The 144,179-nt window shown below is 45.3% G+C and overlaps 3 protein-coding genes and 1 non-coding gene across 4 annotated transcripts; 3 read left to right on the forward strand and 1 right to left on the reverse strand.

The window, feature by feature from the left end:
* Positions 1–48,499: 48,499 nt before the first annotated feature.
* MRAS (muscle RAS oncogene homolog) lies at positions 48,500–92,306 on the forward strand. Its single transcript, XM_060261593.1, has 5 exons — positions 48,500–48,713; positions 69,168–69,321; positions 72,982–73,081; positions 80,825–80,904; positions 91,465–92,306. The coding sequence occupies exons 1-5, from the start codon at positions 48,521–48,523 to the stop codon at positions 91,562–91,564; spliced, it is 627 nt and encodes a 208-aa protein (XP_060117576.1). The 5' UTR covers positions 48,500–48,520; the 3' UTR covers positions 91,565–92,306.
* A 9,710-nt stretch (positions 92,307–102,016) lies between these two features.
* Positions 102,017–102,083, forward strand: TRNAI-GAU (transfer RNA isoleucine (anticodon GAU)). The gene has a single exon. It is a non-coding gene; the product is annotated as a tRNA-Ile (tRNA).
* A 15,085-nt stretch (positions 102,084–117,168) lies between these two features.
* TMEM177 (transmembrane protein 177) lies at positions 117,169–120,369 on the forward strand. Its single transcript, XM_060261594.1, has 2 exons — positions 117,169–117,295; positions 119,387–120,369. Exon 2 carries the CDS (start codon positions 119,401–119,403, stop codon positions 120,331–120,333), a length of 933 nt encoding a protein of 310 aa, XP_060117577.1. The 5' UTR covers positions 117,169–117,295; positions 119,387–119,400; the 3' UTR covers positions 120,334–120,369.
* A 2,926-nt stretch (positions 120,370–123,295) lies between these two features.
* Positions 123,296–139,144, reverse strand: LOC132589723 (fibrinogen-like protein 1-like protein). Its single transcript, XM_060262448.1, has 4 exons — positions 139,043–139,144; positions 138,826–138,936; positions 126,971–127,193; positions 123,296–124,175 (listed from the first exon to the last, which is right to left on the reverse strand). The coding sequence occupies exons 1-4, from the start codon at positions 139,142–139,144 to the stop codon at positions 123,523–123,525; spliced, it is 1,089 nt and encodes a 362-aa protein (XP_060118431.1). The 3' UTR covers positions 123,296–123,522.
* Between the last annotated feature and the right edge of the window lie 5,035 nt (positions 139,145–144,179).

Here is a 144,179-nt window from a genome sequence, read left to right on the forward strand (position 1 = left end):
GGGGTTCTTGCAGGTTTAACATTTCACCTGGGGGGGTGTTGAACAAGGGAAGAGAGTAGGGATGGGCATGAAATGCAAAAACGGTAGTTCATTTTGTTTCATGGTTCGTTGGTGTGCCTGGTTCGGTGGTTTGGTTCGTATTTTTTTTTTAATTTTCTGTGCAAACTGTGGTTCGTTGGGTTGTGAGGGCTAGAAAGTGCCAGCGCACTTCATACTATATGTACCAGTTTGCGACTTAATGTAGAATTTAAAGGCAACAACAAATAGTCATTTGGCATTATCGAAAATGCGTTCGGTGTCCTACAAATATTGTGCAAAACAAGATGTAAGGTCCTGACCCTGAAATTTAATCTTCCCTTAACAGTCCTTGGAGATCAATAGGCGTTTTAATGGTGCATTTGTATAAAAGTGGGATCTTAGCTCAAATGCAATTAAGCAGTATTAGCAAGGGGAAATCAGACCTTTCTCTTTAGTTAGCATACGGGGCCTCAGTCTTGAATTACAAACAAGCCCAAACAACCCGAATGATATTTTTCCATATGAGTAAATGCCCTGGTGTAAGTTATTGGCCCTGTTTTGGAGCGATATGTGCAAGGAATCCCTACATGTATACACACAAACACACACACACACACTTATTTAAAGGCCTTTTCCAAAATAATATTTTTCTTTATGAAGGAATATCTGTGGAAGAAGCCACAACCAAGTTCACAATTCAGAACCATATAATCCCCAAGCAAGTGTCTAACAGTGCAATCCTATGCAGAGTTAAAAAGGTAAAGGTAGTCCCCTGTGCAAGCACTGAGTCATTTACTAACCCAAAGGGTGATGTCACAGCATGATGTTTTCTTGGCGGACTTTTTACAGTGTGGCTTACCATTGCCGTTACTGTGGTCCAAACCCATTGAAATTGACAGATTTAAACTGGAGCAACTCTGCACAGAAATCCAGAACATGACTGCCTTCATACTTTGCACTGTCTTGTCACACATCTAAATCTAGGATGTGAGAATCGCATGCTAAATGTTCCTTCTCGTGGATCCATGGAAGAAGAACCTTACACTGAAATAATTTTCTAGAATTCTGGAATAATGTGCCACATTTTAAAAAAAATCAAATCTGAAACATCTTTCAAATGTGTAGAACAAAGGTGTTGAACTCATTTGTCATGAGGGCTGGATTTGACATAAATGAGACCTTGTCGAGCAAGGCCATGCGTGTCAAAAATGTAATGCCAAGTAGCACAGATATAAACTTTATAAAGGGCACAGGCAAACACAGTTAAAGATTTTTTTTTTACTTCCAATAAAACATGCTTAAAACATTAGCACACTTACAATGTTTTGTTTTACAGTCTGCTTAATGTCTACTCTTGCTATGAATTATTGCATTCAAAAACTGCAGACAATGTCTCTGCTGTACCGATCTTGAATATACTGTTCAGGTGTTGTCCAGGTGTACACATCTGTAAGTTGCAAACCTACATTGGATTTATTGACATTCATTACAGAGATCTCGTGGTCGATGCTTTGAGCCTAAGACCCAGAGGAAAACATGAAGCAGCTGGACATTGTGATCTTTTGTACAGAAGTTGCGTCATGTGCTAGTCAAGAACATGAGAAGGCACCATGGCATAGACTGAGGGCTATGTGCTAGTCTACAAAACTATAGTCTTCCCCAGAAAAATAACTACAGCTGCTATGTGGCAGTGGAAGAACAGAGAGACGCCCATGTACAGTGGTCAGTATCAGCCTACTATCTGGGAAGATCACCGATAAAAGGAAATTATGAAAGAAAAATAAAAGGAAATTTGCTGAGTGAACCTGGGCTGGACACACTCTCAGCCTAATCCTGGTTTGTTGTTATTGCTTTTCTAAATAGTTCACATGATTTCCTATTGAGAAAGACTGGAGAGCATGAATATAGTGAAAAAAGGAGGGGAACCCAGTTGCACCTGTAACAAGCCCAACAAAACTCTCTCTTTCTCTGTAGCAAGGCAAAAAGCTCATACCTTCAATAAAATGTCACTAATCTTAAAAGTGCTTTCTTTGTATCTCTCCCAATGATGGGGACTGGGCAAAGGAAAATCTGGCTCTTTCCTTCCTTCCAGGGACAAGGAGAGGGAGGAGCTTTAGTCACTAGAAGGAAGAGAGACTTGGCTCAGTAGCTCTGCAGTGTGATTGATTGAGCCTGGCAAACTTAATCAACACAGCAGAGCTATAGAGCCAAGTTCCTTCATTGGCTGAGGCTTCTCCTCTCTCCTCATCCCTTTGAGAAAAAAGAGTGGGGAAAGACCAAGAAGAGGCTGCTTTGCTGGCTGGCTTATTGCAGGGGAGAAACACAAAATGGTGACTGAGGAAAGCAGGCAAGGGAGAAAGAATCAGACAATGGCTAGTTGCTGGTGGGCCTGATTGAAGCCCTCTGCGGGCTGGATCAGGCCCGCAAGCCATATGTTTTGACGCCCATGAGAGGTTTATGGAACACCATGATTATTACATGTCCTAAATACCAATTGTTATAGATCTTACTCATTTGTCTTTCAAGCTTTCTTATATTCTGATAAAAGCATACAAAGTTGTCAAGGCCCCTTTTATCATCTATAGACAAATGGGTTTAATCTTTGTCATGGCATGTTTGATATTAGTAGTCCTCTAACACATGGGTGTAATAACAAAGGGCAGAACTGAAGGGAATTTGATTCTTCACAATTACAATTCCCGCAGTTCTCTTACTAATCTTTCATTAATCAATGCCGGAGAAGATACAAGATGGGAGCTATATCTCATCAGCCTTAAAATGTCTGCACTTTGCATATTTATTTGGAAGTAAATGCTATCGAATTCTACAAGACAAGTAGCCAGTACATGGAAACAAGACTGTAGCCGGGATCTTACAAGGTAGGGCATGTGCTGACTAGTGACACCAGTGGCTAGCGATGTATTCAGGGGTGTCGAACTCATTGGTAATAAGGGATAGATCTGACATAAATGAGACCTTGTTGAGCCGGGCCATGTGTATCATAAAATGTAACGCCAGGGAGCAGAGATATAAACTTGATAAAAGACACAAACACAAATATACTACAGCATAATAGAGTGGGAAAGGACCACCAGGATCATCTAGTCCAACCCCTGCACAATTCAGGGAATTCACAAATACCTTCCCCCACACCCATGACCTCTGCTTTTTTTTACTTAAAATACAAACATGCTTAAAGCATTTGCCACTCTTGCAATCTTTTATTATTGATGCCCCCCCCACCCCGCTGCCTGAAACAGTTGCAGACCCGGCTCGTATCTTGAAGGAAACGTTGTCGGTCTTTAGGTGCCAATGGACTTAGAGGTAGCTTCTCACGTGCACAGGCCAGCAGTAACAAGGCAGACCCAGTTTGGAGGAGAGCCAGTTTGGTGTAGTGGTTAAGGGTGCGGACTCTTATCTGGGAGAACCGGGTTTGATTCCCCACTCTTCCACTTGCACCTGCTGGAATGGCTTTGGGTCAGCCATAGCTCTGGCAGAGGTTGTCCTTGAAAGGGCAGCTGCTGGGAGAGCCCTCTCCAGCCCCACCCACCTCACAGGGTGTCTGTTGTGGGGGAGGAAGATAAAGGAGATTGCAGGCCACTCTGAGCCTCTGTTCTTGAAAGGGCAGCTCCTGTGAGAGCCCTCTCAGCCCCACCCACCTCACAGGGTGTCTGTTGTGGGGGGAGAAGATAAAGGAGATTGTAGGCCGCTCTGAGCCTCTGTTTTTGAAAGGGCAGCTCCTGTGAGAGCCTCTCAGCCCCACCCACCTCACAGGGTGTCTGTTGTGGGGGAGGAAGATAAAGGAGATTGTGAGCCACTCTGAGACTCTTCGGAGTGGAGGGCGGGATATAAATCCAGTATCTTCATCTACCTCATAGGGTGTCTGTTGTGGGGGAGGAAGGGAAAGGAGATTGTGAGCCGCTCTGAGACTCTGGCCTTGAAAGGGCAGCTGCTGTGAGAGCCCTCTCCAGCCCCACCCACCTCACAGGGTGTCTGTTGTGGGGGAGGAAGGGAAAGGAGATTGTGAGCCACTCTGAGACTCTTCGGAGTGGAGGGCGGGATATAAATCCAATATCTTCTTCTTCTTCTTCTTCTACCCGAGTAATGAGGGGGTGGGATTTGCATGGGAAAAGAGGAAGTAGCTGATCGTAGCCAGCAGGGGAAAGCCAGTCAGCAGAGCTGCCAATCACACTGCCGATCCCAACAGTAACTGGCAGAAAATCTTTAATGGGGAAGGGGGATCATGGGGGGGGGGGGGGTGCTCTACCTGTGGGACGGATTAAAGACCTTGTGGATTGTATGTTTGACACCTCTAGTGTATATTGATAGCTGACTTGTAGTTCCTTCTCTGCTTCCTCGGGAGCAGTGGCTCCCAACCTTTTTGGCAACAGATAAAATTATCCTAAAAACAGGGACCAGTTTCATGGACGACAGTTTTTCCACAGACCAGTGAGGGGTGTGGCACTGGGGGTTTTTGCTGCCCCAGGCTGCCACCCACCCCGTCCTTGCCCCCCCTGGGGAGGGGAGAGACAGGCTGCTTCTGCTGCCTCCCTGCTAAGTGGCCAGGCAGCAGAAGCGGCCATCCAATCGGTGAGCTTTTATTTAAATGAGGGATGGGTGAAGGTCGCAACAACAGCAAGGTCGCTCGGCCTCACTCAGAGGCTGTCTCCCCTGCAAGGCTGCACTGCCTCTTTCGTCCGTCCAGGTTCCGGGCTGGTGAAAAGGGTGGCGCGGCACCTCTGCTAACAGGCCACAGACTGGGACTGGCCCGTGGCCTGGGATTTGGGGACCCCTGCTCCGGAGGAAGGAGACTGGCACTAGATTAAAGGGGTGTTAATAAAGCAGGGTTTATAAAGACTGCTAGGGATTTCCGATACAGGGATGCAGAGATGATTATGAACCTCCCCCTGCATTTCCGCATCTCGATACATCAGCAGTCCTTAATGAGGTGTCCATAATGCCCGCTGATACGTTTCTTGGTGTTTGCTTGCTTGATACTCTACCTCCTTACCTCTTTCAGACTCCTTTCTTGTCCCTTTTAAAGTTTCCTCCTTCTTTTCTCTTCCTTCTTTTGCTGCTCTTTTTGGGTGGTTGTTGTTAATGAAGAGGGACCCCTGAATAATTAATGAATAGCCCTATAAAATAATAATAATTGAAAAATACGGTTTTGCCTTCAGAAGAGAACGTCTGATGTGACATCTAAAAGTAACAGCTCAAATGGGTGTGAATCCAAGGTTGTAAAGTAGATAGAAAGAGGCCCTGCAAAGGAGCTTCGTGCTGATAAGCAGAGGGACAAGGAATGGAAAAATACAGGAAGGTGGGGCATTTGAATAGATAAGGCTGGGGGCTTGCCTGCTTGTTTTGGGTGGTGAATAAAAAAAACAGTCCGAAGGCTTATGATTTTAATTTAGTCATTTTGGGGCTTATGCCGACTAAATTCTGCTTTGATGTCAAAGCAAAATGCCTCGTTTCATACCAAGCAATGTGTGGGACTTCGTTATTTTCCTGCTACATAAACTTTATTTTTTCCCTTTTTTTGCTTCCCTCTATAATTTGGCTTCTGTAGCTAACTTCAAGACTGTGATGTTATGCTAAAAATGAGGTTAAGGGGCTGGGTGGAGAGAGATGGACACTATAGCTACAGGTGCTTCTTGTGAAGCCTGGGCAGTAGTTGCAGCTTAAAAGGTAACAGGCCCTTGAATGCATAGTTTGACTCCATTTGTCTTCTCTGGGGATGTATATTTGCTGAAAACTACTTTGAAACAAGATGACACTCCACCCCCTGCAGAAAGAAAGGAGGAAGAGCCCTCCCCCTAAGGAAGCTAGAAATAAACATGAGAAGAACTGGAGAAGACAAGAAAAGAGGCAACAGATGAAGGATTTTTGCTCCTCTGGGGAAAGCAACTCACCTATCTGGCACATCTAAAATACCCTCACAAATATGAAATGTACACAGGTTTGTTAACTGCTTTAGATAGACTTGAACTAGGTTCTCCTATCTGATTGTACAAAGAAAACTCACAGATAGTAACTGTGATCCATCACAATTTATATCGAACCAGGAGTAAGGCCCATTGTGAAGAAAAATACAACGGACTCTAGAAGGAGGCTCTGGGCAAGTGCCTGCCACCCTTGCTGTCTTCCCACCCATCCAAGTGAAGGCATTGACCACCCCCCTCCACCTCAAGGGGAGCTAAACTAGAGAATTGTAAATCCGAGTGATCTCCAGTGCCTCCCCAGAAGGAAATGACATTGTACCTGTCCTATTCCTTCTCAAACTCCACTCTCTCCAGGCCCGACCCCTAGCCTGGAGTTGGCAACCCTATCTCCTTTCATTTATCTGTCCTCTGACTTCAGCTTTCCATTGCCTTCCCCCTCCCTGAAGATTCTACATAGGAAAATGATAGTCTTTCTTCATAGTGGAGGGGGGGGGGGACAAGGCAGTTTGCATCAGTCTCCTCTCCCCCCCCCCATGCGATCTGAACAACAACCTTGTGAGGCAGGTTAGGCTGGAAGTCTATGCCTGGTCCAAAATCGCTCAATCAGCTTCCACAGCAAGAACCTGGATCTGGCAGATCCCACTCTGAAGCCCTAACTCATATGTCCTCCTCAAATTCCACCACAGAATCTCCAGGAATTTCCCACCAATTTGGAAAGGTTCCACTAAAGGCCTCTGGGTGAGTGCCCACTCCCATCCTTGCTGTCTTCCCACCCACCCCACTGAAGGCATTCACTCCGCCCCATCTCAACGGAAGCTGATCTCTGCCATCTATTTGGATAGCAGTTGTTATTCTGAGAGATCTCCAGTCTTCACTTGGAGATTGGCAACAGTGGTTCCCCAGGAGGAAAGGCCTTTCCCTCAGAGGCCTGTAGTGATCCCTTAGGAATTTCCTACCAGCCTAGAAAGGTACCACTAAAGTGCCCTCCCCCATCTGGCTGTCTTCCCGCCCACGCAAGTGAAGGCATTCACTCCCCCCACCACCTCAAGGGGAGCTGATTTCTGCCATTTGGTGAGCAGTTGTAACTCTGAGTGATCTCCAGGCTCCACCTGGAGATTGGCAACAGTGGTTCCCCAGGAGGAAAGGCCTTTCCCTCAGAGGCCTATAGTGATCCCTTAGGGCAGGGGTGGCCAACAGTAGCTCTCCAGATGTTTTTGCCTACAAAACCAAACCATCCCGATTGTAAAAGATGCAAAACAATTTAGCAAATGGCAAAGGAAAATCTCCGACTTTATATGGGCCGGAAAGAAACCAAGAATAAAGATGAAGATTTTAACAGATGCTAAAGAGAGAGGAGGTTTTCAACTTCCTGATCTAAGATTGTATCATGATGCAGTTTGTTTGACATGGATTAAAGATTGGATAATGCTGTTAGATAAAAAACCTTTATGGTTAGAAGCTCACGGAAATAAATTCGGCTGGCACGCGTATATGTATTATGGGAAGAATAAAATGGATGGTCTTTTCTCTCACCACTATGTTAGAAACACTTTACTAAGTACTTGGATAAAATATAAGAAATATGGGGGCGAGAGAAAACCGCTGTGGATAGTGCCAGCAGAAGTAATAAAAATAACAGCTGAATCCGACGATAAAAGAGAAATGTCATATAACCAACTGCTCAAGATTCGAGGAGATAAAATTGAATTAAAATCTTCGGAAGAGCTAGACAATAAATATGATTGGTTTCAAATGCAACAAATTAAAAGCTTGTTGGAAAATGATATAAAATGTTTTAAATATGGTAGAAACTTGCAGGTGAAGTATTATAGATCAACAACTGGACCCACAATACATCTGAACATATGAAGCTGCCTTCTACTGAATCAGACCTTTGGTCCATCAAAGTCAGTATTGTCTTCTCAGACTGGCAGTGGCTCTCCAGGGTCTCAGGCTGAGGTTTTTCACACCTCTTTGCCTGGACCCTTTTTTGGAGATGCCAGGGATTGAACCTGGGACCTTCTGCTTCCCAAGCAGATGCTCTGCCACTGAGCCACCATCCCTTCCCTGCTCTCCAGGGTCTCAAGCTGAGGTTTTTCACACCTGTTTGCCTGGACCCTTTTTTGGAGATGCCAGGGATTGAACCTGGGACCTTCTGCTTCCCAAGCAGATGCTCTACCACTGAGCCACCATCCCTCCCCTGCTCTCCAGGGTCTCCAGCTGAGGTTTTTCACACCTATTTGCCTGGACCCTTTTTTGGAGATGCCAGGGATTGAACCTGGGACCTTCTGCTTCCCAAGCAGATGCTCTACCACTGAGCCACCATCCCTCCCCTGCTCTCCAGGGTCTCCAGCTGAGGTTTTTCACACCTATTTGCCTGGACCCTTTTTTGGAGATGCCAGGGATTGAACCTGGGACCTTCTGCTTCCCAAGCAGATGCTCTACCACTGAGCCACCGTCCCTCCCCTCCTCCCACAATGTGTTAATTAATCAGAAAAGGACCCCCCCCCCATCTAATCAATCCAGAGATGTTAACAGTGATAGGGGTGGAGCGGCCAAAAAAAACCACAAGAGGGACATTTTAAATCAAACCCGATCGTTTCTGTCTGCCCGAGCAGCTGGATGCTTGCCCCACACACAGGCTTGCGCTTTAATTGGCAGCAAAGCATTGTGATGTCGGTGGAGAGCATGGAGATGAATTATCATCTTCATCATAACCGGCCCTGAGCCTTAGATTTCTTTGCAAGAGAGCAGCAGGAAGGAGAAGAGAACAGCTGCACATTCATTTCAAACTTCTTTGTTGTTCTGCATGGCAGAAGGTTACACTTTGGAGGAACACGAAAGTAGAGGGATAACGTTGGTTTCCCTTAAGGACCTGTCTTTTGGATTTTTGACTTGTTTGCTTTTTTTGGGGGGGGGGGTAAAGAAGGTGGAGAAAGTCCTTTCTTGTGTTCTTTTCCAAGCCCTTCTTGTTTTGTAGCTTAATTTTCATTTTCAAACTTTCTAAAATCTAGATGGATGCTTAGAGGGGGCCCTTCATGTGTTATCATAATACTACACGAGTAGGGTTCTCCTTGGTAGTTTCACACATAGTTATGGTAATATCTGGAAGCCGAGGACCACATGGAGAGGGCCTCACCCACAGAGACCCAGCTTCCAAGCATGACTGCATGTTACGGACGGAAACTGTAGGGAAGCATGCCAGGTCACTGCGGTGTATAGAAAGCCCTACAAAGTTGCTTGTACCTAAATCAAATCCATGGCCCACCCAGCCTATTATCATACATTTGGGGGGGAAATCAAAACGCCACATGGTCCTCCAACATTCTTATCACACAAGGCAGGCTTCTTCATATGCCAGATGAATCCAAATATCCATTCCACGGTACCATAAGAACATAAGAGAACCCATGTTGGATCAGGCCAACGGCCCATCCAGTCCAACACTCTGTGTCACACAGTGGCAAAAAAATTTATATATACACACACACTGTGGCTAATAGCCACTGATGGACCTGTGCTCCATATTTTTATCTAAACCCCGCTTGAAGGTGGCTATACTTGTGGCCGCCACCACCTCCTGTGGCAGTGAATTCCACATGTTAATCACCCTTTGGGTGAAGAAGTATACCAGTTATAAACCCAGCTCTCCAATATTTCAGATGCAGTCATTTCCCAACTACTATCAGAGAACCTAGAAGCCCTGAAAAGAGGGCATTGTATGTATGAAAAGGAAGCATATATTTCTGTTATTGAATATCCCTTCTAAAGAATGGAGGAGGGATATGTGAGGTTGTTTCCTTTGTTTGCTGTGTCTGTATTTTCTTGGGGTTTTTTTTTTTTCAGTTCAGCATTTGTCAGCTGTGTTTAGATAACTGGTATTCCTCTTTCATGAGCAACGTTTGAATAGGTAAAACTCATACTACTACTTTAAGCTGCACTTGCTCTGGCCACTTCCCATTGTCCACTAGAAACAAGGCCGCGATACAGATTGTAGTGTGGGACAGTCTCATAGCAACGTGTCTTTGAAAAAGCACATACTTTTGAGTTCAGTGTTACTCTGTGCAGATCTGATGCTTGGAATGCAGCGCACATTGAAAGTCGGTTGTATTCAATACAAATCTGACGTATTTGTTTTTGTGGGCCCTAGGCATTTACAGCAAGGAAACCCTATTTCAGGTATGCCAAGGGTTGAATCAGCCCCCTGAGCAACTGGCTGTCATCTGCTTCCTTCTCCCTCTCTCTTGCTTCTTTCTGCAGCATAGTTTGCTTTGCCAGGCTTCTTCAATTGCCCAGCAGAACTACTGAGCCAAGCCTCTCTTCCTTCTGTTGGCTGAGGCTCCTGCTCCCCCTGGTCCCCTAGGGAAGGAAGGAAAAAGCCAGAGCTTCCTTTGCCCAGTTCCCTGGATTCCATGGGAGAGATACAAAGAAAGCCAACAAGTGATGATGGTTTTAAGCATGTTTATTTTAAAGTTTCAATTGTGTTTGTGTCCTTTATAAAGTTTGTATCTCTGCTACCTGGCATTACATTTTATGATACACATGGCCCAGCCCTACAAGGTCTCATTTATGTCAGAGCTTGGCGTCATGAGATTGACCATCCCTGCTTTCTGGGTGAAGGTGGCTGGAGATTCCCCTTTGAACTAGTCTAAGCTGCCTCTAGCAGAATTCTGGAGAGGCAGCATATCAGTTTTCTGCATTTTTAAACAAGATGTGGCCAGAAGAATACATTCTCACTTTCAGTGCAGGCTGGCAAGGTAGGGTTGCCAAGTCCAATTTAAGAAATATCTGGGGAGTTTGGGGGTGGAGCCAGGAGACATTAGGGGTGGAGCCAAGATCAAGGCTGTGACAAGCATAACTGAACTCCAAAGGGAGTTTTGGCCATCACATTTAAAGGGACGGCACACCTTTTCAGTGCCTTTCTTCCATAGGAAACAATGAAGGATAGGGGCACCTTCTTTTGGGGCTCATAGAATTGGACCCCCTGGTCCAATCATTTTGAAACTTGAGGGGTACTTTGGGGAGAGGCACTAGATGCTGTACTGAAAATTTGGTGCATCTACCTCAAAAAACAGCCCCCCCCCCAGAGCTCCAGATACCCGCTTATCAATTCTCCATTATTTTCTATGGGAATAAATCTCCATAGGGAATAACAGAGTTCCCAGCAGACATTTCCCTCCCCTCCCCCCGCTTTCTGACGACCCTGAAGCAGGGGGGGAGGGCCTCCAAACTGGGGGATCCCCTGCCCCCACCTGGGGATTGGCGACCCTACGGCAAGGTCAGAGTTTTTGATGGGTCCAAGTCATGAAAAGTACAATATCCCAGCAACCATTGGAATCAACCCTGACATTTACACAAATATAGTTTTTAACTGCATTTCATTATTTCAGATATTTAAAAGAACAGTAAAGCATGATGATAGTGATAGTCCATAAAGCTATATTGTATGCATGTGTGAATGCACTCTGTGTAAATGTGAGCAAGGAAGTGTGGCTCAGCCTCTCCACAAACCAACATAGCACACGTCTTCTCTGCAGATTTGTGGAATTCGCTGCATTTGTGTTTCCCTTTGAAGATTTGTTTGAGCTTTGGAAATAGTGAAGGGGATGGTGGAGTGCATGTAAGTATTTCCACAAGCTGTCCTGTAATAACAAATGTATGTGTATGCCAGGAAAGAAAATCTGATAAAGAATTCACTTTCAGGGTTGCAAGAGGATATTATGCATAGGGTTGAGAGAAAGAGAAATAACTCAGAAGGTTAAGGAAACACCCCTCAGAAGTGTTGCCTTAAAGATCAAAGAGGCTGGATTTGGCATCTGAGAAGCTAACGAACATGAGGGATTTGATAGGATTGAGTCCCAATTTGAAACAGAATGTTTGTGAAAGCAAAAAAATATGGCAGAGAGGGAAAGTGGGCTGAAGCAATGGTGTTTCATGCAGAGGTTCTGACTCAAAAGGAAAACTGAAAAAGAAGTAAACAGATTGTTCTTCTGGAATATCTGATAGCATCTTAGAAGAAAGTCTGAGTGTTGTTTCCACCTCTCAGTGCTTAGCAGTACAATCCTCAGCAGAGCTATACCTTCTAAGCCAGGAATGTCAGACATGTGGCCCACAGCCTGATCTGACCTGCAAAGGGCTCAGATTGGGCCCACAAGCAACTTACTACTTCTGCTTCCTTCTCCAGGCCTGCCCCTGCAGCTGCACCATAGCTGCTTTTCCTCCAGCTTCCTCAGTGGCTTTTGGCTTCCTGCCTCTTGGCTTCCTCCCCTGCCCGCTTTCTCTCAGACACAGAGGGGGAATGCTCCATGGCTGCTTTATGTTCATGCGGGAGAGAAGGGAGGGGGGGGGGAGAAAGAGAGGGAGAGAAAACAAAGTTGGAGTCCCGTGGCAGCTTTAAGATAAGCAAAGTTTTATTCCAGGTATAAGCTTTTGTGTGCAAACACACCTATTCTTCAGAGGGAGGCTGGTGGGTGGGTGGATTTTTCTGATGAGCATAATGTAAATTGAGGAAGTTATTTTGGCTTATTCTGAAAAGTTGTTTTTTTTAAAAAAAAAACGAAATGGATTTCTCTGTTCCTATCCGGATTCATTTTCTTTCAAAAAGACCTGGATTAGGAATTAGAACACTCCGATTGGCCCTTATGTATTGGAGAGTGGTGTGATTTCAGATGCCAAATGATAATAGCACACACTGGTAATCCGTCAGGAAAAATAGCTCTCGATTCAATCCAGGAGGATGCATTGTCTTGAGCTTCATTATCAGCTGCAATTCAGCAGTCGCTCTTTTGAATCATCCGTTGAAATTGCTTTGTAAGAGCACTGCTACTCTTAGGTCAGCAACTGAATGTTGTGGTTTCTGAGGTCAGACTTGTGTCCATTTATTCTTTGCGTCTTCCTGGACTGAATCCCCCTGGATTGAATTGAGAGCTAGGTTTCCTGTCTCGTTACCGGTGCTGGTTAGGGTTGCCAAGTCCAATTCTAGAAATATCTGGGGACTTTGGGGGTGGAGCCAGGAGACTTTGGGGGTGGAGCCAAGATCAAGGCTGTGACAAGCGTAATGGAACTCCAAAGGGAGTTCTGGCCATCACATTTAAAGGGACGGCACACCTTTTCAATGCCTTCCTTCCATAGGAAATAATGGATAGGGGCACCTTCTTTTGGGGCTCATAGAATTGGACCCCCTGGTCCAAACTTTTTGAAACTTGGGGGATATTTTGGGGAGAGGCACTAGATACTATGCTGAAAATTTGGTGCATCTAACCTAAAAAACAGCCCCTCCCCTGAGCCCCAGATACCAATTCTTTATGATTTTCTATGGGAATAAATCTCCATAGGGAATAATAGAGTTCCCAGCAGACATTTCCCTCCCCTCCCTCCCCCCCCCCCGCTTTCTGATGACCCTCAAGCGGGGGGAGGGCTTCTAAACCGGGGGATCCCCTGCCCCCACCTGGGGATTGGCAACCCTAGTGCTGGTATAGCCATGCCTACTATCCATCTGCATATTACACCTAATCCAATCAAACCTGCTATTGTCATTCATCTGCCATTGCTATTCAATATCTGAAATCTCCTTTATATGGTTTATATCTCTGGTACCTTGTGTTACATTTCATGGCGTGCATGGCCCAGCCCAGCCCAGCAAAGTGACATTTATGTCAGATATGTCTCTCATAACAAGTGAGTTCAACAGCTCTGGTTTAGAGGGTTTAAACCCCCATCCTAGGAATTCTTCTAGTCATGATTTTGACTGTTTCTGCAGCATTGTGGGCTGCTCGCCCTAAAACAAGGATCCAAAAGAAATGTTGTGTGAAGAAGTGGGGAAAGAGTTTTGTATATTTACTTAAACTAGGCAGCACTTTAGCATCTATTTCCTAGTAATTCTGGGAGGGAGGGGGGGCTCCCTCTTGGGTATCCTGCCCCCCCAGGGAAAGTATATGCGCAATACATAGCCTCTCCTTTCCCGGTGTAGTGAACGCCGCGTGGTCACTGTCCGGCTATGCCTGGCAGATGGTCACTGCAGTGGCCTCTCCTGCATTACTACATCCGTGGCAACACCTTCCCGCTGGTCCCCCCCCCCCCCCGTTTCTCACAGAGTTTGCCACGTCATGGTGCGACCGAATGTCCGGCGGTATAACCGGATGGGCAGGCTGGGCTCACCAACCTCGCCAGCCAAGAGAAGGAAAACTCTTAACATCAAACCCGGGCAGATAGTGCTCGTTAATGTAACACCTACCACCTGGAGGACTTGCTGCCAGCGTCCCGGCTTACTGGGCCATGGCAGATGACCCCCAGGTGAAAGGGTGGAGCCAGTACCGCGCACACTGTGCTTCACCTAAAAATTCCTCTGCGCAGGCCTGAAGGGCATATCCCTAGCAATTCTAAATGCTGTTGCAAAACAACATTGCTGGCTACCTTCTCCGTGTCATTGCAGTATCCTCCTATATAAAATATGGCTAATGGAGTGGTCCTCAAAAGACCATTTGAATTGTACTATTCTCTAAAGAGGAAAATATATATGGTATATAGCAGGAGTGGCCAGCGGTAGCTTTCCAGATGCTTTTTCCCTACAACTCCCATCAGCCCCAGCCAGCATGGCCAATGGCTGGGCTGATGGGAGTTGTAGGCAAAAAACATCTGGAAAGTACCGTTGGCCACCCCTGGTATATAGTGGTGAATACATGGTAAAATGGATGGCCATAATGCTGTAAAGTTTAGCATTTGCTGATATAGGAGCTGCCCCCAAAGACCCACAGAGCCACGTTTAACTTTAGAAAGGGTAACTTCTCTCAGATGAGGGGAATTGTGAAGAAGAAACTGAAAGATAAGGAAGGTCAAATCCCTTTTGGGATGTTTGGAGACTAAAACTAAAGTACTGGAAGCTCAGATCAAATGTATGCTGCAGTTTAGGAAAGGTACACATAGTTATTAAAAAGGCCCGTATGATTAACAAGCAAAGTAATGAAAACAGTAAAAGGTAAGAAGGATTCCTTTAAGCAGTGGAAGGCTAATCCAGGTGAGGTAAATAAAATGGAGCCCAAACTTGGCCCTTGAATGATTAAAGGTAAGAAGGATTACTAAAGGATGATAGGGAAATGGCAGAGGAGTTGAATCCATTTTTTGCCTCTGTCTTCACTGTGGAAGATGGGAGGTGCTTGCCCACTCCGGAACCGCTGATTTGGGGAGTTGCGTAAGAAGGCCTGAGTCAGACTGAGGTGACAAGATTCTGATTGAGGTCCTATGACTGATGGACAAATTAAAAACTGAAATCACCACGCCCAAATGGTATACATCCAAGACACCTGAAAGACCTCAAATGTGAAATTGTGAGTCTCCTGACAAAAATATGCAATGTGTTAATAAAATCTACCTCCATTTCCAAGTACTGGAAGGTAGTGAGTGAAAATAGGGTTGCCAAATCCAATTCAAGAAATGTCTGGGGACTTTGGGAGTGGAGCCAGGAGACATTGGGGGTGGAGCCAGAAGCAAGGGTGTGACAAACATAGTTGAACTCCAAAGGGAGTTCTGGCCATCACATTTAACGAGACCACACACCTTTTAAATGCCTTCCCTCCATTGGAAAGAATGAAGGATAGGGGCACCTTTTGGGGGGCTCATAGAATTGGACCCCCTGGTCCAATCCTTTTGAAACTTGGAGGGTACTTTGAGGAGTGGCGTTGGATGCTATGCTGAAAATTTGGTGCTTCTACCTCAAGAAACAGCTCTTCCAGAGCCCCAGGTAACTGTCGATCAATTCTCCATTATACCCTATCGGAATCAGTCTCCATAGGGAATAACGGAGTGCCCAGAAGACATTTCCCTCCCCCCCCCCCCCCAATTTCTAATGACCCTGAAGCAAGGAGAGGGCATCCAAACTGGGGAATCCTCTGCTTCCACCTGGGGATTTATACAAAAAACATGTCTGTGATATAAATAGACTTTTTACCAAACTTTTTAATATTTTTAAAATATATTTACATGCTTTTTAAATATAAAACTGCTTCACACTTAAAGTATTTGACACAAAAGTCCACATTGTCAACCATAAAATACAATTAAATCCTTATAAACAGAGTCCGTAGTGATTTACTAATACAGCATACAAGTAACTAGTTACAATAATATAATAGACGTGTTTCGTGTTCCCACGTCATCAGTATTATAATGTCTTCCACTGGTGCTGTATATTACAAGGGAGTAAGCCAGTTCCTTTTACTAGAAGCATGAGCAAAGCCTTCCACTCCGTTGCTGCCCAAAACACTCTCCATACTAGGGTTGCCAAGTCCAATTTAAGAAATAGCTGGGGACTTTGGGGGTGGAGCCAGGAGACTTTGGGGGGTGGAGCCAGGAGACATTAGGGGTGGAGCCAAGATCAAGGCTGTGACGAGCATAATTGAACTCCAAAGGGAGTTCTGGCCATCACATTTAAAGGGACGGCACACCTTTTCAATTCCTTCCTTCTATAGGAAATAATGAAGGATAGGGGCACCTTTCTTTGGGGCTCATAGAATTGGACCCCCTGGTCCAATCTTTTTGAAACTTGGGGGGTATTTTGGGGAGAGGCACTAGATGCTATACTGAAAATGTGGTGCCTCTACCCCAAAAAACAGCCCCCCCCCCCGAGCCCCAGATACCCGCGGATCAATTCTCCATGATTTTCTATGGGAATAAATCTCCGTAGGGAATAACAGAGTTCCCAGCAGACATTTCCCTCCCCTCCCCCTGAAGCGGGGGGAGGGCCTCCAAACCGGGGGATCCCCTTCCCACACCTGGGGATTGGCAACCCTACTCCATACATACTGGATCCAAGCCTTGAGGCTTCATGAAGGAACAACCTTGAAAATATAAATAACAAAACTCTAATACAGGTTGTTTATGAACTAACGTGTTGTATTTCAAGGACCCAGGGATGAAACCGAAATTCTATCTCCAAACAATTTAGCTATTACAGGGAACATGCATTCTTAAAACTTATCCATTGTTGCAATATACTTTTCTGTATGGAGATTAATATAATAATAATAATAATAATAATAATAATAATAATAATAATAATAATAATAATTTTCAAACATGCATAATAAAAATCACGTGTAAAACCGTAAAAACTTACCTCTCCCAAAACAGACATAATTAAAATAATTAAAAACGGAGCTAAAATACATACAAAGATATAAAAGCAACAATAAAAGCAACGATCAAAACATTGGAGGTAAGGACTTTACCCTCAGAGGCATCCCCACATAGCCAGTTTTCACTACATGGTAGCATGACATTATTGTGTTCCCTAGTGGATCCCAGATTGGCAGGGATTGTACTGTGTTGAAGAGACCAAGAAGTATCCCATAGGAGATATCCATGCTGACCACTATAGCAGTGGCTTGGATGAGTTTCCCTGTAACATGACAGGTAGAGCTTTTGCTTTACAACTCTCTGAACAGAGAAACACGCTAATTAAGCAAGACTTTTTGCAAATAACTAGTTACATTGGCAATATAAGGAGCATAGCTACATTGCAAACTTAAACAAGTTTAACAATTGTTCCCTTTCCCCAGCAAAACTTGGGAACTGTAGTTTTGTGAGGGAAGAAACTTGGCAAAAATTCAATTCCAAGAATTCTTTGGAGGAAACAATAGACAGTTAAATTACTGTGGAAGAGAGATAATTTGGTATTGTTATAGTTGTATGGTTTGTTATAGTTGCGGTATGATGCCAATCAGAGAAAGACACCAAAACAATCACTGTGGCTTATGGCGACTGTGTTTTACAGACAATAAAAGCACCTATTGTTGTTACATAGATGACAGAAAAATATCACAACTAATAATGTGAATCTGTATCACAAATTTAGTAAAGTCCCATCTTTGTGACGCTGTAGAGCATCTTCTGTAATAAATTGCAATAAATGATAAGTTAACTCCCTCTTACTACTCAATATTTACAATTCAACCTTTAAATAGGAAGCAGAAACCTCTCAGAGAGCATTTTGTGGGCAAGTATTAGAGCAGAAGGCTTTGTACCTGATTAAGGAAAGGCTTATGGACTTGCTTCCTAGGTAACATGTAAGGACCATGTGTATTTTCATTAACTGTAAGACATAGTAGCCATAAATCACAGTGATTGTTTTGTGGATTTTATGCTGTGATCCCAGTTTGTTTTTTCTGATCACGGAAACACATTCATTAGCTTATGTGCAGTCAGGAAAAAGTGATAGAAACAATTGCCAGGGTTATATGGCTGAATTTCCTGAAGCAGGAAAAAGTGGTACTTCAAGATTGGCAGGATGACTATACCTGATATTACCTCTGTAGTTTAAAAAAAAGATCCGCTTTTTAAATTCATTTTCTAGAACAGCTTTTTCTTCATCTGTTTGACTGGAGGGGGAGAGGATCTCTGTGTGTGTCTGCCCTGAGTTCAGCTGCTTTTAAACCACTTACAGTTTCTGACCAATGTTAAGAGAATGCAAACTTTGTTTCTGGACCAAATTTCCGTATCTGAAACCTTGAAAGGTCTGTTTAAAATTCTTTCCTAATAGCTGAGGTGTAATCCAAGACAACTTTGTTTTCATCCAACTGTGGCAGGGAGGGGTTTGCTGCAAATTCTGCACAGATGGCAGAATGTAGGAGTGTTGAGAATTTCCAAATACGTTCATGTTCCACACTGGTATAGTGAACAAGAACACATAAAATCTGGAGATGTGGGATATTGCTCTTCCCTTCTACTACGTCTACTTTTCTTGCTATATCTAATGGCAAATTTGCTGTCCCCTGCGCAGATGGGCATTAGAACAAAAAATCCCAACATCAGATATATGCTATTGAGGTCTGAATATACTGAGAGGGAAATCGACCTTGGGCTCCTAGTTGATAGCACAATGGAAGTGTTGACGCATTGTACTACAGCAGTGCAGTGGGTTGGACTAAATGACCCTGGAGGTCCCTTCCAACTCTATGATCCTGTGAAAAAGAAAAAAAAAGGCAAACAAACATTATGCTAGGGATTGTTAGGAAAGAGATTAAAAATAAACCAGCCAGTATTATAAGGCCACATGAATCGTTCTATGGTGCAGTCTCATCTGGAACACTGCACAGTTCTTATCTCAAAACAGACACTTTATTACCTCCCAAGTTTCAAAAGGATTGGACCAGGGGGTCCAATTCTATGAGCCCCAAAAGAAGGTGTCCCTATCCTTCATTATTTCCTATTGAAGGAAGGAATTGAAAAAGTGTGTCGTCCCTTTAAATGTGATGGCCAGAACTCCCTTTGGAGTTCAATTATGCTTGTCACAGCCTTGATCTTGGCTTCACCCCTAATGTCTCCTGGCTCCACCCCCAAAGTCTCCTGGCTCCTCCCCCAAAGTCCCCAGATATTTCTTGATTTGGACTTGGCATCCCTAGTTCTCCCTCTGAGTTGGAGGACATCTTTGTGGGTGAGTCCCACCCCTTCCTTCAGGGAGGCAGGAACAAATTTTTCCACTTCCTGTCTCCTTAGGAGTCACTCCTCTATCTCCTCAGTTCTTTTCCTGCCCCAACAAGTAGAGTAGTGAGATTAGGATGCTCTTGCCTATTCATTTTTACTTTCCGTACTAATACTTATTCCTAGATCTTTTGCTTGCTTGCTTTCTTTCTATTTTGCTCCTATATCTTGTCTTTCCTCCCTATCTCATGTGCTTTCACTAAGAAAATTCCCTAAGTTAGGGACTGAAGCCATTTTCTGCCTCCTCAGTTTAATAGCTTCTCAGGGCCATTAAGCTAATCATGGATCCTGAGAGGACAGCAATGACTTTCTTTCTGAAGGGGAGCTTGAAGCTGTCTCACTGCCGATCTCAATTTAAACACCAGTGCGGCCTGCATAGACGGTCCAGGAAATGCTATGCATAGAAAGTCCCTGAGAGAAGGAGATTGGAGTCTCAGAAGTACACCAAACAGAAGCACCATTCCTCTCTATCCACAGTATGCACCGCAGCCGTGTCGGAGGCTGCCACTGGCCTCCACCTTGCCAGCTAACTGCGAGGAGGCTGCAGAGTGGTTTTCCCCACATCCATAAGCTATGCAGAGGTTGCAGGACACAGAGAAAACCTTCAAAGCTGCCCTTCTGAACAAGAGCAGTGGCAATTGTGTCCACCTTGGACAATGAGCTGGGCCTACTCATGAGTAATGCACAAGGACTGGGAGCTCCCATGCTTTCCTCTGATTTTACAGCTTGGTTGAGACAAACCAGGAGAGTGTGAGTTTCTGCCTGTGGGCGGGGGAGACAAAAGACCTCACTCCAGCCCTTCCCCTTCCAGACAAAGAGATACGGGAGGAACTCTTTCCTCCAGAGGGAAACCTATCTAGCCCACTGAGGCAGCTAGGAAAGCGGATTACGCCTGGAAAAGACAGCGAGAGATAACTCCCCATAGGGCCCAGACTCAGTGAAGCAGCTAAAAGGGAGGAAGGGAAATTTCTTTCAGCAGAGGAAGAAATAGAAATCTCAGAACAGTCCATAAAATGCTTTTAAGTCTGAGGACTATCGTTGTCTCGTAACCAAGACCATGGCAGCATTAGAGCTGCAAAGGAATGACCCAAGAGAAGTCCCAGATCACTCTTCACCAGAGGCCAAGGGCAGACCCAGTGGCGTAGGGAGGGGGGGCAGGGGGGGATCGCCCCAGGTCTGGGGGATCTGGGGGGCCCCCGCATTGCCAAGGGGGGTCCCTCCCCTCCCCGGCAGGGCTCCGGAGCATCGCGCAGACCTTCTGGCCACAGTCCCAGCTCGGGGCGGGGGAAGCGGCGTCCGACCCTCGCCTGCTCGAGGCTTCTCCTGCTGCTCCACGTGCCGCGGGCAGCAGCAGGAAGCAGAAGGTGGCGGCGGGCAGCAGGAGGAGGAGGAGGAGGCGGCGGCGGCGTTGCACGCCCAGTGGCCGCATCCCCACGCTCGGCAGCAGCGCCCCGGAGCTCTCCGGCCCCCTCAACTCCCAATGCGCCGACGACTCAGCCGCTCCTGGCCCCGGCCGCGGCGGTGCGCCAGAAAGAGGAACTTCGGGCGTGCGTGTGGCAGGCTGCGGGGGTGGAGGGATGTGGGGAGGGCCGCGCGCCGCTCGGCGTCTTAAGGCAGGGAAGCCCCTCCCCTCCCCTCCGCCACACACATAGGGGGGCCCACATAAATCTTGCGCCCCAGGCCCCCGAAGCCCTAGCTACGCCCCTGGGCAGACCCAAAGTAGGGTTGCCAAGTCCAATTTAAGAAATATCTGGGGACTTTGGGGGTGGAGCCAGGAGACATTGGGGCGGAGCCGAGAGCAAGGGTGTGACAAGCATAATTGAACTTCAAGGGAGTTCTGGCCATCACATTGAAAGGGACTGTACAAATTTTTAAATGCCTTCCTTCCACAGGAAATAATGAAGGATAGGGGCACCTTCTTTTGGGGCTCATAGAATTGGACCCCCTGGTCCAATCCTTTTGAAACTTGGGAGGTATTTTGGGGAGAGGCACTAGATGCTATTCAAAAAATTTGGTGCCTCTATCTCAAAAAACAGCCCCCTCCCCGAGCCCCCGATACCCACGGATCAATTCCCCATCATTCCCTAAGGGAATCGTTCATAGAGGTGCATGATGGTTCTGGGGGCAGGGCTTCCCCCGCCGGCCAGCTGGCTGGGGGAGGGGGGAAGCCTGTAAAACCGGGGGATCCCCCTCTGGGGATTGGGAAGCCTAACCCAAAGGGAACTAAGAATTCTACCCTTGATTTAGTGTAGCAGAAAAGGTCTTTCCCTTTCTCTGATCTTTTGAGAAGCAGCTAAAGGCTGAATGGGGGAAATTGATGGCCAACGGGTGATTTCCTAACTTTATCAAGAAACTGTACGGTTGACATCTGTAGTGATTTTTGTTCCACTAGGTCACTAGTCAAAGGTTCTTGGCCTGTATGCCCCGAGGTATGGTCATGAGGCCTGTCACTTTAAACTTGGAAACTGGGCCTCTTGCCTGAAGTCCAAGTGTTTGCAGAGAATGGGATTGGTATGTGGCCTGCCATAAACAGAGTCAGGTGGGAGTTAGCCCTAGCTAAGAGTTATCTCCCAATTCAGAACATTCCACCCAGCTGTGGGGTAAGAATCAAGGCCATCTAATATCAAACTCATGCTAGCAATTAACTTGGGGGGGGGGGGCAGTGTGACATAATCGTGCTTGCTCCCAATTGGTTGCCAAGGACCCAGCAACGGGTCTGGATCAGGTATAAAATTTTGACTATCTGAAGCCAGGGTTAAATCTGATTTCACTCAGGCTTCTTACATGCGGCTATGAATTGGTCTGATCCAACTCAGGCTTTCCTCTGTGTTGCTATGGCGAGAGTCTGAACCTTTGGACTGCTTGCTGCGTCTTCATGTTATCCTGCTGTGCCTGGCTGAAATAGGGTTGCCAAGTCCAATTAAAGGAAAATCTGAGGACTTTGGGGGTGGAGCCAGGAGACATTGGGGGTGGAGCCAGGAACAAGGGTGTGACAAGCATAATTGAACTTCAAAGGGAGTTCTGGCCATCACATTTAAAGGGACGGCACACCTTTTTAAATGCCTTTCTTCCATAGGAAATAATGAAGGATAGGGGCACCATCTTTTGGGGCTCATAGAATTGGACCCCCTGGTCAAATCGTTTTGAAACTTGGGAAGTATTTTGGGGAGAGGCACTAGATGCTATACTAAAAGTTTGGTGCCTCTACCTCAAAAAATAGCACCCCCAGAGCCCCCAATACCCACAGATCAATTCCCTATTATTCCCTATGGGAATAGTTATCTATAGGGAATAATAGAGTGCCCAGTAGACATTTCCCTCCCCCCCCACGCTTTCTAAAGGGGGGAGGGCCTCCAAACCAGGGAATCCCCTGCCCCCTCCCTCTCTCACACACACAAATACTTACTTGGTCTTCTTCCAGCAGAACTTTGCTTGCTGTGAAAACGAAAGCAAAAGAAAGGGAGGGGCCATTCTCCATGGAAACTGTTACTGACCCTTTCCCATGAAGCCCTTCCTGTTTCCTGTGCAGCCTTAAAGGGGCACACATTTTAAAAACTGTTTGCAGGGTTCTAAACCTGCAGGAGCTCTACAACGACATGATGCCTACATGCATGTTCTCTCCCCCCCCCTCCGCTTCCGGATTTTTGGAGAGCGGGGGAGGAGGCTGCAAATTCAGGGATCCCCCGCCAGGGCGGGGGGGGGGGGTTGGGAAGCCTAGGCTGAAAGCTAAGCATCTTTTGTGCAATGTCCTTATGCCCTCTGACTGTGTTTGGGTTAATATGACAACAGCTTAGAATGTTTTCCTTTCCTTCCTTGCCACAAGCATGTTTCTATGTTAAATGCACACAATAAAATAACTTTTATGATTAAGCTTGTGTAGTCTGTTGCTCTAGAGTCTAGCACCTAGGCTGCTCGCTACCTCTTAAAGGGATACTTTGTATTTTCTGGCAAGCCAACCTTGGAGGGCTCTTGTAATCTCCCGGTAAGGGCTGGAGATTTCACCCGACCTCCTGCATAGGGCTTTGCTCTCAGGTGTGGTGGCAGTCTACTACTTGGGACTGAGGTTCTGGGGCTTAGAAGGAGTTTGGGGAACCCAGAAGCCTAGTCCAAAAGTATAAAAACTTGGAAGTACTGCTTGTGCTCCAAGACAACATCTTTTACCAGTCACTTCTTTCAGGTCCCACTTGTGGATGCTCCAGTAGCAGTCCTATAGTAATCTCTGCTATTATATGAAGATTGTGAAGGCACTATTAGGGACAGCATGGACGAGAAGGCTGACTTTGCCCTAAGAAAGGCACTACTGTGGCCTTCAAAGCCTCAGTGATTGTCTCAATACTCTCAAGAGAAGCAATTGCCTGAACCAGAAAACTTCTCCAGCTTATTCCAGCCAGTAATTATTGCCTGAAGAGGAGAGCCAACAGAGTGCTTAGAGCCACCTCATTCACTGCAGATGCAACACTGGATTCCTTAATCTTCTCCTCCATGATGATGACATCAGCAGCAGCCTCCAGAAGAACCTTATGGCTCAGGGCCTGGCAAGATTTTCCATGCCAAGACAATGGCTATGGCCTACTCATTCCAAGGCAACAAACTACTTGGAGACTGTCTGAACAAAATCCTCATTGAAACCAGAGATAAGTAGGTGATGCCCAGAACAATAAGCAGTTCTGACAGGGAGATCCTTTGGGAGCTACTCCTTTCACTTCTAATGAGTCCTACTGAGATTCAATAAAGAAAACAAAAAAAACAAAATTGGAGCTCTTCCAGACAATCCTTCAGGGAAAGATCCTTCAGCAGCCATTTTAACAAACAATTTGCAAAGAGATCCGACAAAACGGTCTGCAACCGTAAGCCATCTAGTGCGATTACAAATCAATTCCCATGGGGGGGAATGTCTTCTACATGTCCAAGACAGGTGAATCAATCATCAGACTGGCCCATGGAGATAGTAACCAAAGGATACTTTATGGAGTTCAACAGCTGATAAGTTTATAAATCAGATGTCAAACCTCATGCAGAGTAATTCCGAAATCCATCTTCATGGAACCCTGCGCTTAATTATGACGGTAATAAGGAATAGAGGGGGGAGAGGGAAGAGAGTTATAAGTACCGTCCTCTATAGTGAAGTTATCAAAAATAAAAGCGGCAGCATTTATTAAATCTAGATCATAGCAATCGTATTCTGTGCTTTGGGATAAGTCTCATTGGTGTTATGACAGAGAAGTTGGTAACCATCCCTGAATTAACAGAAAGGGCGCAGTTGTTGTACAGAGAGCTTGGGTTTTCAGAGGAGCAGGAGATATTATTATCGGATGTTGCCACCTTTGAAAAGCATTTAAAGGTATAGGAGTGGTATTGAATGGTGGTAAAGATTGGGAATTTTTTAGAACAGGGCCCCCTGTATACCAGAGAACCCATTTTGTTTTGAATCATGAGAATCATTATTATGGAATAATGAATTTGAAAGGGTTTTATGGCCAGCAAAATTATTGTCAGGTGTGTGGTAATGTTCATAGCCATTCACATCTGTGTAAATACAGCTGTCGCATGTGCTTGGACCCCAAATGTAGTCCTCATCACGAGGTATAATGCAATAACTGCAAAGTATATTGTAAATCCCAGATCTGCCTTGAAAAACATAGGGATCTGCCAGACATCTGCAAAACCAAAATGTATTGTAAATCATGCCAATCCTATGCTCCAAAGAAACACACATGCCGTGTTCACTGGTGTAAGCAATGCAAAGAGCCTGTTGGGGATATAAACTTCTCAATGTGTTGTATTATGTATGACAACGAAGTATGGGGGTCCTTAATTGTTAAAATAACATCATCTGCATAGCTTCTAAGTTTTAATTCTTCCCCACCAACTCCCATTCCTACAATGTTTGGATTTTGTCTTGGAAGTCAGCACCTCCATTGCAAGTAGAAATAGGAATAGAGATAATGGGCATCCTTGATGTGTATCTTTTTTCTGTTTAAAAACTGTCTGAATATACAATGGCTAGTTTACCTTCAATCAGTCTCCAGATTTAAGAAAGATGTTTTTACAGAAAGAGAAGGAGTAAGAGATCTGACTGCGTTTGAAAAAATACACAATATAAAGACCATTTGCTAGGGCAGCATTATATATTATTACTCCAATATGATACAGAGATGGAACAAGTTAAAGTAAGATGATAAAATGGAAGCAGAATGTTGACAAAGTGATACCCCTTTCACACTGGGAAAATCTATGGACGAAAGATATTAAATGTACAGCCTATCAGGCCTTAAGAGAAAATTGGTACAAGATGTACAAGTGGTATTTTACTCCAATGGATATCCACAAAATGGACAAGAATTGTAAAGGAACTTGCTGGAAATGTAAATAAGCAGAAGGCACGTTCTACCATATGTGGTGGTCTTGCAAAAAAAAATGGAAATACTGGATTAAATTTATAAGACATCCTGGAAGGCTTTTGTTAGGTGGTGTAGAAGTAAAAGTGTCAATCATTTAAATCCAAGGATTAAATCTATTCCATCCTTCCTGTGAGACAATCCTGCCAACAATCTCAAGGCCACAGCACTAAGCTCTGTCAACATTATTACCTCAGATTCAGAGACTGAGTTTATTTAGACACCTACACGTTTAACATTTTCTTAAGGATGCTGCCTCAAAACACCCATCCCATGTGCATAGATTTCCAGTGTGGACACCACACTGTCAGCTCTCACTAAACATCCCTTCAAACCCATCAAAGAGATTTCTCTGAAGCAGCTAAGGATGAAAGCCTTATTCCTCATAGCAGTCATGTCAGCAAGGAGGGTGTCTGAACTAGGAGCATCGTCAGTTAACCTTGAGCTTTGCGTCTTTTAAAAAGACAAAGTGGCTGTGCAAAGAGACCCTACTTTCAAACCGAAGGTGACTTTGACTTTCACAGAACCCAGGAGAGTTGCCTACCATCTTCCCCCCCGCCACCCCTTCAAAAAAATCCAATTCATCTTAAAGACGGGATCTGGCATTGGATATACCATGTGAACTAAAGTCCTTCATTTACAGGACAGAACATATTAAGAGACGAGCTCATTCAGTTTGATCTCCCCACCTAATAAAGGGTTGATGATGTCCAAGTCAGCTATTGGCAGCATTCTGAAGTACTGCACTACTGAGGCCTACAGACTTCAAGAATTACCCATCCAGAATGGGATCACTGTCCATTCAGTTTGAGGTGCTGCAACCAGTGCAGCCTTTGCAAGACAGTTGAAGAAATCTACAGTTGAAGAGGTCTTCAAGACGGCCACTTGATTAACAATATCAGCCTTGTTAGACATTACAAGATGAACATCTACGACTCAGCAGATGCTGCATTTAGCAGAAGAGTGCTACAACATATTTTGTGAAACAGAGGATGATGGCCCACACTGCTTTGGGAGGTCCCACTGTGATGTCCTGTGGCTCAGAAGGAGAACAGGCCATTGGATACTTACCATGAAAGGTCCTTCTCCTTTGAGGAAAGGAGGACATCTTGTCCTTTCCAAAGTCTTCATTCTTCACTCTGCTGTTTTACAGGACCACTTCCTGTTCTATGTTCTGTTTTCTTACTGTTACTAAATATTCTCCTTGTTATAATTCAAGAGTGTTCTTTCTTCGTTTAGGAGATTGTTAACTGCTTTTTTTCAGAGTTGCCAAAACTGAGGAGAGTGGGGGGACTCCCACCAAGGAGACAGGAAGTGTTCCTACATCCCTGAAGGAAGGGGTGGGAATCACCCACCAAGATGTCATCCTTTCCTCATAAGAGGACCCTACACAGTAAGCATCCCATGGACTATTTTAATTTCTACAACCTAAGATGTCATCCTTTCCTCATAAAAGAAGGACCCTACACAGTAAGCATCCCATGATCTATTTTAATTTCTAAAACCTATGACCATAAACAAGCTATTCCCTCACATTTGCAAGGGATATTTTGCCCAGCCCAGAAACAGGCACACTGTTACTTTGTTAGGGCTTTCACTTAATGTAGATGTTCACTGGTAATGGTGTAAGATGATTTTACCACATTGTATTCACAAAATTTGATTTAAAATGGGTAATTTTTTTTTAAAAGATATTATTTCAGTGAACAGCTTCCAAGTGTTGACACCTAGGGTTTTACCACATGGAGTTATCTTTTGATGACTTCACTATGGCAAAATTTATGAACTGGGCCTTAAATGTAAAGGAGAATGTTAATTAATGGCTCACAAGTGGTAACCTCATCTGTCATCATTGCATTTCTTGGGATTTTGTACAGATCCAAAATTGGGGGTGGGGGTTATGTTAAAAGCACGATCCAGGGGAACCCAGGGCTCACATAATACTAGAAGATGCTATGCTGCTATATGGCATAGCTCAAATACAAGGTTTCTAGAGAGTAGTCACAGTGAGCTGCATGTTCTACTGATACTTGTGGATTTTGCCAAATACTTACTGCTTCCCAAGTGATCCTGGGTAGCTGAATATCTTCATTAGATGAGTCACAAAGTGAGTGATAGTTTCCCCATCTTTGAGTACAGGTTACCTGAAGTTCCTGGCCCTGTTCGCACAGCGTGTTGAGTCTGTGTTAAACTGACCTGGTTCTGTTCCGAATATCTTTGTTCCAGATATTATCGATCAGACTGCCATACTGCAGTTCGAATCACTCCATGATGAAACCGTCTTCTGCCATCCACACAACGGCACCATGCAGTTCTTTCCCCCCCTCCACTATTATGCGCATGCACGCATTATGCGCATATGTGCTTATGCACATGTGTGCGTTATGTGCATATGCGCATGTGCCTAGGTTAAAACATGTGGTTATGCAGTTATGCGCATATCACTAAGTAGTAAAAAAAATGGCGAGCGTAAACCGGATGTCTGAGGCTCCTTTTGCTCTGGGGCACCCTTCAGACATCCGGAAGTTGATTAATATTGCAGCAGAACTATCCAGACAGAGAAAACTACGAGGTGAAACCGGAGAACTCAGAAAACACCTCAAAGGAGCAGGTAACAAAATAATCTGGTTCCGAGAAGGATGGGGGGGTGGGGTGGGCTACCACGAGTTAATACCGGGAGGCAGATGTTGCTGTATGATCAGCCACTTTCAATCCAGAAGGAAACAGCAGCGACATCTAATTATACTGTGTATCTAAACAGGGCCCCTGTGTACCAAATACCTTTAAGGTGCCATCAAAAACAGCATAATCTTTTTCACAGTAAAGATGAATAGTAGGAGTTAAATTACTGTAGTAACACTGAATCCACTAAAACTAAGAGCAAGGTAAAATGACATGGTGAAAAATAGATGTTCAAGTGATTCATGCATCTGCATTTCATGAACCTGGCATATTCTCTTGCAGAAAGATATAAAGGTTCAAAATGTACCGCATTTTTCGCACCATAAGGCGCTCCGGAGGATAGGACGCACCTTCCTCCTGGGGGGGCGATCCGCTGGCTCTGCCTCCGATCCGGCGCTTCCCCCGCGCCTGCCTGCCTGGCTCCATCTTCTTCAGGCAAGCGCTGGGATCGCTCCACGTGGCCCCAGCGCTTCGCAAGCGCCGGCTGCGGAGGGGGCAGCGCGCTTCCTACTTGCCTGTGTCCCTGCCTTCAGCTGTGATGTTTAAAGCAAGCGCTGGGATCGCTCCCTCTCCCCTCCGATCCCAGCGCTTGCTTTAAACATCACAGCTGAAGGCAGGCACACAGGCAAGTAGGAAGCACCCGCCCCCTCCGCAAACCCAGTGCTTTGTGAGCGCTGGGGGGAGGGGGCGGAGGGGGGAGGGAGCGATCCCAGCGCTTGCTTTAAACATCACAGCTGAAGCTAGGCACACAGGCAAGGAGGAAGCACGCTGCCCGCTCCGCAGCCGGCGCTTGTGAAGTGCTAGGGCCACGTGGAGTGATCCCAGCGCTTGCCTGAAGAAGATGGAGCCAGGCAGGCAGGCGCGGGGGAAGCGCCGGATCGGAGGAAGAGGCAGCAGATCGCCCCCTCCCCGAAGGTACGTACCTTCGGACCATAAGACGCACGCACTTTTCCCCCCACTTTTTTTTCGGGGGGGGGGGGAGTGCGTCTTATGGTCCGAAAAATACGGTATATGGAACTGAAGTATCTTGTGGCAGAGAAGATACAGAAATCTTTTTACATGTTACATAAGAAGTCCCCAAAGTGGAGAGGACATGAGTTGCTTGTACTTCTGGTTTCCACTAGCTTTTTAGTATAGTCAACACCGTCAGTCATTATAAACACTTTGCTTAGAAGCGGACGCAGTGCTACTGAAATCCTCGTGCAAAACCATGTTCTAAGGTAAAAAACATTAGTAGAGCCTGCTGAATCAAACCAGCGGTCCTTCTAGGGCAGGATATAGTTTCGCACAGCAGGTGCCCAATTGCCTGGAGGGCCAAACGAACAGGACGTGAAGGCTGAGGTCTTCCCTTGACGCTGCCTCCCAGCGCTGATATTCAGATGTTTGCTGCCTCTGTATATGGAGGCTCCCTTCAGGTACCATGCTGGTAGCCATTAATGATCAAGTAATCGACAACAATGAAAGAGGTTGTGTATAAGATCTTTGGCTTAGCATCGGAACTCCAAGGGATCGCTCAATTATTCAAGCATGTAAATCGGCTATGTAAATTGTTTATCACAAAAGGGATGCTTAGCATGTAAGATCCCATGGAAAAACTAAATACGATGAGGATGCTCAACTATGTGAGTAGTGCAATAATGAACATGTCTTGGAGCAGGTGGATGCACAGCTGATTAATTTATGAGCACCCGAATTTTCAGAGCAAGATTCTGAATGAGTGGATAGTTGAACATATTCCTGTTTTTATTGAAGCTGGTGGCAAACTAGCCATTGTACTTCTGTCTGTTCCTATGAAATCTACTGTCTGTGCATTCTGTCCACAAAGAGTCCTTTGTTGTTGTTATCGTGGTGACAGTGGGCATATCATCCCTGTTAAATTGAACTATAAACTTCACGTACCTTAAAAGCCAGTGGCTGATTTCTTCCTTCTCTCCTCCCCACCTTCTCTGTGCATACAATTCCACTGGCCTGTGAAGGAGCTGCATTTACATAATAATCCATTTTTATATATGGCTAGTGGAAATGAATTACTAGCACTCCAGATTGCAGTAACTTCCTTCAGGATCCCTTTCTTTGTTCTCTCATGCACTGTGAAATTTGTATTATCAGCATCCACCAACAGGGATACTTATATAGGTAACATTTCTTTTTATTTTTCCTCAACCAGTAGAATACGGTAGGCTAGAAATTAAAACAAATGAACATGTCTCCACAGGGTGTGGACAGATTTTATATAGGGAATATTTGTGGTACAAGGACATATGGTCTAAAATGCTGGATTTGAACAGTGGTTGAGTGGAAATGTTGTGGTAGGCCAATAACTTCTCTACACATCCCTGAGGAAGTTTTGTGTTCATTTGTTTACTTTAAAGGTTGTTTAAAAAAAAAAAAAAAAAAGTAGTGGCACACATCTCTGTTTCCTTTGTGCTTTCTGCAAAGAGGATTTTCTGTTCAGAAACTTGTCAGAAAAAATGTCAAAGCAAACCTCAGGTTGGTGGTTAAAGTGAAATACGTTATGCTGTTTATAGCAGTTAGGGACAGAAAGAAACAAATCTCTGGAGATCTAGGGTTGCCAATCCCCAGGTGGGGGCAGGGGATCCCCCGGTTTGGAGACCCTCCCCCCGCTTCAGGGTCATCAGAAAGCGGGAGGAGGGGAGGGAAATGTCTGCTGGGAACTCTATTATTCCCTATGGAGATTTATTCCCATAGAAAATCATGGAGAATTGATCTGCGGGTATCTGGGGCTCTGGGGGCGGCTGTTTTTTGAGGTAGAGGCATCAAATTTTCAGTACGGCATCTAGTCCCTCTCTCCAAAACATCCCCCCAGTTTCAAAACGATTGGACCAGGGGGTCCAATTCTATGAGCCCCAAAAGAAGGTGCCCCTAGCCTTCATTATTTCCTATGGAAGGAAGGCATTGAAAAGGTGTGCCATCCCTTTAAACGTGAGGGCCAGAACTCTTTGGAGTTCAATTATGCTTGTCACACACACACACACACACACAAATACTTACCGTACTTGGTCTTCTTCCAGCAGAATTTGCTCGCTGTGAAAACGAAAGCAAGCTGCACAGGAAAAGAAAGGGAGGGGCCGTTCCTGTTTCCTGTGCAGCCTTAAAGGGACACATTTTAAAAACGGATCGCAAGCTGTAAAACAACATGATGCCTACAGGTAGTTCTCTCTCCCCCCGCCCCCAGATTTTTTAAGAGCGGGGGAGGAGGCTGAAAATTCGGGGGTCCCCCGCCAGGGCGGGAGGGTTGGGAAGCCTAGCCTTCACTGTGACACTCTTTCATATCGCTGGCTTCTTTGCTATTTGATATGATTATATGATGGCATCCTTTGGCCTGGACAAAACAAAACACCTCAATGCCACTTGGACAAAAGATGGAATATAAGTTGACATTAACTATAGCTTTCTGTTTCAGAGCAAGGCTTTTTTTGGTTGAAAAAGCCCAGCGGGAACTCATTTGCATATTAGGCCACACCCTCTGGCACCAAGCCAGCTGGAACTGCATTCCTATGTGTTCCTGGTAAAAAAAAAAGCCCCGTTTCAAAGGATATCTGCATGTGATGTCTTCTGTTTCACTACCCAAGTTACTGGACCATGTGCTAGTTGCAAGCTTTTCAGCTACTGTGGGCATAAGGGGACATTTTCCCCCCTGCATGTTTGCTAGGAGTATGCTAGCCAAGGCGCTGCAAATAAGATTGTTAATCCAGCATGACAAATTTTCATTGACCTTTCAGATAGCTCCAGAATCCTTAACTGAATAAACAAGTCTAAACTTACTCTTCTGAAAGAGGGGTAACATTTGCTAAATTTAAATGGATGGAAATTTCCTTTCTGCTAAATGAAAGATGTCATTGTGAGTCTGAGAACAGATGGAATCAGGGAAGATTGAGTTTAAATAAGAATGACTGTTCTTAAAGCTGAAGGCAGTTTCCTCTGCTTTGGCTTATGGAAGCGATGCAGCTTGGAGTTGTTGTTAGACTCTGAAACCTTCCAAATGGAATAATTTCAAGGCTGTAGGGGTATATGGCATGGGTTTTTTTTTAAAAAAAAAAACCTTTATTGCATGAATTTTTATGTCCAAAGTGCATAATCTCAAACACTTTCTACATTTGCTTACCCTATGTGTTAAAATTCTTAACGCAGCAGTTTCTCCCAAACCACAAAGGCTTAATGAAAGCATTAATTGATGCCCATTTGAAAACCTGAGTTCAGGTACAGTCCAGCTGTGCAGTCCTTGGATGGCGGCCAAGTCTCAGAGCCATTCCGTCCATTATACAAAATATAGGCAGAGGTAGTAAAACTAGCATTGGGGAGGGACGGTGGCTCACGGGGAGGGACGGTGGCTCAGTGGTAGAGCATCTGCTTGGGAAGCAGAAGGTCCCAGGTTCAATCCCTGGCATCTCCAAAAAAGGGTCCAGGCAAATAGGTGTGAAAAACCTCAGCTTGAGACCCTGGAGAGCCACTGCCAGTCTGAGAAGACAATACTGACTTCGATGGACCAGGGTCTGATTCAGTATAAGGCAGCTTCATATGTTCATAGCATTGTCAGACCTCGCACTGGTAACTCTGGAGTTTCTACTGATTTCTAGAGCAACATGAAATCATTTCACACTTTTTCCCCAGAAGTGATTTCATAAGAACATAAGAGAAGCCATGTTAGATCAGGCCAATGGCCCATCCAGTCCAACATTCTGTGTCACACAGCGGCCAAATATATATATATATATATATATATATATATATATATATATATATATATATATATATATATATATATATATATATATATATACACACACACACACACACACACACACACACACACTGTGGCTAATAGCCACTGATGGACCTCTGCTCCATATTTTTATCTAACCCCTTCTTGAAGGTGGCTATGCTTGTGGACGCCACCACCTCCTGTGGCAGTGAATTCCACATGTTAATCACCCTTTGGGTGAAGAAGTACTTCCTTTTATCCGTTTTAACCTGTCTGCTCAGCAATTTCATCGAATGCCCACGAGTTCTTGTATTGTGAGAAAGGGAGAAAAGTACTTCTTTCTCTACTTTCTCCATCCCATGCATTATCTTGTAAACTTCTATCATGTCACCCCTCAGTCGACGTTTCTCCAAGCTAAAGAGCCCTAAGCGTTTCAACCTGTCTTCATAGGGAAGGTGTTCCAGCCCTTTAATCATTTTAGTTGCCCTTTTCTGAACTTTCTCCAATGCTATAATATCCTTTTTGAGGTGCGGCGACCAGAACTGCACACAGTACTCCAAATGAGACCGCACCATCGATTTATACAGAGGCATTATGATACTGGCTGATTTGTTTTCAATTCCCTTCCTAATAATTCCCAGCATGGCGTTGGCCTTTTTTATTGCAAACGCACACTGTCTTGACATTTTCAGTGAATTATCTACCATGACCCCAAGATCTCTCTCTTGGTCTGTCTCTGCCAGTTCACACCCCATCAACTTGTATTTGTAGCTGGGATTCTTGGCCCCAATGTGCATTACTTTGCACTTGGCCACATTGAACCGCATCTGCCACGTTGACGCCCACTCACCCAGCCTCAACAGATCCCTTTGGAGTTCCTCACAATCCTCTCTGGTTTTCACCACCCTGAACAATTTAGTGTCATCCGCAAATTTGGCCACTTCACTGCTCACTCCCAACTCTAAATCATTTATGAACAAGTTAAAGAGGATGGGACCCAGTACCGAGCCCTGCGGCACCCCACTGCTTACCGTCCTCCACTGCGAAGACTGCCCATTTATACTCACTCTCTGCTTCCTATTACTCAGCCAGTTTTTGATCCACAAGAGGACCTGTCCTTTTACTCCATGACTCTCAAGCTTTCTAAGGAGCCTTTGATGAGGAACTTTATCAAAAGCTTTCTGGAAGTCAAGGTAAACAACATCTATCGGGTCTCCTTTGTCCACATGTTTGTTCACCCCCTCAAAGAAATGTAACAGGTTAGTGAGGCAAGATCTTCCCTTGCAGAACCCATGCTGAGTCTTCCTCAATAACCCGTGTTCATCAATGTGCCTACTCATTCTGTCCTTGATAATGGTTTCTACCAACTTTCCCGGTATTGAAGTCAGACTGACTGGCCTGTAATTTCCCGGATCTCCTCTGGAACCCTTTTTAAAGATGGGGGTGACATTTGCTACCTTCCAGTCCTCAGGAACGGAGGCAGATTTCAATGAAAGATTACAGATTTCATAGCACACACAACACTTGTGCCCCCATTATTCATTTATTTAATTAATTAATTTATATCCTGCCCTCCCCACCAGGGCAGCTCACAGATTAAGAGTTAAGCAATCAGATGAGCGTGACCAAACAAGATAGAGTAAAAGCATAAAAACATAAGAACAATTATTAAAGCATCAACAGGTGCTAGTACAATAGTTTCAGACAACAAAGTTCTAATGGTGGTAAGTAACTAGATGGTCGATGTTAAATGTTCGAAGAGGTCCCGGGATCACCATAGCATGATGAGATAGATCCATTGGTGGTATTTATGAGCCTGTCCCGTTGCTGCAGATGTTACCGTTATGAAAATGCATGGTGGAAGAGTGCCGTTTTGCAGACCCTGCAGAGCTGTGAAAGCTCTCGCAGGGCCCTGACCTCCTCCGGCAACTCATTCCACCAGCTAGGGGCAGCAATGCAAAAGTCCCTGGTTCTAGTTGATTTAAGCCTAACTTCTCTGATGGTGGGAACTGTCGACAGGTTTTGAGACCCAGACTGAAGTGCTCGCTGGGGCATATGCAGGGAAAGGTGGTCCCTAACATATGCAGAACCCTGGCCATATAGGGCTTTAAAGGTAATGACCAGCACCTTGAAACGAATCCGGTACACCATCGGTACCCATGACCCCACTCCTCTAAAGTTCCTGCTGAGAGAACTCTGCCCTGTACCACCTCTGAATGGGGCAGAGTCCTGTATTTGAATATTTCTCCAGGGCCGGTGCATGAGAGTAGGTGGGGTAGGTGGCTGCTCAAGGCGCTACCCCACCTGGGGGCACCATGAGGCACCCCCTTACTCCCCTATACTCTTTGGAGGCTTCCTTGGAAGCCTCTGAAGAGTGCAGCGTTTTAGCAGCACCTGGCTGCTTTCAACCCGAAAGCGGCGGGGCATCACTAAAACACCACGCTCTCTGAAGAGCGTGGCATTTTAGCAGCACCCTGCCACTTTCGGGTTGAAAGCAACTGAGCAGCACCCTCATGGAAAAGCACTGCTTGGCCGCTTTCATCCTGAAAGCAGCTGGGTGCAGCTAAAACGCCACGCTCTTCGGAGAGCACGGTGTTTTAGTGGTGCCCTGCCGTTTTCAGGTTGAAAGCGGCCAAGCGGCACCTTTCCATGAAGGTGCCACTCGGCCACTTTCAACCTGAAAGGAAGCCTCTGAAGAGCCAGGTCGCCCTGCGTGATGGCGTCACTTAGTAGTAGGGATCAATGTTATCAGATTGGTGTTTAGACTGGAGAGAGTAATGAGTGGGCTTAGTGATAGACCATCGGTGAGGAACTGTTAGTAGAACAAGGCTGAGGGTACATGTTAGCTGGACCACCTTGGCCCGATAACATTGTGCACAGGAGGCCATGTCAGGGTCAGGGATTCTGGTCATATGGGGGCGGGGGAGGTATGGTGGTGGGACTAGGTCTCAGGGTTTTGGAAGAGGTTGGAGATATGGGAATGCGCAGACCTCTTCCCACCTACGTCCCATCCCTAGGTATGCCAGTTGTGGGGTTAGGAATATTCACCCAGCTCCAACATTGGTGTTGATTAATACCAGATCTAACAAAAACAGGACCTCGACTCTACATGATTATCTCGTGGAGCAACAGGTAGATCTGGCATGTGTAACCAAGATTGGGTTCGGGAGGGCAAAACTTTTGCCCTGAACCAGCTTTCCCTGCCTGGATTATTGGTCCTCCACCGATCTCAGACCACTGGGGGCTGCAGTGCTCCTCTGTGATCCCTCTTCTTTCAGAGCACCCCCTGCCCCAAATTTGCCCGGCATTGAGTGTGTCAGCCTAGTATGGGAGGCTGAGGAGAGTTTGGCTGTCTGGGTGGTGTACTGACTGCCTACCAGATAGCATGCCTGCCTAGCTGGATGCTGATCAGACTGGGCATTGGACTTCCCCAGGTTATTGGTCCTGGGGGATTTCAATGTTCATGCTGATGATGTGGCATCCTCGCAGGCCCGGGACCTGGTGTCATCCATGGAGAAGCTAGGGCTCATCCAGGTTGTATCAGCCCTCACTCATCAGGCCAGCCACACGCTGGATTTGATCTTTGGGGCAGGGATGGACTCCGGATCTGGTAGCTGCTGATGCAGTTCCATGGTCAGATCATTACACCCTAAAAGTCTGGCTGGGACTGCAGCCCTCCTCCTGTTTAGGTGGCGAATGGATTTATCCTCGCCCACAGAGTCAGCTGAACTCTGAGTGGCTTCAGGAAGCTCTGCGGGATCTTATACCCCCGGCATATCATTAGATGAGCTAGTGGAGGACTGGCATTCCTGGCTCTCTACGGCCATCAATGACATCGCTCCCAGGCACCCTCTTTGGTGCTGCACCAAAGCAGCTCCATGATATACCCTGGAGATGCAGAGGATGAAGTGGCAACAGCTAGAGCTGACATCGCTCCCAGGCACCCTCTTTGGTGCTGCACCAAAGCAGCTCCATGATATACCCTGGAGATGCAGAGGATGAAGTGGCAACAGCTAGAGCTGACATCGCTCCCAGGCACCCTCTTTGGTGCTGCACCAAAGCAGCTCCATGGTATACCCTGGAGATGCAGAGGATGAAGTGGCAACAGCTAGAGCAAGTGTGGCAGCATACCCATGATGAGGAAGCAAGAGCTTCTCATAGAACATTTATGAAGATCTATGAGAAGGCAGTGAAGTCTGCTAAGAAGGAGTTCTGTGCAGCTTCCATTGCGTCTGTGAAATCATTAACTATATTTCCAAGGGGCAACCAAAAGGTTAGGGAATTGGACATCAGCTGTGAGGCCTTTGCAACCTATTTTGCAGATAAAGTCCTGTCTCTCCGCCAGGATCTCCCAGACACAATTGGTACAGAATATGAACTGGAAGCCCATTGTTCGTCTTCTGGCCCTATTTTGGACTACTTCAGCCAACATTCCTGGGAAGATGTGGACAGGATCCTGGCTGCAGGGAAGCCTACCATGTGTCCTTGGATCCATGCCCATCTTGGTTTGCTAAAGCATGTGGGGATGGTATCCAGGGCCACTGGACAATATCATCAATTTGTCCCCGTCATCAGGGACGTTCCCAGTGAAGCTCAAAGAAGCAGGGGTCCATCCACTTGGAAAGGAACCATCTTTGGATCCGATGATCCTTGCCAATTACCACCCAGTTTCGAACCTTCTGTTTCTGGGTAAGGTAATTGAGAAAATGGTGGCAGAGCAGTTTCAGGTTTTCCTGGAGAATACATTTACCCTTGACCCTTTCTAGTCCAGCTTTCACCCAGGTCATGGGATGGAGACTGTTTTGGCCACCCTCACAGATGACCTTAGAAGGCATCTGGATCAAGGCAGGTCGGCGCTGCTGTTGCTTTTAGATCTTTCAGGAGCATTCGACATGGTCAATTATGATCTAATGATCCACTGCCTTGCCGACATTGGAGTTCAGGGGGATGCTTTACAGTAGTTTTCCTCCTTTCTCCAGGAACAAAGGGTGGCATTTGGTGAGCAGACCTCCTTGCGGTACCCACTTGAATGTGGAATACCTAACATAAGAACATAACAGAAGCCATGTTGAATCAGGACAATGGCCCATCCAGTCCAACACTCTGTATCACACAGTGTTCAATATATATATATATATATATATACACACACACACATACACTGTGGCTAATAGCCACTGATGGACTTCTGCTCCATATTTTTATCCAATCCCCACTAGAAGCTGGCTATGCTTGTAGCCGCCGCCACCTCCTGTGGCAGTGAATTCCACATGTTAATCACTCTTTGGGTGAAGAAGTACTTCCTTTTATCTGTTCTAACCTGACTGCTCAGCAATTTAATTGAATGCCCATGAGTTGTATTGTGAGAAAGGGAGAAAAGGACTTCTTTCTCTACCTTCTCCATCCCATGCATAATCTTGTAAACCTCTATCATGTCACCCTGCAGTCAATGTTTCTCTGGAACCCTTTTTAAAGATGGGGGTGACATTTGCTGTCTTCCAGTCCTCAGGAACGGAGGCAGATTTCAATGAAAGATTACATATTTTTGTCAGGAGATCCACAAGTTCAACTTTGAGTTCTTTAAGAACTCTTGGATGTATGCCATCCGGACCTGGTGACTTATTAGTTTTTAATTTGTCAGTCAGTTGTAGGACCTCCTTTCTTGTCACCTCAATCTGACTCAGGTCTTTAAACACCCCTTCCAAAATTAGTGGTTCTGGAGCGGGCAAACACTTCTCATCTTCCACAGTGAAGACTGAGGCAAAAAATGCATTCAGTTTCTCAGCCATTTCCCTATCCTCCTTAAGTAATCCTTTTACACCTTGGTCATCCAAGGGCCCCACTGCCTCCCTGGTTGGTTTCCTGCTTCTAATATATTTAAAGAAAATTTTATTGTTTGTCTTTATGTTTTTTGCAATATACTCCTTTTTGCCTGCCTGATCACAGTCTTGCATTTGATTTGCCACAGCTTGTGTTCCCTTTTATTAATCTCACTTGGACTAGCTTTCCACCTCTTAAAGGAATCCTTCTTACCTTTTACAGCTTCCATTACTTTGTTTGTTAACCATGCAGACCTTCTTTTATACCTGTTTGTGCCTTTCCTAACTTGTGGTATATATTTTATCTGAGCTTCTAAGATTGTAGTTTTAAATAGCCTCCAAGCTTCCCCAAGGGTTTTGATTGCATTTACATTTCCTTTCAGTTTCCTCTTCACATGCCTCCTCATCTCAGAGAATTTAACCCTTTTAAAGTTAAACGTGGTCGTGCTGGTCTTTTGCGGCAACTCTCTATTTATACAAATGGTGAAATCAATAACGTTATGGTCACTGCTCCCAAGCGGCGCGACCTCAGGGAGATATTCTCTTGCCAATGATGTTTAATGTCTATATGCGCCCCTTTGCCCAGTTTGCCCAAGGTTTGAGGCTGGGTTGTCACCAATATGCGGATGACACCTAGCTCTATCTGTTGATGGACGTCCACTCAGACTCCGCCCCGGATCATCTGACCAAGGCACTAGGAGCCGTGGCTGGATGGTTGCAGCAAAGTCAGCTGAAGCTCAGTCCAGCTAAGACAGAGGTCCTGTACTTGATCCGAGGGGGAAGAGATTTGGGTATCCAGCTCCCAACCCTGGATGGTGTGCCTCTTGTGCCAGACTAAAAGGTAAAGAACCTGGGAGTGCAGCTGGATGCCTCACTTTCTATGGAGGCCCAGGTCACAGCAGTTGCCCGGTCTGCTTTTTATTATCTTTGGCAGATCAGATAGCTAGTGCCCTACCTATCCTCTCAGGATTTAGCTATAGTGATCTATGTTGATCACTTCCAGATTGGATTACTGTAACTTGCTCTATGCAGGCTTGCTTTTGGGGCTGATCCGAAAACTGCACCTGGTGCAAAATGCGGCAACACATCTGTTAACTGCATTGCCTTTGCGAGCAGGCATACAGCTGGCATTATGCCAGCTGCACTAGCCACCAGTTGAATACTGGATCCACTTTAAGGTTTTGGTTTTGACATTTAAAGCCCTATGCGGCCTGGGACCGACATACTTGCAGGACCGCCTCTCCCCATATGTGTCCCAGAGATCATTACAATCCACTTCACAACATCTTCTGACCATGTCTGGCCCGAAGGACGTCCATCTTGTGTCAGCCAGGGCCAGGACTTTTTCAGCCTTGGTCCTGGCCTGGTGGAATCAGCTCCCTGCAGAGATCCAGGTCTACCTGACTTACTACCTTTTTGTAGGGCCCGTAAGACAGAGCTATTCTGCCGGACCTTTGGTTGAGGCAGCAGGTGTCCATATTCCATCTACTTGGCCTCCCTAGCTGTGACGTTCTTCTGGTAATAACATTTTTTTACTTATGTAGCTTATAGTAACATTGATTCGCTGAGTCTACTCCATTGGAACTGCCACTTGTTTTCATATTATTGTTTTAATGGTTTTAATATGTATGCACTGATGGTAGTTCAAATTACAATGTTCTCCGCTCTGAGCCCACTTGTGGGAAAGGGAGAATATGTCAACTAAAATAAATAAATAAACTGTAAAAGGGAGTAGGATCAGTGAAAGAAGTCAGTTATAAAATTTCCCTCATATTCTCTCTGCTTAATGTACAATCTGGAGCAGCCGTGGGATGATGGACCTGGGGTGATCTAAATTGGCTGGCCAGAGAGCTGTGATTTCTATGAGCGAGCGTGCCCATTTCAGGGGTTGTGCTAAAAAGAAGGATAATATTTTTGAATTCTAAGCCATTTTCTTCTTGTTTGAATGCCTTCTTTTTTATTATCTCTATGTGGGCAGGCATATGAATGTCTTGAATATTATGAGATTTCTCTCCACTGCAAAGTTCATTCCAATGCATTGTTTCCATGATAACGTGAGGGAAGTATTTCCTGCATCAGCAGTAAAGAATTTTCAAAAGGCAGTGGAGGTGGATTCTTTAAAAATATCTTCTACAGAAGGATAGCAATGAGTAACAATTTTTAAAAGAACAGGGCACGATCCTGCCAGAATTAAGCACAATAGGGACTGCATACAGTTTATGTATGCTACTCATATTCATCTTACTTTGCTAATTTATCAACAGTTGGAAGTGGTCCACTCCATTCTGCCATAAAGCTTTCCCATGATTGGCTGAGGGAGGGAGGAGGAAGGAAGGCTTTCTCTTGATTGGCTGAGGGCTCCTCCCTATCCTCTTCTGGGAAGGAAACACACAGTGACAGAGTGGGGAAAATGGTGTCCTGTCACAGTAGGCCAGATACAGAGAGAGACATAGGGAGGGAAAGCAAGAGACAGAGAGGTTGACGTCAACATTCTCAGAGGGTGTTCTGAAAGGTATCACTAAAGGCCTCTGAGAGAGAATTCATTGGGGCCAGTCTTGACTAGGACTGTCAGTTCCAGATTGGTGGGAAATCCCTGGAGATTCTGTGGTGGAGTGTGAGGAGGGCATAGGAATTAGGGTTTCAGAGTGGGGTCTGCTAGACACAGGTTCTTGCTGTGGAAGCTGATTGAATGATTTCAGGCCAGTCACACACTTCCAGCCTCACCTATCTTGCAGGGTTGTGATACAGATCAAAAGGGGGAGAGATTGATGTAAGCTGCTTTGTTCCCCTGCCATTGTGGAGAAAGACCATCCTTTTCCTATGTAGAGGCTGCAGGGAGCTGGGAGGCAATGGAAAGCTGAAGTCAAGGGCAGATAAAGGGATGGAGGTAAGGTTGTCAACTCCAGGTTAGGAAATTCCTGGAGATTTAAGGGGTGGAGCCTGGAAATGGTGGGGTTTGAGGAGAAGTGGGACTTCAGACAGGTACAACCCCATCCTCCAAACCAGCCATTTCCTCCTAGAGAAGAACTGGTGAGGGTTGGAGATCACTCAGAATTACAACTGCTCTCCAGATGACCAAGATCAGCTCCCCTTGAGGTGGTGGGGAGGAGTGAATGCCTTCACTTGGGTGGGGAAGATAGCAAGGGAGGGGGACTCAACCAAAGCCTCTTTCTAGAGCCCATTGTATTTTTCTTTACAATGGGCCTTATCCCTAGTCTGTCATAATCCTCTGATGATTGGGGAGGGTGTCAACTGTAAGATTAAGAGAAGAGTAGTTTATATTGTATCATCTCTTTACAGAATTGGTTGTTGCATTACCGGAAGTGCTTGACGGTTACACAAATATCTTTATTTCAAGAACAAGATGTACTTTTGAATGCTGTTTCTGAAAGCGTTGAAATAGTGGTTTTAATCTGTGTATGTAGATCTGTCTGACATAGATGTCTTTGTGTATGTAAAGCGAAACTCTGATGTACACATTGCAGCAAATTCTTAGGTACATCAAGGGCACTCTGACAGAGCATCATCCATGATGGTATCTAAATTATGTCAGTTTTCCTGTTTGGAATAATCATAGCAACCATCTTAATGAAAGGTGCTTGATCAGTTCAGATTTGATTAGCTGCCCTATAAATGCACACACATAGTTCAGATGGGAGCTACTTGGTAGGAGTAAGAGGCTGCCTACACTGAAACACCAAGCAGACCTTTTCCCTGAGGGTTTCATAACAGGATTAAGAAGTTTCAGCGTCACGCACGTTACTATAGATACTGTAAATCAGTATCCCAGTCAGAGCGTATGTAGCCAGAAAGATTCCTTATTTCAGCCAACTTTGCAGGCAGCCCTTTGTATTTTGAGCTACATGAAACACAGCCCAAGTGGAGATCAGTCCATTTATTACTTACTATGAGGGGCATGATTTTAGAATTTAAGTGACATTTGGCTCTGTTTAAATCACAACAGAGGAGGGAGAAAACAACACAGAGGCATACAATTTACGGAGGTGTCAAACTCCTTTGTTAGGAGGGCTGGATCTGACACAAACATAGCTTTGTGGGGCCGGGCCATGTATTTCATAAAATGTAATATGAGGTAGCAGAGATAGACATTTTATAAAGGACACAGACAAACACAAAGCTATTATGTTTGACTTAAAATACAAACATGCCTAAAACTCTTGCAATATTTTGTTTAAAATGGAAAGGTGGGGGGGAATAGTGGGATTTGGCGATGCAATATTTAAAATAAAACAAAGCACAAGGATCACAGCAGAAACTAAAAATATAAAATGCTCTGAGCCTGAGAAAACAATGAAATGGCATTGCAGGCTTCCCACCACCACCACCAGGGTCTACTCAGATTGGTAACGGCTCTCCAGTGTACATGGCTGGCACGTGGGAATAGGCCAAGTAGGCAGCCGCCTTGGGTGCCACGAGGTGCCCCCTCTCCCCACACCCGCCACTTCCCCACGCCCGCCTCCTCGTGCCCGCCTCCACGTGCCCACCTCCCTGTGCCCAAAGACGCTTCCTGTGACTCGCTCAGGCTGGGCTGCCCCTGCTTCAACAGGAGCCAGCTGGCTTCCTTTGAAACAGGAGAGGGCCGGACTGAGAGCTTGCATGTAGCATGCGCGGAAAGAGACTGGGGGGACGGGGGAACAAGCCTCGGCCTAGGGGCCCCAAAATCCTAGTGTCAGGCCTGCCAGTGTAATATCCCCCTTTGGCTGTGGGTTCTCAGGTTAGAGTACTCACTAGGTCAGGTCCATTGAGCAGAAACAAGCTGGCTCAAATCCTTTACTTGCAAGAAACAACTCCAGGGCCGGGGGTTCAGCTGGCTTTAGGAACACTGAAAAGTGAAACTGATCTCCACTCCACTGGAACACATTGCAGCACAGGCAAAGCTGCAAGGAAAATGTGGAATGGATTTTCCATTAATGTATCTGGGTCCTATCTATCTGGATACAGAGATCTTAATGGGAAATCCATTCCACATTTTCTTTGCAGTTTTGCTTCCTGCTGCAGCTGGCAAAGACAAGGCAGAAAGAGCAGGAAACCTTGTCGGCCTTGGAGCTTCAAAGGGTGAGGACGGGAGGGGGAAAAAAAGAGTCCAGTGTTTTGCAAGTTGGTCTGACAAAAGTGCTCACTGTATGGCCCATTTTCAAGGGCTCCACCCCACCACCCCATTCTCTGCCGTTTCGGCCTTGAGGTCCTTGCAAGGACAGCAAGTCCCTTTGTACCAGGGGTGTCAAACATATGGCCCAGGAGCTGAATCAGGCCCCCGGAGGGCTCCTATCAGCCTCCCCAAGCAACTGGCTGTCATCTGCTTCCTTCTCCCTATCTCTTGCTTCCTTCTGCATCACAGCTTGATTTGCCAGGCTTGCACAATTGCACAGCTGCTACAGGGCAAAGTCTCTCTTTTTTCTATTGGCTCAGGCTTCTCCCTTGGGGAGGAGGGGGGAGGGATAATATCTCTCAATTGCACAGCAGAGCTACTGAGCCAGTCCTCTCTCCTTTCTATTGGCTGAGGCTCCTCCCCCTCCTAGTCCCCTGGGGAAGGAAGGAAAGAGCCAGAGCTGCCTTTGCCCAGTTCCCTGGATCACACAGAAGAGTTACAAAGAAGAAGAAGAAGAAGAAGATATTGGATTTATATCCCGCCCTCCACTCCGAAGAGTCTCAGAGCGGCTCACAATCTCCTTTCCCTTCCTCCCCCACAACAGACACCCTGTGAGGTGGGTGGGGCTGGAGAGGGCTCTCACAGCAGCTGCCCTTTCAAGGACAACCTCTGCCAGAGCTATGGCTGACCCAAGGCCATGCTAGTGAAGGAGTGGGGAATCAAACCCGGTTCTCCCAGATAAGAGTACACACACTTAACCAATACACCAAACTGGCTCTCCACCCTGAAGAAAGCACCCTGAAAACCAATGAGTGCTAATTTATACCTGTACTACCTGGCATTGCATTTTATGACACACATGGCCCAGCCTGACAAGGTCTCAGTTATATCAGATCTGGCCCACGTAACAAATGAGTTCAACACCCCTGCTTTGGACCTTGTTGGATGTTGCTCTATTATTGCTGGTTGCAAAGGGGCCTGCATAATAGTTCAAGCTGAGCAGAGCAAGTAGAAACTGTTCTTGAGGTAAGTCAAGGGACAGCAGAGAAGGCATGGGTGGAGCGGCGAAAACACTTCCCAAAACAATCCACCGTCTTCCCCAACTGTTTTTTTGGCTTTTGTGTTTCTAAGGCAGACATTGTCCTGGACATCAACCTATCTGTTTCTGCCATGCTTTAGAGAATATAGAGCCTCAAAACGGAGCTTGGAGCAGATGGAGGGGGTTCTATAATTCTAAAGGAAGTCCCAAAGTTGCAAGAGAATCTGACATCTACAAAATATAGAAAACCACAGGAGGTTAAAACTTCCCAAAATAACGAGATGCCTATAGGTTAGAGCAGTAGTTCTTCTTTCTCTTTCTCTTTCTCTTTCTCTTTCTCTTTCTCTTTCTCTTTCTCTTTCTCTTTCTCTTTCTCTTTCTCTCTTCTCTCTTCTCTCTTCTCTCTTCTCTCTTCTCTCTTCTCTCTTCTCTCTTCTCTTCTCTTCTCTTCTCTTCTCTTCTCTTCTCTTCTCTTCCCTTCCCTTCCCTTCCCTTCCCCTCCCCTCCCCTCCCCTCCCCTCCCCTCTCTCCCTCCTCCTCCTCTTTCTTCTTCTTCTTCTTCTTCTTCTTCTTATTATTATTATAATTATTATTATTATTATTACTACTACTACTACTACTACTACTACATTGTAATATATAATGAAATAATTATACAACTCACGGCCTGGTTGCTAACAGGCCACGGACCGGTACCAGTCCACAGCCCGGGGGTTGGGGAACCCTGAGCTAGAGTATACTGGGAGGCCAAAACAGCACTGGAAAAGGTCCTTTGAACATGTGAACATATGAAGCTGCCTTATACTGAATCAAACCCTCGGTCCATCAAAGTTAGTATTGTCTACTCAGACTGGCAGCGGCTCTCCAGGGTCTCAAGCTGAGGTTTTTCACGCCTATTTGCCTGGACCCTTTTAGTTGGAGATGCCAGGGATCGAACCTGGGACCTTCTGCTTCCCAAGCAGATGCTCTACCACTGAGCCACCGCCTCTCCCCTCCATTGTCATGGTCCCAGCCGGAGGAGCAGTAGCTGGGGACAGACCTCTACAGTGCTGGAGTCTCAGTACTCAAAAACTTGGTCTGGCCCACCAGGAAGGGCCACCACAAAACTCAGCTTGGCCAAGCCCGCCAGCATCCAGCAACACACAACTAGGTCTGGTCAGAAGCAACTATGTAGTCCAGCCAGACCTTTCCTGGGAAGAGGCTGTCATGGGTAAGAAAGGAAGGACAGCTGAAGATATGGTGGCAGATAAAGGTGGGCTGGCTGTTAGGAAGGAGAAAAGGAAGCAGGAAAAGGAGAGAAGCTAGAGGAGCTGATGGAAAGGAAAGAGGAAATAGTGGGAAGGGAAATACAAGGGAAAATGAGATGCCTCCTCTAGTCTTTCTGGGACTTCCACTTGTAGATCTTTTGCTTCCCATACTGCTTGTGTAAAAATGGTCTGGTGGCAAACTTAAATACACTAAAGTTACTGTGGGTAATTGGCATCTTTTTGGATTACTGCCGTTCCGCAGCTACCACAGGGGTTTTGGATCCTTAGAGCTCCCATAACTCTGAATTTCAACTTTACTCCTTATAGGAAGCCCCTTCCAGTAAAACTGGAACTGGACGTTACGCCAGATGTGTAGTGCCACCAAGGCAATATCTCTGCATTATTTTTCTTGTTTCTCTGTGGCTTTCACTGCCTCCTCTTGCTCTCCTACTCTCCCGCTGTTGCTCTCTCTCCCCTATTATCTGTTGCTTTCACTGTCGCTTCCTCCTCTCGATCTCCCACTCTCTTTCTCTCTCCCCTGCTTTCTCTCTCTGTTGCTTTCACTGTCTTCTCTCACTCTCCCACGCTCTCTCTCTTGCTCACTATTGCTCTCTCCCCCACTCGCTTTGTCGCTTTCGCTGTCACTATCTCCTCTCGCTCACTATTGCTCTCTCCCCTGCTCTCTGTCACTTTTGCTGCATCCTCTTGGTCTCCTGCTGTCGCTCTCTCTTGTCACTTCTGCTGTTTCCTCTCACTCCCTCTTGTAGTCTCTCATGGGGGGGGGGATAGCCTGGAAATGGAAGGGCCCTATAGAGGGGAGTGGGGGTTACATAGAGTGGCCTGGCTCCCCCGAGCCCCCCCCCCCCCCATAGCTACGGGCCTGGTTTGGGAAAGGACTGAACTCTTTGCCACAAGGCTGGGCAATCTAATTACACACAAGCATTGTGTGATCAGAGGGTAGCTCCATAGCCAAGATTTGGAAAATCGGGGGACCTGTCATTTGGTGGGAGGGGGGGCCTCAGTCCAGAAGTTGCAAGCAATGGAGCCCGGTGCAGTAATGCCTTCCTGCCACTCTCCATGCTGCCATTGTCTCTGCTGCCTCCCTGCCACTCCCTCAATTGCTGTAGCCTCCCTTCCCTCCCTGCTGCTGCCATCACCATCGTCTCCCTTCCTCCCCGCCACTCTCACTGCTACCATCACTTCCTCCACACCTCCTTTCCTTCCCTGCCATTCAAATTGGCCGAGAGTGTGATTTAAAGGGCCTGCTGATCATTTGAATTGCAGGGGAAGGGAGGCAGCCCATTTGAATTGCGGGGGAATGGAGGAAGGGAGGCAGCCGCTGGGGCCACTACTGCAGCCTTCAAGCTGTGGTGGGCAGAATGGAAGGTCGGGGGCCCTGAGTCGGGGGCCCGGGGCAGCCAAAAGTCAGGGGGCAGGGTCCCCACAGGCCCCCTTGTGGCTATGGGCCTGCCTAAAGTTCTGATCATTGTGTCTGATGTTTAGAATGGAAACCATAATACTCTCAAGCATATAAGAGTCCACATTATTGCTGTGTTTGTGATGGGTGCCTTTTTTCTGGCTTGTAGACTATGAGGGAAAAAATGCTATAGTGTGCTAAACTATAACTTTCTGTGCAGGTTCATTCAGAACAGACCACCAAAGGTTGAAAAACAAATCAGTAGCTATCATAAATATGACAACCATGTGAATGAACATCAAGAATCCTGGCCCAGTTAGCTAGTGTATTGTCGTGGTTGAGAATAGGAACACAAAAATAATTTGTTGAAACTTCAGCTTGTTTGCGAGTTCAGTGAGTGTCCTCAGGCAAAATATTGTTGTTCAGTCTCAGGCCCCCTCCCCTGCTCCCATGGATGCCGAGATAGTCACAGCTAACTTTAGAGACATTAACTTGAAATTGTTGCATTATGTGGCCTTTTACGATGCAAATATCACTTTGTTTTTCCTATCCTGTCTGCCTCTGTTTCTAATGAACTTTTTATTTGCCTAGATTCAGTGGTCAATATATGATTTTACAAAAATTCTGTCTTTTTCAGGTTTGACCTATTGATGTCATGGCTACAAGCGCTGTTCCAAGTGAAAATCTTCCCACATACAAATTGGTGGTAGTTGGAGATGGAGGTGTGGGGAAGAGTGCCCTCACTATTCAGTTCTTCCAAAAGATTTTTGTGCCAGACTATGATCCAACCATTGAAGACTCATACCTGAAGCACACTGAAATAGATGGACAATGGGCCATTTTGGATGGTGAGCTACCAATTCCAGTCTGATTGGCTTTAATCTTATGGAGTCCTTCACTGGGTGAGCATAGAGGCGAATCCCCCCCAAAATGCTCAAAATAAAGACTGCTGACACTGTTCAGTGCATTTGTCTCCAGCAACCTACTGATGTTCCTCTTTCCATCTTCTTTGGTGTCACGATTCCATGGTGAATCTTATATGTTGCCTTACAGAAGTGTCAAGCTCATTTGTTACAAAGGCCAGATCTGACATAAAATGACACAGGCAAACCTTTCTTACTCAAAATATAAACACAAACAATTAATTCCTAGGAGGGAAAGCAATAGATTTTCTGAGGAATCCACAAAAGCCCCAATAACAGTACTTAATTATATGCAAGACTAGCTTATTTCCAAGGGATACTATAAAAGGAGGAATATCTTACATTTCCACATAAATTAGTTAGGAGACATCAAAGATTTCAGGTTTTCACGGCTGGCATCATCATTAGGGTTTGTAGAATCTTTCGGGCTCAAGTGCCGTGTTCTACTGGAGAAAGTTTTTCTTCCAGACGTTTCGTTCTCAGCTGCGGAGAACATCCTCAGTGGCGTTGCAGCCGGAGCAGGCGCTCTGACCTTCTTGGCTGCTGTGCATTGAGTGAGGCCAAGGCCGCTGGAGAGCTGCTATTTCTAGGCTGGAGGGGGTGTGGTGAGAGGGCAATTGGTTTGTGAATGTACCCATGGTTTGGTGGGGCTTCCTGGAAGGGTGGTGATAAGGAAACTGGCTGTGGAATGTGACCATTGTTCTGTGTTGATTGCTGGGAGGGTTGGAAGGGGTGTGAAGATAAGGAAGATGGTTGTTGATTGTGCTGATTGTTCTCTGGAATGTGCTGGTTGGTTCTGTGGCCTTCTGCAATTTGTAGTCTGTAGGGTGTTTTGCAGAGCTGGATACCAAGAATGGTGGATGGAAATGCCTTCTTCCTTTCTGTTAAAGTTGTGCTGGTGTTTGTAAATCTCAATAGCTTCTCTGTTAAGGCGGGTGTGATAATGTGAGACCGTAGAAAGGACTTCAGTTCTTTCAAAGTGGATGATGTGGTCTCCTTCTTGAAGTGCATGTTCAGCGACAGCTGATTTTTCTGGTTGAAACAAACGACAGTGTCTCTTGTGTTCGGTGAGGCGGGTGTTGATACTGCATTGGGTAGTGCAAAACATAGACTGCACCACAGGCGCAGGGTATTTTATAGACTCCAGGGGTTGAAAGTGGATCTCTCATATCTTTGGCAGAGCGCAGCATGTGGCGGATCTGTTGTGTGGGCTTGAAGACTGTGTCCACATTGTGGTGTTTGAGAATTTTGCCAATGTGGTCGGTGACAGTTTTTATGTAGGGCAGGAAGGCTGTACCTACATTTGTGTGTGGCTCGGGATTTGGTCTCCTGGGATGGAGGGCTCTTCTAATTTCTGGGATGGAGGGCTCTTCTAATTTCTTGTTGGGAGTATCCATTGGCCTGCAGTGACTGGTTGAGGTGGTGTAGCTCTTGCTGGAGTTGGCTTGGATCACAGATATGTGATGCTTGGTGGATGAGGGTTTTTACAACTGCACGTTTTTGGCGAGGATGATGATTGGAATTCTTATTTAGATAGCGGTCGGTGTGTGTGGGTTTCCTGAATACAGTGTGGCCGAGTTTTCCGTCATCTTTCCTGGTGATGAGGACGTCAAGAAAGGCAAGTTGACCATTGTTTTCTTTCTCCACGGTGAACTGGATACGAGGATGGACTGAATTCAAATGAAGGAGAAAGTTATTCAACGCAGCCTCTCCATGACTCCAGATGGCAAAGACAACATCCATATATCGGAACCAGCAACGTGGTTTTAGGAGGGCAGATCTTAGTTAGGAGACAAGTCATCTTCCTTTCAAGTAAATAAGGTAGTTATTCTGCATACATACCTATGTACTCAGCTTCAGCAGCTGGGCAGAGCAACAATCTGTCTCTTGTTCCTTTTTTCCTTTCTCTCTCCACCCCCCAATCCTACCTCTGAGGATCTCAAGGAGGCACATCAGACTTCCCCCTCCACTGCTCCATCCCCTCCAACAACAACAGCCTTGTGAGGTGGTTCTGGCTGCGTCCTGACTCACCTAGATGACAAGGTCCTGACTCAGGAGGAGAGGGCTGTGAGGGACCCAGTCAAAAGCTTTACTCAGGAGGCAACCACTTTAAAATTCCTCCCCGGTCACCTTCCCTCAGTCCCTCAGTAACACTCCCAAAAACCTTGTCAGAACTATTAATAATTGGCACCAGACGGTTTTAAAGTTAAAAACCACAAAATATTTATTAAGGAACAAAAGGTAAGGGATGAAATAATATTGATTATAACTTTTCAATATTAAAAAGGTAAATCAGTTGGCAGCTGGTTGGCAGAATAATTCAATTACAGAGAGTAGAAACTAATCAGGTGTCACGAGCTGGGGCCAGGCCAGGCGAAGTCCAGGGGCAGTCCAAGGTCTGTAACCGGTGAGCAAGAGTGTCCAAGGTGCCAAAGCCAAATCGTCGTCCAGGTATCGTAGGTCAGAGGTTCAGAAGCCGTAGTCAGGGGGTCCAGAAGTCAAGCCAAGGTCAGGAGGTCCAAAGTCAAAAGCCGAAGTGGATGCTAGGACGTCAGGTAGATGACTAGTTGCTTCCACAAAGCCTCCTCCCAAAGCCCACAGCTATATAGCCCTCTGCTGGCTGTTGCCCATTTGGGCTAATTGCTGGCTCTGGGAGGCAGCCAGGATCCTGTTACAACTCAAGCATCCTTGCTCTTAGGAGGGCCAGAATCCTCTCAAAACTCAGGACTCAGGGAGCGTCTTGCTTGTGAGCGTGCCGCCCTCCTCCGATCCCTGAGGTCCTGACGGAGGCGGTCACGCACACGAGCCACCCGAGAGGGCGAGGCAGGGGGGCTGGGATCTTCTTCAGCAGGAGGCAGGGGTACTGGTGCAGGTGGCAGGGGTACAGTTTCCTCGGCAGACTCATCTTCCTCTGCAGGATCCCCAGCACCCATGACATCAGGCTGAGGTAAAATATAACACTACTTTGGCAGAATATCTTTAAAATAGACAATAAACCAGACAGGTTTCAGAGTCCCACTAGACTCTACTTCACACAAGCTGTCTGTGCATTCTGGGCACTCAGAATGCTGTTTCTTCAGATGTTTTACCCTAACTTTGACAGTGCCAAATCATAAAAATAACAAACTGCAATCACTCTTCCACACACACATAGAGAACTCCTGACTGGTGTCAGTATTCTCCCTCACAGACCCTTTCACACTAGCTATCTTCCAGGACTTGCACCCCTCAATACCGATGCATCTCAGCCCCACAGCTAGTCCTCTGGTCTGAGTCTTGGGTAACCCTGCTGACCACCAGAATCCAGTTCTCCCCTCAGTGTGTCTTTGTGTGATCTTGTTTGTACTTGGAGATTGCCTGATGCACTGGCAAAATCTTCCACAGAGAGTTTCAACCCGCTTGAAAACTCCCTCTTTCAGACAGAATCCTCTCAGCTCTATCTCCCACAACAAGCCCAGCCACTCTAGCCGCTCTCAGCCCCTTGTCCAGTTGATTTTTACAACTGCCCAGCCTAAGCCCACTGTCTTCACTTCAGAATGATATACTGAAGACTTCTCTCGAAGACTCCCTGGCTCAGACTAAAATCCTGAGGTGATTTTTTTGCTGAGCAAACCTCAAAAGGATACTTTTTGGTTGCTCGGGCAACATTCCAGCCAATCGCTGCAAGCCTGTTTCTCAGCTACTCAGGCTAAGTGCCTGAGTCCATCACAAGGGCTCTGAACCTGGCTTTACCAGATCCCCTCATGAAATTCCCACAGAAGCAGCAGGACTCAGGGGATGGCAAGAGGAAGAAGAGGAGGAGAAGGAGATTAGATTTATACCCCAGCCTTCACTTATAGTCTCACAGCAGCTTACAATTTTTTATTTATTTTATTTTATTTTAGTATATTTCTATTTCACCCATTCCCCGTAGGGCTCAGGGCAGAGTACAACATATGATAAAACAATAACATACAATACTAACATTTTTTGAACAGACATCTCAACAGTACTCAAAAAACTTTACCATCATCACATATTGCCCAGCCTGGCCATGTCATATCATGATACCTCATAGAGATGGCAGATATTAATCCATTTTATAGCACAGGTGACAGTGCCAATAGGGAAGGCCAACCAGATCAAGAATAGACGCCATTTTACAGGTCTTACAGAAAACTAATAAGCCAGGTAGGGCCTGGATCTCTGTAGGGAGCTGATTCCACCAGGTCAGGGCCAGGATCGAAAAAGCCCTGGTCCTAGTTGAGGCAAGGCGGGTATCTCTTGGGCTGGGGACGGCCAACAGATGTTGGGAGGCCGAATGTAATGACCTCCTGGGTGTATATGGAAGGAGACGGTCCCGCAGGTATGTTGGTCCCAGGCCACGTAAGGTTTTAAATGTTAAAACTAAAACCTTGAAACGGATCCGGTACTCAATGGGCAGCCAGTACAGACTGTGGAGTGCTGACCAAATGCCCACCCTAAAGGTGGTGCAGTCAGCAGGTGAACCGCAGCATTCTGCACCCACTGCAGTTTCCGGATCAGTCTCAGGGGTAAGCCAGCATACAGTGAGTTACAGTAGTCTAGTCTGGAAGTGACCATTGCATGGATCACTGTAGCCAGGTCCTGAGGGGATAGATATGGTGCTAGCTGCCTGATCTGCCGAAGATAACAAAAGGCACACCTGGCAACCATCGTGATCTGGGCCTCCATGGAAACATCCAGGGTCACTCCCAAGCTCTTCACCTCTTGGGCTGTCACCAGTGTGGCACCATCCAAAGCTTGGAGCTGTATGCCCATACCAATCCCACCCCGACTCAGGTACAGGACCTCCGTCTTAACTGGATTCAGCTTCAGCCGCTGTGTTGTAACCACCCAACCATGGCTCCCAATGCCTCGGACAACTGATCAGGGGTGGCAACTAGCCGGCCACTCATCAACAGGTAGAGCTGGGTGTCATCAGCGTACTGGTGGCAACCCAGCCCAAAACCTCAGGCAATCAGGGCAAGAGAGCACATATAAATGTTAAATAATATTGGCGAGAGAATGGTTCCCTGCGGCACTCCACATATAAGTGGATGCTGCAAGGAAGTCTGCTCGCCAAGCACCACCCTTTTTCCCTGTCCCCAGAGAAAGAAGGAAAACCACTGTAAGGCCACCCCCCAAACTCTGGTGACGGCGAGGTGGTAGGTCATGTCGCAATCGACCGTGTCAGATGCTGCTGACAGATCGAGAAGTATCAGCAGCGTTGTCCCGCTTTGATCCAGGTGCCGTCTTAGGTCGTCTGTGAGAATGACTAAGACAGTCTCCATTCCATGGCCCGGGCGAAAACCGGACCGGAATGGGTCCAAGGCGGATGTCTCATCCAGGAAAACCTGTAACTGCTCTGCTACCGCTTTCTCAATTACCTTACTCAGAAACGGTAAATTCGAAACTGGGCGGTAGTTGGCCAAGACCTCAGGGTCTAATGATGTTTTTTTCAAAAGCGGATGAACCACTGCCTCCTTCAGTTTCTTTGGGAAGGTCCCTGTTGATCTCTTGTGCGTACCACTCTGAGGGGAAAGATGTCCTGTCCTCGGAAGTGAGAAAAGGAGTGAAGGGGGGAAACAGCACTCCTGTTGCTGCCACATGTCTGAACAACCACAGACCTAGAAGGCAGAGTGAGTGTTGGGAAAGGTGGGAAACAGTGATCTCCCTTCTCCCCCACACAATCGCTTCCCACAACAGGGCACCCTGTGAGGTAGGCGGGTCTGAGAGAGGTCTGAGAGAACTGTGACTGACCCAGAGTCACACAGCAGCGGCATGTGGAGGAGTCCACCACTCTTAACCACTACCCCAAAATGGCTCTTTAGAAGTGGCTGTTTCCATAACCTCAAAGGGAAGCTTTTTGTCCTCCTGTGACCCCTTTTCCTTCATGGGCTGCGAACAGGTGAGAAGAAGGGAGATTGCTGTTTCCCACCCTTCCCAACACTCACTCTGCCTCCCAGGTCTGTGGTTGTTCAGACGTGTGGCAGCAACAGCAGTGCTCCTTTCCCCCTTCACTCCTTTGCTCCCTTCCGAGGCCAGAACATCTTTCCCCCCAGAGTGGTATGCACAAGACAGCCCAGTTGCCTCCCAATCCATACACTGGCCCTCCTCCTTCTCTCTCCCCTGCCTGTCTCTTTGTTCCTTTCTCCACCTTCACTGTCATTTCCCCCACACACACACACACAATTTTACCTCAGACTCAGAATCCTGCCCCCTAGCAATTCCCTTTCTATGTCTTGACAGCTTTGAGCACACGCACATCACCATGCGTGCCTGCTTGCTCACTCCCCCACAAGCAGCCTCCTGCCTTCCCTCCCTCATGCCAGTTGCTGGCGGGCCAGATAAGAGCCCTCGACAGGCTGGTTCTGGCCCCCAGGCTGTATGTTTTACAGGGACCTGCTCAGGGCAGCCCATAATTAAAATGATACAACAAAACCAGAGAAGCCATTACAAACAAGCCAGGGCATAAAACAAACACCGAACAGCCTAAAATAATACTCATAAAGCAGTCCTCAGGATGCAAGTAGACCATAAAATAGCTTTAAAAATGGGCTTGATTAGTTAAACGCCTGAGTAAGGTTCGGGAGTCATTGCTTAAGAAAGAGTATAGTAGGCACTAGGCGAGCTTTAAGTGGGAGGACATTCCACAAGCGAGGTGCTGACAATGAAAAACCCTTTCTCTGGTCGCCGCCCAAGTTGTATCCCCAGGAAAAGAGCAGGGTTTAGGAGGGGAATCTGAATTGGTTGGCTGGACAGTATGGCAGGAGGCCGTCCTTTGAGCAGAATGTTTACACTTTCACGTAGTTTAGTAAAGGCAATTTACCTGAAGTGAAGCCTGAAATCCACTGGCTGTAGGTTTGTGTTCTGAACATCCCCTGAAGGACATTGGATTTAGGAAGCAGTCTTTTGATCCCTGAGAAGTGATACAAAAGGTGGCTCTTTTAGTGGAGAACAGGATAGGGCAGCATAACACAACGGCAAGTGTTATCCATAAATTGTGGGTTATTGTTAAAAACCACAAGATATTTTATGACAGCTGCTACCAGTTTCTTTCCACACACCTATAACCATTATTTCCTTCCTTGGGTCAGCATGACCAGCCGCTAATGAGCTAACTGCCCTTGAAACACATTCAAGTCCATGTCACTGGGATAAAATAATTAGTCGTTAGACTAATTTGCTTTATTTTAATTGTAAACACTTTTCAGCCAGGCAATTTAATTTAATCCTGTTTCCCACCACCATGGCCACATCCATTGCTTCTCTGTGCAAGCGGAATTTGATTCTGTTGGGGGAGGAGGGGCTTTATTCCCCCCCCCCCCCAAGATATAAACTAATCTGTAGTTGCTATTTTTTTTTAATGAGGCAAAAGTTACAGGAGACTTTTGAACTATTTAGTCATATGAGAACAAAAGAAAAGTGAGTGCTGGAGGAGGAGAGGGGGAAGGAAGAGTATTTAAGTATCTGTATTTATCACAGCATCGATGAAGCAGATGGCAGGCTGCGGCACATTTCTATCTCATTTATTCTGGGATATTCTTTTTTTTTCCCTCACTGGTTAACTCCTGATGTGAACAGCCTTGAACCAGTCGCCGAAAAGAGACGTCTGACTAGAGTTGCCAGCTGCAGGTTGGGAAAGACGTGGAGATTTTGTGGGTGGAGCTTGAAGAAGGCAGGGTTTAGGGAGTGCAGGAACGTCAGTGGGGAGTCCACCTTCCAGAGCTGCCATTTTCTCCAGGTGAACTGATCACTGTCTCCTGGAGATCTGTTGTGATAGTAGGCGATCTCCAGCTGCTACCTGGATGTTTAAACCAAACAGGAAAAACACGGTATAGTTGAGAACCTAGAAAGAACCGTGTTCGAAAGAGATGTAAAATCTCTCAAGAAGTCTCTGAAGACTGACGATAAACTACAAACTCTTACAAAAGCTCAATGCCAAGATACATTTACTTTAAAGCTAAGTAATAAAGTTATAAATGCATTTAAAGCATTGAGCCTATTTTTATATGCTCACAATTTATGAAAATACATTGAAATCATTACAAATCTTACAAAAACCAGAGTCACTTAAGGAGTCCACCCAAAAGGGCTTCTATAGTATGGCAGTGTTGACACGTAGACCTCTCTGTGGAGAAACAAAGTTATTGCTGAAGGACTCTCAAAACAACCATGTTGTAGTGTAGTGAAGACTCAAGGACAAATAAGAAGTATATTTGATAACACGTTTCCCAGGTAGAATTTACGGGTTTCGATATCAACTTCCTCTGACCAAAGTACTTCAAAATACTTCTCAACCACTAATGCCTCTTGGGAGTAATTGACTGTGTGTATATTCTTATTGAGCATTGGTTCCAGATTATTGAAGCATATGAACATATGAAGCTGCCTTATACTGAATCAGACCCTCGGTCCATCAAAGTCAGTCTTGTCTTCTCAGACTGGCAGCGGCTCTCCAGGGTCTCAAGCTGAGGTTTTTCACACCTATTTGCCTGGACCCTTTTTTGGAGATGCCAAGGATTGAACCTGGGACCTTCTGCTTCCCAAGCAGATGCTCTACCACTGAGCCACCGTCCCTCCCCATTTTGATCAGAGAAAGTTGATACTGAAACGCGTAAATTCTACCTGGGAAACATGTTATCAAATATTCTTCTTATTTGTCCTTGAGTCTTCACTACACTACAACATGGTTGTTTTGAAAGTCCTTCAGCAATAACTTTGTTTCTCCACAGAGAGGTCTACGTGTCAACACTGCCATACTATAGCAGCCCTTTTGGGTGGACTCTTTAAGTGACTCTGGTTTTTGTATGATTTGTAATGATTTCAATGTATTTTCATAAATTGTGAGCGTGTAAAAATAGGCTCAATGCTTTAAATGCATTTATAACTTTATTACTTAGCCTTAAAGTAAATGTATCTTGGCATTGAGCTTTTGTAAGTGTATGTAGTTTATTGTCAGTCTTCAGCGACTTCTTGAGAGATTTTACATCTCTTTTGAACACATAAGAACATAAGAGAAGCCATGTTGGATCAGGCCAACGGCCCACCCAGTCCAACACTCTGTCACACAGTGGCAAAAAAAATTATATATACACACACACTGTGGCTAATAGCCACTGATGGACCTGTGCTCCATATTTTTATCTAAACCCCTCTTGAAGGTGGCTATACTTGTGGCCGCCACCACCTCCTGTGGCAGTGAATTTCACATGTTAATCACCCTTTGGGTGAAGAAGTACTTCCTTTTATCCGTTTTAACCCGTCTGCTCAGCAATTTCATCGAATGCCCACGAGTTCTTGTATTGTGAGAAAGGGAGAAAAGTCCTTCTTTCTCTGCTTTCTCCATCCCATGCATAATCTTGTAAACCTCTATCATGTCACCCCGCAGTCGACGTTTCTCCAAGCTGTTTCTCCAACACAGTTCTTTCTAGGTTCTCAGCTACTTGGACGTTGGCAACTTTGTCTGATGAGCTGCTGTTAGAAACAAAATGATACAAGGTCTAGATGGACCTCTTTTTTCAGTTTATATAGCAGGGCTGGTTTTGTAAAAAAAAGAGTCGGAGGAGTCTCGGAGCGGCTTACAATCACCCTCCCTTCCTCTCCCCACAACAGACACCCCGTGAAGTAGGTAGGGCTGAGAGGGTGCTGAGAAAATTGTGACTGACCCAAGGTCAACCGACTGGCTGCATGTGAACGAGTAGAGAATCAAACCCAGCTCTCCATATTAGAGTCCAGAGTTGGCTCTCAAGAAAGAAGAAAATTCTTAGAGGCGGTAACAAGTTATTTCTATTAAATGGTCACAGAGTTTTTAAAAAAACAAAAACCTTCAGCTCGCCAAGCTAAGTTATATGTGGGTAGGGCTCCTGGAATGACACATGCTCTCCAGACTGCGGAGATCATATCCTCGGGTATTCCTTGGAAGCAACGTTGTGCTGCTGTGGTGTCACTGAATTAGTTGTTCCTCCTGCCAGTGGACCAGGAAGCAACAAAGAGGAAGACTTGGACTCTCTAGCCACATGACTACTGAACGCTCTGTGCACCATCCCAAAAAAGACATATAATAATCTTACTATTAATATGAAATAATCTTTATAACTACCAGAATACCTCTGAGCATGTAGGGGTTTTTTGCCACTGCTGAACCTTGTCAACCAAGGTATGCCAGGTCCCCTCTTTGTCGTGGATGGGAGATTTGGAGGGTGTTCCAGGGGTGGGTGGGGCGTCACACCTGGAAGTGACATCACTGCGTTAGCAATGTTGGAGGTGATGCTCTGTTCTGAGGGCAAAACTCTAATGAGTCTTTTTGTTTCAAAACCATAAAGTTTGCCCCAAAACCAGAACATCACCAATAGTGTCTCTGGTGCAGCGTCCACAGTGCAGAAGTGACATCATTGTGTCAGGGACATAGCACAATTACATCGCTTTTTGGGAGTGGGGTTTTTCCCACCTGCCAGCTGGCCAGTCATAGGCTGAAGCCCCCAAAAGCAGGGAATCCCCTGTTGGAATCTGGGAACTGGCAACCTAAGCCAACCATTGCATATTTGGAGTGAGTGAGGGGAAGGGCTTCAGTCCCTGCCTTCTTTCTTTCTCCTCTGTATGAAGCAAAACAGTTCAGGTGAGAGAGTAAGATGACCTAGAAGCTGCTGTGGGAAAGGGGAGTAAAGCCACCATCCCTTTGCTCTTTTCCTGAGTGGATATCATGGCAGTGGTTTTGCTTTCTCTTCTTTAAAGCCAGCTTTCTCACTTCTGGGTTGCCCAGTTTCATGGACTGCCCCCAGAGTAAACTGAATCCCCAGAATTTTCTCTTCAGTGTCCCCTCCAGGCAGACCTGAAGAAGAAAGCCATTTCAGTTGTGAAGAAGCAAGATAAAAAATCCTTAAATAAATTTATATACAACACCCTGAGCTCTGTAGATAGAGGTCAGGATTAAAATATAACAGGTAAATAAAAGCAATTCGGTAATGGTATAACTTGACAATGGATATTGTCGGACCTTACTTTCAAGGTACCCTCCCCCCTTTAAAAATGCAGAGACACCCTGGAATGGAAGCTTTTAGGAATATTATGGCTAATCTTGAGAGAGAAGATTTCTGATGCCTTCCAGTCGTGATGCTTGTGCTGCAATCATAAATCCTATTTTATGGGATACAAACTGAATCAAAATAAATGGATTTATGAACATATGAAGCTGCCTTATACTGAATCAGACCCTCGGTCCATCAAAGTCAGTATTGTCTACTCAGACTGGCAGCAGCTCTCCAGGGTCTCAAGCTGAGGTTTTTCACACCTGTTTGCCTGGACCCTTTTAGTTGGAGATGCCGGGGATTGAACCTGGGACCTTCTGCTTCCCAAGCAAATGCTCTACCACTGAGCCACTGTCCCTCCCTTGCATTTATGTGCAAGTAAATATGGTTAGCCTTCAGCAGGGCTTTTTTTTTAGCAGGAACTCACAGGAATACAGTTCCGGCTGACTTGGCATCCGGGTGTGTGGCCTAATGTGCACATGAGTTCTTGCTGGGCTTTTTCTGCAAAAAAGCCCTGTGTGAAACAATGGTGATGTCAGCGGGTGTGACCTAATATGCAAATGAGTTCCTGCTGGGCTTTTTCTACAACCCCCCCCCCCGGCCTTTGTCAGTGTTCTCAAACTATCATGTGTGAGCTGGAAAAAAAATAATTTATTTCTAGGAACATATCCTCTTCTACTACCATAAAATTAGGTATACAATATGATCCTATGCGTGTTTCCTCAGCAACATCGCCCTTAATTCAGTAAAACAACAACAACAACTTGGGATCACAGTTCCTATTACAGGAAATACAAACAAACACTGTGATATTCTGGCTAACATTTAGATTGATTCCTCACTAGCAGTTGCTCCACCCCCAGGCTCAAGCGATCGATTCCCCACCAGTTGCTGCATGGGTGCATTTTGACCCACGGCTCCCTCCAGTTTCCCCTGTAGCTTCCTGGTCTTGTTTTTCAGCGATCCAGAAGCTGTGAGGAAAATTGGAGGGAGCTGTGGGTCACAATGTGCCCACACAGCAACTGGTGGGGAAGTGACCACTTGAACTGGTGAAAGCCCAGGGATGAATCAACTGCTAGTGAGGAATTAGTCATTTTAGTAAAAAAAAATTTCAAGAATCATACAAGTATTTTGTCGCACTTGAAGAAGTACAACCTTACAATATTACAAAGAAAAGTCCATCCAATGAATACCCGGATATAGACTCATTTCGTCCAAGTCTTCCTCAGAAGTATTCCAGTTACTTCAAAGTTATCAAAGTTATCAGTCTCTTGTTACAATTCACTGTGTATATTGGGAGCAAGCCTTAACCTCTTCTCTAAGCAAATGCAAAAGTCTTCTGAATTTGGCTGGCAAAATGCTCTCTGCAACCTCTTTATTTTCTTCAAAATTATCATCCTCTCCATGCCACTTATATTTCTACTAGGAATAAGGCCCATTGTGAGAATAATTACAGTGACTCTAGAAAGAGGCTCTGGGCGAGTTCCCCAGCTTTGGGCACTCAGTGTCTATTTACTGTAAAGTTATACCATGATGACTATCATGCAGATGCTGAAGCTCAGCATTCCTTTATTCTGCAGTGCATTGTTGCCACCTTTTCCTGTTGTATTTGGCTTTGCAGCTTACTTAGTATCAGCATGTGCTTGTGGCGTGATCTGTCTTTTTTAGCCTGGCATGGTTGTGTTATGATATCATAGAGCAGGGGTGGCCAACGGTAGCTCTCCAGATGTATTTTGCCTACAACTCCCATCAGCCCCACCCAGCATGGCCAATGGTTGGGGCTGATGGGAGTTGTAGGCAAAAAACATCTGGAGAGCTACTGTTGGCCACCCCTGTCAAAGAGTATGTGCTTCAAGGTGGCTGTTTTCTGTAGGGAAAGTGATCTGGCTTCAACTTTCCATCTCCTCTCTCCTCCCTGCAGCCTCTACCTAGGAAAAGTAAAGCCTTTCTCCAAAGCAGAAGGGAAGTGACCTCAGCAGGGTATAATGACAGAGTCCACCATTGTCTCCAGGGGACGTGATATCTGTCATCTTGACAGCAGTTGTAATTCTGAATGATCTCCAGCCTTCACCTGGAGATTGGCAACAAAGGTTCCCCAGGAGGAAATGGATGGTTTGTAGAGTGGAGTCTAAGGCAATGTACCTGTTTGAGGTCCCACCCCTCCACAAACCCCACTCTCTCCAGGCTCCACTCCTCAAATATCCAGGAATTTTCCAACCTGAAAATTGGCAACCTCATCTCCTTCTCAGACAACCATCAACCTACCTTTATCTGTCCCTCTATCTTCAGCTTTCCATCCTCTCCCCCTTCCCTGCAGCCTCTACCTAGGAAAAGTACATTCTTTCTTCACAGTGAGAACCAAAGCATCTTACATCAGTCTCATCTCCCCGTTTTGATCTGCACAGCAACCCTGTGAGGTAGGTTAGGCTGAAAGTCTGTGGCTTGCATGAAATCACCCAGTCAGCTTCCACAGCAAGTACCTCAGTCTGGCAGACCCTACTCTTAAGCACCTAACTGCTATGCCACACTGGCTGTCATGGGGGGAGGGGCTGCTGCTGAACAGTAGCAAGCAGCCAGGCCTACTGAAGTCATGCCAGTCAGGTGGCATAAAGTTACTCAGAGGGTATTGCCAGGCCTAGGGTAGCTAACCTCCATGTGGACCCTGAAGATCTCCTGGTATCACAACTGAACTCGACAACAGATCTCTCTCCTCATTCTGGAGAAAATAACTGCTTTGGAGGATGGACTTTATGGCATTATATTCAGCTGAGGCCTCTCCCCTCCCCAGACTCTGGCTTTCATAGATGCCACCACAAAATCTCCAGGAATTTCCTATCAACCTAGTGAAGACTGGCCCCAATGAGTTCTCCCTCAAAGGCCAAAATAGGCCTGGAAAGTGCTTCCCACCACACCTTTTACTGATAGAACCAAGCTTGGAATACTGTGGTTACCTATCAACAGCCCCTGAGGGAAAATAGAAGACCTGGCAGGACAGGCCAATAGGACACAAAGGCAGCTTCCCTGGTGGCCCAATCCTCATTTGTCCTGGGGCTGGAGGGACTGAGTGATACACAGCTCAGCCAAAGGAAGGTTAGGTGAGTCATCACCACTACAGCTTGGCTTTTATATCTGTAGGATTAGGAGCAAACCAGAACCTCTTCTCTAACCAGATGCAAAAGCCTTCTGCTGGCAAATTTTGCTGGCAAAATACCGTATTTTTTGCACCATAAGGCGCTCCGGCCAATAGGACGCACCTTTCTCCTGAGGCGCAATCCGCTGCCTCCGCCTCCGATCCCGGCACTTCCCCCGCGCCTGCCTGCCTGGCTCCAGCTTCTTGCAGCAAGCGCTGGGATCGCTCCACGCTGCCCCCACCGCAAACACAGCGCTTTGCGAGCGCCAGCTGTGGAGAGGGCAGCGTGCTTCCTCCGTGCCTGCCTGGCTCCAGCTCTGACACTTACAGCAAGCGCCAGGATCGCTCCCTCTGCCCTCCGATCCCGGCGCTTGCTGTAAGCATCAGAGCTGAAGCCAGGCAGACAGGCACGGAGGAAGCACCCGCCCCCTCCGCAAACCCAGCGCTTTGCGAGCGCCGGCTGTGGAGAGGGCAGTGTGCTTCCTCCGTGCCTGCCTGGCTCCAGCTCTGACGCTTACAGCAAGTGCCAGGATCACTCCCTCTGCCCTCCGATCCCGGCACTTGCTGTAAGCATCAGAGCTGAAGCCAGGCAGACAGGCACGGAGGAAGCACCCACCCCCTCCGCAAACCCAGCGCTTTGCGAGTGCCAGCTGTGGAGAGGGCAGTGTGTTTCCTCCGTGCCTGCCTGCCTGGCTTCAGCTCTGATGCTTACAGCAAGCGCCGGGATCGGAGGGCAGAGGGAGCAATCCTGGCGCTTGCTGTAAGCGTCAAAGTTGGAGCCAGGCAGGCGCAGGGGAAGCGCCGGGATCAGAGGCGGAGGCAGCGGATCGTGCCCTCCCCCCAGGAAGGTAGGTACATACCTTCGTTCCATAAGACGCACACACTTTTCCCCCTACTTTTTTTGGGGGGGGGGTGCGTCTTATGGTGTGAAAAATACGGTACTCTCTTAATACCACTTAAGTGGTTAATTTAAGCACAAACCAGTCTGGAAACTCTTCTTTAACCAGATGCAAAAGCCTTCAGCCTACCTCCTTTACTCAGTGACTATTTAAACTGTGGAATTTACTGCCAGTGGACATGGTGATGGCCACAAGCATGGAAAGCCTTAAAAGGGGCCTAGACAAATTCATGGAAGAGGAGTCCGTCAGTGGGTGCTGTCCATGGTGGCTAAAGGGTACCTTAATATATGTAGGCATCAAGCTTCTGAATACTAGTGCTAGGAGGCAGCATCAATGGGAAGGCCTTGGCTTCTGTGCTCTGTTTGTTTCATCCCCCAGGGCAACTGACTGGCCCCTGCATGCTGAGCTAGATGGACCACTGGTCTGATCTAGCAGGTTATAATTAAGTGGGATACTTGTGGGGAGGGGGCATTCCCTCAGCTTTGATTGGTAGGTAGGTAGGTAGGTAATTTTATTTATATCCCGCCCTCCCCGCCGGAGCAGGCTCAGGGCGGCTAACAACATCATTCAGTTTCCCTTATACAAAAGACAAGGTTACATTAACATTAAACATTAAAAATTCTGATAAGTTTAAAATCACTTAATTAAGTTGATAAAAGTGCTAATGCTAGTTGTGCTTTTATAATGGCGGTAATCATTAGCAATTTCTTTCTTCGTCAGCGAAAGCCAGTCGGAAGAGGAAGGTCTTGCAGGCCCTGCGGAATTGTTCAAGGTCCCGCAGGGCCCGCATTTCCTCTGGAAGTTGGTTCCATAGGTTCGGGGCTGCAGAGGAGAAGGCCCGGTTACGGGTACATTGCAGCTTCACCTCTTTCGGTCCGGGGGTGGTCAACAAGTTTTTTCCAGCTGACCTCAGTGCTCTCTGGGGTTCGTATGGGGAGAGACGGTCCCTAAGGTAGACAGGTCCTCGACCATATAGGGCTTTAAAGGTAATGACCAGCACTTTGTAACGAACCCGGTATGTAACTGGCAGCCAGTGCAGCTCGCGCAGCCCAGGCTGTATGTGCTCCCATTTAGGGAGCCCCAACAACAGTCTGGCCGCTGCGTTCTGCACCAGCTGCAGCTTCCGGGTTCGGTACAGAGGCAGCCCCATGTAGAGGGCATTACAGTAATCCAGTCTCGAGGTGACCGTTGCGTGAAGTACCGTTGCCAGGTCTTGGCGCTCTAGGAAGGGAGCCAACTGCCTTGCCCGCCTCAGGTGAAAAAAGGCTGACTTGGATTCATTCCCTCTCCCCGCATCTCCCCCTTTTTTCCTCTCCCCAAGCCTATCTCCCCTTCTTTTTCTTTCCAGCCCTCCACCGAGCCAATTATTCCTTCTTTGTTTTCCCCTCAAGCCAATCCACTTTATTTCTCCCCCCACCCCAAGCCAATACCCCATCTCTCCCTTACTCTCTCTCTCCCCTCAAGTCAATACCCCCTTCTTCCCCACCTTTTCCCTATCTTTGAGCCTGGCAGCAGCTCTACATCCGTTGGTGAGGGATTTATCTTCCTCCTTCACTCTCTCCCTGCTCCCTCTTCTTCACCCAACCTGGCGTGCCTATCACAGGCTCCCACCTCAGAGTCTCAGGAGCCTTGCCCTGTATGCTTTGTGGTAGCTATCCAGGCTCTGTGGGACCCTGGGAGGTGGAAAGTCAGTATGCAAAGGCACCCAGCATTGAGGCATCAAGATCAATGGGTGAAATGGCGGCCAGCAGCCTAGGGTCAGCAGCAGCAGTGGGCTTGGCAGTGGCTTTCCCAGTGACAGCTCAGTGGCAGCTATGACTGGCCTGGCAGCGGCAGCAGGCACGGCGGTGGCATTTGGGCCTGGACAACGGTGGCTTTGTTGGGGACGGCAGCAGTGTGGGTGAGTCTGGGCCAGGAGGGCAAGTAGAGCAGGGGCTGGGGTGGTTAGAGGCATGGCAGTTGTCCTTGTGGCTCCAACTGCATTCCAAGCAGTGGCAGCAGCCTCCCTAGGGCTCTCCAGCACGTGCTTTGGTGGTGTAGTAAGTACATTGTGTGCACATACGCACTGAATGCTTTTTTTTACTTTTTGGCTTTTTAAAAAAAAGTTGTAAAACGGTTTGGTAGGGTTTTTAGATTTTTCCGCACACCAGGAGAGTACCCCAAGTGGGCAGAAAAGTCTCTTTTCCCTCCATGTGGCCCCAATGTGTGGAAATAAGTATCCGCACAAAGGGCCCATTTTGGGAATTAGATATATAGGTGAGTCATAGCTGGACAATGGCGAGGTTTCTTGCTCATTTGGATTCATCGCAACCTGGCTTCTGGCCCACTGTTGGAAGTGAAAACTCTCTTAGTTGCCCTGATGCCCATACTGGAAAAGAGGCAGAGGCAGTGTCTCTCTGGAAGTTAATCGGTACTACCCTTCTGGAGTGATATGCTGTGAGTGTTGAGGACATTGAATTCTAGTGGTCATGTTCCTGCTGGAATGGTGAATAATCTACTTTAGATTGCACTGTAAATCATAGAGAATACAACATGAAGCATATGTTAATCTAAAAAAAAAGTTATAAAACGCTTGACCTTCACAAATAACTAGTAATATCAGCCCTGTGCTTTTTGACATCTACCTGAAATTTCTGGAAGAGTTCGTGCGAGGTTTTAAAATCAGTATGCAGATAACACGCATCTTCACTTCTGCTTTTCATCAATATCAGGTGAGACACTGGATGTTCTGAACAAGTGGCTAGAAACAGTAATCTGCTGGATGAGATCCAATAAGTAGAAGGTCAATCCAGATAAGACTGAGGTGGCCAACAATACAGTTTATCGGGCAGCTGTTTATGGAGAAGCACAATTTGGCCACGCTATGCTCACCTCCCATCTGGTTGCTGTAATAGACTGTACAAAATGAGACCTATCTGATGGACAGTTCAGAAGCTTCAGTTAGGGCAAAATACAGCATTAGAACTCGCTGGCCTGGGTTATAGGGCATGTATCTTGCCAGCTTCAAGAGAACGGCATCAGGTGCTGATCAGGACCCAGTTCTGAGTATTTTGATTCTTACTTTTAAAAGTGTAAATGGCCTGGCATCAGAATACTTTGAGGTCAGCCTTCTCCTGTATATGCCTGCCAGCCAGCTATGACCATCTTCATAGCCCTCGTCCAGTGCCCCAGCCCTGAGGAACCATGTACAGTGCACAGTTACAAGGAATGGCTGAAGAGTCTTGACTTTGGAACATCTTTTCCTTGTGCTGGATCTGATATAGTTCTAGCACTGGGTTAAAGCATGCTTCTTCTTTTTTTAACCTAGACCTTTTCCTGACTATTTTGGTTGGCACTGACCTCTGTTTTGTTTTGTTTTATGATCTTTTATCATTTATTCTATTTAATTTGGCCTGCTGACCCTCATGAGATTATTATGGTCTGATTTACTTATACGTGCGGTTTTCCTTTTTGTTTGTTGGCTGCGCTCTCTTTGGATTTTTAGACATTTTTAGTGCTGGCTGCTTTTTAAGAGAATTCTTTTATGTTTTAACAATTTATTAATAACATATGGTTACAATATTTAATTGTCTCTTTTCTATACTAACCCATATGATATTTCAGCCCCCCCTCCCTCCAGTATTTGACTTCCCCGAAGTTATAAATTTAAATTCAATTATAAAGGTACCGCTAACCAATCAAAGTTCAATATTTTTCTTCTCTCATTAATACTAAAAAATTATCCAATGTCTTTTTACATTCCACTCTTTCTCCATATATCCTTTAAATTTCTGCTTTTTAAGAGAATTCTGATCATTTATTCCTGCAGCAGTATTGCTTTTTTGCTATGATAATGTTTATATTGAATAATTTTGACCCAGAACTTTACAAATGCAAAGGTATAGTTTGGCCTAAAGAAAGGTATAGCTTGGCCAAGTAAAAACTTTCATAGGGCCCCTTTCTTGATTGCCGTATTATGAAATTCCATCTCGCCCCTACATACATCATTTTCCTCCCCATTAATGGTTTGATTTATAAGCATTCAAATAAAAATGATGGGATTTCTTCAGGTACACCCTAAATCTTGACTGTGTTCTTTTGGGGTTTTTTACAAAATGCCCTCTGACCAGTTGTCTTACATGAATAAAGATGGACATAAATAGTGAATGAATAAAGATAAAGGTCAATAAAGATGCCTATAAATTATTGACATATTTTACCAAATAATGACACTGATTATCTTTAAAAGACTAAAGAATGGAGCATACTGGAGCTACTGCCTGAGATCACCTAGCACTATCTGAGGTTCTCCAACTTCAAGTCTGATATTTTTAAAAAATCTGAAGTTGTAAGGAAGGTAGAGCTTGGAAATATATGGGCTGTGCATGCTTGAAGCCTGAGAAACGCATAGGATGCATCCAGCAAAAGTAAATTGAATTTGTGCCCTCTGCTGGGACAAACTGAAGTACTGTTGTTTCAGTGGAGTTGAGTCGTGACTCACTTTGGGTGGATTGTACCCAGAAATTCGTTGGTGCTCTGTTAAACTTGTTTTCCTCCTTATGGCTGCTGATACTTATCCCCTGCTGTCTGCCCCATCTCATCCGCACACTATTTGATGAACATATGAACATATGAAGCTGCCTTATACTGAATCAGACCCTCAGTCCATCAAAGTCAGTATTGTCTTCTCAGACTGGCAGCGGCTCTCCAGGGTCTCAAGCTGAGGTTTTTCTCACCTATTTGCCTGGACCCTTTTTTGGAGATGCCAGGGATTGAACCTGGGACCTTCTGCTTCCCAAGCAGATGCTCTACCACTGAGCCACCGTCCCTCCCCTGCTCTCCAGAGTCTCAAGCTGAGGTTTTTCTCACCTATTTGCCTGGACCCTTTTTTGGAGATGCCAGGGATTGAACCTGGGACCTTCTGCTTCCCAAGCAGATGCTCTACCACTGAGCCACCGTCCCTCCCCTGATGATGCTGACCTTCGAAGAAGCTTAGGTGCATTCCAGAACACTGTCAGGCAGTGCTTAGGGGAACACTCAAATGATGGGACTTGGCTGATTATACATCCTGATTGAGGGTATATCTGTGATGCAAAAGGAAATAAGATGCTGTCATATTTGAGGAAAGTCCCATGGCTCAGGTCAATTTTAGTCTGATTCAGTTAATTGCCCTAACATGCTTATCCTAATGCAGTATTCATCACTCTTTACAAAGCTGGTGATCTGAGATGAAATGAGTGCTTTAAAGTAAATGTGTGTAGGAGCTGTTATGGCATAAAAATAACTTGCCCAGTAGAATGACTTAGGTTTTTTTTTTGTTCTACTTTCTCCTTGCCACTGCTAGTCCTGGACACTGCAGGCCAGGAAGAATTCAGCGCAATGAGGGAGCAGTACATGAGGACAGGAGATGGGTTTCTTATAGTCTATTCCGTCACAGATAAAGCCAGCTTTGAGCATGTGGACAGGTTCCATCAACTTATCCTCAGAGTCAAAGACAGGTAGGTGCACTGGAGGGGGGAATGCTTTCAATCCAAGAGAATACTGCTGGTGAGCACTTGCCTTGGCATTCCATCATGAGATACTTTGCTTGCACGGCTGTTGGGGAAGAAGTCATTAATATGCATCTTATTCTGCCCCAGAGACATTTTCATATATTTTCTATAAATATTGTTTTTGTCTGTTTTTAATAATCAGTCGTCTCTTAATTGATTCATAAGTTAAATTTTAATACATTTGTATATTAGCAAAACCTTAATATAGTTGATCTTTGGAAAATATCAACGAAGCACCATTAGGTTTCATAGGTATGAGCTGCTATACAACTTAATAAGCAAATGCTGTCACAAAGGTATTCGTTTCTACCAGCTTTCCTGTTGACTGGAAGAGGAAGGGAGAGTTACTTTTGAGCAGCACGTGGAAAGATGACAGCAGTGAGAAAGGGAATCAAGCAAGACTTAAGTGGGGAAACTGGTAGTTTCCAACCCATTGTTAAAAGAAAATCGCTTAGAATTGTTTAATATTGAGACACTGGCTAAAATATAAATTATTCACAATCATAGCACAATTATAAAATGAGCCAGTTGAAATCTCATTGATATTTTGAAAGAGCCGTATTTTAATTCCAGGTATTTGAACTATGTGCTTTCAGCTTTAATCCTGATTTGGAAAGAAATAAACTTCACCCTGAAATGCTAGATATGTTCTAGGTTTGCCTGCAAATTGGAAGGAAAAGGTGTTTACGTGTATATGATTCACAATGTTGATCTTGGTGGGGAGATATTACTAATAGTGTTCATACCTAAACATAACAAATGCCCAACTGGATCATTATCTACTCTGAGATCTGCTTTCTAATAGCAGCCAGCTAGATGTTTCCAGAAACTCCACAAGAGGGACATGAATGTATCAGCCTTTTCTTAGTCCTCCCCCGCCCCCTCCCCACCTCCAAGGCCACTGTAATTTGGGAATAAACTGCCTACAAACATACCAGACAGCTATTTTGACAAATAGCTGACGAAAAGCTGGCTGACATCCTTTTAAAACCATCCTGGAAAAAAACACTCTCCACATGACGTGAGAATACGTTCCATAAATTAATAATGCATTATGTGAAGTACTTGCTTTTTTCCCCACTTTGAATCCATCTTCAGAAACTTTTAACATGTCCCACTTTTGGGTTCTTTTTTTTTTTACCCTAAAAGTCTCAATTATAACTAAAGTGACCCCTTTTATCATTTTGATTTTCCTTTTCTTTGCTTTTACCAGCTTTGCGATAGCTTTTTAGATTGTGCGGTATTCTAAATATGGGTTCACCGTGGTTTTAAATTAAAAGCATTATGATACCATCAAGTTATTCCTTCATCACGCATGGCCCAGATCTCTGGATTTAAGGATCTGGAGCTGGTACTATTAATGAGAACCTGCAAGGACTTGTGGGAGGCATCCAGGTGTGTGTTTTTTCTCCGGGAAAAGAGGTGCCAGAACACTCAAGAGTGAAATGAAGGAGAAACACATGGGTTTCCCTCATGGACTTAAAAAAAATTTGGGGAGATTTTTGTTTCCATTGAGAGGTCCAGAACTCTGTTCCGCTGCATTCCCCCAGAAAAAAAAAAACCATGGAGGCATCTCATTTCCATCTCCCCCACTATTTCCTCTTTCCATTTCCTGAAAGCCCCCATAGCTTCTTCCCTTTTCCTGCTTCCAGGTGGGAAGCATAGAAAAAGAAACGGTGGCTATTATAATGAATTATGTTCACAATATTCCAATAAATTTTTACCTTGCAAAAATAATGAATATTTTATATTAGTTTGACCATTACAGTATCATACAAGCAGGCATGATACCCCAACCATATTTCCTACTCACACTCTCTCACACACGACAAACACACATCCATAGCAACAAGACAATGTTGTACCACTTCTGTATTTTTCACAAAGAAGTGCAAACATCAAATAAGTGGGCTTAGTCGCCAAAAGTGCTGCAAAAGTTCACTCAAAAGTGATTGTAAAAGTTCATTCAAAGGGGACTTCTCGCAGCTGCCTCTTAACGAAGCCAATCGCTGGCTTTCATTTGATGCGCTGTTTCAAAGAGGGGGGCCTTGAAGTCTTCTGCAAGCTGTATAATATCTTGAACATATGAAGCTGCCTTATACTGAATCAGACCCTCGGTCCATCAAAGTCAGTATTGTCTACTCAGACTGGCAGCGGCTCTCCAGGGTCTCAAGCTGAGGTTTTTCATGCCTATTTGCCTGGACTCTTTTTAGTTGGAGATGCCGGGGATTGAACCTGGGACCTTCTGCTTACCAAGCAGATGCTCTACCACTGAGCCACCGTCCCTCCCCTAACCATATTAAACCATATTCACAAGCATTGAAACAGCGCATCAAATGAAAGCCTGGTATTTGGCAATCCTTGAAAGAAATAGCTGCCTTGGAGGATGCAGTCTATGGCATTATACCCTTCTGTGGTCCCTCCCTCCTTCAAACTCCACTCCGAATTTCCAGGAATTTTCTGACCTGGGGTTAACAACCCTGTCGCCACACCTAACGGCCAACCTGCCTTTATCTGCCCCTCTGTCTTCCCCCAGCCGCCTCTGCCTAAGAAAACTGTGGCCCAGTTTTGTGGTGCCACAGTTCCCTGCCCCATTCTCTCCTTCAGAGTCATTTACCAACCTACGTTTTACCTGCCTCCCGTCTTCAGCTATATTTATTATTTATTTCATTTATACCTTGCCTTTCTCCACAGTGAGACCCAAAGCAGCATACGTTATTCTTTCCTCCTCATTATCCACACAACAACCCTGTGTGGTTGATTGGGTTGAAAGTATGTGACTGATCCCAAATCACTCAGTGAGCTTCTGCAACAAAATAGGGATTTGAACCTGGGTTTCCCAGACTCTTCTGTAATGTGTGCAAGAAACCAGGCCTAGTTTAGTCATGCAAGTCGGGTGGTGTCAAGTCACCCAGAGGTTGCTTTCGAGTATAGGATTGCCAACATCCAAGTGGTTCCTGGAGATCCCCCACTATTGCAACTAAGCTCCAGATGACAGAGATCTGTCCCCCTAAAGAAAGTGATTTCTTTGGAGAATGGACTCTGTGGCACTATATTCAGCTGAGGCCTATCCCCTGCCCAAACTCTGCCCTCCTCAGACTGTACCACAAAATCTCAAGGAATTTTTCAGCCTGGAGCTCGCAACCCTAGACCCAGGCCTGGCCATGATGAGTTCTCCATTAAAGGCCAAAATAGGCCTGAAAAGGGCCATGCCCCCACCTCCTACCTTTTACTGATAGAACCCAGCTAGGAATGCTGTGGGGTTGCCTAGCAACAGCCACTGAGATAATCTGTTGCTTAAAGCTACAAGCATTCCTTTTTTTGGATTTTTTTTTAAACTGCTCCGTGTAATTATTTTAGATTTCACATTTTTCTGCAAACCTAGGGCCCTTTTCAGGTTTGTAGAAAAATCTGTGTGGTCTGTTTATAGCTCCAGTCACCAGTTTTAAGTATCCAAAGATATCCCAACTTTTATTAGGACATAATGCTTCTTAAAATGCTGTTTTTGTTACTTGGTGTGTGATCGCTTGCTCAGATGATCCTTTTTTGTCACTGCAGCGCTAGAATTAACATTAACTGACAAAACCTTAAATAATTTTCTTCCAGAGAATCCTTTCCAATGATTTTGGTGGCTAACAAAGTTGACCTAATGCATTTACGAAAAATCACCCGAGAGCAAGGAAAAGAAATGGCAGCAAAGCACAATGTATGTCCTTGGGTTTTTCCCAGCATTATTTTGTTTGCTTCTGTAATGCTTTGGCTATTGTATGATTAATAGAAATGGCTATAGTTTAAAGGAGAACACTTTTGAGGGGTGGGGTATAGTTAAACTCCCTTGTTAAGTCCATGGTATTTCGATGTAGAAAGGTCATCATCAGAAACAATAATCTACTGTAGTTGTGATGTGTGTGTTGACCATGTTGTACATTCTGTGGATGTTACAGGCATCTTGATAGCCTAATTTAGTATTCTGTGAAAGAATCAGTAGAGTGATACATGCGGTTAGCAATAACCTGGAATAACATAGTTGAGATTTTTAGGTAACGGATTCAAGTGCAGTTCCACTAAGATGGGAGGCCTGCAAGAAACTTGCGGGGAGAGAACATTCCCCTACCTTTCCTTCCCTCCCATTCCCCGGTAGTCTTCCTTTTTTCTCCCCTCCCATCCCCTCTGTCGAGGCTGGGTTGGCTTACTTGGCTCACCAGCTGAGTGGCTGGAGTGCCCAGGAGCCAGGCAAGAAGAGGGCACATGGCTTGGGGGCTTCCCCAATCACAGAGCGCCTGATGATGTCAAAGGCCCCATCTTGGTGGCGGCGGCACCCTTTGGCTCAGCAACCTGTGGGGAAGTGTCACTCCTTCAGCTCTCCCCTCCACCTCTTTCCCCACCACCAGCAAAGATAGGGCCCTCACTGCTGCCAGGTATTTGGCAAATCAGGAAGCGCCCCCCAGCAGTGGCGAGGGCTCCATCGTTGTCAGCAGCAGGGAAAGAGGCGATAGGGAGAGCCAGAGGAATACCACTTCTCCTCAGGCAGCTGGGCAAGGGCAGGGGGTGGCAGCAGCATGGGTTTGGGGACAACCCGGCTTCATTGAGGCCCCTCCTTCCCTCACCAGTCAGTCAGGAAAGTCACTTTCCCTATGAAGAAAGGTTGAAACGCTTGGGACTCTTTAGCTTGGAGAAACGTTGACTGCGGGGTGACATGATAGAGGTTTACAAGATAATGCATGGAATGGAGAAAGTAGAGAAAGAAGTACTTTTCTCCCTTTCTCTCAATACAAGAACTCGTGGGCATTCGATGAAATTGCTGAGCAGACAGGTTAAAACGGATAAAAGGAAGTACTTCTTCACCCAAAGGGTGATTAACATGTGGAATTCACTGCCACAGGAGGTGGTGGCGGCCACAAGTATAGCCACCTTCAAGAGGGGTTTAGATAAAAATATGGAGCACAGGTCCATCAGTGGCTATTAGCCACAGTGTATGTGTGTATATAACATTTTTTGCCACTGTGTGACACAGAGTGTTGGACTTGATGGGCCGTTGGCCTGATCCAACATGGCTTCTCTTATGTTCTACATTGTCTGCACATGTGCAGACAGCGCTTTTTTAACTTGGGAAAAATATAAACCCTCCCAGTTTTTCTTTTTGTTTTTAGATTTTTCTGCAAGCCAGGGTAAGTGCCTCAAGTCTGCAGAAAAATCTGTTTTCCTTCCATGTGCCCCCAATGTGTGGGAATAAGTATCTGCACAGGGACCATATTGGGAATTAGATATAAAGATAAACGCTGTCTGCGCAGACCACCAGACATCTTGATAGAGCTGTATGGTCTCAGTGCATGGATAAGAGGATGGGTTTAGATTTGTTAGGCACTAGGAAGCATTTGGAGCCCACGGAAACATCTCTCAAAAGAGAAGGGCTATATTTTAATGGTATCTTTTGTAGAAAAGATAAAATAGTACGGGTGTTCCTAATGCTAGTATTAAACAATGTGTGTCATTCTAGATAACCATCTCAAAAGCAGTATATAGTAGATCCAGTGAAGGTTGCGTACAGTGGCAGCTTAAATGATCAGGGGAGACAATCACCTTCTCAGAAAGAAAGGATTAAGAAGTTTGGGTTTTTTGCTTCAAGAACACATAATTGGGATGAATTACAGAAGTATGTATAATTATGAACTGTGTAGGGAGAACGAATAGAGAGAAAATATTTTTCTGCTTCAAAATCAGCGTCATCCAGTTAATTGGAGTCAATAGGTTGAGAGGGTAAATAGAATATTCTTATATGCTGCAGACAGATTGTGTGCTTGTGTTACTTTGGAGTGAACCAGTCAGTGGTGTAGTGGTGAAGTGTGCGGACTCTTATCTGGGAGAGCCGGGTTTGATTCCCCACTCCTCCACTTGCACCTGCTGGAATGTCCTTGGGTCAGCCATAGCTCTGGCAGAGGTTGTCCTTGAAAGGGCAGCTGCTGTGAGAGCCCTCTCAGCCCCACCCACCTCACAGGGTGTTTGTTGTGGGGGAGGAAGGTAAAGGAGATTGTGAGCCGCTCTGAGACTCTTCGGAGTGGAGGGCGGGATATAAATCCAATATCTTCAACTACCTCACAGGGTGTCTGTTGTGGGGGAGGAAGGGAAAGGAGATTGTGAGCCGCTCTGAGACTCTTCGAAGTGGAGGGCGGGATATAAATCCAATATCTTCATCTACCTCACAGGGTGTCTGTTGTGGGGGAGGAAGGTAGAGGAGATTGTGAGCCGCTCTGAGACTCTTCGGAGTGGAGGGCGGGATATAAATCCAATATCTTCAACTACCTCACAGGGTGTCTGTTGTGGGGGAGGAAGGGAAAGGAGATTGTGAGCCGCTCTGAGACTCTTCGGAGTGGAGGGCGGGATATAAATCCAATATCTTCATCTACCTCACAGGGTGTCTGTTGTGGGGGAGGAAGGTAGAGGAGATTGTGAGCCGCTCTGAGACTCTTCGGAGTGCAGGGCGGGATATAATTCCAATATCTTCAACTACCTCACAGGGTGTCTGTTGTGGGGGAGGAAGGGAAAGGAGATTGTGAGCTGCTCTGAGACTCTTCGGAATGAAGGGCGGGATATAAATCCAATATCTTCATCTACCTCCCAGGGTGTCTGTTGTGGGGGAGGAAGGGAAAGGAGATTGTGAGCCGCTCTGAGACTCTTCGGAGTGGAGGGCGGGATATAAATCCAATATCTTCATCTACCTCACAGGGCGTCTGTTGTGGGGGAGGAAGGGAAAGGAGATTGTGAGCCGCTCTGAGACTCTTCGGAGTGGAGGGCGGGATATAAATCCAATATCTTCATCTACCTCACAGGGTGTCTGTTGTGGGGGAGGAAGGTAAAGGAGATTGTGAGCTGCTCTGAGACTCTTCGGAGTGGAGGGCGGGATATAAATCCAATATCTTCATCTACCTCACAGGGTGTCTGTTGTGAGGGAGGAAGGGAAAGGAGATTGTGAGCCGCTCTGAGACTCTTCGGAGTGGAGGGCGGGATATAAATCCAATATCTTCATCTACCTCACAGGGTGTCCGTTGTGGGGGAGGAAGGGAAAGGAGATTGTGAGCCGCTCTGAGACTCTTCGGAGTGGAGGGCGGGATATATAAATCCAATATCTTCATCTACCTCACAGGGTGTCTGTTGTGGGGGAGGAAGGGAAAGGAGATTGTGAGCCGCTCTGAGACTCTTAGGAGTGGAGGGCGGGATATAAATCCAATATCTTCATCTACCTCACAGGGCGTCTGTTGTGGGGGAGGAAGGGAAAGGAGATTGTGAGCCGCTCTGAGACTCTTCGGAGTGGAGGGCGGGATATATAAATCCAATATCTTCATCTACCTCACAGGGTGTCTGTTGTGGGGGAGGAAGGGAAAGGAGATTGTGAGCCGCTCTGAGACTCTTAGGAGTGGAGGGCGGGATATAAATCCAATATCTTCATCTACCTCTCAGGGCGTCTGTTGAGGGGGAGGAAGGGAAAGGAGATTTTGAGCCGCTCTGAGACTCTTCGGAGTGGAGGGTGGGATATATAAATCCAATATCTTCATCTACCTCACAGGGTGTCTGTTGTGGGGAAGGAAGGCAAAGGAGATTGTGAGCTGCTCTGAGACTCTTCGGAGTGGAGGGCGGGATATAAATCCAATATCTTCATCTACCTCACAGGGTGTCTGTTGTGGGGGAGGAAGGGAAAGGAGATTGTGAGCCGCTCTGAGACTCTTCGGAGTGGAGGGCGGGATATAAATCCAATATCTTCATCTACCTCACAGGGCGTCTGTTGTGGGGGAGGAAGGGAAAGGAGATTGTGAGCCGCTCTGAGACTCTTCGGAGTGGAGGGCGGGATATAAATCCAATATCTTCATCTACCTCACAGGGTGTCTGTTGTGGGGGAGGAAGGTAGAGGAGATTGTGAGCCGCTCTGAGACTCTTCGGAGTGCAGGGCGGGATATAATTCCAATATCTTCAACTACCTCACAGGGTGTCTGTTGTGGGGGAGGAAGGGAAAGGAGATTGTGAGCCGCTCTGAGACTCTTCGGAATGAAGGGCGGGATATAAATCCAATATCTTCATCTACCTCCCAGGGTGTCTGTTGTGGGGGAGGAAGGGAAAGGAGATTGTGAGCCACTCTGAGACTCTTCGGAGTGGAGGGCGGGATATAAATCCAATATCTTCATCTACCTCACAGGGCGTCTGTTGTGGGGGAGGAAGGGAAAGGAGATTGTGAGCCGCTCTGAGACTCTTCGGAGTGGAGGGCGGGATATAAATCCAATATCTTCATCTACCTCACAGGGTGTCTGTTGTGGGGGAGGAAGGTAAAGGAGATTGTGAGCTGCTCTGAGACTCTTCGGAGTGGAGGGCGGGATATAAATCCAATATCTTCATCTACCTCACAGGGTGTCTGTTGTGGGGGAGGAAGGGAAAGGAGATTGTGAGCCGTTCTGAGACTCTTCGGAGTGGAGGGCGGGATATAAATCCAATATCTTCATCTACCTCACAGGGTGTCCGTTGTGGGGGAGGAAGGGAAAGGAGATTGTGAGCCGCTCTGAGACTCTTCGGAGTGGAGGGCGGGATATATAAATCCAATATCTTCATCTACCTCACAGGGTGTCTGTTGTGGGGGAGGAAGGGAAAGGAGATTGTGAGCCGCTCTGAGACTCTTAGGAGTGGAGGGCGGGATATAAATCCAATATCTTCATCTACCTCACAGGGCGTCTGTTGTGGGGGAGGAAGGGAAAGGAGATTGTGAGCCGCTCTGAGACTCTTCGGAGTGGAGGGCGGGATATATAAATCCAATATCTTCATCTACCTCACAGGGTGTCCGTTGTGGGGGAGGAAGGGAAAGGAGATTGTGAGCCGCTCTGAGACTCTTCGGAGTGGAGGGCGGGATATATAAATCCAATATCTTCATCTACCTCACAGGGTGTCTGTTGTGGGGGAGGAAGGGAAAGGAGATTGTGAGCCGCTCTGAGACTCTTAGGAGTGGAGGGCGGGATATAAATCCAATATCTTCATCTACCTCACAGGGCGTCTGTTGTGGGGGAGGAAGGGAAAGGAGATTGTGAGCCGCTCTGAGACTCTTCGGAGTGGAGGGCGGGATATATAAATCCAATATCTTCATCTACCTCACAGGGTGTCTGTTGTGGGGAAGGAAGGGAAAGGAGATTGTGAGCTGCTCTGAGACTCTTCGGAGTGGAGGGCGGGATATAAATCCAATATCTTCATCTACCTCACAGGGTGTCTGTTGTGGGGGAGGAAGGGAAAGGAGATTGTGAGCCGCTCTGAGACTCTTAGGAGTGGAGGGCGGGATATAAATCCAATATCTTCATCTACCTCACAGGGTGTCTGTTGTGGGGGAGGAAGGTAAAGGAGATTGTGAGCCGCTCTGGGACTCTTCGGAGTGGAGGGCGGGATATAAATCCAATATCTTCATCTACCTCACAGGGTGTCTGTTGTGGGGGAGGAAGGGAAAGGAGATTGTGAGCCGCCCTGAGACTCTTCGGAGTGGAGGGCGGGATATAAATCCAATATCTTCATCTACCTCACAGGGTGTCTGTTGTGGGGGAGGAAGGGAAAGGAGATTGTGAGCAGCTCTGAGACTCTTCAGAGTGGAGGGCGGGATATAAATCCAATATCTTCATCTACCTCACAGAGTGTGTGTTGTGGGGGAGGAAGGGAAAGGAGATTGTGAGCCGCTCTGAGACTCTTCGGAGTGGAGGGCGTGATATAAATCCAATATCTTCATCTACCTCACAGGGTGTCTGTTGTGTGGGGGGGGGGAGGGAAAGGAGATTGTGAGCCGCTCTGAGACTCTTCGGAGTGGAGGGCGGGATATAAATCCAATATCTTCATCTACCTCACAGGGTGTCTGTTGTGGGAGGGGGGAAGGGAAAGGATATTGTGAGCTGCTCTGAGACTCTTCGGAGTGGAGGGCGGGATATAAATCCAATATCTTCATCTACCTCACAGGGTGTCTGTTGTGGGGGGGGGGGGAAGGGAAAGGATATTGTGAGCTGCTCTGAGACTCTTCGGAGTGGAGGGCGGGATATAAATCCAATATCTTCATCTACCTCACAGAGTGTCTGTTGTGGGGGAGGAAGGGAAAGGAGATTGTGAGCCGCTCTGATCCTCTTCGGAGTGGAGGGCGGGATATAAATCCAATATCTTCATCTACCTCACAGGGTGTCTGTTGTGGGGGGGGGGAGGGAAAGGAGATTGTGAGCCGCCCTGAGACTCTTCGGAGTGGAGGGCGGGATATAAATCCAATATCTTCATCTACCTCACAGGGTGTCTGTTGTGGGGGGGGGGAAGGGAAAGGATATTGTGAGCTGCTCTGAGACTCTTCGGAGTGGAGGGCGGGATATAAATCCAATATCTTCTTCTTCTTGTCTTTATATGCATCAGCACCACCCTGTATGCATAAAATCATTTGGCTACATCTTTAACAATACTGCATATTTGAAATGAAGGAATTAAAATTCTTTAGATCTCACTGCCACAGAAAGGATGTTCTGGGCCTCTTTGTAAGGGCTTATCTGTACAAACTGACAACCCCTTACAAAGAGGCTGTTAAATGTCAGTCTCCCTACACAATGGGAACTTTAATTGTGTGTGCATATATTAGGAGTTTCTAGGGACCTCTAATGGTCTTCATCAAACTGTGATGAATTCCCTGACAAATAAAACTGATAGGCCCGTTGTACGTATATATCCCCAGATGGCTTTAAATATATATTCTTAGAATATTATTTGCCATTTTCTGCCATGTAGAATCCTAGAAGATCTTAGAAGCTGAGCAGGGTTGGTCTGGGTTAGTATTTGGACGGGAGGCCACCAAGAAAACCCGGGGTTGTGACCCGGAGACAGGTAATGGCAAGCCACTTAACATCTCTTGCCTTGAAAGCCCTATGAGTTTGCCATAAGTCAGCTATGACTTGATGGCACTTTCCACCGCCAAGAAATAGTAGTGAACCTTATACCCATACTCTTAGTTATCAAATGCCACTCATCCCATATTTTAGCCATTTTATATTTTGTTTATTGTCTAAGGGCTGTTTTTAATATCTTTTTAGGCTACTCAGTGTTTGCTTTTATGTCTTGGCTTGGTTTTATTGCCGTTGTCTTGTTTTAATTGCTTGTTTTAATAGTTTTCAGCTTCAGGCTGACTCAAGCAGGTCTTTGGAGAGGCAGCATTTTTTTTTTAACTAAATTTTAAAAAAAAAGTTTTGTTTACGTGAACAGTGTTGTAATTTATCTGAGGTTTCTTTTCTGTCCCGTCTCCAGGCCTGTTGAAGAAATACTGTTCCTTAGTTCACTGAGCTCAAACTATAATTGTTTTTTTTCTGTAATGGGATCTCTTCCGCACATGCAAATATTTCCTTCAACTTGAATCTCTGCAAAAAAGTGTTTTCGTACAATATGTATGTAAAAGTTACTGGTCTTTGTTTTCCAGATTCCATACATAGAAACCAGTGCTAAGGACCCTCCACTGAATGTTGACAAAGCGTTCCACGATCTTGTTAGAGTAATTAGGTAAGTCATTCTGTGATGGAGTTGGCTGTGGTTTGAAAGACATTCATGAATCAGTGTAGCACTTCCAAAAGTGAGAGCTTGCTCCTGTTTCATCAGCTTCAATGTAACACAGTTAGGAGACTTCGTATTCATTATACACTTAGCTGTACATATTTGTATCTTTGCATAAGCCAGGGATACAGACTTATCTTTAAGTAAGTCCTGAGGCACGTCAGTTTGATCTCTAAGTCACAAACTTTGCACATGATCAATGCATTAATCCAGCTTCGTATGAGCTTGGTCAGTTGAATTCTGGTTGTGATTTCATGGAATATAAACTTTATAATGTCAGCAACTCATTTCAGCACACTTCTAGTTTATCTTTATTTCAGTAATGCTTTTGATAAGGTTCCACATACTATTCTTGTTGACAAGTTGGTAAAATGTGGTTTGGATCCTGCTACTGTTAGGTGGATCTGTAACTGGTTGACAGATCGCACCCAAAGAGTTGCTTGTGAATGGTTCCACAACCTGTTGGAGACAAGTGGAGTGCCTCAGGGATCTCTCCTGGGACTCATTTGGTTCAACATCTTTATAAATGATTTGGATGAAGGAATAGAGGGAATGCTTATTAAATTTGCAGATGATGCTAAATTGGGAGGGGTTGCAAATACAGTAGAAGAAAGAAACAGGATGCAGGCCTAAAACAAATAAAATGTAAAGTTCTGCATTTAGGTAGGAAAAATCTAATGCATGGTTATAAGATGGGGGGAATTTGTCTTAGCGCTAGTATGTACAAAAAGGATCTAGGGGTCTTAGTGGACTATACACTGAACAGTGCAGTGCAGTAGCTAAAAAGGCAAATGTGATTTTGGACTGTATCAACAGAAGTATAGTGCCCAGATGACATGAAGTGATGGCATCGCTTTGCTCTGCCTTAAACCTCATCTAGAGTATTGTGTTCAGTTTTGAGCACCATAAGCCGGAATGCATCCAGATGAGGCCAATGAAGATGGTGAGAAGTCTGGAGACCAAGTCCTGTGACCAAAGGTTGAGGAGCTGGGTATGTTTAGCCTGGAGAGGAGATGACTGAGAGATGATATGATAATCCTCTTCAAGTTCTTGAAGGGCTGTGATATAGAGGATGGTGTGGAGTTGTTTTCTGTTGCCCTAAAAGGTTGGACCAGAACCAACGGGTTGAAATTAAATCAGGAGAGTTTCTGGCTAAACATCAGGAAGAACTTCCTGACAGAGCTGTTCCTCAATGGAACAGGCTTCCATGGGTGTTAGTGGGCTTTCCTTCCTTGAAGGTTTTTAGGCAGAGGCTAGATGGCCATCTGGCAGCAATACTGATTCTGTGAATTAGGCAGATCATGAGACGGGGGGGGGGGGGGGGGCAGAAAGGGTTGCATCAGTGCTTAGTTCTCATGGCCCTTTCTTACATGCTCAGGGAAATGGTGTTCAGAATCAGTCAGCAATTTCAGAATCAGTCAGCAATTTTTCTCAAGGCCAGTTTGGCAAGGGATCCTGAAGGGTTTTCCATCTTCTGGGCATGGAGCAATGGTCATTGGGAATGTATGTGTATGGGGAAGGTATTTGTAAATTTCCTGCATGGTGCAGGGGGTTGGAGATGACCCTGGAGATCCCTTTCAACTCTATGATTCTTTGATTCTTTTTGCTCAGGACACTCTGAAAGATTATCTGGTGATCCAAGGCTGTTTCCTGGGATGGTCCAGGGAGCGGTGAATTTCCAGTTTCAGGGAACCCCTTCCATCCCATTCTGTCTTCTGTGCAATCCTTGTGTAACTGCTGGCAATTCTAGAACATGTTCTAGTATGCACTTTTAGTTTTCATAGATCTTTAAGCCTTGCTGTTGCCTTCAGTGAAACTGAAAGTACATCCTGGAACTTAGTCAGCGTTCCCCTGTGGCTGAAGATTACAAGGAAATGCTGTTAGCGATGGGAAAGTGACTTTCAGGAATGCTTATCTGAAATGGTCTGTATACTCAGGAACCCCAGGCATTCAGAGCTTTAAAACCTCTGATGTAGAGCGATGGTTATTTGTAAAATGAGAAGAGCTACGTATCCATCTGATCTGGAAGCTCTAATACCTGCCTTTAGATGTGTACACTGCCAGTGGGTGTTTGGCTGGAAGAGGAGACAGGGAAGGCAGTGGGGGACCTGACTGAAGGGTTTTTAAGAAGTGCCTCAAACTCTTGCCTTGGTAACCTTTTCTGTCTACCGAATAGACAGCTATTACTATCTTGAGCAAATTCGATGCAAGATTTCGGCTTGGTTTCAGATATCACATGAAGCCATGGTTTTAATTAAACCAATTGTAGCTAGTGGATTGTCCAAACACAGGCTGCCCCACTAACCGTGGTCAGGTAGGATACTGCAATCCAGTATCTGAAACAATGGTTTGAATTTGGTTTATTTTTAAAACATTTTTTTTTTATTTTTGAACTTTAAATTACAACGCATACGCCAGGGGTGGCCAATGGTAGCTCTTCGGATGTTTTTTGCCTACAACTCCCATCAGCCCCAGCCAGCATAGCCAATGGCTGGGGCTGATGGGAGTTGTAGGCAAAGAAAACATCTGGAGAGCTACCGTTGGCCACCCCTGACATACACAATAAGAGGAGGGTCCTGAAATAATGAAAAGGACATACTATAAATTAGTTTTATCAACCACAGGTAATCGTAACTGTGGTTTTGGTTGAGGCGTGAATGCAGACACCCTGCCTTGTTTCCAGCACTGCTGTATGCACACTCCATGACCATGTCCTTAGTTCCTAGTCTACCCACAACAGCAAAGTATCAGACTCTGCCTGGCCAGTGCATTGTCTCTCCCTACACCCTCTTAAAGAGCCAGGAAGACTGCCATGCTTGTCTACATTCACAGGGACAAAAACAAAGGCAGCGCCAATGGATCCTTGACTTGCTTAGTCACAGCAAAGTTATTTATGAAAGCATTTATTTACACTTCTTCACAGAGACAATGGCCGATTTTGCACTCACCCTACGCCACTCACGTTCGTCTTCTCGGCGCGGCATCCTTCCAGTTTCCCACTATCTGCCCCGGGGCTGCAGCAAAGATAGGCGTTTAAGCACAGCAAACAGACACATTGGGCCAGCGGGGGGAACCTCCCCCTGTGTTGCCGGCACGATGACGTCACCTGGAAGTGGCGTCATCATGCCGCAACATCGCACGGCGGCCACTCTAGGCATTTCAGGAAAACTCTTACGGTTTTCCCAGATGCTCTAGCCATTTGGGTGCGAAAACTCTATGGTGCAATAGGTACCGTAGAGTTTTCCCCTCCCAAATGGCTAGAGTGTCGGGAAAACCATAGCCTTTCTCCGGAAAAGCCTAGAATGGCAGTGTGCGATGTCGCCAGCATGATGACATCACTTCTGGGTGACGTCATGGCTGGAGAATGCAGCTGGAGAACACAGGGGAACTGGCAACCCTGATAGCTACGGTGTGAGTGGGAAGATCCAGATTTTCCAACCCATATGGCGTCCATTTTCCCTGTCCCTGTGACAGCAATTTCCTACCCCTCCAGATGAGAGATTTTATTTTTAAACAATTGGCACTGGAATATCATACCAGTTCCATTGTAACAATCACTGTTGCGGGTTCTCTGAATGTTCAGCTTCTCTTTACCAAAAGTAAATCTCTAGCTCCTTCTGTGACTGAGATGTAAGTGTCTGTGTGGCACTGGGATGGTACAGGGCCCCCAGAAGGGCCATGGACATCTCAGAAAGTAGACTTACTGGCAAGGGGGCAGGAGGGACAAAGAGGGTGGAGACTGAAAAGAGACTAGTGGGTCAAGTTTGTCCAGAAGTCTTGGCCAGCTGGGCATGAGTGGTTGGTGCACAGGGATGGGCTACTCTTAGGAATGAGGCAGGATTGGGGACAAAGGGCAGGGAGGTGAGCCCCAAACAAGGTGGATGTTGTTGGTCCTTAGGCCAGGATCTTCAGAAAGCAGTTTTGAAAAACTGGGCAGCCCTCAACAGAAAGAGAGGAGAAAGAGACACCTGGCACTGGCAGCAGGGAATGGTGTTAACTGCCCAGGTGGCTGGCTAGGCTGGCCCTCTCTCTGTTGAGGGCTGCCCAGTTTTTCAAGCCCTTAGCGGAGGATCCCCCGATTTTGGGGACTTCTCCCTATTGCAAACCAGCTGGCTGGTGAGGCAAGCCCATCCCCTAAACAGGGATGTAACCATGTCCCCAACACAATAATACCACATCATCACGTCAAGAGTGTCACACGGGGTTTTTTTGGCAAACTTTATGGTTTAAGCCAGAAAACTTGAGTGTCCCCCCTCGCGACATCCCTGGTGTGATGCATTGGGGATGTTGCATGATGTCCCTGCCCGCCCTTGGAATGCCCCTCCATCTCCCCACCGGACCAATGAGGGGACCTTTGAACCCTATGGCAGGCAGAATGCAGAAACACAATGGGGAATGGACATCCTCATAGCAGGCTGCATTGAGTTAGATGGACATTTAAGTTTGGATTTTCAGCCAGCGCCTCTGAGTCTTATCTTTGAAGGAGGATGAAACTCTGGCCAGTGTCCATCATGTTACATGCATCATTCACTCAAGTCCCACACCCAGCTCCCCTTCGCAAGACCCTATCACAGCATATCTCCACAAGGAAAGGAGCGAGAGACTTGTCTTTTCAAAGTGAAAGCTGAGAATTCAGAGTCCGCTGCACCTGTGATTACAATGGAATATCAATATAACGATATTATAGTGACATTTTTAAAAAAAAAAATGCAAAAAAGTCCCGTTTACCCAGGTCTTCTTTTACACTGGCAGTGCCAAGAAGTAGCAAAGTAATTAGAAGCAGTACACGGCACTGGGTTGGACCCCAACTAACTTTTTCACTAATGAGAAGGGAGGGAGGAGTCCCCCTTTTACTACCAAAAGAATAATGTTGAGGATCATAGGACCAGTGTACCCTCTAAGCTGAGTTAGTGTGAGCTAGCTCACAGTTTTTTTTAGTCTCCAGCTCACACATTTTTGTCAGCTGAGGGGGGAATGGCCCCAGAGTGCGCTAATTTATGCAGAAGCTCACAGCTTTAATGCCAGTAGCTCACAAAGGAGAATTTTTGCTCCCAAGACTCCATCGCTTAGAAAGAGTATTGCGTAGGACCTGCATGGGCAAAAGCCATGAGAGCTGAAACAGGGAGGGGGAAACTAAGTGGAAAAAACTGGCAGGATCCAGCTCATTGTCTTTCCAGTGTGTATAGACTGTTCTGCTTCCACTGAGTTGGGTAAGCGGAGAAGTCTCCTGCTCTGTTTACAGAATATAGAAATAGAGAAACATTGGGCATGATTGCGTGCATTTTCCCAAGAAGCACTGGGAATAGTAAAAAAAAATGAAATACACGGTGCTGCCTTCCTAGCAATTGCTGCTTTGCTTATCTGAATGTCTACTTCAGCGGAGTATCACAGTCAGTTATCTGGTAAAGTTGTGATCAACTGAGCCCACACTCCCTCTAGTTGGAGAAACGATAAGAAGCGCAACCTGCCTCAGTTCTACAGCTCTATGGAGCAGAGGGGTGGTTTCCCACTAGACCTTTAATAATCCTGGGTCAACCCTGTCTCCAGATGGACATTCTGCACTGAACTCGGGTTCACCCCTGGTTTTATCTTGGGTTGTTTTTGTTTCTACATTCAATTGGGGCCACCCCACTGTTGTCCCAGCCAGGTTATCACAATGCTGTTTGCCCCAGAGTTTTTCTTGCATGTTCAGGGGCGATCTCAGGTCAGATCAGTGTCAAAGCATTAACTCAATTTCGAACTGTTCAACCCCTTTACCCGTCCACCTGCAATTTCGCTGATTCACCCTCTGTTGAGACAACTTTGTTGGTCTTAAAGGTGCTGCCGGACTGCAACTTTGCTCAACAACACTTCTGGTACAAGAGGACATCTGGCAGAAGTGACTTTGGCTCTACATACTTATTCATTAGTTCTCTTTATTCTGTACTAACTGTTCAGCCAGGAAAGACAGCACCTTTTGTCTTAAAACTGTGTTCTCTAGGAAGCCTAGCTACATTAGCAGCTTTCCATGTTTGCCCCCACTGGTCCAACAAAACAGGTAACGCAGACTTTAACTTCTCCAGTAGACAAGCTACTTTAGTTGTTGGACTCTTTTTTTGTTTTGTTTTTGCCGACAGGCAAGGAAAGAAGAGCAGGGAGCTATTGCAGGCATGAAAGAGAAAATGAAAGATTGATAAATGCCGTTTCTCACTGTCCAGGAAAAACGAACTGCATGACAACCATACAACAATATCATTTTGCTTTGCCCTTTTGACAAAATTTTACACAGTGAATACTTACACACTGCATGGACAGAACATCGGGCCCTTTTCTTTTCCTATATTCACTGATTTGGGCCAAGTCTCTCGGGGGAAGTGGCAAAGGGCCAGCCTGAACAGCAGACACCGAGCCTGGAATAGGGATAGTCTTTAGATCAAGGGCAGGGTACATGCTTTGAATGTGTGACGTTCCAAATTAACTCCAGCTAAATGAATCTGTGAACAGGACTGTGGAAAAGCTTCCATTAGAGACTATGTTGTTAGCTGGTACCGGACGATAACCTTTAGACCAGGGGTGTAAAACATACGGCCCATGGGTCGGATCCAGCCCTGCAGGGCTCGCATCCAGCCTGTGAGCAGTTGGCTTCCTCCTCCTTCCGTCTCCAGGGCTGCTGCTGTATTGCAGCTTGCTTTTGCCCAACTCCCTCTGCTGCTTGCTGCTTCCTTCCAAGCCAACCCTCCCTTCCCTCCACTGACTGAGGGCTCCTCCTTTGGGAGAACAGTAGGGAGAGGCAAATAGCATGAGAGAGTAAAGCCTGAGTCCTATAGTACCTTTAAGACCAGTAACATTTTCTTCCAGGTATAAGCTTCCACACACTTCTCCTTCTGAGGGAGGGAGGGTGACTAGGTGACTTCTGACATGCTCAATTTGCAGTGAGATCACCATGCTCTTCTGTTTTCTTTGAGACTAGATATCTCTCTGTCTCTGCCTCTCTCACACACACATGCTCAGGTGCATGTGTGTTAAAAGGAAGGGGCACATTAGGATAAGGAGAATTAAAAGGAAATTATTTTGGTTCATTCCGAAAAGAGAGGGGTTTTTTGATTAGATTTCTCTTTTCCTGTTTGGGATTTCATTTTCTTTCAAAAAGAGCCTGACTAGGAAATAGAACACTTGGATTGGCTTCAATTGTTTAAAAATTCAATTCCATTGGATTCCATTGTTTGATAATGGACATAGATGGCTAAGTGTTTAAAAATAAATTTGTGTTTCCATATATTCTGGTTCAACACATCTCTCTTTTTCTCCTTCCACCTTACTGGCTGCCTTTCTTCACTCCCCCTTTGCTTTTTCAACTGAGTGGATTTTGCCCAGTCTGAAATCAACACAGTATTTCACTTAGAGAGATCCCCTTCTCCAGTTTAAACCTAACAGTACAGTTTGCAAGCTTTATTATTATTTATTTCATGAGTCTTCAGATGTGAGTCCATTGGTCCTTATATCTTGTAAAGTGGAGTGATTTCAGATGCCACATGACAATAGCAGGTGTTGGTGATGAGACAGGAAACCCTAATCTCAGTTCAGTCCTGGAGGACGTATTGAACTTCATTATTAGTCGCAATTCAGCAGTCTTTCTTTCTAATATCACTGTAAAATTCCTTTGTAAGAGAACTGCTACTCTTAGATCAGCAATGTCCTGGAAGGTTAAATGTTCCCCCATTGGTTTTTGAATGTTGTGGTTTTTAATGTCAGAGTTATATCCATTTATTCTTTGCACACTCTTGGACTGAATCCTCCTGGACCAAATTGAGACCTTGGTTTTCTGTAGGGTTGCCAATCCCCAGGAGAGGGCAGGGGATCCCCCGGTTTGGAGGCCCTCCCCCCGCTTCAGGGTTGTCAGAAAGCGGGGGGGAGGGGAGGGAAATGTCTTCTGGGAACTCTATTATTCCCTAGGAAGATTTATTCCCATAGAAAATCATGGAGAATTGATCCACGGGTATCTAGGGATCTGGGGGAGGCTGTTTGTTGAGGTAGAGGCACCAGATTTACAGTATAGCATCTAGTGCCTCTCCCCAAAATACCCCCCCAAGTTTCAAAAAGATTGGACCAGGGGATCCAATTCTATGAGCCCCAAAAGAAGGTGCCCCTATCCTTCATAATTTCCTATGGAAGGAAGGCATTGAAAAGGTGTGCGTCCCTTTAAATGTGATGGCCGGAACTCCCTTTGGAGTTCAATGATGCTTGTCACAGCCTTGATTTTGGCTCCACCCCTAATGTCTCCTGGCTCCACCCCGAAAGTCTCCTGGCTCCACCCCCAAAGTCCCCAGATATTTTTTTTAATTGGACTTGGCAACCCTAGTTTTCTGTCTCATTACCAATGCGGTCAACTCCATGCTTGCTATCCCTCGGCATATCATGCCTAATCCAATCAAGCCTGCTGTTGCCATTTGGCATCTGAAATCACCTTGATCAAGTTTCTATCTCTGGCACCTCATATTGCGTTTTATGGTACGCATGGCCCAGCTTGACAAAGTGACATTTAGGTTAGATTCATCCCTTGGAGCAAATGAGTCCAGCACCTCTGCTCTAGATGAATCAGAATAAAGCGGTCCTTTTTATTTTACTGAGCTTTCAAAATCCGGTATGCATGCAGAACCAAAAACCCTGAGCGGCTTTGAAATTACGGAGAACAGAAGAAAAGCTTTGTTATCCTTCCCACGTATTCCATTCTACTGTCGCTTCTGGTGAAAACAGTTTCTGAAATAATATGAGATATCAGTCGGGACTGGACCCGCTGCCCTCCTCCAACTGTTTTCAAGCAGCGGCAGCCGCCCAGAATGAAATGGAGCAACACTGCGGGGGTGGGGAGCAGTTCCCTATCCTTTCTGGTTTTTTAAACTCAAAAGTCACTTCCCAGATCCTTTTTTTCCTTTCAGGAGAAAAAAAAATGGGTACCTACACCTTCCTGCCTTGGGGAGAGAAAAAAAAAGCAGCCAAGGAAGCCATTTTGAATAGGAAAAGTTTAAGCAGGTGCCATGAAATTTTTTCAAGAGGCTAAGTGCAGGAAGCCCACAACTTAGGTTAGGGTTGCCAATCCCCAGGTGGGGGCAGGGGATCCCCCGGTTTGGAGGCCCTCCCCCCGCTTCAGGGTCGTCAGAAAGCGAGGGGAGGGGAGGGAAGTGTCTGCTGGGAACTCTGTTATTCCCTATGGAGATTTATTCCCATAGAAAATCATGGAGAATTGATCCGCGGGTATCTGGGGCTCTGGGGGCGCTGTTTTTGGGGTAGAGGCACCACATTTTCAGTATAGCATCTAGTGCCTCTCCCCAAAATTCCCCCCTAAGTTTCAAAAAGATTGGACCAGGGAATCCAATTCTATGAGCCCCAAAAGAAGGTGCTCCTATGCTTCATTATTTCCTAGGGAAGGAAGGAATTGAAAAGGTGTGCCGTCCCTTTAAATGCGATGGCCAGAACTCCCTTTGGAGTTCAATTATGCTTGTCACAGACTTGATCTTGGCTCCACCCCTAATGTCTCCTGGCTCCACCCCCAAAGTCTCCTGGCTCCACTCCCAAAGTCCCCAGATATTTCTTGAATTGGACTTGGCAACCCTAACTTAGGTATACTTTTCACCCTGAGTTAATTAAACCACAGTGAGGGCCCCCCCCCCGTTTAAGTTCTGCTCACCAGAGTACTTAACATGATAGTTCAGCTGGCTCTTCCTGCAAGGCATAGCCAGTCTTCTTTCTGGAGGCCCATTTCACCCCAAGGCTCTGTTAATAGCTAGAGCAGAGGGCTCAGGGTAAAGTTGCCAGGTCCTAGGCTCTTGCCAGCAGGGATGGGTGGGAGAGGGCTTTCTGAGAGTGGGAGGGGAGAAACAACATCACTGCATGTGATGTTCTTGGCATGATGGGGTCATTTCTGCATGATGTCATCACGTTGGGGACGTTGTGCCTGTTGGGGGAGTGGCTGGCTGGCAGGAGTCCATGAAATTGGGGGATCCCCTGCTCCCACCTGAGGGCTAGGTAACCAGAAAACGGTCACATGGGGTGTGGAACTGAAGAACAAGTGTAGGCACCGTGTACCACTGACTCCTGTGAGAGAGTTAATCCTTGACAAACCGATACAAAAAAATATAGAAATTGTGTCCAAAAATATTATATTTATTTATTAAGTGGTAAGTCACAAACACAAGGGTAGGGAAATTTTTTCCAGGAGCCCGTGAAATTGGGGTATCCCCTGCTCCCACCCGGGGGCTGGCAACCGTAGCTCAGGGTCTAACTAATCATTTCACAGAAATAACTAACTGGGGATTTGTTACAAATAATTCTGAGCAGTGGTTTGTTAGACCCTGAGACTTCTGAGAGAGAAAAATGGATTTGGGGTAGGAAGGAAGGATGTTTGAATCCTTTCTTCACTGGCTATCTGTTACAAATCCCCTTCCTCTCCACAGTGTTCTGAATGTATGGCGTTCAAACAGTCTTCCCTTGCCCTAAGAGCAGCACTGAAGTTTCCTTTATGTTTCTAAACAGGCAACAAGTTCCAGAGAAAAACCAGAAGAAGAAGAAAAAAACAAAGTGGCGAGGAGACCGAGCCACTACTTCCCACAAACTGCAGTGTGTAATTTTGTGACTGTTCCATGGTTTTTTTCTGTCCCAACTTAAGCCTAACTCTGAAGCACCGTATCACTTAACTGCAGTGTTAATGTTTGAAGAACGGTAATTATCTCATGAAATAACTCAACGGGGAACAGAAGCCTGAGGCGTTTTAGAAGTTCGACCAAATGACTACTTGGCAAGCGGTGCAGGATGGTTTTTAAAGGCACCCCAAAAGAAAGCGACAAGCAGAGACCAGAGCTGTATGAATGTCGACTTTCACCACAATCTTTATTTTATAAAGGGGGGGGAAATGTTCTGGTGGAGGCCAACTTCTAACCAGTCACGAATGACTCCATTTTGTACAATCACATTATGTGTCAGGGTCAGCAGTTCTTTTGCCCAGCAAGAAAGAAATTTGTTTTCTCTTGCACTGAACGCTCCCAGCTCTACACACCAGTGCCAAACTGCAACTTCATAGGAAAGTGGATAGATTTGAAGAAAGAAAATTCATTCCAGCTGCTCTGGGGGCTCCAGACTTTGTGTCAGAAACTGGGGTGTAGCCAGCTCTCGGTCTGCAAACTCTCACAAAGACAATGGAGGAATGGGTTTGGTTTGTCAGTTGTTGTTATTGTTGCTGTTGTTATCCTTGTTGTTAATCCCAGTGAGGGGTGTGCTTTTGGGAGCATGTCAAGGGCGGCGGGGGGGGGGGAGAGACAGCTCTTTTGTTAATCTTGAAAATGTTTAAATTAAAAGTAATTTGCAGTTTTGAAAAAAAAGAATCCTTTTTTATTTTAATTTTTTTTAAAACAACTATCTATTGAACACAGCGGATGCCTGGCTTCAAAATATGAAGTATTCTGAGACGATGGATTTCCTTTCCTTTGTATCCCAAAGCTAAGTAACCATGCAGTGTTGGAATTTCATAATGCTCTTGTCGCTTTTCCATATACTTTTTTCCTTCCAGTAGTACTCTACCAATCTCGGGAGGGCTTCTCTCTAATTTCTTTCAATCGACTCTTGTATTACAGAGAATTTCTTTGGAAAAATGCAGAGAATATATTTGGGGATATATTAGTGTTGCCAATCCCCAGGTGGGGGGGCAGGGGATCCCCTGGTTTGGAGGCCCTTCCCTCCCACTTCAAGATCATCAGAAAGTGGGGGTGGGGGTGGAGGAAATGTCTGCTGGGCATTCCATTATTTCCTATGGGGATTGATTCTTATAGGGTATAATGGAGAATTCATCCACGGGTATCTGGCGCTCTGGGAGGGTGTTTTTTGAGGTAGAGGCACCAAATTGCCGCATAGCATCCAGTGCCTCTCCCCAAAACACCCTCCAAGTTTCAAAAGGATTGGACCGGGGATCCAATTCTATGAGTCCTAAAAGAAGGTGTCCCTATCCTTTATTATTTCCAGTGGAGGGAAGGCGTTTAAAAGGTGTGTGGTCCCTTTAAATGTGATGGCCAGAGCTTCCTTTGGCGTTCAATTATGCTTGTTCCTGGCTCCACCCCCGAAGTCCCCAGATATTTCTTGAATTGAACTTGGCAACCCTAGGCTTATGTGGTGGTCTGAAGTGGTATGGGGAAAATTCCATGTGGCGAGCCGTTGCATAAACTAACAGCTTTCTGGGTGGATGTGGATATAGAAGCCATGGTATTTGAGGTGGCCTCTGTGACTGGAAGCTGATTTCATGTGCAAAACTGAATGTAATGCTGAAGTTCCATAACTGGAACGCCAGACAGGCAGTTCTGCTCAAAAAGCATCTGCAGGGAGCCTTGATAGAGATGGGGCCATGGCACCAGGGAAGGCATGGGTGACCTCCTCCCTGTGTTGTTTCTTCAGCAGAAATCCCCCCCCCCAGCTGCTTTAAGCCCTGATGGGGGGCGGAGGGAGAGATAAGGAACTCCACTCAGCCTGTCTTTTTTTCCGTAAAGGAGTTTAAAGCAGCCTGTGCGGCAGGAGCATTTCTGATTTGCAAAACAGCATAGAGGAGAGAGTTAACGCCTCCTTCCCCGCCAATACAACTTCAGTCCACATTGCCTTCCCTGGGTGAGGGGCAAGCTACACGCTGCTGTTCCCATCATAAAAACTCCAGCTTGATATGTGGTTTGACCTCAAGGCTGGCTGGATCCCAGCTAGGAAGATGGTCAGCACTGCACATATGGCAAGCCATTTCACGTTTCAGGTTTGTTTCTCTCGCTGCTCAGTTAAAATAACTGCTTGTTCAGACAAAAAGGTAATTAATATACTGCAGCAGCCTCTTTGGCCTTCAGCAATTAGGACAAGAAATTTAATGCAGAGTGCAGATACTTGGTGCACTATTTGTGCCTCGATAGCATACTCTCAGCAACCCCGATTCCTGAGCTGTGGGAACTACCCAAAAAGTCTGGCATGCTCTTCTGAATGTAGCATACTCCTTTTTGTACACTTCAGAATAAGAGCTAAGTTTTGCAAACAAAAAAAAAAGTGTGAGTGCAGAGTGACAAAAAAGGCAGGAAATTCAAAATGAGGGCTGATGCTACAGCCCCAATTCAGGCCATTGAGAGAGAGAGAGAACAAAACACAATGGTGTGAATTGGACGCTTGTAATGGTCCTCCCTTTCTCTTTGAACTTCCTTTCTTGGGTCACTTTGACTCCATGACCTAGTTCTTGAACTGAATTCCCATAACTGCTGATTCTAAGGTTTATGCTTAATTATTTCAGCCTACAATTTTCGGGTGCTATGGGAGGTCAGACAAAGGGGAAGGGCCTCCCCTTCTTTATATTTGATCACTCCTGGGTTCATTTAAGAAATGCAAACCATATTGAGTCAGTAGATTTAGACGAACAAGAAATACTGAACATTAGCAAAGAGAAGGGTGACCAAGGAAGCAAAGGGAAGGATTTACAAGTTAAGTGGCAGTAGTTAGAGAATGCAGTTGAAAGAGATGCATCAGCAACTGTTGAGAGATACAGCCTGAGCAAAGTTTGTGTTTGCACTTTATCCAAGATTCTAGAAAGTTGCTACCAGTTTATTGGATCCCTGAAATCAATACCTGGAAACACAGCTGAGTATGCCAGAGAGAAATGAAATGGACCGTCTTCGATACACTTTTGAAATGCATGTATAATATTGGAACAGCCCAGTTGTCACCCAGTTCCATAATAAGCCAGAATTTGGAGCATATCTTCTGATGATCCATTTTGGATTCTACAGAGAGTGGCCAAAACTATGTGAAGAAAAGTGGGCACCAAAGAATTGTGTCTCTCTGGTAACAGTAGCAGAAAGAATATGCTATATAAGACATTACCAGGTCAGTTTTCCCTCCTCACATTCCACTTCATTAGCTGCTGTTCAAAGGGTTTGGGAGAACACTAACACAATATCGTTTGCTTTTGTGAAATCTATATATTGCACGGGACAGTACGCGGATATGTCTCCCTGTAACACGATGCTTAGGAGCCCCATGGTGCAGAGTGGTAAGCTGCAGTACCGCAGTACAAGCTCTGCTCACAACCTGAGATTGATCCTGGTGGAAGCTGGGTTCAGGTAGCTGGCTCAAGGTGGACACAGCCTTCCATCCTTCCGAGGTCGTAAAATGATTCCCCAGCTTGCTGGGGGGAAAGTGCAGATGACTGGGGAAGGCAAGGGCAAACCACCCCATAAAAAGTCTACTGTGAAAACATTGTGATGCGACATTACCCCAGAGCTGGAAACAACTCGTGCTTGCACAGGAGACTACCTTTACCTTTAACATAATGCCTGGACCTATGCTTTGTGTGAAATGGATAGAGGCCAGACTCTGAACAGTCCATGCATGCAAAGTCCAGGGCACAGTAAATATGTGGTATATCCACGCTGTATATGAAGGAAAAAATATATAAAGTTTTCCAGCTTTTAGGAATCTCTATGCTGTTATTTGTTGTATGACTGGACTTAGTTTGACTGCTCCTTTTCCAATAATCCGTAATCCAATACTCTGCTAGGAACAGCATGAGTGGGATACAGCTATCCATAAGTGCTCTTGCGTTGTGCTGAATAGGACTTTGGGGCCCATAAAAGCTGCACAGACCACCACAAAGCAGTACTGGCCATAAATAAAGGACACCATGCGGTGGTTGCAAAGCAGTTTTGGCATCTGAATTTCAATATCTTCAAGGAAAAGGAAAGGTCCCCTGTGCAAGCATCGGTCGTTTCCGACTCTGGGGTGACGTTGCTTTCACAACGTTTTCACAGCAGACTTTTTATGGGGTGGTTTGCCCTTGCCTTCCCCAGTCATCTACACTTTCCCCCCAGCAAGCTGGGGAATCATTTTACCAACCTCGGGAGGATGGAAGGCTGAGTCAACCTCAAGCCGGCTACCTGAAAACCCAGCTTCCACCAGAGCAGAGCTTAGGACTGCCGTTTTAAGATAGTGTGAAAAGATCGTTTGTCGACTGCTTAGTTTAGTTATTAAGAGCCGGAAGTCAAAATAGAAGAGAGAACACGTGCATGTATTTCTTTCGAGACCTCAGACAAACAATTTAAAGCAAAGGGAATTAAGTTCCTTTTTAGCCCATATCCCATTCTTAATTAAGCCTGATACTGATTAAGTGTAAGGACATACAGACATTTTAAATTGGATAATTAAAAACTTCATTTCAGTTACATCTTAAAAGTTAAACTACCGCTGATGTACTTTTTTGATATAATTCCTGCTTGAGTTTTACTGTGAGCAGGCATGGGATTACATTAAACTAAATGCACCCACAAGGAATTTCTCCTACGTAAACATTATATATAGATTCCCAAAGAGTATTGTTGACAGCCCTTTGCTATTCTCTGCCATCTAGGGTTGCCAAGTCCAATTCAAGAAATATCTGGGGACTTTGGGGGTGGAGCCAGGAACAAGGGTGTGACAAGCATAATTGAACTCCAAGGGAGTTCTGGCCATCACATTTAAAGGGACAGCACGCCTTTTTAAATGCCTTTCTTCCATAGGAAATAATAAAGGATAGGGGCACCTTCTTTGGGGGCTCATAGAATTGGACCCCTTGGTCCAATCTTTTTGAAACTTGGGGGTATTTTGGGGAGAGGCACTAGATGCTATACTGAAAATTTGGTGCCTCTATCTCAAAAAACAGCCCCCCCAGAGCCCCCGATACCCGCGGATCAATTCCCCATCATTCCCTATGGGAATCATTCATGCAGGTGCATGATAGCTGTGGGGGCGGGGCTTCCCCCGCCGGCCAGCTGGCTGGGGGGAGGGGGGAAGCCTGTAAAACCGGGGGGATCCCCCTCTGGGACCTGGGGATTGGGAAGCCTACTGCCATCTCTCTCTTCCAAGTGAAGTCTGGCTTTTTCTCCTTTTTGCTCTTCACCCACCTCGCAGAGACCAAGTCCTAACGATACCTAAACTATGCAGCAAGAAATAAGGATGTACTGCTTGAACACTCACCAGTTTGGTTCATGGACCGTTCACTGGTTGCAAACAGGAAGCTGGCTCTTTTGTTAATCCACTAAACTGTTTGAAAACAGCTTAAGCCTGTCCATTAACTTTTCATGTATTCAAAATGTACAGCATAATGGGCAGCGTTGCACACATTTGCATTCGCACACGATCCAAAGGGAGTTCTATTTTCTGCTGTTCTGTACAGATCTGCTGTCACTGCGGTGCTGGCTTGATAACCAAAATTATAAATAAGCAATGAGTAAATTAGCCAGTCAGTTATTATAAACGCGGCACCATTTTCAAAAAGTCTTCCATTTGGTGTTACTTTGAGTTCAGTGGCTCAAATTTTGTTCTACTGCTTCAGCCCAGCCCAGCCCAGCTATCCGCCTGGATCTGTCTTCGCTGGTGTGTTATTTATCGGTGTTATTTTGCACACGCACATTTTTGCACCATTTTACGGGAGGTGTAGTTGTCATGTCATTCAATTACCTCACCTCACCATCCATGAAACTGGGTAAAATCTATTGCACAGATGCAAAAGGCCCCACAATGCAACAAAACTCCTCCATCACGGATAAGGCGCAGTTGCAAACTGTTCAACCGTCATCTGAAGCAGAGAGTGACCAGATTAGAGGTTCAACTCATGGGTAATCGTGGCTGTTAAATGCAGCGTGTTTGCCTATAGCCCATGTTCACTATGAATGTTATGGCATCTCTGGTAAGAATCAGAATTATACTTTTCTTTGCACTTGCAGTGTGTTGTATGCAACCTGCCTAATACACTCACAACTGAGAAACATCTCTCATTTGCAGGCTTGTGTTCCATTGAAGCTAAGAACAACTCGAGAGTCAGTCTTCAGGCCGCCGCATGAGCGGACCTGCTAGGGTCTTTCCCTAGCCTTTTACTGAGTCATATCAGATAATCACGAGACATAGTCTGAGGTGGATAGCTGAGTTGTACAAAACTGTTTGGTCAAGGCGTGTGATGTGCTCGAGAGCAGAGACCCGATAACTATGTTTGCTGACCTTAGTATTTTTTCCATGGGCAAGCACAAAGTTTGCTGTGCCTTGTTCTCTATTGAACATATGAAGCTGCCTTATACTGAATCAGACCTTTGGTCCATCAAAGTCAGTATTGTCTTCTCAGACTGGCAGCGGCTCTCCAGGGTCTCAAGCTGAGGTTTTTCACACCTATTTGCCTGGACCCTTTTTTGGAGATGCCAGGGATTGAACCTGGGACCTTCTGCTTCCCAAGCAGAAGCTCTACCACTGAGCCACTGTCCCTCCCCTAACCAGTCGGTTATGCCCAAAAGGTCAAGGAGCAAGGCAGGGCCAACGCCATTCCATTAAGATGAAACTCTCAGGAAACCTATGTCTTTGCATATAGTAACAGTGAACAAAATGTTAATTTAGTTTCCTCTTCTTTTTGCTTTTTCTTTCTTGCTTTCTTTTTGGCTCTCATTGTTATGCAACAGCATTCCCATTTCCCGGTGTGTTTTCATTTGCTCCTTCCCTATTTTTATCAGATTTCATCCAAGTCCTGGTCACGAGGAGGATGTGAGCAAAAAGCTCAACACTGTTTTGTTAAAATGCTTCAAGGTGTTGTGTAGTCCCTAAGTTTGCCCTCAGGCCCCAGACAATTTTGTTCGACTCTAATATCAATAGCAAGCCAACTGAAAGATTATCTATTGGACCTCCTCTATGAGTAAGTACCCTCAAATTGCTTTCATTTTATGGTGCCCCTATGAATTCATGACGGCTTCTTAACTAGGGTTGCCAATCCCCAGGTGGGGGCAGGAGATCCCCTGGTTTGGAGGCCCTCCCCCTGCTTCAGGGTCATCAGAAAGCGGGGGGAGGGGAGGGAAATGTCTGCTGGGAACTCTATTATTCCCTATGGAGATTTATTCCCATAGAAAATCATGGAGAATTGATCCGCAGGTACCTGGGGCTCTGGGGGCCCTGTTTTTTGGGGTAGAGGCATCAAATTTTCAGTACAGCATCTAGTGCCTCTCCCCAAAATGCCCCCCAAGTTTCAAAACGTTTGGACCAGGGGGCCCAATTCTATGAGCCCCAAAAGAAGGTGTCCCTATCCATTATTTCCTATGGAAGGAAGGCATTGAAAAGGTGTGCCGTCCCTTTAAATGTGATGGCCAGAACTCCCTTTGGAGTTCAATTCTGCTTGTCACAGCCTTGATCTTGGCTCCACCCCTAATGTCTCCTGGCTCCGCCCCCAAAGTCTCCTGGCTCCACCCCCAAAGTCCCCAGATATTTCTTGAATTGGACTTGGCAACCCTATTCTTAACAGCCTTGCTCAGGTCTTACAAACTGAGGGCCCTGGCTTCCTACTAGAATAAAAACACTACCTACATACATATATATTCTCTACAAGCCATTAACTGAGTATTTATTTGTGCTTAACAGGATTAGGAACTGGATACATAATATGTTAGGCTAGCACTGGCCTGACTTCAGCAACAGATTCGCAGAAAAAGACATAACAAATGAATACGGAAGTTAGGCTTTGTGAAATCAGGAGCAGGGACTCACCCTCTACAGAGCTCCAAGGACTTGCTTCCATTAGCATGATTGAGAGCGATTTGGATGCTCAAGAGGCCACCAAGGTTAAGTGCAGCCTGGCACACACAATATGCTGCTTCTGCACAGCTCCCATGACGGCCTGTGACAGCATAATTGTCTTTTTGCACTGGGAACGGTGATTGCAATGGCACTGAAAAGGGCAAATGAGATAGCTGTGTGTCATGAAAAGCCCTGTGTGCAACGGGGAGGGGGAAGAATCCATATTTCTACATTACCGCCCATTCTGAATTAAGATTTGATCCATTCTTTATTGAAGGCTCAGTCCCAAAAACGAGAGCACTTCACCTCCGAAGTACACAGTAAATTCTGTAAGTCATGCTGAAAGCCAGTATGAAAAGAAACGGAGGGCGACTGCCCAGGCATTGTTGATGTGCAAGTCCCAGCTTTTCTAAAACTGGTACTCCAGTAGGCTTCCCAATCCCCAGGTCCCAGCGGGGGATCCCCCGGTTTTACAGGCTTCCCCCCTCCCCCAGCCAGCTGGCCGGCGGGGGGAGCCCCACCCCCACAGCCATTATGCACCTCCATGAACAATTCCCATAAGGAATGATGGGGAATTGATCCGCGGGTGTCGGGGGCTCTGGGGGGGGCTGTTTTTTGAGGTAGAGGTGCCAAATTTTCAGTTTAGCATCTAGTGCCTCTTCCCAAAATACCCCCCAAGTTTCAAAAGTATTGGACCAGGAGGTCCAATTCTACGAGCCCCAAAAGAAGGTGCCCCTATCCTTCATTATTTTCTAGGGAAGGAAGGCATTTTAAAAGGTGCGCTGTCCCTTTAAATGTGATGGCCAGAACTCCCTTGGAGTTCAATTCTGCTTGTCACACCCATGCTCCTGGCTCCGCCCCAATGTCTCCTGGCTCCACCCCCAAAGTCTCCTGGCCCTACCCCCAAAGTCCCCAGATATTTCTTGAATTGGACTTGGCAACCCTATACTCCAGTATTGAGCCATGGACATGGGCAGTGTGGCTGCTCACACAAAGGGGGAAGTAGCAGCTACTGTACCCAAACTATGTCAAGCCACCTTCATGTCACTTATCAGGATGCAGCTCAAGCTAGGTCACAGAGCCAGTCCTGCAGCAATAACATCTGCGGCATGACTAAATATCGACATGCGCTTATTCCACCTTTCCTCCAAGGAGCTTAGAGTGCTTCTTGCTTTCACTTATCCTCTCCACGCTCCATGTTTCAGTTTGATGGACAGGTGCAATTTGAACGGCTAAATTGGTTTCGTGTTAAATATTTAGTTAGAGATACGTTTTGCCGTTATATTTCATTGTTTCGTAAAGGGGACAATGCGATGGAAGTATACTTTAAATATTGGGAGCACAGTGAGAATTCTAAATAAAAATACCAAAGCTGTTGTCAGTTGAGTTAAAGCAGCTAGAAGACAAAGTAATCTGCATTCACAGTATATAGAAAGGGATTGTAATATTCTGCGTAGAAGGGGGGAAACTTTATAAAGCACCTGCCTTCATAATGCAAAAGTATAAAACTCAATTCAACACTAAGGAAAAACACCAAATATAACTTAAGTAAATGTTTTAATACCTGAGATTAGGGATGGGCACAAACTGGGGGAAATGGTGGCTTGTTTCATTCCATGATTTGTTTGATTTCTGACTCAGTTTGCGTTTTGTTGATTTGGTTCGAGAGGTGTAAAACTCACGGGAAGTTTTCAGCAGGCTCTCTTCTACCGCCCTCCAGGTTTGGTAAAGATTGGATTTTGAATGTCTGAGTTATAGCCCTTCAAAGCAGATGCTCCAGGAAAGCTCAGCGTCAGCTGTCATGACAACTCTTTTGCACCACAGCAGGGCTGGCCAACGGTAGCTCTCCAGATGTTTTTTGCCTACAACTCCCAACAGCCCCAGCCAGCATGGCCAATGCCTGGGGCTGAGGGGAGTTTTAGGCAAAAAACATCTGGAGAGCTACCGTTGGCCACCCCTGCACTACAGAATGGGAGCTCCATGACTGGCTCCCAGAGTTGCCAATCGAACTATAAACAACTGCTATCGGTGTTTCTAGGGCTCCCAGAAGTCCACCCCCAGTGTTGCCTAGGAATTGATTGAATCAGCACTAGGCTGTCTGAGAAAACAAACCACAAAAACAAACCAGACAAAGCGCCAAGGTCCAGACTGGTTTAAAACAAACCACAAATTGGCCAGATTCATGCACGAATAGCAATCCAAGGTTCAGTTCATGCCCATGTCTATCTGACGCTGCTAAAACAACGGCTCTGCATTTTACCTCATCTGCTCTCTGCCGTCGAAAAGTCATTTTGTGCATAAGAAATTTTGCCCCTGAATGTGATAACCCACTTTTGTTTTCTTGGTCTTGTGATGAAATAGACATACATATGGTTTTACTCATAGTACATACTAGTACCAGCAAAAGTAGGACTGACCAGATTAAGTCCAGGATTGTGTCTAGGTGGAGGGAGCTCAGTTGAGATGGGATAAATCACTGGTCTCTGTTGAGGGGAGGGACGGTGGCTCAGTGGTAGAGCATCTGCCTGATAAGCAGAAGGTCCCAGGTTCAATCCCTGGCATCTCCAACTAAAAAGAGTCCAGGCAAGTAGGTGTGAAAAACCTCAGCTTGAGACCCTGGAGAGCTGCTGCCAGTCTGAGTAGACAATACTGACTTTGATGGACCCAAGGTCTGATTCAGTATAAGGCAGTTTCATATGTTCATATGAGTACAAAGCTGACATTGGCATTAGATACTCTGCATTTTCCCAGAGGCTTCCTGGGAAAGGTGGTGAGGCTGTGGCTCAATGACAGAGCATCTGCTTGGCAAGTAGAACGTCCCACATTCAGTCCTGGCATCTCCAGTATGAAAGATGAGGCAGCAACAGAAGTGAAAGACCTTCGCCTCTGGAGAGCCACTGCTCATCTGAACAGACAATACTGACTTGGACGGACCGATGATCTGATTCAATATAAAAGAGCCTCATGTGATGTGATGTGGACGCTGTAAGAGCAGGAGCCGCACAGTGAGTGACTCTTGGCTGGCAAAGAGACAGTTAGCGAACTCGAGGCTCCGAGCCTGTCTTCGGATTATATGCTGGATGACTTCGACCCCCTCAGCCTGGAGGAAGTTGACAGGATCCTCTTAGCTGCTCGCCCAACTACCTGTAAATTGGACCCATGCCCTTCCTGGCTTATTAAATCTTGCCAGGGTGACCTTAGATATCCTATACGGGATATCATAAATAGATCCCTGAGGGAAGGGCACTTTCCAACGCCGCTCAAAGAGGCTGTGGTCCGTCCCCTCTTAAAGAAACCATCTTTAGACCCGGCCCAATTGGCACACTATCGGCCGGTCTCAAATTTGCCCTTTTTGGGCAAACTTATTGAGAGGGCAGTGGCGATGCAGCTGCAGACTTTCCTGGAGGATGCTTCCATCCTTGACCCATTTCAGTCCGGCTTTCGCCCGGGACATGGGACGGAGACGGTGCTGGTCGCCCTAGTGGATGACCTTCAACGGCATCTGGATCGGGGCGGCTCGGCGGTGCTGATGCTGTTAGACCTGTCGGCTGCGTTCGACACGGTCGACCATCGGCTACTGAAGGGTCGCCTCACCGACGCAGGGATTCAGGGGTTGGCTTTACAGTGGCTTTCCTCTTTCCTTGAAGGTCGGGGACAAAGGGTCGCAGTAGGGGGGGAGCTGTCCCGGAGGTGCACACTTGACTGTGGTGTGCCCCAAGGGGCGGTTCTCTCCCCGATGTTATTTAACATCTATATGCGACCTCTTGCCCAGATTGCCCGAAGGTACGGGCTAGGGTGTCATCAGTATGCTGATGACACCCAGCTCTATCTACTGATGGACGGCCAGCCGACCTGCGTCCCGGAAAATCTAGATCGGGCACTATATGCCGTGGCTGAATGGCTCAGACTGAGCGGGCTGAAGCTTAACCCTGCGAAGACAGAGGTCCTTTGCTTGGGTCGCCGCGGTCCGGAAAGGGGAATCCCCCTACCAGCCTTTGACGGTGCGCCGCTGATAGCGGCGGACAGGGTCAGGAGCTTAGGGGTGCTGTTGGAGCCTTCCTTAAAGATGGAAGCTCAGATAGCAGCCGCTGCCAAGTCCGCGTTTTTTCACCTTAGGCGGGCAAGGCAGTTGGCCCCCTTTTTGGAGCGCGACGACCTAGCAACAGTGATCCATGCCACGGTCACCTCGAGGTTAGACTACTGTAATGCCCTCTACATGGGGCTGCCCCTGTCCCGAACTCGGAAATTGCAACTGGTGCAGAATGCCGCGGCCCGGCTGTTATTGGGTCTCCCAAAGTGGGAACACATTCAGCCGGGTCTTCGGACCCTGCACTGGCTTCCAGTAATATACCGAGTCCGGTACAAGGTGCTGGTTATCACCTTTAAAGCCCTATATGGCTTGGGACCTGTCTACCTGAAGGACCGTCTTTCCCCGCACGTTCCCCAGAGAGTACTGAGGTCGGGAACACAAAATCTCCTTACTATCCCTGGGCCGAAGGAAGCCCGTTTGAAATCCACCAGAGAAAGGGCTTTCTCTGTTATGGCCCCTACATGGTGGAATCAGCTGCCAGAAGAGGTGAGGGCCCTGCGGGACCTTGTACAGTTCCGCAGGGCCTGTAAGACGACCCTCTTCCGGCTAGCCTATACCTAGCTTGAGAATTTTAATGTAACTTGCCGGATTTCTTTCTTTTATATATAGTTGAAATATTTATTAATATTTATTAATATTTATTGATAACCATGGTTTTATCTGTTTTTATCTGTTTTAAATGCTGATCCCTTTATATGTTTAAATACTGTAATTTTGTTGGATCTATCACTGGAAGCCGCCCTGAGCCACTTGTGGGAAGGGCGGGATATAAATCCCAAATAAATAAATAAATAAATAAATAAATAAATAAATAAAAGTGGACAACACCTTGCTATATAAAGTAGGCATGGAATCTGACAGTTCTTAGATTTGTACCAAGAGTGCTTTATGACTAAATGTATATAAACGGAGAGAGGAAAGCATGATTTGCATTCTAGCAGACACAGATAACAAGGATAATAAAGTCCAACGTGGGAAGTTTTCTGCCTGTTGTTATAGATAACTGACTCTAGGGGTGCGGTCACACGTGCCATTAGTGACGACACAGCTCCGTCTGGCTGACGGATTAAATGTGTTCGTTCAGACAGCCACATCTGGCAATCGATCGTCATCTGGGCTCATCCAGGCTTGCTACGCATGAATGGCGCATTAATTTGACAGTACATAAAGTCCGGCCCTTTTTCAAAACAGCGGCACAAGATCGGCTTTTTGTTGTTTGGACAGCTCACGCACGATACTGCCTCTCACCTTTTTTTTTTTTCAAAGAAAGCCCCAGCAGACATGCGCATTGCCAGATCATCCGGGAATCTGAGGTGACGCTTCTGCTTCTCCAATCAACACAGGATCAGAGGGGGAGGAAACGTTATCCCACTATTCAGAACAGGAAAAAATTCTTTTTTTTCAATGTGGAGGATTTTAAGATATCATTGTCACTGCCTATTTCTAGGAAAATAATTCCTGGCAGTTCCGTGGTTTGGATCGGCAACGTTAATTCTGGAAACTTTCGCCCTTCCCCCCTGCCTCCGAAGAAAGTTTTGATTTCCCAGCTCCAAACAGTTGGGCGCATGTTCAATGGACCCCCTCCCCTCCCAGAAATCACCATCTGATTACGCATGCTCCAAGAAAGGAGCGTGATAGTATTGGATGTCTGATTGCGCACAACAGAATGAATCGCATTCTGGTCCTCTTTGCTCCCTAGTGTGGGGTGGGAGGGAGCTCTGCGGGAATGCTGGGGTGGGGGCGACATTCCCATGAGTGCTGTCCCCAACATGATGACATAACATGGAAGTGACATCATCATGCCAGGGACGCTGCACTGCAACACTCCGATGTTTTGGGCAAAACTCTATGGGCCATGTGCAAGTTCCCTGATGTGATAACACCATGTGGAAGTGATGCCATCACACCAGGACACTACACTGCAACGCTCTGATATTTTGGGCGAAACTCTATGGTTACCGTATGAGTTTTGGTAACCATATGGTTGTCATAGAGTTTTGCCTCGAAGAATAGAGCACTGCTGTGTGGTGTCCCCAGCATGATGACGTCACTCCCACCTCGGGGCTGGCAACCCTAACTGTATCTCTTGCAAAAAATGTGTCTTAGCAGCCTCAGGTCTCAATCACATATTTTCAAACGGCAGACATTAATTTCTAAACAGCGGTTGCAGCAGAAACCAACAAAATGACTGTGAAGCAGGGGAAATCTTGAGGGGGTGGAACATAAATCATTTATAATTCGAGAATGTTCAACCATTATCTGCGGCCGATGTATTTGAGATAGATGTGCACAATCTATGGCCTGCCAAACTGCCTCCAGCCTCCCAGTTAGTATTAGGGTTGCCAATCCCCAGGTGGGGGCAGGGGATCCCCCGGTTCGGAGGCCTAACATGACCTGGCCCAACAAGGTGTCACTTATGTCAGATTCAGCCCTCATAACAAATGAGTTTGACACCCTTGGCCTACCCTATAAACATCAATCCTTTCCATTTTTATTCTGCAGCAAAGAGAAAAGGCAGCAAAGATAATAACAAAAAACCCACTTCCTACTTGTGCTACCTGCATCAGTTCATTTTTTCTGAAATTTCATGCTGAAATTTCATGCTGAGATTCAGTTTTCTGGAAAGGCGATCGGAACAAAATCTTTAACTGACAAGACAGAAAACGTTTGCAGCATTTGGTTTGGTCACCGTTAGCCTTAATATATTTGCTGCATTCAGGGCTTTTGCTGTAGAAAAAGCCCAGCAAGAACTCATTTGCATATTAGGCCACACCCCCTGGCGTCACCAAAAGTGATGTCGCCTGTTCGGTAGGTTACAGCGCCATCACCCGCATTTCATGGATATGTGTTCTCACACAGCCCAATAAGAGACCTTGTTTTGCCCCCCCCCCCCAAATACAGCTGGAGAGAGAGAGCCACATGCGGCAGAGTGGGCAGCGACAGGCCCAGCTTCTCCCGGGAAAGGGCACTCGTGGGCAGCTCTGAATCTCTCACTCTCTTTGCAAGCCTGCTGGAGGCATGTGGTCTGGGGGCACATGGCTTTCTAGCTGGGGGCACATGGCTTTCTAGCGCTTTCCCTCTGCCAGAGACCATTTTTTGAGCTGAAGCCCTGGCCAAACCAGCCAGAACTGTGTTCCTGCTGAAAAAAAACCCTGGTTGTGTTTGATAGTTTTCTGTTGTTTTCTCCTATTGTAAACCGCTTTGATTCCACAATGCATGGAGAATAGTGGGTTAAAAGTACCCAATAAATAAGGTAAATAAACAAAACTGTATGGCACCTCTTCCCAGTTTTTATCGGCATAAACGCCTGACCATTTTTCAGGCAAGGAAGAAAGAGATTGATTACAACAGGTGGGACGAAGTCTAGGGTAGCTATGGTGAGCAGGTGTGTGTAGCAGAACTACAGGAAAGACTGGAATATTTTTTTTTTCTCCCATTAAATTTGATGGCCTTCAGTTAGCTTGCTAGTAAAGTGGTGTTAAAACCCCATCTCATAATTGCGGCAGATGAATGAGAGTATTAGAAGAAAGAGCTGAAGATACGGATTCACCTTGAAGAGCCTCTGGCTGTCTATTGGACATTCCTTCTTTAAGCCCGTCTACAAAGGCACTTCTGGCACTACATTAATATTTCCGTGTCCGGTGCATGAAATCCTGGTAGTCTGGACAAATGATCTGTGCAAGTCCAAAGCTTGTTTTGAAATGCAGAGATGGTAAAAATATTAATTCCCTGTTTGCACGTGAATTGACAATACAAACCAATGAGATGGAAGAAAGAACCCACTTGAAAGCATGTTGTGTGCCGTCTGGGATAGTAAAGAGAGAGGGGCGAGGGAAAGGATGGTAAAGCTCTACCCACCAGACCTCCCTCTCCTTAAATTGGTTGAAATACAACAGATTATCACATTCAGCGTCTCTGGTGAGTAAAGCTATTTATACCATTGCCCCAGGGAGATCACAAAAGTGCGGGCATGCAAATTGTTTATTTTGGCTGCTTTGTGAGTGTGCGTGTGTGCTTGGAAACAAAAAAGGCAAAAAAAGAGAAGGAAATGAAGACTGTATTCAGGGGAATGGCACCGCTGTATTTTTACTTATTTATTTATTTGGAACGGTCAAGTCTCCTGGTTCCACTCCCAAAGTCTTCAGATATTTCCCCAGATATTTGGACCTGACAACCCTGTTCACCATGTTCATTAATGTGGCAGCAGGCAGCAAAGGTTTGTGCAGAAACACATAAACTGAAAGAGCTGCTGAAGAGTATGCATAATCTTCCTTCCCACTAACATATCATAAAAGAGTTTCCTTCCCTCTGACATATCAAAATATTTTTTTCACTAAATGACTAGCTTAGAGCATGTCCTGTAGCACCACCTAGCAGGCTAATTTAAAAAAGATGTGACTGACTTTTGCATTGATATTATTCAGTGCTTGAATTATGGAAAGTAGAGGCACTTAAAGAAATTCAGAAGCCCCACCTCTGAGACTGGTAGGCAGTGGGTACTATACATTTTTCCGAGGCCACCTCCTATAATTATACTGCTGGTGTGGGATCTCAAGGGTTTTTATTATCTGTCAGATCACCTCCATCAATATATACCCACAAGCCAGCTCTGATTCTCAAACTGGTGGGCACTCCTGCTTTACAAAATGACTTCATGAGGAAATGAGGGAGGTCCCAACTTTGCAGAGATTACTCAGGTTCTGTAAGGCCAGTCTATTTCTATGTGCTTTTAATGACCTGAGAGTAGAGATCAGTTATTATAATGGCATAAAAGGTTTGCTCTATTCTTGTTTGTACTGTATTTTTATGATAGGAGCAAGATATAAATATTTTAAATAAGCAAATGTATGTTCAGCTTGATCGTGAACAAAAATATTTAATTGATTTCCTTGATTCTTTGCTAGGCAACATTTTGTACTATTTTAAAATATAGACTCCCTGAAGCGACACTTTCTTTTGTTCTTTTAGCCCCAGTTCTAGTCCAAATTGGAAGCTTAATGTTGAACATGGAGTGCCAGTAACTTATAATTCAGTCAGATAGTAACCCAACTGGTTTCCAGTCATAGAATAAAGTTAGAGTCCAGTGGCACTTTTAAGACCAATGAAGTTTTATTCAAGGTATGAGCTTTCTTGTGCATACACACTTCCTCAGATATGTTGAAATGGAAGAAAACCATTCAAACTGATAGACAGGGTTGAAAGCAAATTAGCATATAACATGATGACATTTTGAGACAAAACAGGAACAACAAGCCAAGTGTTCCTGTTTTGTCTCAAAATATTATAATCGTGTTATATGTAGGGCTGTCAGTTCAGTAAAGGGTTTACCGAATATTTACCAAATAGAAGCCTTTCGGTAAATATTCGGAAATAGGTATTCCGTATTGGCTTCCCAACCTACAGTGGGCTTTCGGCGCTCACGGAATCTACATGATTTTTTAGTTCATACTGACTTGCAGAAACTGCCAAGACTATCCCACCTTCCTGTTGGGCATTATCGTTGCAAGGGCTGCAAAGCTTGTAAATATTCTCTCCAGCTGAAAGAATATGTGGATATAAGGACTGGAATTACTATTAAGCTAACTGGTTTTACAAACTGTGACTCTAAGGAAGTCATTTATGCCTTAATTTGTAGGGTTTGTTCAAAAATTTACATAGGATGCTCTTGGAGAGCTGTTAAGACTCGCATCTTGGAGCACATTTCTAGGGTTCGTCACCAAATTCCTGGCATTCCTCTTTCCCAACACTATAAGGAAACAGACCATGATTTAGAATTGTTGAGATTTTTTGTGATACAGAAGGTTGAACTTTGTAAGGGTACAGGCGGTGGTATACAAAAAATTTTGTTACAGAAAGAGGCTAGGTAGATACATCACCTAAATACAATAGAACCCTTTGGCCTTAATTTATATAATGATCTCTCGTGTTTTGTGTAATTTTGGGGTAGGTGTTTTCAGAAATTTATTGAGATCCCCTTGAGTGTCTTATTGTTACCAGCTGTGACTTGTCTTTTTAGGACGGAGAGTCTTGTCATTAATGTGATTATCCTGTATGCGCTGGGAGAGATATTGGTCTGAGGATCTTTTCAGGTTGTATGTTGGAGTAATTTTTATGTCTATTTATTTAATTATTGTATATTAGGTATTTTGTTATTATATGTGTTGTCACATTTGGTTTTAGAGTTGGCTTATGAAGAAGCTTTAAAGGCAGCGGAACGCAATTCAAACCGGTGGTTGTGTGAAGGAAAGAATTTCTCCTTTGAAGCCGACGCCATGGAAGGACTCAGTTTGAACTTTACACTTGAGTCTTAGTACTCCTTACAGACTGTATGAAGATAGTTTCGGAGTCATCCTTTGATAATGTTTATATGGGATTGTTCTTTGTTCTTTAATGTCTAAATAATGGTATTCGGTCTGGATATTTTCTATAATACAATGTATTAATTTTTGGAAGTTGTCAATTGTTTCTTGACACAATAAGTTTTGTTTTTTGCAAATTTGACAATGTGGCTGGGCCTGGCTGAATGCAGGAAGTCTGAAGCAATGAGATATCATTACAAGTTTGTGTAACTAACAAAGTGTCGATGTGCCCACTCTACTTAAACATCTGTAAGAGCAGGTTTTCAAATGAGGGATACTTTTCAAACCAACTTTCATATGATCTTCTGGCGGCTATTCATGTGCTGTCCTAAGATTACCTTTCCCCTGCCATCCCAGTCCTAGAGGCTGGCCAACTACCTTATACCCTGGCAATCCAGTCCTGGAGGTTGGCAGAGGACTTTTTCCTTGGCAATCCACTCCTGGAGGTGGGCAGAGCACCTTTTCGCTTGGCAATCCAGTCCTGAAGCTGGGCAGAGCACCTTTTCCCTTGGCAATTCAGTCCTGGAGGTGGGCAGAGCACCTTTTCTCTTGGCAATCCAGTCCAGGAGGTTGGCAGTGGATTTTTTCCCTTGGCAATCCAGTCCTGGAGCTGGGCAGAGCACCTTGGCAATCCAGTCCTGGAGGTTGGCAGAGTAGCTTTTCCCTTTGCAATCCAGTCATAAGAACATAAGAGAAGTCATGTTGGATCAGGCCAATGGTCCATCCAGCCCAACACTCTGTGTCACACAGTGGCCAATATATGTGTGTTTGTGTGTGTGTGTATCTATATCTATACACACACACACACACACACACACACACATATATATATATATATATATATATATATATATATATATATATATATATATATATATATATATATATATATATATATACACTGTGGCTAATAGCCACTGATGGACCTCTGCTCCATATTTTTATCCAATCCCTTCTTAAAGCTGGCTATGCTTGTAGCCGCCACCACCTCCTGTGGCAGTGAATTCCACATGTTAATCACCCTTTAGGGGAACATTTTATAAGAATGACGAAAGCAATATATACAGAACAGCAAGCAAAATTGTGCGTAAATGCAGATCTTACAAGAGAATTGATGGTAGGCAAAGGCACAAGACAAGGATGTCCGTTATCAAGGATGTTTATAATGACTCTTGAAATTTTATTACAACAAGTGCAAAACGACAAAGAAATAGAAGGATTAAAAATTAAAGGATTCTCTTATAAATATAAAGCTTTTGCAGATGACATTGTGTTTATTATAGAGAATCCGATTCAAGTAACACCGTTGCTCTTAACCAAGATAAAAGAATATGGAGAGATTGCAGGACTATATATAAATGCAGAGAAGTCGATGTTTTTATGTAAAAATATGCAACCAAGTAGACAGAATGAATTGCAGGCACTGACGGGGTGTAAAGTTACTTCTAAAGTAAAATATCTTGGCGTAGAAATAACTATGAAGAACATAGATTTATTTAAAAATAATTATGAAAAGCTTTGGTGCAAGATGGACAAAGATTTGATAAAATGGAACAGACTTAATTTGTCTTTATTGGGCAGGATTGCTGCAGTTAAGATGAATATTTTGCCAAGAATAATGTATCTGTTTCAAACTATCCCGATTGTGAAAGATAGCAAACAATTCAATAAGTGGCAAAAGAAGCTCTCTGACTTTGTATGGGCCGGGAAGAAACCAAGAATTAAGATGAAAATTTTAACGGATGCAAAAGAAAGAGGAGGCTTTCAGCTCCCGGACTTAAGATTGTATCATGATGCTGTTTGTTTGACGTGGATCAAGGATTGGATAATGCTGTTGGATAAAAAACCTTTAAGGTTGGAAGCTCATGGGAATAAATTCGGCTGGCACGCATATTTGTATTATGGGAAACACAAGATGGATGGGTTTTTTTCTCATCACTATATCAGAAACACTTTATTAAATACTTGGATAAAATATAAGAAATATGGTGATGAGAGGAAGCCGCTTTGGATAGTGCCAGCAGAAGTAATAAAAATAACAGCTAAATCTGAGGAAGAAAGAGTGATATACAATCAATTGTTAAAGATTCAAGGTGGGAAAGTTGAATTAAAGTCAGCAGAAGAGCTAAATAATAAATATGACTGGTTCCAAATGCAACAGATAAAAAGTCTGATGGAAAATGATATGAAATCTGATGGAATTAGACGTGAGCAAACAGAATTGGAAATGGTTTTGCTTGGAGACAATGAAAAATTAGTATCAAAAGTATATAAACTATTATTGAAATGGTCTACAGAAGAGGAAGTAGTAAAATCTCAAATGGTTAAATGGGCAATCAATATAAACAGAGAAATCCAAATGGATACTTGGGAGCACCTTTGGAAGAATTCGATGAAGATATCAACATGTCAGAATATCAAGAAGAACTGTTTTAAAATGATGTATAGGTGGTATATGACTCCGAAGAAACTAGCAAAGATGAGTAAAAAGATGTCAGACAGATGTTGGAAATGTAAGCACCATGAAGGTTCTTTCTTTCATATGTGGTGGACCTGTGAAAAAGCAAAAAACTTTTGGCGGATGATACAACAAGAAATTTCTAAAATTTTGGGCTATGACTTCAAGAAAGTGGAAGAGACCTTTCTGCTAGGATTACAAATAGAAAAATTTCCAAAAGAAGATAGGACTTTAATTTGGTATCTGCTCTCAGCTGCTAGGACATTGTATGTGCAGCTGTGGAAACAAGAAAAAATACCAGAGAAATGGGACTGGATTGTGAAAGTTTTATCGTGGAGCGAGATGGATAAATTAACAAGAACTCTGAGAGACTATGATCTGGAAGTGTTTAAAAAGGAGTGGAAGAAATTTAAAAAATATATAGAGTTAGAATGGAACGTAAAAAGACATTGGACAATCTTTTAATATGAGTGAGAAGAAAAAGACAGTGTGTTTTGATGGGTTTGGGATACCTTTATATTTGGATTTAAATATATAACTTCGGGGTAAGTCTTATAACGGAGGGAGGGGGGATTGAAAATATCATATGGGTTAGGGATAGAAAAGATATAACTAAACATCGTAACCGTAGGTTATTAATGAATTGTTAAAATACAACATTGGAGGGAGGGGGGATTGAAATGTCATACGGATTAATATTGAGATAATTAAGAAATAACTAAGTTGTATAACCATATGATATCAATAAATTGTTAAAACACAATCACCCTTTGGGTGAAGAAGTACTTCCTTTTATCCATTTTAACCTGACTGCTCAGCAATTTCATTGAATGCCCACGAGTTCTTGTATTGTGAGAAAGGGAGAAAAGTACTTCTCTACTTTCTCCATCCCATGCATAATCTTGTAAACCTCTATCATGTCACCCCGCAGTCGACGTTTCTCCAAGCTAAAGAGCCCCAAGCGTTTTAACCTTTCTTCATAGGAAAAGTGTTCCAAACCTTTAATCATTCTAGTTGCTCTTTTCTGGACTTTCTCCAATGCTATAATATCCTTTTTGAGGTGTGGTAACCAGAATTGTACACAGTATTCCAAATGAGACTGCACCATCGATTTATACAGGGGCATTATGATACTGGCCGATTTGTTTTCAATTCCCTTCCTAATAATTCCCAGCATGGCGTTGGCCTTTTTTATCGCAATTGCACACTGTCTTGACATTTTCAGTGAGTTATCTACCACGACCCCAAGATCTCTCTCTTGGTCGGTCTCTGCCAGTTCACACCCCATCAACTCGTATTTGTAGCTGGGATTCTTGGCCCCAATGTGCATTACTTTGTACTTGGCCACATTGAACCTCATCTGCCATGCTGACGCCCACTCACCCAGCCTCAACAGATCCCTTGGAGTGCCTCAATCCTAGAGGTTGGCAGAGCAGATTTTTCCGTGACAATCCAGTCCTGGAGGTTGGCAGAGGACTTTTTCCTCTGACAATCCAGTCCTGGAAGTTGGCAGAGCAGATTTTTCCTTGACAATCCAGTCCTGGAGGTTGGCAGAGGACTTTTTCCCCTGACAATCCAGTCCAGGAGGTTGGCAGAGCACCTTTTCCCCTGACAATCCAGTCCTGGAGGTTGGCAAAGGACTTTTTCCTTTGACAGTCAAGTGCCAGAGGCTGGCAGAGTAGCTTTTTCCCTGGCAATCCAATCCTGGAGGTTGGCAAACTACCTTTTCCCTTGGCAATCCGGTCCCAAAGGCTGGCATTGTGCTCTGTCCCCTTGCAATCCAGTCCCAGAGGTTGACAACCCACCCTCCCCCTTGGGAATTCAAATCCAGAACACCTGTGCCAGTCCCAGGGTCTGGAAATCTGCCCTTCCCGTCTATCTGTGTCCAGGATACTTGTAGGTTATTTTGACTTTCCTGGAATATCCAGTCCGGATTTTTGTTGCAGCCGTTTCTGTGCTTCAATGCATTTCAATGGAGCCCATGTAAGTCAATTGGCAATCTTCCCTCCCATGATATCCAATGAGCAATCCAGGTTCTCCCATTATTTCCTATGGGCAATCTTGTCATTCGTTTTAGTACATCCCCAACAAGAGCGCAGTTCCAAAGGACGCTATCTGCATCGCGCAAAGAATAACAAGTGGACGCTTATTGCTCATTAAAAAAAAAAATCTCCTAAAGGAAGCGTCGCCATGCTTATTTTGCAAGGCAAACAGCCTCTTGTCCTCTTTTTCTACAACATCAATCCCATAATAAGCAACATAATAAAGCAAAAGGGCTTAAAACGGCCTTTAAGGGCTTAAAGCGCCCTGCTAATGCGCCGCCTCACCGATATTGGGGTTGGGGGGCTGGCCTTGCAATGGCTCTCCTCCTTCCTCTCAGGTCGGGGACAAAGGGTGGCTATTGGGGGGGAGCGATCCCAGAGACACACACTAGATTGTGGTGTGCCTCAGGGAGCAGTTCTCTCCCCAATGTTGTTCAACATCTATATGCGCCCCCTTGCCCAGATTGCCCGGAGGTTTGGGCTGGGTTGCCATCAATACGCAGATGACACCCAGCTCTATCTACTAATGGACGGACGGCCCGGCTCCGCCCCAGGGAACCTGGATTGGGCTTTACAGGCTGTTGCGACATAGCTCAGACTGAGTGGGCTGAAGTTGAACCCAGCGAAGACAGAGGTCCTTTGTGTGGGTCGCAGCACTCTGGGAGGAGAAATAGCTCTCCCAGCCTTCGACGACGCGCCATTGAAACCAGCGCGCCAGGTAAAGAGTCTGGGTGTTTTACTGGAGCCTTCATTATCAATGGAGGCCCAGATAGCAGCCACTGCCAAGTCAGCATTCTTCCATCTGAAGCAGGCAAGGCAGTTGGCCCCTTTCCTGGAGCGTCGCGACCTCGCAACAGTGATCCATGCAACAGTCACCTCAAGATTGGACTACTGTAATGCCCTCTACTTGGGGCTACCTTTGTGTCGGACCCGGAGGTTGCAGCTGGTGCAGAACGCGGCGGCCAGGCTATTATTAGGGCTCCTGAAATGGGAGCACATACGGCCGGGGCTGCGCGGACTGCACTGGCTGCCAATTACATACCGAGTCCAGTACAAAGTGTTGGTCATTACCTTTAAAGCCTTGTATGGCCGAGGACCAGCCTACCTGAGGGACCGTCTCTCCACATATGAACCCCAGAGGGCACTGAGGTCAGTTGGAAAAAATAAAATGACTATCCCTGGGCCGAGAGAGGTCAAGCTCCAGAATACCAGAGCATGGGCCTTTTCAGTTGCGGCCCCTGCCCTATGGAATCAGCTTCTGGAGGAGGTACGGGCCCTGCGGAACCTTGATCAGTTCCGCAGGGCCTGCAAGACTGTCCTCTACAAACGAGCATATATCGACTGCTGAATCGTCGTGAATTAAGGACCCGCCAGCACGGTCCTGTTTTAAGGACCTACATTAGCATGGAATTATTTAAACTGGCAGAATCAGCGTCAGAATGCCACCATTGCTGCCAGATTAACTTAAACTATGAATTTTAAATATATTAACTGGTTTTTATAACGTTTAAAGTTTTACTGTTAAACTCAAAGTTTTTATTTATTATTGTATGCATAAAATGTTGTCAGCCGCCCCGAGCCGCCTAGGCGGGGAGGGCGGGATACAAATAAAATTTATTATTATAATTATTATTATAAAGCTGAGTTGTTTGCAGTCTCTTTCTCACAGAATGTCTCCCAGGAGTCCCGTGACAAATGGGTGCTCTATCCCTCCGAAAGCCTTGTGATTTGCAGGCAAATATTCCGACCAGGCTGCCTTTGACTCCCCCCCCCCCCCCGGCATGGTGAACTCAAACACCACATACGTCTGCAGTGGGGTTGCCAAGTCCAATTCAAGAGATATCTGGGGACTTTGGGGGTGGAGCCAGGAGACTTTGGGGGCGGAGCCAGGAGACATTGGGGGCAGAGCCAGGAGCAAGGGTGTGATAAGCAAAATTGAACTCCAACGGAGTTCTGGCCATCACATTTAAAGGGACAGCGCACCTTTTAAAATGCCTTCCTTCCATAGAAAATAATGAAAGATAGGGGCACCTTCTTTTGGGGCTCGTAGAATTGGACCCCCTGGTCCAATCCTTTTGAAACTTGGCGGGTATTTTGGGGAGAGGCACTAGATGCTATACTGAAAATTTGGCGCCTCTACTTCAAAAAACAGCCCCCCCCCAGAGCCCCCGATACCCGTGGAACAATTCCCCATCATTCCCTATGGGAATTGTTCATGGAGGTGCATGATGGCTGTGGGGGTGGGGCTTCCCCCGCTGGCCAGCTGGCTGGGGGAGAGGGGAAGCCTGTAAAACCAGGGGATCCCCCGCTGGGACCTGGGGATTGGGAAGCCTAGTCTGCAGCCTGAAGAGAAAGAAAGGCATAAAACCAGGAGCCAAGATCCCTTTTCTGTACCATGCAGAGATAATAACTGCAAAGGGACTGGAAGGGAAATAAATTCTCAGCTGAGCCAAATGCTTCCGTTTGCATTCATTTGCTTGCGGCGGGATGCGGCTTTTGCAAACGGATCTCTGCAGTTGCTGCTGCGGGTCTTATTGGAATCCATTCGTTACTTGCTCCATCCCCTGTGACTCTGGCGGGGGGCCAGAAAATGAGCCTGAAGAAAGCTGAAGCAGAAAGAAAAGGAAAGGGGGGGGGGGGCGGCTTTAGAAAAAACTCCGAGGCAGCCGAAGCACCGTAAGATTTCCAAAGAAGCCGGCAGCTGGGATGTTGTGCAGCAGGCAGGTTTCACAGCATTTTACTTGCTTTACGGCACCCACGTGTGTGCATTTCCTTTCGCCTGCTGGCGGCTGTCTGCAGCTGGTTGTTGCTGCTGGAAAGCGCAGTCAGGGTAGGTTCAAGCGGGATCGGCTGCGGTGGCAATTTGTTAAAAAGGGGGGGCTCTGATCTGTTTCCTTCATCGGGCGTTTGTACCCAGGGCTGTCTTTTGGAGAGTAGGGAAGGCGTCCCGCGTGTTTAATAAAAAGGCAACTGTGGGAGGGGATAGAACGGGGTACTTGATTTGTCACTTTGGCAAACAAAACGTGCCGGTATTGCGCTTGAAAGATATCTACTGTAAGCTTAAATGGACGGGGAAGAAATTGAAAGGGAAGAGGGAGCAGCAGGAATAAAGACGTCTGCGATTAAATGCAGAATTAATTAGAGGCAGATACTGTAATATTTTGCACCTGCGACTAATACTTTGCACAATGCTTGCAACTGTTCTCGTCTGTCCTGTGGGTTCGGTGAGGTTGGCAGTTCCATTAATTCTGTGGGAGAAACCTCCAACTAAGGGCAGAGTTGGAACTCAAATGCACTGCTTGACAATCCACTCCTGAAGGTTGGCAGAGCAGCTGTTCCCTTGGCGATCCAGTCCTGGAGGTGGGCAGAGGACGTTTTCCCTTGGCCATCCAGTCCTGGAGGTGGGCTTATCGCCACCACCACCAATATTTTTTTTCTAAAAGAACTAAAATTGGCAGTTGAATTGTGAGCTGAGCAATGAGGGATTAAGCCAGCGTCACGTGATATTGTCTGCTGAGAATGATAGTTAGCAAGTGGGTTTAGCCCCCTGAAATTGACTAAATTTGCAGAGGGACGGTGGCTCAGTGGTAGAGCATCTGCTTGGGAAGCAGAAGGTCCCAGGTTCAATCCCCGGCATCTCCAACTAAAAAGGGTCCAGGCAAAGAGGTGTGAAAAACCTCAGCTTGAGACCCTGGAGAGCAGGGGAGGGATGGTGGCTCAGTGGCAGAGCATCTGCCTGGTAAGCAGAAGGTCCCAGGTTCAATCCCTGGCATCTCCAACTAAAAAGGGTTCAGGCAAGTAGGCGTGAAAAACCTCAGCTTGAGACCCTGGAGAGCAGGGGAGGGATGGTGGCTCAGTGGTAGAGCATCTGCTTGGGAAGCAGAAGGTCCCAGGTTCAATCCCCGGCATCTCCAAAAAAAGGGTCCAGGCAAACAGGTGTGAAAAACCTCAGCTTGAGACCCTGGAGAGCCGCTGCCAGTCTGAGAAGACAATACTGACTTTGATGGACCAAAGGTCTGATTCAGTATAAGGCAGCTTCATATGTTCATATATATGTTCATCCCGGTCAACATAAATGTTCTCCATTGCTGGGGGCTTTCAAGATCCGATAAATGATTGGTCATTTTTCCAATGGGCTGAGCAAGACCAAGCACCACAGGCAAGCATGTGTAATTTTGAACAGGACATAATTTAGTAAGTTCTAAATCAAGGAGTCTCTGTTTAATTAGTGTAAAATTATAGGATTCATCGGATAGGAAGTGGTCTTCCATTGCAATCCCTATGTGTTTGAGCTTATCTATAATCCCTTCCAACCACACAGCATTGTAAGTGTCTTTTTTTAAGACAATTGAACAAGCTATCCGATTCAGCCCTATAATAAATTCGGAGCTAATATTTAAAAGTTAGGAGCCATGCTTTGGTTTCTATTAGGTGCAAACTCGTTTCCACACAAATTACAGTAGAAGGTGCACATTTGGCCACTCCAAGAAGTTGGCACTGGATATTTTCTATTTTCTGATTCAAGGCAGTACTTCTTCACCCAAAGGAAGTACTTCTTCACCCAAAGGGTGATTAACATGTGGAATTCACTGCCACAGGAGGTGGTGGCAGCCACAAGTATAGCCACCTTCAAGAGGGGTTTAGATAAAAATATGGAGCACAGGTCCATCAGTGGCTATTAGCCACAATGTGTGTGTATATATAAAATTTTTTGCCACTGTGTGACACAGAGTGTTGGACTGGATGGGCCGTTGGCCTGATCCAACATGGCTTCTCTTATGTTCTTAAGGCAATCCACAGGGAAGGTTCTTGTAATCATATAAGACCATAAGATCAGTAGTGTAGCATGTTCTTGGAAGCTGTTTAATAAAAAACATGCATCTCCAAATATTTTCATTTTTTGTTTCTTTGTCATGCACAGGTTAGTAGTTGACTATGGCAACTCAGTTCCTGTGGAAGGCAGCAGCCATGGTGGAGAGACACAGGACTGGTTTTCTGATTGTTTCCTGCACTGGACTTCTTGGCACAAACCTGGCCTTTCACATTGTTCCTCAGAAAACATTCAAACCATTGTATCAGGCCTGGGCTAGTGGGCAACCCAAGGTTTCAGAAAAATTACACAGCCTTTTCAATGAAGTTCTCCGTGATCTCCAAGTGAAGTCAGAAAATCATTACCAAGCTTTTGCATCTTTCAGCTTCCACCCAGTTAGTGCTGGAGTTCCATGGCTACCTGCAGGCTGTGTTGTGGGCGTCCCCGTCAGTTTTGGTGAAACAGCTGACGACGAGCATGGAATTGTCAACCGTGTTGTTGTGGTTGAAGGCAAAGAAGTAGACTGGAAGAGCCCAGAAGGCCTGGCCTTGAAGGAAGCCTTGATCCTTTCTTTGGAGGCTCAGAAGTTTGCCATTGCAAGAGAGGTCATGTACTTGCAAAATAACAGTCCCTTAATACATGCAGCTGTTGCTCCCGTTTGTCTAGCTGGGACTTACATCTCTGCAGTAGCTGTAAAGCAGCTTCTGGGTCTATATTCTGGACCTGTGGTGTTACGAGGCCTTTATAACGTAGCTGTTGCCATGATTGGATTTGTGGGTTATTGTCTGTCATACAATACTGTGAGCCATGCAGTAGATTATAGGACAGACAGAAGCACAGCCACCATTTCCACTGACTTTGCCAAAGGTGGAGTGGAGTTCTATAATAAAACCTTGGCCCGGAATAAGATTCTTCGTACGCTCATGGGCAAACAAGGGGAGAAAACATATGCCCCAAATGGTAATCTTTTCCCCAGATACTGGTTCAGATTAAAACATCCACCGTACACTTCCAGAAGAGACCTGGTTCTTAGTATTTTAAGCATGTCCCAAGCATAGGAAGGTCATGATTCAATATTAAACTTGTAAAATATGTATTCTGTTTGGAACACTGGTTTTTGTTTCATATGATTTTATTGGTATTTCCTTTTTGGGGGAGGAAGGCGTTTTACTTTAAAAAAAAAAACCCTTGTGTTCACTGGATACAAAAGGTTTTGTATCGTATGTGTCTCTAAAATCCATCTTGAAACTCAGAGGGTGAGTTACTTTCCAACAACAACAACAACAACAATTTTTATTTATATCCCGCCCTCCCCGCCGGAGCAGGCTCAGGGCGGCTAACAACATGATTCATACATTGGTTACACAAAATTGAATAAAACTACATTAACAGTTTAATTAAAATTCTGATTAAATTTCTAAAATTAATAAAATGTACTAGTGCTATGTTTACTTTTATGATGGCGTTTTTCTTGACAATTTCCTTCTTCGTCAGCGAAGGCCAATCGAAAGAGGATGGTCTTGCAGGCCCCGCGGAACTGTTCAAGGTCCCGCAGGGCCTGCATTTCCTCTGGAAGTTGGTTCCATAGGCTTGGAGCCATAGAAGAGAAAGCCCGGTTACGGGTGCTTTGCAGCTTCACCTCTTTCGGTCCGGGAATGGTCAACAGGTTTTTCCCGGCTGACCTCAGTGCTCTCTGGGGTTCATATGGGGAGAGACGGTCCCTAAGGTAGGCAGGTCCTTGGCCATATAGGGCTTTAAAGGTAATGACCAGCACTTTGTAACGAATCCGGTATACAACTGGCAGCCAGTGCAGTTCGCGTAGCCCAGGCTGTATGTGCTCCCACTTAGGGAGCCCCAACAGCAGTCTAGCCGCCGCGTTCTGCACCAGCTGCAGCTTCCGGGTTCGGCACAGAGGCAGCCCCATGTAGAGGGCATTACAGTAATCCAGTCTCGAGGTGACATTTCCAGGCACCAAAAGGCAATGAATTGGAAAAGCTGACATTCTATGTTTTACTGGGGGGAAGATGGTGCCTGCCTGAAAGAGTTTTGTAACCCTTTTAATGTAAAGGAGAGGTTGTGTGAATGCTTTGTAAGTACAGAATCTTATTCCCTTTATTTAAAGAAGAAGGAGGAGAAGTTTTTTTCTCTTGATAGCAGAATACATGGAAGTTACTGAATACATGAAGCTGCCTTATACTGAATCAGACCCTTAGTCCATCAAGATCAGCACAGCACGGTCTACTCAGACTAGGGTTGCCAAGTCCAATTCAAGAAATATCTGGGGACTTTGGGGGTGGAGCCAGGAAACTTTGGGGGTGGAGCCAGGAGACATTAGGGGTGGAGCCAAGATCAAGGCTGTGACAAGCGTAATTGAACTCCAAAGGGAGTTCTGGCCATCACATTTAAAGGGACGGCACACCTTTTCACTTCCTTCCTTCCATAGGAAATAATGAAGGATAGGGGCACCTTCTTTTGGGGCTCATAGAATTGGACCCCCTGGTCCAATCTTTTTGAAACTTGGGGGGTATTTTGGGGAGAGGCACTAGATGCTATACTGAAAATTTGGTGCCTCTACCCCAAAAAAACAGCCCCTCCACAGCCCCAGATACCCGCAGATCAATTCTCCATGATTTTCTATGGGAATAAATCTAAATAGGGAATAATAAGCGTTCCCAGCAGGCATTTCCCTCCCCTCCCCCCGCTTTCTGATGACCCTGAAGCGGGGGGAGGGCCTCCAAACCGGGGGATCCCCTGCCCCCACCTGGGGATTGGCAACCCTAACTCAGACTGACAGCAGCTCTCCAGGGTCTCAAGATTGAGGCCCTTCATCTACAACCTGATCCTATTCTCAAACTGATAAAAAGCTTTCAGCGGAGCATTTGCTGGGTGAGGCTTTCTGCACGGCAACCTATTTTTTTCCTGCTATGTACCCAGTTTGTATGTTCTTTTTGTCCTCCATTCTTTTTCATGCCATATGCAATCCTAGGCTTCGTCAAAAATTTCCAGAACTATTTGAAAAAAACCCCAATATGTTGCATGCCACTGGAGAATTGCCATACGGAGAGGCTTCCCTGACTCAGTGGTGGGCTGTGGTTTTAATACCCTGCTATGGACTTCCTGGAGTCATCTCTGGAGAATGAGTGTGGTGTAGTGTTTAAGAAGAAGAAGATGATGATACTGGATTTATATCCCGCCCTCCACTCCGAAGAGTCTCAGAGCGGCTCACAATCTCCTTTCCCTTCCTCCCCCGCAACAGACACCCTGTGAGGTGGGTGGGGCTGGAGAGGGCTCTCACAGCAGCTGCCCTTTCAAGGACAACCTCTGTCAGAGCTCTGGCTGACCCAAGGCCATTCCAGCAGGTGCAAATGGAGGAGGGGGGAATCAAACCCGGTTCTCCCAGATAAGAGTCCGCACACTTCACCACTACACCAAACTGGCTCTCAAACTGGATCCTGGTTAGATCCAGACTGGATCCTGGTTAGATTGTCAAACCAGGATCTGGGAGCCCTGGGTTCAAATCCCCACTCTGCCGTGGAAGCATGCTGGAAAATCTTGGGCCAGTGATACCCTCTCGACCAAACCTATTTCATGTGGTTGTTGTGAGGATAAAATGGAGGAGGGAGAATGTTGTGAATCCCCATTGGTGAGAAAGACAGGATACATGAAGTAAATAAATCTGGTTTACACTGAGAAACAGAATGCTGGAGTAGATGGATCCTGCTGTACTATGACTAGTATGTTTTCGTTCCTTACTCTTTCCACCCAGTTAACCTTCACCCATACATGTGTGCCTTCCTCTTCAAGGCCCTGAAACACATACCACTGTTGTATCTTGTGTACTGCCGTAAGCTTTGGGAGCAGGGTCGTGACTGGGGGAAATGGTAATAGACTCATCAGGGGTGCAGGGAAGTAATGGATCTTGTGCGTATAAAAGCTACTTGAATGTAAAAGTTTTGGTTGCAGAATTTACCCAGCTCAGAAGTTCGAATGACATTTTCTAAAAAGAAATGATGAAGAGGGTTTGCGCTGGTGGAAGAAGGATTTTATTGGAGAATGGGGAGACTGCATTGTTGAGTCAGAAACGAGTTTGTACAGAGTTGTTAAATTTCCTCAGGGGGCAGCAAAAGGAGGTGCAATAGTTTTTAAAGGTGTAAAATCAATGGGATTTTCAGTGTTCCTGCTCCCCCCCCCCCTCACTCCATGTTAAATGACTGGTTCATAATGTTACTGTCTGCACACGACACATTCTAAACCCTGCTGCAATACATGTGGATGGGCTTCAGCATTATAACTGACTTCCTGCAGTTCTCATCACATAGGGTGCCCCAGTGAAGACCACCTTTGCGATTTAACTGTGCATCAAAACACGAATCATACCACCATCCCCCACCATGGACATCTGCACAGTTAATTAAAGTCGATCTGTCAAGATCCTTATCTTTACAGGAGAACCTCATATTGTCATGTAAGTTTTTGGTCAGTGAGGAAGTGAGAGGATCCCCTGCATTACCTTCATACGTCCCTAGGATCAGCTTATAACCACTTCCTTCATCATTCAAGACAAAGCTATCATATTCTGAATACTTATGATTGCCGTCAGCATCCACCAAGCTAATTCTGACTTTGTACCATTTCTGTTGGGTAATGAGGCTGATGTACTCGTTGCCTAGCCAGTGATCATCCTCCAAGTTACCGAAACCATATTTATAGGTTGTCCACGTCTCTGACCAAACGAGTTCAGTGTCAAAGCTGTTCTTCTGGATCACTGTCCACCCATTGCATCCATCCATATAGCACTGGACCACCAGTTTGCGGGTGTTGTCAGGGCGTATTATGTAAAGACCACTATGTGTGTGGCCTGTTTGAAACATTTCATCGCAGTCTCTCATGTAAGGAATAGCTAGAGAACAAAAGAGTAATCAGTTGCTTCATGCAGCAGAATCTACAGTACATAGTATCAAATGGTGGAAATGTTTTTTTTCCTAGGCCAATATAAAACGTGCCCAGTTACACAAGTCAGAATCTGAGGCTGATGTTGCATAAAAATTTTAACATTTTCCAACTGTCCATTTAATCATTTGACTGAGGGAACAAAAGTAAAAAAAACTATGTTAATGATGGCATTTCCAATCTGTAAAATAGCTTACAGTCTTTGAACCAGTTTGTGTTCACAGTGTCTGTTGGTGGCAAGTTCTGATTCCTGTTTTCCAGGGTGGGAAGTCCAAGGAGATGTATTACACTATGACTGCACAATGTAAAATCAAGTTAGAGACTGAAGCCTGGTATGTTCCCCAAGTTACACTACAGCCACATGTTACATCTGCTTGATGGCTTCCACTCCACAGCATTTTCAAGAGGGGACAATTTGCAGTGGAAAAGCGGCAAAGAGTAACTGCCTTTCTTGAAGGTGCATTGGAATGGATGCCATTGGATTAATGGTATACTGGGGTTGCGCGTATTCTGCTTTTTAGCCCTAAATTATAGTGGCTCTAGTAGAAGGGCATGTCTATGCCATATAGAGGTAGAAAAGAGTTATTTCACTTCATTTGCTCACTTTTCTGTTGATTCTTCCCTGCTCTATTTCTGCTTTCCAGATGCATTCTAACAGACTTGATCAAATGTCATTAATACACATGGCATGGCTTGAGGGCTAAATCTAGATTAACTCAGATTAATTACCTGAGGGGATGCATTTTAATCATTCTTTCATCTCCTAACCCTGATGCTTTAATACAATATCTACTTTCTCTCAAAAGTATGCTTTTAGGAATTTTCTCACAATTCTACATTAGTATATGCTTTGCATTTTCCATTTTCACATGCCTTATGTTCATCTGCCCAGGCTTTCACAAACTTTACAGATAACCAAACTTCTGCGAATGAGGCGTGATAGTTTGATCATCGATGTCATTCTGCGAAGAATTCCAGAAAATTTTGTCACGTATCTCTTAATATGGTAATAGCATGTGCTAAAGATTCATCAGTCACCATTCTTAAGAAGGTGAGTAGAATTTACTCTTCAACTGCTCTTTTCCTTTGTCATATGTCTGTTCCCAGGAGGGCAGGCAGCATGGTATAGCCTGAACTTTACAGATCTCAGAAGATAAGCAGGGTCAGAACTTGGATAGGAAACTATCAAGGAAGACTCTGCAGAGGAAGGCAAAGGCATACCACCCGTGCTTTTCACTTGCCTTAAAACCCCCTTGCTGGGGTTGCCACAAGTTGGCTGCTACTTGATGGCACTTTACACACACACACTATATGTTCACAAGAGGCCAAGCTCTTAGGAATTGGACTTTTTCCAAAACTGGTTTTGGTCAGCCATGCCAAGAGCCATCACTGGGCCCCTGAGAAAGATTCTCTCTACCTCCCCCACCATACCATGCAGCTCAAACAGTTTGGTAAGTAAAACCTTTCAAATACACTCATATTTGCAACTTTCTCAAGATTCTCAGAAATGAATGCTGGTGGTAAACTGTCTTTCTTTAAATTTGGTGATATGAACATTGCTAATAAATCTGTGTCTATGATTCTGTGTTTTAAAAAAAATCAGCTCTTGCAATGATGGAATTCTGCTTTTGTCATATGATATATAAATTATTCACATTAGAATAATTTTTTATTACTTCACCCAAAGTGCGGTATAGGAGTGGGGATTGGTTATATTTACGCAATTCCAACATTTTTTCAAAAAAAGATTGAGAAGGGTTTTAAATGTTTTGCTGAATTAGAGATAGAGAACATTACACTGCAATCCTAAACAGAGCTACACTCTTGTAAATCCATTGTGGACACAAATGGATGTAACTATATAAGACTACCATGCTTGGGAGGTTTTTTTGGAATGGATCAGGACTCAAGACTTAGAGGAGAAATGCCGAGAATGTACTCATTAGCCAACCTAATCATCAATCAAGGTTCATAAATACCATTTCACTCTAACTGAACTAAAAGTATATATAGAGAGAAAGATTTTAAGATCTGGATGTGGGAAAAATTATTCTGTAGAAAGATTTTCATAAGAACTCCAATTTTGATCATTTTATAAAACCATACTGCACTGGTTGCTGTTTCAGAAGTTTTCATATAGGATGGCTGCTGAAAAGAGCATGCAATTTAAAACATAATTTATAATTCCTCATTAGTTTTTGAGAATTATTTCTATCTTAACATTACCAAATATTTAATGTGCAGATATCCATTTGTTACCTATGAAGGAGTAAGTTAATGAAAGAGATCTGAGAAAAATTTAGAAGTTTCAGTAGATGTTCTGTTCAATAAGGCTTTATTTTTTTTAGAAAATAGTACTCTATGGATGTGTTCACAATACATTCAATAACGTGTTTTGCAACTGGATTTTTGCTTTTCTTACACAGTAAAAGTCCAGTTGCAAAATGCATTATTTAGCGCAGTGTGAATGCACCCTAACAAACAGCAAGTGAACATGAAAGTAAAAACAAAATGAAACTGAAAAACACATTTTTAAAAATGGTTAAATTTTGTTTTGGGATTTGAATGAGAAGGGTAATCCTTCTCTTCCTAGAACTGTGTAAATTGGAAGGGGAAAAGAAATTACTCCAGTACAGATGCCACTGGAGAAGAATTTTCTTTCTGATGTTAGTCAGGCAGTAAGGTACTATGAACATTATTATTTTACAGTATCTCAACCCCCCCCCAAAAAGAGACCGTATTTACCTGTTCTTGCGACAGCACTAAAACGGTTAATAATTTGAGAAATATTCTTCACATGTTTTATGTTGACCACATCTGCAAGATGTTCCCTCCACACATCATCCTTTGGTTCCACTGAACTGGTCATATCGGATGCAAAAAGAAGAGCGGCTGTAGCAAGCAGGACATTTGGGGGGTGCATTCTACAGGCAGAGATCTGAAAGAGGCCACACATATGCATTAGTATCTGCAGGTGATTTATACACCTTGGGTGTAACGAGCTGCATAGTTCACTTACAGTACTTTTTAGAGCTAAATTCAAATGGAGAAAATGTCTTCTCAGGTTCCAGATCTTTATTTTATATGATGATGTTAAGATCCTGGATGACTAAGCTTGTTACTGGTTAACATCAGGTCACAGTATGTACCAGTGTTGCAAATAAATGTAACGACAGCTGCTAGACATGTCTGTGTTGTTTGCTTTCCTGCTCATGACATAGTGCCATGTGGAAGGTAAAGATTACTTTTTACCTTAAGTCAATATACTGGGAAGGTAATATTACTCGAGAGGAGACTGCGCAGACTCGGAGGAAGGCAGATGCTTTTTTCTTCGCTCCTAAAAATTCTAAGTTGTTTTTAATCTTCTAACTTTTATCTTGCCTTGATAGAAGGAATTGTTTTTAAATAGTCTTATCTTATCACCTCACTTTTCATTTTGGTGCAGCTGTTTCGTCTTTCCCAAGCTCTGACTGTTTAATCAGTTAATAAGCTTCTGCTTTCGCTTTTTGACACAGAAGCTGCTGCAGCTAACGAACTACAGCTGATGTTTTATAAAGTTTTACAAAGCCTTACATTGTCCCGCAAAGACAGGTTCTTTTTAGAGTCTTTTAATTTGAACTGGGAATCTAACTGAAGGTTGAAATTAAGTCAACTCCTGCAAAGCAACATGGCGGAGTGCAGTCGGCTACAGCGTTGGCTCTGACAAATTTGGCTTTTAAAGACATTTCATGATATTCTTAGCAGATGTTGTGGCTTTTATCTGTAAGTTTTAAGACATTAGTTGTTTGGTATTTGTTTTATTTATTTATTTATTTTTATCAGAACAGTGCCAATTGCCATCCAACAGAACCCTCTTAATGGTATCGGGCAAGCGGCCAAGAGAAGTGGAGGAGGAATCTGCTTCTTTGCCAGTTTGCAAACAGTTTAGCCTTAAACAAGTCCAAATCTGCTCTGCCGTCATTTGCTATTAAAACATCGAATCGCTTCTCCCCTCTAGAAGACGTGTTAGAGCCGGCAGAAAAGGAGGAACTGACTAATGAACTGACTAATGATCCTGACCATGAAGATGTCGCAGACTCTCAACTCCAGTCTGGGCTGGGGGCTTTAAAGGTGTAGCAGAGACAGCATGATAATGAAGAAAGATCCATGTCTTCTGACGAGCTCGCCCCAATTACCCTGATTGCAAGCACAGTGGAATGTATCTTTAAAAAGTTAAAGGGATTAGAAGATCAAATTCTTGACCTTTCTTTGGAAATAAAGAGACTATCAGTGTCAATGGATAAAGTTCACTTAGCCCAGCTGGATGATACCTCTATTGGAGCTTTAGCCCCTTTAATGCGGCATCCGTCTGCAACACGGGATGTGGATCCCTGGAGCTCCTTTACGGAGTCTAAGGTCAGCGTGGGCCATGAAAGGAACGTGCAACAATTGGTTCTACAGCCCAATAAGGTATGCATCACAATTTGTCCTTATGGCAGGAAGAGCCCATGCTGAAGAAGTAAACTTTTAGTTAAATCTCATCTCTGTGAACGTCTTCGTCTGAACTATCACAAAATTGACTTGATTACCATCGAATCTCTTAATGATCAGTCTCAAATGCAGAGGATTCTGCTTACCTTTCAATCCCCCAACATTCCTTCACTAATTTTGAGGCGAAAGAATTACTTACGGTCGAAGGGGGTTTTCCTTGTGCGATCCTTTATTAACTCTCAAACAAATGCTCTGCTGCCTAACCTGTCCGCAAGGGACAGTACGCAAAGTAATCCTCATCTTTTGAAGCAGGCATCATCTTCAGCGGCAAAATATAAGGCTTCGATGTGTTTTAAGGTATCCAAAGCATGTACCTTTCCTTTCAGTTTCCTCTTCACATGCCTCATCTCAGAGAATTTACCCCTTTTAAAGTTAAAAGTGGTTGTGCTGGTCTTTTGGGGCAACTCCCTATTTATACAAAAGGTGAAATCAATAATGTTATGGTCACTGCTTCCAAGCGGTGCAATCACTTTTACATCTCTTACCAGGTTTTGGACATTACATAGGACGAAATCCAGGATCGCCCCACCCCTGGTAGGTTCTGTGACCATCTGCTTCATAGCACAGTCATTGAGAGTGTCTAGAAACTCAATCTCTTTCTCTTGACCAGAACACATATTGATCCAATCAATCTGCGGGTAGTTAAAATCACCTATTACGACACAGTTTTTACGTTTAGCCACTATTTTTAACCCTTCCATCGTATTATAATTATCCTCTATCTTTTGATTTGGTGAGTGATAACAAACTCCCATAGTTAAATTTCCATTTCTAGAAGGGAATCTAATTCTCTGACCTCAGTCTTACTGGACTGTATACCCTCTCTGACATACAGAACCACCCCACCTCCAACCCTTCCCTTCCTATCCTTCCGATATAACTTATATCCAGGAATCACCATGTCCCACTGATTCTCCTCATTCCACCAAGTTTCTGAAATTCCAACAATGTCTATGTTTCCCGCAACACTAAATATTCCAACTCCCCAATTTTACTTCGAACACTTCTAGCATTTGTATACAAACATCTATTATTTCCCAGGCAAGTAAGGCCCGCAACCTTCCTCCTGCTGCCTTGAGACTTTGGCAGACAGTCCATACAGTTTGTCACCATCTCAGTGGACAATTCTGATCCATTACCCGGTAGAAAAGTAACAGCTAACCCTTCATCTCTTCGAGATGAGTCCTCCCGAACCAGAGACATTTAATCTCCTGTCAACTTTCCCCCAAGATTTAGTTTAAAAACTGCTCTGCCACCTTTTTGATTTTAAGCGCCAGCAGCCTGGTTCCTTCTGGAGACAAGTGGAGACCATCTCTTTTGTACAGTTCCCTTTTGTTCCAGAAAGCATCCCAGTGCCTAACAAACTTAAACCCTTCCTCCCTACACCATTCGTCTCATCCACACATTGAGACTTCTAATTTTTTCCTGTCTCTCCTGCCCTGCACGTGGAACAGGTAGCACTTTTGAGAAGGCTATCTTGGAGGTCCTGGCCTTAAGTCTCCTGTTTAGCAGCCTAAATTTTTCATCCAGGACTTCATGACTGCATTTCCCCACATCGTTGGTGCCAACATGCACCGTGACCACTGGCTCCTCCCCAGCACTGTCTATCAGCCTATCTACAACACGCGTAATGTCTGCTACCTTTGCACCAGGCAGGCAAGTCACCATACGGTCAGTATGTGGTTTTGCCACCCAGCTGTCTACTTGCCTAAGGATTGAATCACCAACTACCAAGACCGCCCCCCCCCCCTGCCCAGGGATGGTTCCTTGGCACGAAAGGATACCCACTCACCAACTGAAGAAGAGGTACCTTCTGAGGGCACATTCCCCTTATCCTCAGCTCAGTGCCCTGTTCCCTCTCGACCCTCATGCTCCCTGGCAGCAATCGGGCTGCCATGTTCAGAGTGGGGCTCATCTAACACGTCCCTGAGAGTCTTCTCCGAGTGCCTAACTGACTGTCTCTGCATCTCCAGGTCAGCCACCTCGGCCTCAAGGGTACAAATTCGTTCCCTGAGGACCAAGAGCTCCTTGCATCAAGCACACACCCAAGACCTCTGTCCTGTGGACAAATAGTCATACATGTGACACTCAGTGCAAAACACTGGAAAGCCCCCACCCCACTGCTGGCATTCTACCTTCATGACAGCTTTTTAAAATATACAGTCTCCCTTTAAATCCTGCTGTGTTTATGTGGCTCTCCTTCTGGACGGTCTACTTACCTTATTGGGACACAAGGAAAATAGGGATCTGGGTTCCTGGTCCTTACAGAGCCCCCAGGCTGGGAGCCACAGGCCAAGAGCCCTTTAGCTCTTAGGGGGTTTTTTTAGAAAAAGCCCAGCAGGAATTCATTTGCAAATCAGGCCACACCCCCTGCCATAACCATTGTTTCACACAGGGCTTTTAAAAATAGAAATGGCCAGCAGGAACTCATTTGCATGTTAGGCCACACCCCCTGATGCTAAGCCAGCCGGATCTGCATTCCTGCTAAAAAACAAACAAACACCCCTGCTTTGTCATTAATTCATTGATGTGATTGCGCAACTAGTCCTTATTTCATCCCAGTTTCCTGTTGGGCAACTTATACAAATGTATTTCTAGTATTTGACAAGTGTAGCTTGATTAAACTAGACTGTATCATTGACAGGGTGTTTCTGTGCAATTTAATGTCATTGTTTCTTCTACGACAAAAGGTAATGAGGCTGTGCTCAGGTGGGGGAAAAGATTACAAGCCTGACGTAATTTCTTTTTGCAATTGTGAATGTTTCATTTGTTAACTTGGCAAACCTTTTATGTCAGTCTGCTTCCATGCTAAATGGCTAAACAAACAAGAAAGCAGTAAAATTCTCACCATCAAAATGTAATTGCCTGATTAGCAGTTTGTTCAGTTTACATGATCAGTCGATTGGTCCCACTCACATCATAAATCCTCTGGGAACTAGAAGCTCAGCTATCTGCAATCCTTTCCACTGCCTTTGGAAATCCTATTGGAATTTCCTCACATTTAGTTAAAGAGATTAACTGCCAAACTAATCATGTGGTGCAGTCCTCGTTTCAATGTACTGCTGTGAATCTTTCCATATTTTAAAAATGAACATGTAGGGAATGATCTAAATGTTATCTTTTGCATGCAAGTACAGCTACGGAGCACACAAACTGACCACTGAATTTTCCAGGTTTCTGGTTAACACATACTGAAGATTTATGCACATGTAAAATATGCAAGTAGGCTTTTTTTGGTAGAAAAGGCCCGGCAGGAACTCGTTTGCATATTAGGCCACACCCCTGGTGTAACCATTGTTTCACACAGGATTCTTGAGTAGAAAAAGTCCAATGGAAACTCATTTGCATATTAGGCCACACCCGTTGACATCAAGCCAGCCAGAACCGCGTTCCTGTGCGTTCCTGCTTAAAAAACAACACAAAACAAAAAACCCTGCACAAATGTCTATGGCTGCCAATCTCCAGGGTCTGTAGTTTTTCTGGAATTGCATCTGATCTCCAGATTAGAAAGGTCAGTTCCCTTAGAGCAAATGGCAGTTTCAGAGGCATCACATACCCACTGAGCTCCTTCTTCTCCCCATTCCCTGCTCCCCTCAGGCTCAACCCTGAAGTCTCCAGGAATTGCCTAAACCAGAGTTGGCAGACTTAAGTGTCCCTGAAAGTGCCATTTAGTGTGTTTTCATCAGGGGACCTCACAGCAATGCGCTCTGTCCCCCACCCTTGCTCTGTGGAGTGGGTGGGGGGAAATTGGAAGGGTTACCATAGAGATTTTAAAATTCCTAGAGCATCGTGACAGCACTTCCTGTTCCAAAATAGGAAGTGAAGTCCCAGAGGATTACACTTGAGGGCATCCAATGAAGTTAATGGGCAGTAGATTCAGAATGGACAAAAATAAATGCTTTACACGAGAGTAGTTAAAGCGTGAGATTCACTGTCAGAGGATATAGTGATGGCCACAGGAATAAACAGCTCTAAAAAGCGATTCGATAGACCTACTCTCCATGAACCTATCAGCCAATGTGACTGAGAAGGAGCCTTCACATTCAGAGGCACTAAACCTCTGAATCTCAGACCCAGAAGGCAACATCATATGAACATATGAAGCTGCCTTATACTGAATCAGACCCTCGGTCCATCAAAGTCAGTATTGTCTACTCAGACTGGCAGTGGCTCTCCAAGGTCTCAAGCTGAGGTTTTTCACACCTATTTGCCTGGACCCTTTTTAGTTGGAGATGCCAGGGATCGAACCTGGGACCTTCTGCTTACCAAGCAGATGCTCTACCACTGAGCCACCGTCCCTCCCCAGGGGAAGCTCTCGGCCTCTGTGCCCTATTGATGGCCTTCCAGAGGAAGTGGTTAGCCAGTGGGTGAGACAGGAGGCTGGACTAGATGGACCACTGGTCTGATTCAGCAGGGCTCTTCTTTTGCTCTTAGAAATCCCATCCCCCTTCTAATGATCCCAAGGATTGCCATCCAAGGATTGGCAGCCCCAAGTGCCTTTGTTGAGACTATATGGTGACTACATGTATTGGGAACAGTGTGATATAACAGGGCTTTTTTTTGTAGAAAAAGCCCAACAGGAACACATTTGCATATCAGCCAACACCCCCTGATATCACCATTGTTTCGCACAATGGTTTTCTACAAAAAAAGTTTTTCTACAAAAAAGCCCTGTGTGAAACGATGGCCACACCCCCTGACGCCAAGCCAGCTGGAATTGTGTTCCTGTGCGTTCTGCTAAAAAAAAAAAAAATCCTGGATATATATGGCTGCCAGTTTCCTAGTATACACAGTCATGTCTGAAAAGAGCTCACACGTATGGAAATTTTATGAGTGAGATTCAAGCATTCGTTGTCCCATCTTCAGTCTGAAGAACCAAACCAAGTGAGTAGGCTGAGTATTACCTCATATAGGGAAATTATTTTGCAAGAAGTTCACAAAAACACACCAATCCGAATTATTCTTAAGTTGGGACTGAATCCACTTTGGTCCCATTAACTATGGAAGCAGTCGTTTAAACCTACCATTCTTTCAAGGAACTGAGAATGCAACGTATAGAACTTTTCCTCTTCCCCAACCTTGTATCCTCACATTAACACTGAGAAGTAGGTTAGACTAGTAGAGAGCAAATAGCCTAAAGATATTCAATAAACTTCATGTCTGAACATGGGTAGAACTCAAGTCTCAGCAGGCTAAGTCCAGTTCTTTAACCCTTATACAACACTGCCTTTGTCTCACTGGCTCACATGTAATTCTTCTGTGCTAGGATGACTATTGCCATATCTTAGTTCTTAGTTTCATTTTCACTCCCTGGTCCTTAAGAACAATTTGCTTTTTTCTATGTATTCAGTAAGAGCATAGGTGTAAACTATGGAGGGGGGTTCAGGGGCTCGGTCCTCCCCTAAATTTTTTGGGGAGGCTGAGCCTTCCCCGGGCAACCAGTGTCAGGCAATACTGGGTTTAAAATTCCTCCTCCCCATGTTGGTCCCCCACGCCCCCACTGGGCTGGAAAGAAGGAAGTCAATGTAAATGACTTTCCAGGCTCACCTTCTTACAAATGCTAATGAAGCTAGCAGAATAGACAATGGGATGGTTAAACATCCCCATTCTCCCCCCTCTCTTCTCCAAGCACAGAGATATCAAATGCTAGAGAGTCTTTAGGAAGGCAGACCTCTGGAGACAGGAGGAACTGCCTTGACCTGAGTGAAAGAAAAGCGATTCGATAACATTCCTTGCAACAGAAAGAGAAGGTCTCTTGTGGCTTGGTCCATCAGGGGAGACGGATCCCTGAACAAACTGAGAGTATGTGTCCAGACCAAGTTTATCCAGCACATTTCCTTTGATTCCCTATGATTTATTGGGGATTTTGAACTTAGACTTCCCAGATAGTAGGCTGGTACTGACCACTATACTTGGCTGTCTCTCTGTTCCTGCACTGCCTCATAAGAGCTGCAGTTATTTTTCTAGAGAAGACTACAGTTTTGTAAATAAACACATAGCCCTCAGTCTTTGCCATGGTGCCTTCATCCTTGATGTTCCATGCAAGCTCGTGGCCCATGTGCCCAGGCCCAATTAAGAAACAGTTAGAGACCCAATGAGGATGGAAGTAAACTGATATTTGTTATAATAAGCAGAGAGAACCGTGCTAAAGCAACATGTCCCAGAATGCCAGGCAGTTCTCTGCCAAATCCAGGAAGAACAAAGGATTTTATACTCAAAATGACATAGGCAGAGGTATTGACATAAAAATCACATAATTGGTCAGTAGATACAGACCCTACTCCCTATCAGCTTTCCATTGATTGGTCAGTAGGTACAGACTCTACTCCATATCAGCTTTCCATTGGACATCCTAAATTGGGATTATCTTGTATTCATTAGCAGATGTTTATATACATCAAAGGACACATAGATCTTCCATTGACAATTATCAGAGTGATGCGATACACTGAATAATAAACAGGAGGGCAGATTTACACCAAGGAGTGTGAACCATCTCAAGGCTATACAACTCACCTGAATACACTGGTGCCAGAAATGCAAACATCAAAACTGGGAGTGCCCTTGTCTCTGAACCAAAGGGTTGCCATAAATTCCTTTTATTTGAATGTAGTGGTGAGTATCTGGAGGATGGCACTTCTGCTTCTCCGAGGCCAATTGCTACCCTACAATCAACCTCTATCAATGGCTAAAGACCTTGAACTGCTAATTGCCACAAAAAATGGATGCTAAGCAGAGTTTTTTAACAGCATTTGCCCAATACTAGAAGAATGCAGTTTCACTTTTAAGCGGAGGCCAAGATGGGACTATTATACTTTAGCTTCAGTTGTATCTCTCTGTAGTTTAATAACTCTGAGCTATACTTTTACAATCTATACTAAGTAATAATGTATAAAAATGCAAACATTTTTAGTTTTGTTAATCCTCTAATTAGCATTGCTAACAAGTCTTAAGTAGTGTATTATCAAATCAATGCCTCCAGGATATCTAAAGGAGAAAGGGACGAGGTGTAAGTGCGTGTAAGTGTGTGTGCTTGCAGAAGCTTCAGGGAGCTAAAGAAGACAGCATCTAAATGTAATGTCTTATTAACCTGAGATAGTGTTCTCTTATATAATTTTTGTATCGCTAAAAAGATCATTCATAGCCAGTTGTGCTCCACAGTTATAAGGCCCTCCTTCCATTTCCTAAATTAGTCTTTATTTCTCAAGCCTTTAGAAAGCTTTTTATGGAGCCACCTTGACTTCTTTAGACTCCTTCCATTTTTCCTTCTCATAGGAATCGTTGGTGATTGTGCATTCAACATTTTGCTTTTAAGAAACTCTCACCCTTCTTAAACTCTCTTCTCCTTAAGAATTTCTAGCCATGGGATACTATCTAGCATGCACACTTCGTCTGAAGACGTGTGCATGCACACAAAAGCTTACGTTCTGAATAAAACTAAGTTGGTTTTAAAGGTGCAATTGACTCCTATTTTGTTCTACTGCTTCAGACCAACACGGCTGCCTATTTGGATCTATCTAGCATAACTTTTACGTTTGTCAAAATTTGCTTTCCTGAAGTCCAACCATATGTCTCTAACCATATGTCTAATCATATGTTTAAAAGAGGCTGTGGTCCGTCCCCTCTTGAAAAAAGCTACATCAGACCTGGCCGAATTGGCAAATTACCGACCAGTCTCGAATTTACCCTTTTGGGGTGAAATTATTGAGAGGGCAGTAGTGCTACAGTTACAGAGTTTTCTGGATGATGCTTCCGTTTTAGACACCCATCAATCTGGCTTCCGCCCAGGTCACGGGATGGAGACAGTGCTGGTCGCCTTGGTGGATGAGCTCCAGCGGCATCTGGATCGAAGCAGCTCGGCGGTGCTGATGCTGTTAGACCTATTGGCTGCATTCAATACAGTCGACCATTGACTACTGACCTGCCACCTCACTGATGTGGGGATTCAGGGTCTGGCCTTTCAATGGCTTTCCTCTTTCCTTGATGGTCAGGAACAAAGGGTGGTGATTGGGGGAGAACTGTCCCGGAGGCACCCACTTAACTGTGGGGTGCCACAGGGGGTGGTGCTCTCCCTGATGTTGTTTAACATCTACATGCGCCCCCTTGCCCAGACTACCCGGAGGTATGGGTTGGGTTGTCACCAATATGCTGATGACACCCAGCTCTATCTACTGATGGACGGCTGGCCTGACTGTGTCCCAGAAAATCTGGATTTGGCGTTGCAGGCTGTAGTGGGATGGCTCAGGCTGAGTAGGCTGAAGCTAAATCCAGTGAAGACAGAGGTCCTTTGCCTGAGCCAGGGCGGTCTGGGTAGGGAAATTCCCCTTCCAGCAATTGACGGTGTGCCACTGAAAATGGCGCACAAGGTCAAATGCTTGGGGGTGCTGCTGGAGCCTGCCTTAACAATAGAGGTCCAGATAGCAGCCACTGCTAAATCCGCTTTTTCCATCTTAGGCGGGTGAGGCAGTTGGTCCTGGAGTGCGACGACCTGGCAACAGTGATCCATGCAACAGTCACCTTGAGGCTGGATTACTGTAATGCCCTCTACATGGGGCTGCCACTGTGCCAAACCCGGAAACTGCAGCTGGTGCAGAACACAGCAGCCAGGTTGTTATTGGGGCTCCCTTAGGGTTGCCAAGTCCAATTAAAGAAAAATCTGGGGACTTTGGGGGCGGAGCCAGAAGACTTTGGGGGTGGAGCCAGGAGACACTGGGGGTGGAGCCAAGAACAAGGGTGTGACAAGCATAATTGAACTCCAAGGGAGTTCTGGCCATCACATTTAAAGGGGCAGCACACCTTTTCAAATGCCTTTCTTCCATAGGAAATAATTAAGGATAGGGGCACCATCTTTTGGGGCTCATAGAATTGGACCCTCTGGTCCAATCGTTTTGAAACTTGGGGGGGTATTTTGGGGAGAGGCACTAGATGCTATACTAAAAATCTGGTGCCTCTACCTCAAAAAATAGCCCCCCCAGGGCCCCCAATACCCACGGATCAATTCCCTATTATTCCCTATGGGAATCATTCTCCATAGGGAATAATAGAGTGCCCAGTAGACATTTCCCTCCCCCCACGCTTTCTAAAGGGGGGGAGGGCCTCCATACCAGGGAATCCCCCTCCCTCTCTCACACACACACACAAATACTTACTTGGTCTTCTTCCGGAGAACTGTGCCTGCTGAGAAAACGAAAGCAAAGAAGGGAGGGGCCGTTCTCCGAAGCCCTTCCTGTTTCCTCCTTCCTGCCCAGCCTTAAAGGGACAGGGATTTTACAAACTGTTCAGGAGCTCTACAACAGGAGCTCTATAGGTATGTTCTCCCCCCTCCACCCCCCCACCCCCGCTTCTCAATTTTTGAAGACCGGGAGATTAAGCTGGGAACCCAGAAGTCTCCCGCTAAAGCGGGGGGATTGAGAACCCTAGGCTCCCTAAGTGGGAGCACATACAGCCGGGGCAGCGAGAACTGCACTGGCTGCCAATAGTGTACCAGATCGTTACAAGGTGCTGGTTATTACCTTTAAAGCCCTATATGGCCGAGGACCTGCCTACCTTAGGGACCGTGTCTTCCCATATACTCCCCAGAAGGTGCTTCAATCCAGTTCTCAAAATCTATTGGTAATCCCCAGGCTGAAGGCGGGCATATTGAAGGGCACCAGGGAAAGGGCCTTTTTGATCACTGCCCCCCACTAGCGGAATCAGCTCCCAGAGGAAATACGGGCCTTGTGGAATCTTGGTCAGTTCTTCAGGGCCTGTAAAACAGTCCTCTTCCAGCTGGCCTTTAATTGATATGGAGTTACCTCATAGATGGAATACTGTCGCACTGTAAAATTGAACAAGATAATATCTAGATCTGAGCACCAAATGATATGTTGTTTTAATCCTAAATGTATAATTTTATAGAATGTATTATTTTATAATATGTATTATTTTAACTCTGTGATGTTTTATGCTGTGAGCCACCCTGAGCCTGCTTCGGCAGGGAGGGTGGGATACAAATCAAATAAATAAATAAATATGTCTAACTACGTACATACAGCTTTTCCCTTCCCCCAAACTGTAAATTCCAAAATTACATGGTCACTGTTACCCAAGGTGCTCCCTACTTTCACCTTGTCAACCAGTTCTTCCCAGTTGATGAGAATCAGGTCCAAGATAACAGATTCCCTTTTCCTCCTCTCCACTTTCTGAAAAATGGAAGTTGTCAGCAAGACATGTTTGACCTTTATTTGACCTTTCATTTTTCGCAGAGTTGGACTTCCAACAGATATCTGGATAATTAAAATCTCTCACAACCACCGTGTTCCGTCTCTTTGAGAACTTTGTAATCTGTTCTAGGAGTGTTTCATCCATGTCCTCTGCCTGGCTTGGTATTCTATAGAAGACCCCCACCATACTATCACTGATATTTCTTACTCCTTTTATTTTAACCTGAGACTTTCAACTGAACTTCCATGCTGTTGCTGATATTCACATATTTCCTTAGAAGTATATACCTCTTTTGCATATAGTGCAACTTCTCTGCCCTTCCGTATTTGTCTATCACTTTTAAATAAGTTGTATCCCTCAGTCTTAGTATTCCAATTGTGAGTGTCATCCCACTAAGTTTCATAATGCCTATTAGGTCATAGTCCCTTTCCTGTAGTAGGACTTCCAATTCCTCCTGCTTGCTTCCCATACTCTGTGCATTAATGTAGAGACATCAGAATACATGTTTTATGCTCCCTGAGGTTTTTGTTTTTCCAATAATGGAATGGTTTTTTCATTAAGGTCTTTGGGCTCATATAGGCTACTCTGGGACTAGAATCACATCCCCAAGAATGGAAAGACAGCCCCTAGGAATAGAATCTGTGCTCTGGAACTAGAACCCCCCAAGTGGAATGATGGTCCCTAGGAAGTAGGCTTGCCAATCCCTGGGTCTCAGCGGAGGATCTCCCAGTTTGGCAGGCTCTTTCCCACCCCCCATCAACTGGCTGGTGGGGTGGAGCTTCCTCCATCTGCCTTCAACCTCGGACGGCTTAAGGACGCTGGGAACAGTTTGCTTCTAGAAAGGTGTGTGTGCCTTTAAATCTTCCAGCCAGGCTGAATGGGGGCAGGGTGAGTCTGCAGAACAATGTGCCTGTTGGAAGGGAAGGAGCCCAGACCCTCCATTTATTTTGCAGCCCCTTAAGAAGCCATTTGCACACTAAAATAGTAACTTCTGGTCTCCTTGTGTTAGTCTGATGAACTGTTAAGTATATAGCAGCCAACAACTCCCATGGTGAGTAAATTGCCCCAGTGATGAGAGAAATAATGGCATGAGAGTGAGCTGAGGTGCAAAGTTGAAAAATACTGAGTTTCTCACAAGACAGTAAGAAACAGTTAAAGACTATAGATAAGAGTAAAGTAAAAGGAATGCACTCAAGATAGACGCTGCTAATGAAGTAGTTAGTAATATGCAGGTTTAATGAGTTTATACATATTATCTAACACACCCCGAATAACCAACTAACCCATTTAAATACACATGCTTTGGATGTTAAAGGGAGGGGAAACACACTAATGAGCTAACATGTACTAGGTGGTTGAAAAGGCTGTAACTCCTGAGTACCTTAGCCAGTGGGGAAAAGACAAGGACCAAGCAGCCAGAATAGGCAATAAAATGAACTCTTCTGTTATTCTCAGTGAGCTTGTCTCACTGTGGCTCCCTTTGTTGATCAATAAAACTAAGACAAAAGGATTCTCCTGATTGGCATCTTATTTCTACTTCCTCAGGGGGGCTGGGGAAGCTCAATTTGTTCCTTACAGTGAGATCACTAAGTGTGTGCTTCCAAACTGTGTTTATTTTGGCTGCTGTGTGCATGCGTGTGTGAGTGAGGGGGGGGGGGAGAGAGAGAGAGAGTGGAAGTGGAAATGCAGCCAGTTGCTGGGGATGACTAAATGAAGACTGTATTCAGGGGAACTGTACTGCTGTATTTTTATTTATTTTAGGGAATGGGAAAGTCTCCTGGATCCACCCCCAAAGTCTCCTGGCCTCACCCCAAAGTCCCCAGGTATTTTCTGAGTTAGACTTGGCAATCATACTAGGAAGAGAATCTGTGCTCTAGGTCTGGAATTACAGGTTATAGAGTGGATGATAGCCCCCGGAAGTAGCTGAAGCATTCTGTTACTGGAATGAGAGCTCCTAGAATGGAATGATGATTCCAAGCAATGGAGTATGTGCTCTGGAACTTGAATAACAGTCCCCAGAGTGGAATGACAGCCCCTAGGAGTAGCAGAGGTGTTCTGGGATTGGAATGGCAGTCCTCAGAGTGGAATGATAGTCCCAGAATACTTCTGCAACTCCCAAGGACTGTCATTCCAGTCTAAAAACAGTTCTGCTAATCCTAGGGACTGTCATTCCACTCTGTGACCTGTCATTCCAGTTCAACAGCACAGATTGTCTTCCTAGGGACCATCATTCTACTCTGGGGGCTATCATTCTGGTCACAGAGCACTTAGCCTATTCCCAGAGGCTGTCATTCCACTCTGCAAATTTAGAAGGTATAGGGATTACACTATTAACATGGCTACTCCCTCCACTTTTTCATATATAATTTCTCCTCTTTCAGAATCCTGATATTTTCCTTTGAATTGTTTTCAGTCTACCATTCCATTCAATTTGCCATGTAATGTTTTGTAATTAGAAATAGGAAAGTCCTTTCTGGTGCCGAAGATTCCTATTGTACACCTACAACATCCTGCAGTATAGGCCTGAATAGAGGACAGGAGGAATCTTTATTATGTTTTCCTGGCCAACCCCCACCTTTTCCTGGGTTTAGCCTAGCCCAGGGTCATTGCTAGGGGGGTTCTGAGAGGTTCCCAGCCCCCCCTAAATTTCTGGGAGTCCGTCCCTAAATCCCACATGCCTCTGCCTCCATAGGTAATGATAATGGTCTGTGATGTCACTGGCTCCTCTCTATGATGTCACTGGGCCCCAGTTCAGTTAAGGACCTAGCATAGCAATGCCTCTGGCCCAGCCCCAGCCTTAACCAGGGAAACCGGAAAGTCTATGCCCTTGGGTAAGAGGACAATTGATTTTTACACCCAACTTTCACAAACCTCAGTGGAATTTTTTGTTCTGTTTTTAGATTGCAAAGCAATACCAGACCCTATTCTGACTTTGTGTGCGTATATTATCTATTTGTTTTAAAGCAAGTATTATCTTTACAGCAGGCATTGTGTTTTAGAAGTATCACACACCCAAGCAGATGATATCCTGCTTGACAGGATGTGTTAGTGGCAAACGCTACATGAAGAATGTTAACTAGCAGAAGATGACCATACCATTCCCTCTACCATTTTAAAGCAGGATTGCGGCATGACTGTTTGGCTATAGTTTTGAAGACTTCCAGTCCTTTTTCCAGTCCCTCTGTCAATACTCTGATTCAACAATATGTCTTTATACTTTATATATTTTTCTTATCATCTTGTTTTTAGGTTGGTAATTTAGAAGGTTCCTTTTAATGTCTGCTTTTGTTTCATTTGTAGACTGGTTGGTTATTCCTGTCCCCCCCCCTTTTTTTTTGTATCTTGTTTAAAAGTTAAACTAATAAAATTTACTTTTTAAAAAGGCCATCTATGCTCAGGGTTATCACTATATCCACTGTTAGTGAATTCCAGGATATAAATACCCATTGAGTTCAGCCGAAGTTGCTTTCTACTAACTCAGGACTGAAGATCATAGCCTTACTCCAAGGTTTTTCCTCATAGGACTGTCCTTTGATCCATTCAGAATGTTTAAATATCTGTTAGTAATATAAAGAAATGACAGAGACTGAATGTCGATGTGAGTACACTTCTAAAAACAGGCCAAACATATATACTTCTTGTTAAAAGCATTTAACGCACTGGAATTGGCACTCCTTTTTTTATGTGATGCTAAATACATTCTCTTAGGTCTGTTTCCTATAATCTGCGAACAGTACCCACCTATTCATATTTACTCAAAACTAAATTCCAAAGAGCTCAATGTAACTGATTTCCTGGTATGTATATTCAGAAACACCTCCATTTTTCATGGTCACAAAATGAGTTGTAGGGATAAGGCTAGAAAATGGCTGCCAGATACACTCCTTGGAGTTGCTTCCTACACTCCGGCTCCTTTTACAATGTCTTCCCTTAAATTCATGCTTTCTCCCTCAGCATTGAGGGCACTGATATGAATCTTGAAGTTCTCAGGGGATGCATCCTCGTGGACATTTTTCTCCGTCTTGAGTTTTAAACTGGAACCCACATGGCATTATCCTTTAATTCTCCTGCTTCCAGGGTTTTTCCTGCTTTGCTTTGATCTTTCAAACGCAGTCCAAGCGCATTAACATGCCTTCAGAATGTGAAAGCCGGCATTTTTGAAAATCCTGCCCACAAGAGTATCATTTCTCCTCTGTAAGCTCCTTATTATGGCCGCCATTTTTTCCTGCTGCATTGCTGGGGGGCTTCTCTTTTTAAAAATCATAATTGCTATAATGCTACAGTTTTAAAATACTAATATGTAATATGTTTTTAAACTGGAAAATGTAAATTATGGTTTTAACTGTGTCGATATGATACTGTGAGCCGCCCTGAGTCCGCTTGCGGAGAGGGCGGGATATAACTCAAATGTAATAATACTATAGACTTATGGCAATTACTGGTTTTTAAAATCGCTCAAAAAGCCACCCTGTTATACAGCAAGGAAAATGGGAGCTGACGGAAGTAGGCAGCCAAGCTCCCATGTGGAAAAATCTATTGTCAATCTGCATTCACAATGACAACGAATGCAAAATGGAGAATCATCGCCATATGGTTGCATCCGTGGTCTCCTTAAGCATATGTTGTGGATAAACTAACGCATGGTCTGATTTTATTAATGCATTATAAACATGCTATATGGTTCTCTTTGGTTATTCATAAAATTATCATGGGTAGTGTGCATGGAGGGAGAAAATACTGTTCATGACCAACAACTTAAACACTCACAGTATGCATCAAGCTGTCGTCTTCTATGTACTTATGGTCAGGCTGCTCTCTGTTGGCAGACTTCCTGCCATGAAGACAGCAACCTAACCTGAGTATTAGGGGAAGACAGAAAAGTAAAAGTGCTGCCAGCCCCAATAAGAAAATTAGAAATTGTGGAGTATTCGTATTTCTGGAGCTCTGTCCTCATCAGATAACTCTCTAGTATAGTTGGTGAAAGCTAGTTCAGAATAGTAGCTAGAATGCCAGATTACAGCCCATATCCTGATCAGCCATAATTGTGATCTTGAGTTGTCATTCCCTCTCATCCTGTCCTACTTCACAAGATAAAGTATATGCTTGCCTTGAACTCATTGGAAGAAGAGAGGGATGAAAATGTAATGGAAAGTATGGTTGGGTTTTCTTATAAGAACTAAAATCCAAATCGGCAACTCATATTTTCCACAAGTTATGAATT

This window comes from Heteronotia binoei, chromosome 21 (genome assembly GCF_032191835.1).
Source record: "Heteronotia binoei isolate CCM8104 ecotype False Entrance Well chromosome 21, APGP_CSIRO_Hbin_v1, whole genome shotgun sequence".
Lineage (NCBI taxonomy): Eukaryota > Metazoa > Chordata > Lepidosauria > Squamata > Gekkonidae > Heteronotia > Heteronotia binoei.

Coding starts and splice junctions, on each gene's coding strand:
- LOC132589723 (XM_060262448.1), bottom strand. CDS start 139,144: ATGGTGGGGGTCTTCTATAGAATACCAAGCCAGGCAGAGGACATGGAT. Junction 127,194..138,825: donor CCTTGGGTAACAGTGACCAT/GTAATTTTGGAA, acceptor AATCACCTGCAG/ATACTAATGCATATGTGTGG. Junction 124,176..126,970: donor TAGTGCTGTCGCAAGAACAG/GTAAATACGGTC, acceptor TTTGTTCTCTAG/CTATTCCTTACATGAGAGAC.
- TMEM177 (XM_060261594.1), top strand. CDS start 119,401: ATGGCAACTCAGTTCCTGTGGAAGGCAGCAGCCATGGTGGAGAGACAC.
- MRAS (XM_060261593.1), top strand. CDS start 48,521: ATGGCTACAAGCGCTGTTCCAAGTGAAAATCTTCCCACATACAAATTG. Junction 69,322..72,981: donor ATCCTCAGAGTCAAAGACAG/GTAGGTGCACTG, acceptor ATTTTCTTCCAG/AGAATCCTTTCCAATGATTT. Junction 80,905..91,464: donor GATCTTGTTAGAGTAATTAG/GTAAGTCATTCT, acceptor GTTTCTAAACAG/GCAACAAGTTCCAGAGAAAA.